The 144,179-nt window shown below is 45.0% G+C and overlaps 1 protein-coding gene across 3 annotated transcripts; it reads right to left on the bottom strand.

The window, feature by feature from the left end:
* Positions 1-64,200: 64,200 nt before the first annotated feature.
* PRELID2 (PRELI domain containing 2) lies at positions 64,201-143,632 on the bottom strand. Of its 3 annotated transcripts, XM_038740182.1 has the most exons (8): positions 143,533-143,551; positions 128,198-128,255; positions 123,186-123,242; positions 122,997-123,070; positions 121,002-121,162; positions 103,672-103,777; positions 70,535-70,604; positions 64,201-66,979 (listed from the first exon to the last, which is right to left on the bottom strand). In XM_038740182.1, the coding sequence occupies exons 3-7, from the start codon at positions 123,214-123,216 to the stop codon at positions 70,545-70,547; spliced, it is 432 nt and encodes a 143-aa protein (XP_038596110.1). In that variant the 5' UTR covers positions 123,217-123,242; positions 128,198-128,255; positions 143,533-143,551; the 3' UTR covers positions 64,201-66,979; positions 70,535-70,544. The 3 variants fall into 3 exon arrangements, with proteins under 3 accessions (XP_038596110.1, XP_038596108.1, XP_038596109.1); XM_038740180.1 differs by lacking the exon at positions 123,186-123,242 and having other exon boundaries at positions 143,533-143,632; XM_038740181.1 differs by lacking the exons at positions 64,201-66,979; positions 70,535-70,604; positions 123,186-123,242 and adding an exon at positions 72,017-72,074 and having other exon boundaries at positions 143,533-143,632.
* Positions 143,633-144,179: the final 547 nt, after the last annotated feature.

The raw sequence follows: 144,179 nt of genomic DNA, 5'->3' as shown, positions 1-144,179 counted from the left end.
TTCCCTGTGTAGGCCAGCCAATACTTTTCTGCCCTGTTCTGTTAGTTCCACCTTAGTGGGATGCCAAGAATCCTGATGCCAGCACGACCACATAACTGGAAGTTGGATTTGGGGCTTCCCCTCCCGAGAGCACAGAAAGTTGGCAGTGAGGCAAGGCAAAGGGCAGCAGAGTCTCCAGCACCCCCAGGCACTGGTGTATATTTGTACATATTGATTATTTATTTTATTAATGATGTGTATATATCTATAATTCCATTTATTTTGATGGTATTGACACCTGTCTACTTGTTTTGTTTGGCTGTCTGTCTCCCCCTTCTAGACTGTGAGTCCATTGTTGGGGAGGGACGGTCTCTATATGTTGCCGATTTGTACTTTCCAAGCACTTAGTACAGTGCTCTGCACACAGAAAGCACTCAAGAAATACAATTGAATGAATGAATGAATGAATGCAAACTCAGCAGCCAATAAGGAGACAGACGTTAAAAGCACCAATTTAAAGGGGAAAAAACTCTGATGGCATAGTCAAGCGCTTAGTACAGTGCTCTGCACACAGTAAGCGCTCAATAAATACGATTGAATGAATGAATGAATAGCCTCCACAAACACTTCCCACTCACCCGGAATGAATCACAGCAGAAAGTCCCACAAGCAAATATCCACCCATTAGCTAACAAAAGAATTTTATTAGGACTGCTAGAAATGCAAATTCTGAAAATTTATTTACAAACTGATATAGAGTTCCACCTGTGGACTTTCACCACGATTCCCACAATTGAAATTTGGGAATCTAGGTAAGAACTGCATACGAAATAGGGCAGCTAGACATTTTTAAAGTTTGTTTCATCCGCAGTTTTGCAGTGTTCCTTTGGCAATTCCAATAATAATCCGATTAAATCAACAGTATTTATAATAATAATGGTTTTTTTTTACACGCTATGTGCCAAGCACTGTTCTAAGCACTGGGGTAGATACAAGGTAATCAGGTTGTTCCACATGGGGCTCAGTCTCAATCCTCATTTTACAGATGATGGAACTGAGGAACAGAGAAGTTAAGTGTCTTGCCCAAGGTCACACAGCTGGTAAGTGGGGGAGTCGGGATTAGAACCCATAATAATAATGACGGCATTTATTAAGTGCTTACTATGTGCAAAGCACTGTTCTAAGCACTGGGGAGTTTACAAGGTGATCAGGTTGTCCCACGGGGGCTCGCAGTCTTCATCCCCATTTTACAGATGAGGTAACTGAGGCCCAGAGAAGTGAAGTGACTTGCCCAAAGTCACACAGCTGACAACTGGCAGAGCCGGGGTTTGAACCCATGACCTCTGACTCTCAAGCCCGTGTTCTTTCCACTAAGCCACGCTGCTTCTCTAAGTTTGAGCACATTGTTGGGTAGGGACCATCTCTATATGTTGCCAACTTGTACTTCCCAAGCGCCTAGTACAGTGCTCTGCACACAGTATGTGCTCAATAAATACGATTGAATGAATGAATATAGCACTTTTATTACCAAAGCGCTCTCACGTTAATTCATTTCAAACCCTCACAACACCCCTGTGAGGTAGGGGAAACAATGCAGGTATTATTATCCCTATTTTACAGATGGAGAAATGAGGTACGGAGAAGTGAAGTGACTAGCCCACAGTCACACTGCAGACTAACGGGATGGGCTGGACTAGAACCCAGGTCCTCCGGCTTCCAGACTGCTTCGCCACACTGCTTCCCCTTAATGAGCACTCATCTCGTACAGTGTGCTATATTCTAAGTGCCTGGGAGAGTGCAGTATAGTTAGCTCAAGGAACTTACATTCAGAGGAAAGACAATGCACTTTATAATTATAATATGCTAGTCCTATGGGTTGGATACAGTCCCTGTCCCACGTGAAGCTCACAGTCTCAATCCCCATTTTACAGAGAAGCAGAGTGGCTCAGCGGAAAGAGCACAGGATTTGGAGTCAGGGGTCATGGGTTCAAATCCTGGTTCCACCAATTGTCAGCTGTGTGACTTCACTTCTCTGGGCCTTAGTTACCTCATCTGTAAAATGGGGATGAAGACTTTGAGCCCCCATAGGACAACCTGATCACCTTGTAACCTCCCCAGCACTTAGAAGAGTGCTTTGTACATAGTAAGCATTTTATTATTATTATTTTACAAATGAGGTAATGGAGACCTAGAGAACTAAAGTGACTTGCCCAAGGTCACGCAGCAGACAAGTGGTAGAGCCAGGATTAAAATCCATGACCTGACTCCGAGGCTTGTGCCCTATTTATTCAATCTTATTTATTGAGCGCTTACTGTGTGCAGAGCACTGTACTAAGCACTTGATTCACTATCTTCTATCCACTATGCTACGCTGCTTCCCCTAGAGCAAAAAGATTGGACACAACTGACCCACATTCTCCCAAACAAAGGCTAATCTGAATATGGCAGTCCTCATGTGCCCACTGGGTAATACTGATCTCCGGCTGTTTGCCGTTGTGATTAGAGGAGCAAGGCTTCCTGATCTTCCTCCCACTCAGCTGGGTTTCCACATGTCTGGCCCACATCCCTGGTGATGTAATAGGTCCTCTCTTGGTTTCAGGTTAATGTAAAATCACCGGAGGATTTATCTACAACGACGGCTACTCCATCTGGTAAGCGCTCCTCTGAACTCCAGTGGAATAATGAGTAAGTCATTTCATTCGGCCTTTCCATCCTAAATGGAGGGGGTGGACTTTTCATCAATCAATCAATTGTATTTATTGAGCATTTACTGTGTGCAGAGCACTGTACTAAGTGCTTGGGAAGTACAAGTCAGCAGCATATAGAGACTGAATTAACCACTTGAGCCTCTGCTGAGCACTACCAGCTGGGAGGTTCTTCCCATACCCACTGAACACTCAGAAAGCAGTGGGGAGGAGGTGAATTGTGTGACACAGAGGAAAAGTGTGAAGTGGCTGCTTCTCAGGTAATTTATTTATCTGTAGTTCATTCATTTATTTTAATGTCTGTCTCCCCCTCTAGACTTTCAGCTCATTCTGGGCAGAGAATGTCTCTATCTGTTGGTGGATTGTCCTCTCCGAAGTGTTTAGTACAGTGTCCTGCACACAGTAAGGGCTCACTAAATATGATTGAATGAATGAATGTTATTTAATGTAAGGACTATGAGACATTTAAAGTCCCATGGTTAAATGAAGCCGAAGCAGAAATATTAAATGGGGCTATTATTCCTTCACCCGAGGCTTAGGCTAAGTTTTAAACCAAACAAAAGAACGTAGTTGGTTTGTTCCTGTTCATCCTGGATGATAGATCTGCCGACCAAGAAATGTATGCCCATGAACAGATATGCCTTCCGCAGTCAATGAATCAGTGGTATTTATTTATTTAATTAATTTAGAGAAGAGCAGCACGGCATAATAGAGCACAGGTCTAGGAGACAGAAGGATCTGAGTTCTGAGCCCGACTCCGCCACTTGCCTGCTGTGTGACCCTGGGCAAGTCACTTCACTTCTTTGTGTCTCAGTTGCCTCATCCATCCTATACTGAGCTGAGGCTACAGATACAACCCATAGGTACCTCTTAGTCCCTATCGCTCTCACCGAGGGATCACTCGGGTCAAACAAGTGACTTCAGAAGCTCAGTTCGGACAGGTAGTTTGCTGAAGACCAGCCTTCTATCCTGGAGCGCTAAGGTGTGGCCAGTTCCATGTTGATGAGTGACCTTGGACAAGTCACTTCACTTCTCATGTAAAGTGGCTGCTTCTCAGGTAATTTATTTATCTGAAGTTTATTCATTTGTTTTAATGTCCGTCTCCCCCTCTAGACTTTAAGCTCATTCCCAGACTGAGCCCTTTTTCCTCTCCTCCTCCCCATCTCCCTCCCGCCCTACCTCCTTCCCCTCCCCACAGCACCTGTGTATGTTTGTACAGATTTATCGCTCTATTTTACTTGTACATATTTACCATTCTATTTATTTTGTTAATGATGTGCATTTAGCTTCAATTCTATTTGTTCTGAGGACTTGACACCTGTCCACATGTTTTGTTTTGTTGTCTGTCTCCCCCTTCTAGACTGTGAGCCCATTGTTGGATAGGGACCATCTTTATATGTTGCCAACTTGTACTTCCCAAGCACTTAGTACAGTGCTCTGCACATAGTAAGCACTCAATACAATTGAATTAAATACGATTGAATTCTGGGCAGGGAATGTTTCTATCTATTGGTGTATTGTCCTCTCCAAAGTGCTTAATATAGTGCCCTGCACACAGTAAGGACTCACTAAATATGAGTGAATGAATGAATGTTATTTAATGTATGGACTATGCGGAGAGGCCAGTTCCATGCTGGAACCATCTTGTACCATCTCCTCCAAGAGACTTTCCCTGGCTCGCTCTCCCATCCCCATTAGAGTTGATAGACCTGTTGCCTGCCCACAATGAGCTTACAGCTTAGAGGGGATTCCTGCCATAGAGATCCCTAGCTTCAGGGTCACCAACCCTGAATCCAAGCAGGTGGGAGGAAGCCGACAGAGGTCATTTGGTCATTAATATAAAATGTTTCCAGTGATATTAACTAAATGTATAAATACAAAACTGGCCTAGGAAGGAAACCCAATGTCTATTTAATCATATCTACAGTGGTTATCTGAAAATACTTCTGGTAGGCTATTGTTTTATTTCATTCAATGGTATTACTGTTATAGGTACTATAAATTCAAGGCCCTACTGAGAGCTCACCTCCTCCAGGAGGCCTTCCCAGACTGAGCCCCTTCCTTCCTCTCCCCCTCATCCCCCTCTCCATCCCCCCATCTTCCCTCCTTCCCTTCCCCACAACACCTGTATATATGTATATATGTTTGTACGTATTTATTACTCTATTTATTTTACTTGTACATATCTATTCTATTTTATTTTGTTAGTATGTTTGGTTTTGTTCTCTGTCTCTCCCTTTTAGACTGTGAGCCCACTGTTGGGTAGGGACTGTCTCTATATGTTGCCAACTTGTACTTCCCAAGCACTTAGTACAGTACTCTGCACACAGTAAGCGCTCAATAAATACAAATGATTGATTGATAAATTCAGAGAGATGCACATTCAGATATATGCACATTACTGAAACCCCATATATCTATATATATATATATCAATAATACTTAATGGCTGAAGGCATTGTAAGGTGAAACTAAGAATTTCATTATATCCTCCCAAGTGTTGAGTACAGGGCTCTGCACAAAAGCACTCAGTAAATACTATGGATTGACTTCTACTTCCCAAGCGCTTAGTACAGTGCTCTGCACATAGTAAGCACTCAATATAAATACGATTGAATGAATGAATGAATGAATTTGACAAGCAGAAGACCAAATTCTTTGTGAGTTGTTTAGCGCAGGGGAGAATCTCCCACCCATCTGTTACCCTGGACAGGGGATTTATCTGCTGCCATCATCTAGAACCCAGCAGCCTTGCCTGGAGGGAGGAAAGAATTTCATCAAGAAGGCATTTATTCTCGAATGGGCACATGGAGGTCATATAATAACAATAATAATTGTGGCTTTTGTTAAGCACTTACTATGTACAAGACACTGTACTAAGCACCGGGGTGGATACAAGCAAATCAGGTTGGACGTAGATTCCGTCCCACATGGGGCTTACCTTCTTAATCCCGATTATACGGATGAGGGAACTGAGGCCCAGAGAAGTGAAGTGACTTGCCCAAGGTCACTCATCAGACAAGTGGAGGAGACAGGATTAGAACCTAGGCCCTTCTGACTCTTGGGTCCGGATCTCCCTGCCACCTTGTCCTCTTTCCTTAGCTGGATTGGCCGAAAGACTGAACATAACCTGGCGCTGGAACCCAACTGATGCTTCTGGCAATTTATTCCAGTTTTTCAAATGGAGCCTACGTTCCCTACTTGCATATTCATGTTCAAGACACTCGAAGCCCTTCTCCTATCATAGTAGCGTACTAATGTCCTTACGTCTCTTTGGGCCAGAAAATACAATCCCACGGTGTAGCGTCGCAAACCGGCAGGGGAAAAGCCGAACGGATCAGATGTACAACAAGATAAGGGTGAGGCAGAGCCAGGTATGAAGTTCAGAGGAAAAAAAAAAAAAAACCAGGATGATTTCAATCCTAGAAGATCGCTTCAGAGGAATACGTTTCCCTTTAATCCGTTCCACAAAGAGTATTCGGCTAAATGAGAGATTCTGCTACCCTGCTGATTACATGAAGGCTGAATGAAGCTGAAGCAGAACTGGTAAATGGAGTTATTATTCCTTCACCCGAGGCTTAGGCTAAGTTCTAAACCTAACAAAAGAACAGAGGAAGTTTGTACCTGTCCTTCCTGGAAGATGATGGATATACTGCCCGAAAAATGTATTCCCATGAACAGATGTGCCTCCCGCAGTCAATGCATCAATGGTATTTATTTAATTAACTTAGAGAAGTAGTATTGCCTAACGGTTAGAGCACAGGCCCAGGAGTCAGAAGGACCTGGGTTCTAAGTCCGACTCGGCTGCTTTCCTGCTGTGTGACCTTGGGCAAGTCACTTCACTTCTCTGTGCCTCAGTTACCTCATCTGTAAAAGGGGTAATAAGATTGTGAGCCCCTGTGGGTCAGGGACAGACTGTTTCCAACCCAATTTGCTTGTATCCTCCCTAGCTCTTAGTAGTGTGTCTGGCACATAGTAAGAATTTAACAAATACCACAGTTATTATTGTTATTAACCATTTTCTGTTTGCAGAGCACTGTATTAAGCACTTGAGAGAGCACAGTACAATAGAATTGGTAGACCTGATCCCTGCTTTCAAGGAATATATTATCTGGCAGGGAGGGCAGACAAGAAAATAAATTACAGATAGAGGAAGTAGCACAGTATAAGGATAGATACATAAGAGTATAAATGTGCATATGCTACTAGAAAAAGCATGGGCCTGGGAGCAGAGGACCTGGATTCTCATCCTGGCTTTACCACTTGTCTGCTGGGTGACCTTAGGCAAGTCACTTAACTTATCTGTGCCTTAGTTAACTCATCTTTAATTGGGATTCCAAACCCGTTTTCCTTCTTTCTTAGACCGTGAACACTGTGTGTGACATGGACTGTCTGAGCTGGTTATCTTGTTTTTTCCCCAGTGCTTAGAACAGAGCTTGACTCACCGTAAGCACTTAAGAAATACCACAGTTATTATAAGTGTTATGGGGCTGAAGGTGGAGGAAATGCTCAGTGGTTATGAATCCAAGTGCAGATGAGATGGTGAATAAGGTGGCGAGCATTCTTTCCTGAGCTGATATATTTTATCCATCAATGGCATTTATTGAGTGCTTAGTCTGTGCAGAGCACTGTACTAATATGTATTTGTGTATACTTATTTTCACATTCAATGCATTCACCTCTTTCATTACGGTCTCTCTGTACTTCGCTCTGCCATATTCTGGTTCTTCCTCCTACTTCTTCCTTTATAAATAAATTTTGTCTGATCTTCCCAGATTATGCCAAGAGTTCTTTCAGAGCTTCCATTGTTTGTTATACTCGCCCAAGCATTTAGTACAGACACTTATTAAGGAACAGATGCTCAGTAAATGATGGATTCTTCACCCCAAACCACATGAAACATTAAGGATCATTTCTCTCTGACAGCCATGGAGAGGACTGTGGCATTTCAATACTGTAAGCTCATTTTGGCAGGGTATGTATCTGTTTATTGTTATATTGTACTCTCCTAAGCGCTTAGTATAGTGCTCTGCACACTGTAAGTGCTCATTAAATGTGATTGACTGACTGAATGAACCATTCTTCATCCCCGCAGGTTGTCACCACTCAATAATGCCAGTCATGTTCCTCTTTCTCACCACCACCCTGTCCCCCTAAAGAAGGGGAAAAAGCAAGAAACTCACTAGGGCTATTTAGAAATCCAGACCTCCAGGACTCTGTGTTATGTCTATGGCACTTCCCTGGCAAACGATTTTTAAAATGTTTTAGCAAGCTGTCATTGAAAATGCTTCACACTTCCTCGGGTGTGTGCTCTCCCTGTGAAGGAATTGGTGCGCATACGTGCTGTGTGGGTGAGAGTTGTGAATTCTCCTCTGCTTGGTAGCCCTGGCCCCTGGAGGACCTACAATTCACTCAGTTTTAGCCCAGGACTCCTGGGTTCAGTGTAAGGAGGTCACCGCCGGCCCGCATAGACAGGAGATAAAGCGACTTCTGGGACATTACACAAGTCACAACTGGGCATTCAGTGTAACGTGATGATGTCACGTAGGCCACTTTGTGGGAGCATACCGGAACCTAGTGTGTTGCTCTAAGGGTCTCTGGTCCCTCTGCTTGCTCCAGAGTTAATTCATTCCTCTCCCTTGCCCTAATTCCCAACTGTATTCTCTGGGTATGCTCTGTGTGGAGTAAGTGTTTAATAAATAATAATAAAAGAGGTATTTGTTAAGCGCTTACTATGTGCCAGGCACTGAACTAAGCACTGGGGAGAATACATGCAAATTGGCTTGGACACAGTCCGTGTCCCACATGGGGCTCCCGGTCTTAATCCCCATTTTACAGGTGAGGGAACTGAGGCCCAGAGAAGGGAAGTGACTTGCCCGAGTTTCCCCAGCAGCGAAGACCACAGGTCTAGTAGAAAGAGTAACAGCCTGGGAGTGATAAGAAACTGGGTTCTAATCCCGGCTCTGCCTCTTGTCCACTGTGCAACGACCGAGAAGTTAAGTGACTTTCCCAGGGTCACACAGCAAACAATCGGCAGAGCCGGGATAAGAACCCAAATCCTCCAACTCCCCAGCTGGTGCTCGTTCCACTAGGTCACACTGAGTCTCATTGATTTCAAGTCCAATTCGGACCATAGGTGTGGTTTCTCCAAAGCACATAGTATACTCACAGAGTCCCTAGCCCTGAGTTCCAAATGGTACCTTGAAACGGTCAACCAAAGAATGCAGGCATCATACAGGTTGTCCACTTTAATTTCTTGCCGGTAAGATAGAATTCCATCTCTTGCTAAACTCCTAATATGAGATAACCCCCTGCGTGGCTTGCATTGAAGAGTTTGGGGTGAGCTTTTGCAAACTGCAATTTTAGAGTTAGGATCTGTCTTGGGAAGCAGCATGAAAAGGCAGTGGGTTGGAGAGGCTGAATGCTAAAGTCTCGCCTGGCCCAACTTTGCCTCTTCCTTCCCTCGGCGAGTAACCGTTTGTCAATGCTCGCAGTCTGCGGAGAAGATGGATGGCACACACCAAATGCAAATCCAGGGCTCTTATGGTCCAAAAGAATAATACAGAGCAGGAAACACAAGCACATTAGTAAAGTTAACCTTGCTGAACACATATAATTAGAATTTGTTACTTTGACAGTGTCAACTATTGATAGATCAGTAGGATAGAGATAGGGAGAATTCAGGGCAACAGTTTCCCATCTTTTAGGACTCCTGGAAGTCACTTTCCTTAGCAACAGCATGGCCTATTGGATAAAAGCACCACTCTGAGAGTCAGAAGGATCTAGGTTCCAATCCCGGTTCCGCCACATACCTGCTGTGTGACCTTGGACAAGTCATTTCACTTCTCTGTGCCTCAATTACCTTAAATGGGGATTAAGACTGTGAGCTCCATGGGGGGGGGGGGGGGCGGCTTTGTACGACCTGATTAGCTGGTATGCCCCCCAGCACTTAGAACAGTGCCTGGCACATAGTAAACACTTAACAAATACCATTTAAAAAACAAACAAACTGGGTTTAACAAACAAGTTAAAGATCCATTCTGGATGTCCAAGATTGACTCAAATTCAGACACTCAATCAATCAGTCAATCATATTCAATGAACACTTACTATGTGCAGAGAACTGTACTACGCATCTAGGAGAGTACAATATAAATGAATTAGCAGACTTGTTCCCTGACCATAACAAACTTAAAATCTAGAGGGAGAGACAGACATTACTATGAATAAGTAATTTATAATATATAATTTAAAGATATGTACATAAGTGCCACGGGTTTGGGGGTGGGGTGAATATCAAGTGCCCAAAGGTCACAAGATTGAAATGCATAGACACTGTTTAGAATATTTCAAATCTTCAGGTCTGTTATACTGTGTCTCCCCTACCTGATTAATGTCCGTCTCCCCAGATCCAGTAATTCCAAGACCTACCCTTAACAACATCATCATCATCATCATCAATCGTATTTATTGAGCACTTACTGTGTGCAGAGCACTGTACTAAGCGCTTGGGAAGTACAAATTGGCAACATATAGAGACAGTCCCTACCCAACAGTGGGCTCACAGTCTAAAAGGGGGAGACAGAGAACAAAACCAAACATACTAACAAAATAAAATAAATAGAATAGATATGTACAAGTAAAATAAATAAATCAATCAATAAATAGAGTAATAAATATGTACAAACATATACATATATACAGGTGCTGTGGGGAAGGGAAGGAGATAAGATGGGGATGGAGAGGGGGACGAGGGGGAGAGGAAGGAAGGGGCTCAGTCTGGGAAGGCCTCCATTTATGGATTGATCAATCAATGGGATTTAATAAGCACTTATTGTGTGCAGAGCACTTAGAAGAGTACATTTGACTTAATAGACATGATCCCTGCCCTCAAGGAGGTTGCAGCCCATGGAGAAAAAAAGAGTAGTGTGGCCTCGTGGAAAGAAGACAGGGTTTGAGAGTCAGAGGACCTGCAGCAATCCCTAGTGGATCTGATAGTGGAAGGTCATGGGTTCTAATCCTGCTCTGCCACTTGTCTGTTGTGTGGCAAAGCACTTCACTTCTCTTGGCCTCAGTCCCCTCATCTTTAAAATTGGGATTAAGACCTTGAGTCCTATGTGGGACAGATAGACTAGACTGTGAGCCCGTTGTTGGGTAGGGACCATCTCTGTATGTTGCCAACTTGTGCTTCCCAAGCATTTAGTACAGTGCTCTGCCCACAGTAAGCGCTCAATAAATACAATTGAATGAATGGATGACAGGAAATGTGTTCAACCTGACCATCTTGTATCTCCTCCAGTGCTTAGAACAGTGCCTGGCACATTATTATCATAATTATTAATTATTATTCTACTCTGTTGTGTGACTTTGGATGTCATTTATTTTCTCTGGGCCTCAGTTACCTCATCTGTAAAATGGGGATTCAAGTCCTATGTGGGACATGGACTGTGTCCAACCTGATTAGCTTAAGTGCTTAACAAATGCCATTTAAAAAAAAAGAAAAAGAGGGAACCTATAATAAACTACAGGTAGGAAGGAACAGTAATGTATAAAGAAATAGAGATGTGAGTACCCTAATCCTTAGGGGACAAGGAAGTTCAGGAGCAGCAGCTGTGGGAGATAAAGGGTGGGGAAGATAAGAAGTTAGGGAAGACCCTCTGGAGGAGAGGTGATTTCTGAAGACCTTCGAAGATAGTGAGAGTAGTTGTCTGCCAGAGGTAAAGGGGGAGAGTTTCAAACAGAATGGAGGTTGTGAGCAACAAGTTGGCCTACTCTCCTTACCTATTCAGTTCTTTATTCACTTATTTCATGCATTTCTTCCCACCTCCATTTAGCCACATAAATCTAAGTTTCCATTTTGTTAGTTGTGGTAATAATAAGAATAATGGCATTTATTAAGCGCTTACTATGTGCAAAGCACTGTTCTGGTATTTAATAAGGGTCAAGGGCTGGGGGCTGGTTATGAGGTAATTACTTGAGACACAGCTCCTGTCTCCCAGTAGGGGCTCAAAATCAGAGAGGATGATCATTCATTCATTCATTCGATCGTATTTATTGAGCACTTACTGTGTGCAGAGCACTGTACTAAGTGCTTGGAAAGTAGAAATAGGAAACATATAGAGACAGTCCCTACCCACGATGGTATTTATTGAGCGCTGACTGGGTGAAGAGCACTATACTAAGCACTTCAGGGGGTACCATGCAACAGAGTTGGGAGACGTGTTCCATGCACACAAGAAACTTACAGTCTAGAGACCAACACAGGAAAAACAGGAAGAAATTACAGGCAACCAGTGACAGACAATAAGAACATTTAAACAATGAGAAGCAGCGTGACCTAATGGATAAAGCACAGTCCTTGGAGTCTGAAGGACCTGTGTTCTAATCCCAACTCCACCACGTATCAGCTGTGTGACTTTGGTCAAGTCACTTCACTTCTCTGTGCCTCAGTTGCCTCAATTGTAAAATGGGGATTAAGACTGTGAGCACCATGTGGGACAGGGACTGTGTCCAACCTGATTAGCATGTATCTACCCCAGCCCACAGTATCAATCAATCATATTTATTGAGTGCTTACTGTGTGCAGAGCACTGTATTAAGCGCTTGGGAAGTACAAATTGGCAACATATAGAGACAGTCCCTACCCAACAGTGGGCTCAGAGTCTAGAAGGGGGAGACAGAGAACAAAACCAAACATATTAACAAAATAAAGTAAAAAGAATAGATATGTTCAAGTAAAATAAATAAATAAATGGAGTAATAAATATGTACAAACATATATACAGTATGTTGCAAACTTGTACTTCCCAAGCGCATAGTACAGTGCTCTGCACCCAGTAAGTGCTCAATAAATACTTGTACTTCCCAAGCGCTTAGTACAGTGCTCTGCACACAGTAAGCACTCAACAAATACGATTGAATGAATGAATGAATAAATACGATTGAATGAATGAATGAATGGTTCAGGGTAGCACTTCACAAATGCAATAAAAAATTAATAAATAAAATAAACAATCCCAAAGTAGGGGTAAATTGGAGGTAGATTAGCAGGACCTGGAAGGGACAGTCCTTCAGAACCCACAATACTTGCCTCACCAACACAACCAGTGTTCTGGCAGCTTCCCTCCCAACTCCCAACCCCATTCCTGATTGGGAAAGGTCTGCTTTCCTGCAACCATGTTTGAGAGGGAGGAGGCCTCCAGGAGACCCCAGAAATTCCAGAGACCACATGGGTCCTGACATTTTCTCTTCCTGCTCCCACTATTAGAAAATAATATTCACCTGCCCTCTTCTCCCATTAGATGGTAAGGGCCTTGAGGTTTTAACTTCAGTAATATGTGTCTAAGCACCTGCCTGAAGACTCAGTACTTCTGACGGATGAGCAGATTGAACTTGATATTATTCCTATGCTTGGGTTTCTTTATTGGCAAACAAGTGCCAGGACAAGTTATTCCCATCAAGGCTTTGTTTGTCTTTTGTTGGGTTTTTTTCATCTCAGCACAGCACGGGCTCATTTAGGCCCAGCTAGCCACAGATTCTGTCCACCAGAGCAGGGTTTGAGACCTCACTGGCCAGCAAACATGGTCCAAATTCCCCCTATGCAACTGCCCCAGCCTCCTCACAATAGAAACCAGACTCAAGAGCAGCACTCCGTCTGTCCTGGAGGCAGGGCGTCTTGAGCAAAATCATACACGGGCTCTGCCTTGTAATGGCCACTTCATTCTTCCTGGACAAAAAAAGAAAGAATGAAGTGTGAAGAGAATTATAAATTTTCCCCTAGCGCTTGCACCCAACCGCCTCTTCAGTCTTAAAATATGACAGAGCATATTGGTTCTGTACAACCCGCTAATGATGTGCCCGAATAGTTATAAGGCTTGAGGTGAAACCTAGTTGGCCATTAACTTGCTAGCAAAGAATCAACATGGAGATGGTAATGGCTGTTATAAATCCTACTCTGGTACTAAATATTTATTGGCATTGTTAAAAGTCATATTTCCTCTCCTGCCTTAGATTATTGCTTGGAAATTCAAACTCTAGGCATATTTTTAGAAGCCATAGGCTGGTATGCACAACTGAGATAATAATAATAATGGCATTTATTAAGCGCTTACTATGTGCAATGCACTGTTCTAGGTGCTGGGGAGGTTACAAGGTGATCAGGTTGTCCCACGGGGGGCTTACAGTCTTCATCCCCATTTTACAGATGAGGGAACTGAGGCCCAGAGAAGTGAAATGACTTGCCCAAAGTCACACAGCTGACAAGTGGTGGATCCAGGATTTGAACCCGTGACCTCTGACTCCAAAGCCCGGAGCCATGCTGCTTCTCAAGATGTGGTGAGACATAGGCAGGACTGGCCTAGAAAGGGGAGTGAGTGAAGCAGACGCCTCAGAGCACCGAGTCCGAAGGGGTTGTTGCAGTTAAAATTGGGGGGTCAGGGGGTTCATAGCTTCCTTCTGGCCTATTTGGAAGCTGGGTCCATACTTCTGGAGTGCAGTGGCTCCAGGGCAAAGGTCAAGGGTCAAGGGTTGGGGAATTTCAACCTACGTTTTGGTTGGGAAATTTCAGAGGGTTCTGATATATGTCGTTACGTTACCCTGTGTGCCTGGCATAATATCTACGGGGGACCCCTGGTGTAATGAATAGAGCTTAAGCCTGGGAGTCGGAAGAACCTGGGTTATTAATAATAATAATGATGGTATTTGTTAAGCACTTACAATGTGCCGAGCACATAATAATTATATTATAATGATGATGATTATTATTATTAGTGGATGAAGCACAGGCCTGGTAAGGACCTGGGTCATGGATTCAAATCCCAGCTCCACTGCTTGTCAGCTGTGTGACTCTGGGCAAGTCACTTAACTTCTCTGTGCCTCAGTTATCTGTAAAATGGGGATTAAGATTGTGAGCCCCACACGGGACAACCTGATCCCTTTGTATCCTCCTCAACGCTTTGAACAGTGCTTCGCATATAGTAAGCACTTAACAAATACCAAAAGTGTTATTATTATTATTATTATTATTAATCCTGGCTCTGCCACTTGCCCATTGTGTGACTTTGGGTCACTTCACTTCTCTATGCTTCAGTTCCCTCATCTGCAAAATGGGGATTAAGACCGAGAGCCCCATGTGGGACAGGGACTGTGTCCAACCTGATTACCTTGTATCTACCCCAGTGCTTAGAACAGAGCTTGACACATAGTAAGCGCTTAACAAACACGATCATCACACTACCATCATCATCATCATCCAGATTCCTCATCTCCAAGTGGCTAAATGTTTAAAGTCAGCAATCATGCAAAATGTGGGATTGTCCCCGGAGATCTACAGAGATCATTCAGGCAGAGGAAGCCCACTCTGGCCCTCAAAAGTATTTCAGGAGAGGAGATGGGATGAATCTGACTCTCGTAACATGTTTAAACCTGGCCTACATTTTCATAGCTACAGTATGCTTTCCATGCAGCAGCGTGAAGAATGAACCGGAGTGAGGAGGACCAGGAGGCAGAGCGGTCAGCAAGGAAGCAGGAGCAGTAGTCAAGACAGGATAGAATAAGTGCTTCAGAGAAGCAGCGTAGCTCAATGGAAAGAGCACGGGCTTGGGAGTCAGAGGTCATGGGTTCAAATCCCAGCTCCGCCAATTGTCGGCTGTGTGACTTTGGGCAAGTCACTTTACTTCTCTGTGCCTCAATTACCTCATCTGTAAAATGAGGATTAAGACTGTGAGCCCGCCATGGGACAACCTGATCACCTTGTAACCTCCCCAGCACTTAGAACAGAGCTTTGCATATAGTAAGCGCTAATAAATGCCATCATTATTATTATTACTGGATTTAGCATGGTAGTAGTTTGGATGGAGAGGAAAGGGTGGATTTTAGCAATATTGTGAAGGTAAAATTGATAGGACTTGGTGACAGATTGAATATAGAGGTGGAATAAGATTAGTCAAGAACACCACCAAGGTTAGAGGCTTGCAAAATGAGGAGGGTAGTGGTAGGGTCTACAGTGGTGGGAAAGACAGGAGGAGGACAGGAGGAGTAGCCAGCTGTGACAATCAGTGTCAATAATGGGTGGGGAAATGAGAGTTAATCAGGGAAGGCTTCTTGGAGGTGATGCAATTTCAGTAAGGTTTTGAAGATGGGGAGAGTAGTAATAGGTCTGATGTGGGGTCGGAGAGAATTCCGGGCAGGAGAACGTGAGCAAGAAGTTGAAGAAGAGAAAGACAAGAATGATGAACAGGGAGGAGGTTAGCTTGAGAGGAGTGAAGCATTCCAACTGGGATGTAATGGGAGAAGAGTGAAGATAAGTGAGGGAGAGAGTGCTGATTGGATGCCTTAAATCAATGGTATTTATTGAGCACTTAAATGCATCCTTAGGTGGTGGAGAATGCAAATCCTTATCAATCAATTAATGTCAAGCAGAATGGACAACCACTGGAGGGTTTTGAGGAGGCAGGGGTGGGGGAGAAAAAATGATCTGGGAAGCAGAGCGATATATAGATTGGAGAGGGGAGACACTGGAGGCAGGGAGGTTTTCAATAAGGACCAAACTCTTTATCCGGCACAAGGATTTCAAAGTCAATAGTGAAACCATAGCTAGTCTAGATATTTCAGGCCCGGTTGTGGATGCTTCATGACAGGAGGGATTTAGGGTTTGAGGTTAAAGCCTCCCTGACTGTGCCCTAATTGGCTTCACTCAAGAGTCAGGGGACCTGGGTTCTAATTCCGGCTCTGGCTGCAGTGTGACTTTGGGCAAGTCACTTAACTTTTCTGTGCTTCAGTTTATTCATCTGTAAAATGGGGATGAAAACGGTGAACTGTGAACTCCTGGGACAAGGACTGTATCCAATCTGATTAGCTTGTAACTACCCCAGCACTTAGAAGAGTGCCTGGAACATAGTAAGCAATTAACCAATACCATTTTTTTTAAAGCTGTAAAATTCTGCCTGCATAAGCCCAGCCCCATTGTGAAACCTGAGATAAAACTCTTCTCAAAGTGGTGTGAAAGAACCCACTCCTAAAGCATTTTAGGCTGGATTCTACATCTACAGCAGAGACCTGAGGGTAGTCACCAGAGGTAAGAGTTTCTGAATAGGGAGGAGAAGACCCCTGATGTGGTCTTTTGGATGTATTAGCTCTTCAAATCCCACCTGCCATTCCCAAGCACCTTTCCATTTACCCACACTCCTGTTCCCCTCAAAACTTCACCCCTTCTCCACATTCGAAATGAAAAGTTGGCACCAATGTCTGTGGTCATATATATTCATTGGTATTTATTTTGTTCTTACTGTGTGCAGAGCACTGTACTAAGTGCTTACCAAGTCTTATATATATATAGATATATATACACCAAGTCTATATAGACTATACTATACTACCAAGTACATATATATATATATATATACACAGACTTGATATATGGGAGAAGCAGCGTGGCTCAGTGGAAAGAGCACGGGCTTGAGAATCAGCGGTCATGGGTTCAGATCCCAGCTCTGCTGCTTGTCAGCTGTGTGACTTTGGGCAATTCACTTACTTCTCTGGGCCTCAGTTACCTCATCTGTAGAATGGGGATTAAGATTGTGAGCCCCACATGGGGCAACCTGATTACTTTGTATCCTCCCCAGTGCTTAGAACAGTGCTTTGCACATATTAAGCACTTAACAAATACTAAAATTATTTAAAAATATATTATTACATACTAATAGATATATTATTATATTAGAGAAGCAGCGTGGCTCAGAAAAGATCACGGGCTTTGGAATCAGTGGTCATGGGTTCAAATTCTGCCAATTGTCAGCTGTGTGACTTTGGGAAAGTCACTTCACTACTCTGTGCCTCAGTTCCCTCATATGTAAAATGGGGATTGACTGTGAGCCCCCAGTGGGACAGCCTGATCACCCTGTATCCCCCCAGCGCTTAGAACAGTACTTGGCACATAGTAAGTGCTTAATAAATGCCATCATCATCATCATCATTATATATCAAGTCTGAACACCCCCTTGTGGGTACCTGACTGTTGTGTTAACTGTTGTTTCTGGATTTTGGTATTGTTTGGTTACACTGAAAGCACCAAAGGGATAGGGGGTCTAACTTTCTCACATTTTATACTCAATCATTCATGTTCTCTGAGTGCCTACTATGTGCCAAGGACTATAATAATCATTTGGGAGAGTACAATAAAGATAAAAGGTACACTCCCAGCCCTTCTTGACAGTAATGCTTTTTACAGTGCATCAGGGGAGACAAAAAAAATCTATGTATAGGGGGAAAATGAAAATGGAAAGAAGGAAAGATAAAAAATAATCGATTAAAGTGTTGGCATATATTGAGCACTCACTATGCAGAGTGAATGTGTTCTTAGATGGTAGAGAGTGCAGATTTGTATCAATCAATGGTATTTATTGAGCACTTACTGTGTGCAGAGTAAGTGCATTCCTAGATGGTAGAGGGTGCAAATCCTTAGCAATCAATGATATTTATTGAGCACCTACTATGTGCAGAGCACTGTACTAATCACTTGGGAGAATACAATGCAACAGAATTAGCAGACATGTCCCCTGCCTCAAACAAGGTTAAGTATAAAACAGCTGAAGGTGGTCGTGAATGGATAAATTCTGAGGCAATCTTTGGGGAGATATGATCTGGGAAGGAGAAAGGTAATCTGGGAATGCCTCTCAGAGGAGGTGGGATTCCAGCAGGGCTTTGAAAATGAGAAGAGCTGTAGCCCAGGGAATTTGCAAGGGAGAAGGAATTCCAGGAAGGAGAAAGTACATGGCAAGAGTTCAGAGGCAGGGGAGATGAGGCCGAGGCCCAGGAAGGTGGAGAGCCAGAGAGGAATTTCATTCATTCATTCATTCAATCATATTTATTGAGCGCTGACTGTGTGAAGAGCACTGGACTGAGCGCTTGGGAAGTACAAGTTGGCAACATGCGAGCTGCAGGAGTTTGGAGAGAAGTCTGGGGAACCCATCTCAGGCTGGCAAGATGATGAGGGGTCCATTAGGAGCAGGTTGGCCTAGTGGAAAAAAAGCATGGGACTGGGAGCAGAGGACCCGAGTTCTAATCCCACTCTGCCATGTACCTACTGTGTGGCCTTGGCCGAGTCAGTTGACTTCTCTGGGCCTCAGTTATATCATCTGTAAAATGGGGATTCAATACCTATTGCCCCTCCTACTTTCATTCATTCATTCAATCGTATTTATTGAGCACTTACTGTGTGCAGAGCACTGGACTAAGCGATTGGGAAGTACAAGTTGGCAACATATAGGGATGGTCCCTACTCAACACTGGGCTCACAGTCTACTTAGACCGTGAACACTGTGTGGAGCAGGGACTGTGTAGACCTGATTATCTCATACCTTTCCTTTGCTTACAATAGTGTTAGATACATAGTAAGCCTTAACAAATACCACATTTATTATTATTTTTGTCATCATCATTATGTTTCTTTGAACCACTGATGTTTTCTGCTCTTTTGTGTACAGGAGGCATTCTCCAAAATTCCCCATATAGCTCACAGAGGAGAAAAAGAGGAGCTGCCATTTGTGTATCTTAATGACAGGCAGCAGTTTAGTCTAATGAGACTAAAAGCCAGGAGCATCTGCTTGAGGACATACCAGTACTGGCTGCTGCTGCTGATTTGACAGCGATTGACCACACTTAGGCAACCACTTCTTTCTATAGGGAGCCAGAATAACAAACAGCAGGATGTTCAGATTTTATTGATAGAAAACTTCCTGAGAGGGAGTGGGCCAGCATCTCTGTCAAATGGAACAGTCTGATGTACTGGCAGGAGATGACTGGAATTGTTTTTCTGGATGTCATGGAAGTCTCTCTCTTTCCCTCCCTCTCTCTCTTTTAGTGGTATTTGTTGAGTTCTACGTACCAGGCACTGGTCTATGTAGGGGGATAGCTACAAACTAATAAGTTTGGACCCATGTCCCATAAGGGACTCACAGTCTTAATCCCCATTTTACAACTGAGGTAACTGAGGCACAGAGAAGTTAAGTGTCTTGCCCAAGGTCACACAGCAGACAAGTAGCGGAGCTGACATTAGAACCCAAGTCCTCTAACTCCCAGGTCTGTGGTCTTTTCATTAGGCCAAGAGCAATTGTTCACAGGATTTCATGGCTTTGTTCCTGAGAGCAGTTCTGTACAGAAAGCAACAGGCCATTGAGTTCCCAGCCAAAACTAAGTTGTTCCGGTCAACTTGATTTTAACCCCTAATTTCCATTCTGCTTGGGATACAGAGTACATCCCACATAGAGCCAACAGAGCAAGCCTCAAAACCAAATTATCTCTCTCTTTACCTCTCGCTCACTCTCTCCCTTTTATCCTTTCTCTCCCTCTCCCCTTTTCCTCTCACTTTCTCACTCATCTTTCTTTTCAACCATTCCTGACGCTTTAGCGTCGGTTGTGAGATATATTGGGTCACAAACGTTTTATCTTGTTCTCTTGGATGGCATTCCAACAGCTCTTCAACCATTTCATATTTTTGCTTTATTAGGGGATTATAGTGCTTTTTAATATCATTTTAATTGAGAGTCCAGATCATGGCTTAAATGATGGTCCTCCTGTCTTCCGTTCTCTATTTTCCTCACATAAAACGTTCAGTTAATAGCCTGCGATCATAGCTCACCCTGTAAGAATGGGGCCCTGTCAAGAAAGCCAGTGATGAAGGGATTATTTCAGCTAGTTCAGGTGATCTTTCAAAATCCTATTAAGTATGCAATTTTGGAGTACCCTTGAGGCTCATGGGGAAAAGAACTACGGCAAATAGGCCATTCTTTCACTTCACATGGAAAAATATCCCCAGGTTCCTTCTAGGTGCTTAATGCTTTTTAAGCCGATACTGGGTTTGCCGGAGAAGATGGGGTTTAACATTCAGCTATGGCACAATTATTGGTAGATATTGCAGTTGAGGAGCAGCCAGCTCTATGGTAGAAAGCACAGGCCTGGGAATCAGAATTCTTATACCAACTCCACCCTTGTGCCTGCTGTGTGGCTTCATGCAAGTCACTTAACTTCTCTGTGTCCCAGTTTCTTCATCTGTAAATAGGAGTTGAATACCCATTCTCCCTCCTACTTGGACTACCAGTGAGTCTACCAACTCTGTTATATTGTTATACCGTATCGCCGAAGCACTTAGTACAGTGCTCAGCACACAGTAAGTGCTCAAAAAATGCAATTGATTGGTTGATTGATTAAGCTGTGAGCTCCATGTGAGACAGGGGTGCTATCTCACCTGATTATCCCGTATCTATCCCAGTGCTTAGATCAGGGCTTGGCCCATAGTAAGCACTTACCAAACACCATGATTATTAGCTGTCCCTCTATCCTGGAGTTTAGAAAACAAAAAAATGAGTGATTATGCCGAATTCTAGAGCTGAAAAACCTAAGAGGTCATAATAATAATAATTGCAGTATTTATTAAGCACTTATTATGTGTCAGGCACCATACTAAGCGCTGAGGTAGATACAAAGTAATTGAGTTGGACATAGTCCCTGTCCCACAAGGGGCTCACAGAAATATACTCACCAGGTGCTCACAAAACATCCCTGTCAAGAAATTCTTCCTTATGCTAATCTAAATCCCTCATGCTGCAGTCTCATTCCATTTTATTTCCTATACACTCAGGGGAAATGCAGAAGAGCTGGATTAAATTTAATGAATCAGGCAATTACAGATACTTAGGTGTTCTACTGAAATAATAGCTCACATTTGCAAGTGACAAACAAATATTGGATAAAAAAAATTAGAATCCATGTCTCTTAGAGCTTGGAGGTCTTTTTTTTAATCCAACGAAAGGGTGATTTACATTCAGTGCTGTTCGTTTTGCTACATAGAATTATTCAAAACAACAAGATGAGGTCATTCAGTTTTCTTTTCCTTTGGCGTAGTAGGTTCTCCTTGATCCTTACCTGTTTTTATTTACTCTCACTGGCTAATGTTGAGGGTTTCCGATTTAGATTTCATATTCTGAAGCTCTCTAGAGCCCAAGGAAGCCAGAAGGAGAGAAAATGAGAAGGAGAAGCAGCATGGCCCAGTGGAAAGAGCACGGCTTTGGGAGTCAGAAAGATCTGGGTTCATATCTTTCTCTGCAATTGCTTTCTGTGTGACCTCTGGCAAATCACTTAACTTCTCAGTGTCTCGGTTCTCCTGTTCACCCTCCTATGTAGACCATAATCTCCGTGTGGGACAGGGACTGTGTCTGACCTAATGAACTTATACTGTTTGACACATAGTAAGTGCTTAACAAATACCACTAAAAAAAAACACCTAGCATTTTTCACCAATAGCTCTCTACAGCTATCCATCATTCATTCATTCAATCGTATTTATTGAGCGCTTACTGTGTGAAGAGCACTGTACTAAGCGCTTGGGATGTACAAGTTGGCAACATATACAGTCCCTACCCAACAATGGGCTTTTAGCAAGGCTAATCACTGGGGTAGATACAAGGTAATCAGGTTGTCCCATGTGGTACTCACATCTTAATCCCCATATTACAGATGAGGTAACTGAGGCACAGAGAAGTGAAGTGGCTTGCCCAAGGTCACACAGCAGATATGTGGCAGAACTGGGATTAGAACCCACATCCTCTGACTCCCAAGCCTGTGCTCTTTCCACTAAACCATGCTGCTTCTCATTAATCAGCTGGAGGTTTTCCCAGCAGCCCTCCCCATGGTGCCACAGCTGGATGTCTCTCTGACCTACAACTGGATCCACGAATTAACAATATTAATTAATCCCATAATGAGTGCAAAGCTCCAGGCTTCTGAAATACAATAGAACCATAAAAAAGTAGTCCCTGTCCTCAAGGAGTTTATTGGCTAACAGAAGAAGCAGGTAAAAATAGTTTGCAAATACTGGCAACCAGAGAAAGAAATGGGACATAACAGAGTAGTACAAATATGTCAGGATGAAATAGCTGAATAAACAATGTGTAGTTTTTCTTTGGATTCCAAGAAGGTGCTATCGATAGTGAAATCCACCTATGGGTGTTTGTGAATGAAAAGGCGAACGTGGGACCATCTGCCCCAATCACATTCTGTGACACACGAAAATATGTGAGAATGAAATAGCTGAGTGAACAGTTGAATGCACACACACATCCCACACCCCCAATCGTGCTGAAGATGGAGGTGGACTTGTCTGAAAGTCCTGACACATGTGTTGGAATTTCTAATAATCAACCCATTCCCTTGCTGCATCAATGAAGGGAATATTCTTTTATTTAGCCTGGAAGGGGTGTAGCCCATTGAGTCATTCTTTTAGCCACTAATCATTTCTTTGGAGGAAGGAGAATAAGTTTTGGGGTTGCCCTTTCCCCTCTTTGAAGAGGGAAAATACCCATTGTACAGCCCCACCCTGGGTACTGTACAGTGACCCCCGTGACCCCCCAGACATCATTAAGGATTAGGATCAGATCAAAGCCCAAATTCCTACTGCACCGAAGAACATCTATATGTGTTCAATTCTCTAAACCAGGCCCTGTCTCATTATAGCTTTCTCGGTTGGCTGGGATGAGACATCTCTGTGAAACGGATGGCGAGCACAAAAGAATGATTTAGGTTTGAGGTAGAATCACCTTTAAACCTTTAAAAATAGGCCTTTCCCAAGACAAGAATGAGAACATCAGGGACTGATGAGAGAGAAAACGGGTTGTCTGTAGGAGAAAGACTCAAATATAAAATCCTGCAAAGAGGAAGCAGTTAGGGAGATGCCATCAAAAGATTCTGGGAGAGATTCATTTCACTGACAGGACAAAGTTTCTTACTGGAAGCGGATTCAAAGAGAGCCATCATTGCCTGTGGAGGCTTCAAGACGCTGCAGTCTCCTTTCTCTCAATTGATCAGCGGAGCACCAAGGAAGGTGGAAAGGCAGGGCTTAGAAGACTTAGGTCAGTGGATGAACTATTTGGGGATGGGCCAAATGGGGCACTGGCTAGGCCAGGGTCAGTGAAGGGAAAAATCTAACAGCCGGAGGAAAAAACTATTAATGGAACCTGCTAGGGTCTTACAGACTCATTAGCAACTCTGGACCTGGGGACTTGTGACATTTTAGCCCCAAAATCATCAGGCTGTAGTTAGAGGAACAAGAGATTTTTGGCATTAGATTGGATCTAGGTGAAGACCTCCTGATTATTCCAGCGGTTTAGCCCCAAAATCAACAGGCTGTAGTTAGAGGAACAAGAGATTTTTGGCATGAGATTGGATCTAGGTGAAGACCTCCTGATTATTCCAGTGGTCCACATGATTGACAGCTGCTACCCCAGGGGGTAACAACTCAGTTCTCTCCCACTATACCACCAGGCTCCCCATTCTCCCAAATTCCAAGAACTGTCTTGGGGTCTCCAAGGCTCAGCACTGGAAGAGCATCAAGTCCTGCCTCTATGGACCTTCCCCCTCAATGCTGTGTGACTTTGGGCAAGTCATTCAACTTCTCTGTGCCTCAGTTACCTCATCTGGAAAATGGGGATTGAGACTACAAGCCCCACGTGGGACAAGGGACTGTGTCTAACCTGATTTGCTTGTATCCACCCCAGTGCTTAATACACTGCCTGGCACATAGTAAGCACTTAATAAATACCATAACATGGCTCAGTGGAAAGAGCACAGGCTTTGGAATCAGAGGTCATGGGTTCAAATCCCAGCTCCTCCAACTGTCAGCTGTGTGGCTCTGGGCAAGTCACTTAACTTCTCTCTGCCTCAGTTACCTCATCTGTAAAATGGGGATGAAGACTGTGAGCCCCCCGTGGGACAACCTGATCACCTTGTAACCTCCCCAGTGCTTAGAACAGTGCTTTGCACATAGCAAGCGCTTAACAAATGCCATTATTATTATTATTATTATACTCTGCCCTCCCCATCCCTGCAGCCCCATTTGTTTGAAACTGCCAGAACAAGCCCTTTGACTTTTTTTTTATTCCGTGCTCACTACGTATCAAACCACCATGCTAAGCATGGAGATATATATGAGATTAGCAAATCCCATACGAGGTCACAGTTTAAGAGGTAGAGAGAGGGGAAGTGTTTTCCCATTTTAGAAATGAGGCATTTCAATCAATCAGTCAGATGTATTTATTGAACACCTCACAGAATTTATGTACATATCTGTAATTTATTTCTTTGTATTGATGTCTGTCTCCCCCACTCGAGTCTGTAAGCTCATTGTGGGCAGGGAATGTGTCTGTTTATTGTAGAAATAATAATAATAATTATTATTATTATCGTGTTTTTTAAGCACTTACTATGTGCAAAGCACTGTTCTAAGTGCTGGGGGGATACAAGGTGATGAGGTTGTCCCATGTGGGGCTCACAGTCTTAATCCCCATTTTACAGATGAGACACAGAGAAGTTAAGGGACTTGCCCAAAGTCACACAACTGACAAGCAGTGGAGCCAGGATTTGAACCCATGACCTCTGACTCCAAAGCCTGTGCTCTTTCCACTAAGCCACGCTGCTTCTCAGAGTATTGTACTCTGAACACAGTAAGCACTCAATAAATACGATTGAATGAGTGAATGAATGAATTTCCTGTGTGTAGACCACTGTATTAAGTACTTGGGAGAGTTCAATGTAACAAAACAACAGATACATTCCCTGCCCACAGTGAGCTTGTAGTCTAGAGAAGTTAAATATTAACAGGGGTCACATAGGAGGCAGTGGCAGAGCAGGAATTAGACTGTAAGCTCATTTTGGGCGGGGAGTGTGTCTGTTTATTGTTGTATTGTGTTGTCCCAAGTGCTTAGTACAGTGCTATGCACACAGTAAGCACTCCATAAATACCACTGAATTAATGAAAGTGGGGTGTCTGACACCCTGTACTATATAATCTTTCCATAAGGTCTTGAAGTTGTCTTCTAGACTGTGAGCCCGTTGTTGGGTAGGGACCATCTCTATATGTTGCCGATTTGTCCTTCCCAAGTGCTTAGTACAGTGCTCTGCACACAGTAAGCGTTCAATAAATACGATTGGATGAATGGCTTACCAGAAAAAGCTACTGCAAGCAGCATGTATGGCACACCGTGATTTCAGTTCCTTTTCTGCTCATTTTACTTTAAGGTATTTGTCAAGCACTTATGTGCTAAGTACTGGGATAGATAGACGTTAATCAAATCAGACTCAACCCCTGTCCCACATGGGGTGTGCAATTTAATTGATCAATCAATCAATATTATGTAGTAAGTGCTGGATCACTTACTCAGTGGAATACATTTATTCAGTGGAATGAGCACAGGCTTGGCAGCCAGAGGTCATGGGTTCTAATCCCATCACTTGTCAGCTGTGTGACTATGGGCAAGTCACTTAACTTCTCTGTGCCTGTTACCTCATCTGTAAAATAGCGATTAAGACCAGGAGCCCCACGTTGGACAACCTGATCACCTTGTATCCCCCCCAGTGCTTAGAACAGTGCTTCACACATAGTAAGCGCTTAACAAATGCCATCATCATCATCACTATTCATTCAATCGTATTTATTTTGCAAGTACTCAGGAGAGCACAATAGATTAAGCAACCATGACCTCTGCCCCGAAGGAGCCTACAACCTATCAGGAGAAGGAGACACTAAAATAAATTACTGGTAGAAGGAAGTAATAGAGAGAAACGTACAGAAGTGTAACTGCAGTGTATGAGTATCCAAGTGCTTAGGTGGCACGGAAGTGCTGAAGTTGCAGGAAGCAGGGATATGAGTGGGGAAAGGAGGGATAACTCAAGGAAGACTTCCTGGAAGAAGTCTTGCAACAATTAATGTTGCCAAGTTGTACTTCCCAAGCGCTTAGTACAGTGCTCTACACACAGTAAGGGCTCAATAAGTATGATTGATTGGAAGAGATGTGATATCAGAAGGGCCTTGAAGCTGGGACTCTGTCCTGGGGCTCAAGGAGAAGAGGGGGAATATATCTAAATTTGGATTTTCCTGCTTCATCCTCAAAGCCAGGAAGCATGTCTGAATGACTACAGATTCTTCATGGAGCAGAGCTCCCGAGAAATAAGCAGTGGCATCAATGCCAGATCTGAGGCCAGTTCATTCACTTCATTTAATCATATTTATTGAGCGCTTACTGTGTGCAGAGCACTATACCAAGCATTTGGGAAAGTACAATACAACAATGAACAGTGACATTCCCTGGCCAAAACGAGCTTACAGTCTAGAGAAGGGGATTTCAGCAGGGAACATTTCCCTGGACAATCCTCTTAGGGGAAAGAAGTGGACACCAGCAGGGCAGAAAGAAGGACAATCAACCAATTGATCAATTATCATATTTATTGAATATCTACATAACGTACAGCACCAAACTAAGCACTTCCAAGAGAACTGTAGAGATGAGACGTAATTTCTGCCCTCAAGGTGCTTACATTCTAACAGGGAGGACAGATAATAAATGATTTATAGATAGGCGGAGAAAGAGAATGGAATGATAGGTGAATAAATAAGTGCTTAAATAGTAGAATACAAAAACAGATGTGTACAAAAGTGTTACAGGTGGCTATGAATTAATAAGGTGTTCTTTGGTGGTTGTTGGAAAGAGGAAAATCAGTGGGATTTCAGGAGGGCTTTGAAGATGGGGAAAGCTACGGTCTGCTAGCTTTGAAGCAGGAGGGAGTTTTTCATTTTGTTCTGTTTTGTTATATGGTATCTGTTAAGTGCTTACTGTGTGTCAGTCACTGTTTTAAGCACTGGGGTGGATACAAGGTAATCAGGTTGGAAACAGTCATGTCCCACAGTGGGACTCAAAGTCTGACTCCCCATTTTTCAGATGAGGTAACTGAGGCCCAGAGAAGTTAAGTGGCTTGCCCAAGTCCACACAACAGACAAGTGGCAGATCTGGAATTAGAGGTCCTCCTGACTCATCATCATCATCATCATCAATCGTATTTATTGAGCGCTTACTATGTGCAGAGCACTGTACTAAGCGCTTGGGAAGTACAAATTGGCAACATATAGAGACAGTCCCTACCCAACAGTGGGCTCACAGTCTATAAGGGGAAGACAGAGAACAAAACCAAACATACTAACAAAATAAAATAAATAGAATAGATATGTACAAGTAAAATAAATAAATAGAGTAAATAAATAAATAAATAGAGTAAATAAATAAATAAATAGAGTAAATAAATAAATAGAGTAGACTCTCAGGCCACTGGGCCACGCTGCTTCTCAGTTTCAGACCAGACTATCAACAGATAGTCTGAGGGAAGAGGGTTGGAACAAGGCACAGAGCAAAGGTTAGTGAACAGGGCTCATCAGTCAATCAATCATATTTACTGAGTGATTACTATGTGTAGAGCACTGTTCTAAGCACTTGGGAGAATGCAATACAACAGAATTAGTGGAAGCAGCGTGGCTTAGTGGAAAGGGTGTGGGCTTGGGTGTCCGAGGACGTGGGTTCTAATGCATTCATTCAATCATATTTCTGAGCGCTTACTGTGTGCAGAGCACTGTACTAAGCACTTATAATAATAATAATGGCATTTGTTAAGCACTTACTATGTGTAAAACACTGTTCTAAGCACTGGGGGATACAAGGTGATCACAGTCTTCATCCCCAGTTTACAGATGAGGGAACTGAGGCTCAGAGAAGTCAAGTGACTTGCCCAAGGTCACATAGCAGACACGTGGTGGAGTCGGGATTAGAACCCACGACCTCTGACTCCCAAACCCGGGCTCTTTCCACTTAGCCATGCTGCTTCTCCCATGCTGCTTCTAATCCCGCCTCCACCACTTTTCTGCTGTGTGACCTTGGGCAAGTCACTTAACTTCTCCGTGCCTCTGTTACCTCATCTGTAAAATGGGGATTAAAAGTGTGAGCCCCATGTGGGAGAACCTGATTACCCTGTATCTACCCCTGCACTTAGAACAGTGCTTGGTACATAGTAAGGGCTTAACAAATACCATTATTATTATTATTATTACTATTATCCCTTGCTCATAATAAATGTAAAGTCTAGAGGGGAAAACAGACATAAATATAAGTAATAAGAGTGGGAACTCGGGTGTGGTAGAAAAAGAGAGCTTTAAGAAAGAACAAGTGTGGGTTGTTCTCTCCATTGTAAAATCCTCATCCAGCATAAGGTTTTAGAAGGAAAATCACATTGCATCAATTAATCAAATGAGAAGCAGCATGGACTAGTGGATAGAGTATGGGCCTTGGAGTTAGAAGGACCTGAGCTCTAATTCCAGCTCCACCACTGTCTGCTGCGTGACCTTGGGCAAGTCAGTTCACTTCTCTGTGCCTCAGTTCCCACATCTTGTAAAATGGGGATTCAGGTTGTGAGCCCCATGTGGAACAGGGACTGCATCCAACCTGAATATCTTGTATCTACCTCAGAGCTTAGAACAGTGCCCGGCACAAAGTAAGTGCTTCATAAACACCATAAAAGAAAAGAAAAAATTATTGAGCGTTTACTGAGCGCAGAGCTTGGGAGAGTAAAATAGGACAGAGTTGGTAGATACATTCCCTGCCCACGACTGGCTTGCAATCAACTGATCAGTCTAGGGGAAGATGTTAAGTATCTGGAGTCTTTGCAGCGGCTTTGAAATCTTGCCCAATTTTATGTCTATGACTGCAGAGCCGTTAGACGATGCCATGTGACTTGGAGCTGAACTTCCCTCTGGTTGTATAAACTGTAGATGTGCTGGAATTCTCCTGAGTCGAAATATTGTATTTTGTGGGCTGGGGTAAGAGGGAGCTACTTTGAATATACAGCTCTCCCAAAATGACTAGGCAGGTCTCCTAGGTATAGAATAGGTAGAATACTTTGCTCCTGCCATCTGGAGGCTTTTCCAAAAGCATCATGCGTGGATTTAACCCAGAACTGTCAGGACCTATTAGACACTCCACTGTCCGCAGTAGAGCAATTACTGTTTTGTGTGCTTCACTCATGAGCAAAACCAGGTGATTCCCCAGAGGACCTTCTTAGCAGGAAACTCTGACAGTGTGGAATACCCTATTATAGATCTCTCTCATCTTCCTCCTCCTCTTCCCTCCCCTTTGGATTTGACCTCATATTTAACCCAGTCAGGGAGGGGGAGGGAGAACAATGCTTCACACTCTTTATTACTAAAAACAATAAAAGTCCAAAATCATCATTAGCAAGGAGAGAAAAAGCTGGCGATGAAGACCCAAAGCCTCCGAGTGTTTGGATTTCTTTTATCCTGGTACTGTTCACAGAGTGACTTGGCTGGGCCACCTTCTCTTCCACTCACAGGGATAAAAATGGTGAAGTCAATCAATCAATCAAGGGCATATACTGAGTGCTTACTGTGTGCAGAGGATTATATTAACCATTTGGGAGAATACAACAGAGTTGGTAGACATATTCCCTGCTCAAAATGAGCTTACAGTCTAGAGAGACCTTAGCTTCTACAGGGAAATGAAGATTTCGGTCAGGAAATGGGGCTAAATTGGGGCTAAGAAACCTGTTATCCTAAAATTCATTCAGTCGTATTTATTGAGTGCTTACTGTGTGCAGAGCACTGTACTAAGCACTTGGGAAGTACAAGTTGGCAACATATAGGACCCTATACCAACCCTAAAATAATTGCCATAGTATTTATTACTGTGCTGTGCTTCCTATGTCCCAAGCACTATACTAAACCCTAGGGCAGACCCAAGATAATCAGATCAGACCCAATCCCTTTCCCACATTAGGATCAGGATCCAAGAGGAAGGGAGAACAGATACTTAATCCCCAGGATAGAGACTGTGCCTGATTTAATTATCTACTCTAGTTCTTGTCACATAGTAAGCACTAAATAAGTGCCATCGTTATCATTAATTTATTCATCCAGTGATGCTTATTGAAACCAAACCCCACTGTACTTGAACAGAGAAGCAGTGTGGCTTAGTGGTAAGAACACGGGCTTGGGAGTCAGAGGTCATGAGTTCTAATCTCAGGTCTGCCACTTTTCAGCTGTATGATTTTGGGCAAGTCACTTAACTTCTCTGTGACTCACTTATCTCATCTGTAAAATGGGGATTAAGACTGTGAGAAGGTACCTTAGCACTGCACCCTCAGGTACTGCCTATTTCATTCAATCATATTTATTGAGCACTTACTGTGTGCAGAGCACTGTACTAAGCGCTTGAAATTTGAAATGGAAAGTTTGGCAATGAGAGAACATGTGGAGTACTTACTCTAAGAGGTGGTAGGGATTTTTTTAAGGAAACTACAGATGCACAATATCCAATAATTGATTAAGCTACTAAGATGAACCACGTGGGACAACCTGATTACCTTGTATCTACCCCAGCGCTTAGAACAGTGCTTGGCACATAGTAAGCGCTTAACAAATACCATCATTATTATTATTTTTGAAGTATTTGGGAGGAAATACCGGAAGAAAAACACATTTCCTGCCCTCAAAGCATTTACAATCTAATGAGTTAATCTAGTTTTATTCCCTGGACTGACATTTCCCTCTCCCATCCCCTATTCCAGGGGTCTTCAACCTATGGCTTGGGAGCTATAACCAATTCTTTTTGGAACTAAATGCGACTCATGAGCTAGGAAGTGGTGACCAGGCATGTAAAAGCACTTTCCAGTGCCTTGGGCTAAGGCTGGGGTCCCCACAAATCACCTCACAACACAGTGCCATGGGAGAGTCCATCCCTTCTTCTCACCTCTCTTCTTCTTCCCTGTCTTCCCTTCCTTTTCCCACACTTTTCTATCTCTTTCTTCTTCTTCCCTGTCTTTTCTTCCTTCTTCCACCCTTTCCTACCTCCTCCTGCAGCCTTCAGAAACAGCAGTTGTTATGATGGAGCCATAAAGTACAGTGATGTCATCTCATTGTGTTATGTGCAGAGGTCTTAATTGTTATGGTGGCTGACATTGAGGTTGGGGGGGGGGGGTGTGGGGCATGAAGCATGGCCTAGTGGATGGCACCTTTCGTGTCACCTAATTATTTGTCTGTAACCCCTAAGCACTTTGATATTCACCTCACCCCCAGAGCACTTCTGTACATACCTGTTCCTTCTGTTGCTTCTCATACCTGTAATCATCTAGACTGTAAGACCATTGTGAGCAGCGATGGTCACTATTTGTTGCTGAATTGTACTCCCCAAGTGCTTAGTACAGTGCTCTGCACACAATAAGAGCTCAATAAATATGATTGAATGAATGAATTTATTTTATTGTCTGTTTCCCCCACTAGGTTGTTGGTTCCTTGTAGGCATGGATCATGTCTACCAACTGTAACTCTCTGGAGCTTTAAGTGCAGAGATAATAATAATAATAATGGCATTTATTAAGTGCTTACTATGTGCAAAGCATTGTTATAAGCGCGGGGGAGGTTACAAGGTGATCATGTTGTCCCAAGGGGGGCTCACAGTCTTAATCCCCATTTTACAGATGAGGTAACTGAGGCCCAGTGAAGTGACTTGCTCAAAGTCACACAGCTGACAATTGGCAGAGCTGGGATTTGAACCCATGAACTCTGACTCCAAAGCCCATGCTCTTTCCACTGAGCCACACTGCTTCTCCACAAGGTAAACACTCAGGTGATACCACTGATTGATTGATTGACGTCTTCTGTCTATCCTACATTGCTACCTTTCATTTCATCTTCTTAAAGTGCTATTGGAAATATCTTCCCATTCCCTTCTTCTCACATAAAAATAGTAATAATAATAATAATGTTGGTATTTGTTAAGCACTTACTATGTGCCAAGCACTGAACCAAGCTCTCCTCCAGTTATCTTCCTCAAACATCAGCTCTCTTCTTCCACTACAGCCCAGCTCACCCAATTATCTCCTTCTAAGAAAAGTTTACAACTGAAGCATGTTAATTACCCTTCCATTTCCAGCCCACTCCTCACCCCTTTCACCTTTCCCCACCCTGTGTCTCCATTCTAAACCTGCTCTCTCCTATAAGCCCTTCTTAACAGGGTCTCTTCCTTCAGGAAGGATTACCTCACTAATTCCCAACTCCCCAGCCTTGTCAGCTGTATCAGCGACTAAAGCATTTGTGTTTTTGTCAGCTTATATATTTTTCATTTATTTACTTGCCTTTTCTTGCTTTTATCTTTGTAGATTTGTTTTTCTTTTTACCTACTGTATATTTAATATATATATGTACTTTTAATATGCACATTCAAAATCCTTCCCCTATCATCAAGGTTCTCTTCAACTTCTCCACAAAGCACCAGGCAGTAAGGCTCCTTCCCACACCAATCTGTGCTGTGACATCTTATCCTGACTTTCCACCCATCAAACTCAAAAATTTGGGTCCCTCCAACTCTTACAACTTATTTTTCCTCCACCGATTCTTTGTAAATAATCTTATCTTTCCACCATCCCCATTAGTGTCAAAGCCTGTGCTTCCAGCAAACTTTCCCAAGCACTTACTACAGTACTCTTGACACAATAGGGGATCAATAATAACAATAATAATGGCATTTATTAGGCACTTACTATATGTAAAGCACTGTTCTAAACGCTGGGGAGGTTACAAGGTGATGATGTTGCCCCATGGGGGGCTCACAGTCTTAATCCCCATTTTGCAGATGAGGTAACTGAGGCACAGAGAACTTAAGTGACTTGCTAAAGTCTCACAGCTGACAATCGGTGGAGCCGGAATTTGAACCCATGACCTCTGACTCCAAAGCCAGTGCTCTTTCCACTGAGCCACGCTGCTTCTCAATAAATAATATCAATAAATCAATAAATACTGATCAATGGATTGACAGTGAGCCTGATTCCCAAGATTCCCCTTTGAGGCAAATTTAGGAAACATGGAGAAATTAGATGATTTCTCATTCTTGGATATGCTCTCTCTCCCCCAACTGTATTTCCTTGGTTGACTCAGAACAGCATCAGAAAAACCCCCAAAAAACTTATCGATTCCTAAACACTGTTTCAGTCTTTTTGCAGCGCTACTCTCCAGGACCATACATCTATCTGGCAGTTAAACAGAGTTTTAAATAATGCCTTCACAAAAGGTACCTTAGCACTGCACCCTCAGGTACTACCTATTTGAAATGGAAAGTTTGGCAATGAGAGAACATCTGGAGCATTTATTCTAAGAGCTAGGAGGGATTTTTTTTTTTAAGAAAAGTACAGATGCACAATATCCAATAATTGATTAAGCTACTAAGATGAATCCTCAACAATAGAATAATGATTCAGGCATCAGTGCATCATCAACATGAAGTACTGACATGCCAAATGTCAACCAAATAGTAGTAGTTCTCGGGAAGCAGTGTGGCTCAGTGGAAAGAGCCCAGGCTTTGGAGTCAGAGGTCCTGGGTTCAAATCCCTGCTTGGCCGCTTGTCAGCTGTGTGACTTTGGGCAAGTCACTTCACTTCTTTGGGCCTCAGTTCCCTTATCTGTAAAATGGGGATTAAGACTGTGAGCCCCATGTGGGACAACTTGATCACCTTGTATCCCCCCCCCCAGCGCTTAGAACAGTGCTCTGCACATAGTAAGCACTTAGTAAATGCCATTATTATTATTATTATTATTATTCTCTGGGCCTTAGTTTCCTCAACTGTAAAATGGGGATTAAGATTGTGAGCCCCACATGGGACAACCTGATCATCTTGTATCTTCTCCAGTGCTTAGAACAGTGCTTTGCACATAGTAAGTGCCTAACAAATACCAAAATTATTATTATTATTATTATTATTATTATTATTATTATTATTATTACTTTGTGTGGAGCTCTGGATTAAGCTTTCAGGAAAGAAATACACAGGTGAAAGTTAGACACGGTCTGGGGTGGTCAAGAGGCTCATAATCCAAGAATTAGGAGTCATTCATTCAGTCAGTCATATTTACTGAGCACTTATTGTGTGCACAGCACTGTACTAAGGGGGAAGGACAACAGACACAGAGGGAAGAATTGGAACAATAAGGATATAGAAACAATATAGAGGTCAGTGATGACTACGTGTCCCGTAAGAGGGATAGGGCTAGCGGAAAATAATTTGGGGCTCTTCACTGCAGAAAGCCCAGTCACCACAGCTGTGGCCAAAGTCTCAGTTATGGGGGGCACGGACATCAAACCTGTTCTGAATTCCCTGCTAAGTCTTTCCCTTCTTCCAAGTTTTATCATCTAAGTCTGGTCTTCTCCTTTAACCTTGCCCATAGTTTAGAGAGGTGCCAGGGGACACTCTCACCCCAGCTGAGATGAAGGGCTCTGGGGAAAGGAGTGTCCTGCCATGAGACTTCTTGCATGATGCGGAAAAAACACTTCAGGTTCCATGCAGTGCCATGATTTCCGGGTTTTTCCTGATGCAGGCTGGACCTCAGTCTTGATCCTCTTCATCTTATCATTAGTCCAGAGATCTGTGCTTTCATAATAATAATAATAATAATAATAATAATGATAATAATTTTGTTAATCACTTACTGTGTGTCAAGTACTGTTCTAAGCACTAGGGTAGATAACAAGCTAATCAGATTGGACATAGTCCCTGACCCACAAGGGGCAAGTCACTTAAATTCTCTGTGCCTCAGTTTAGTCATCTGTAAAATGGGGATTTGAAACTTTTTTATGGTATTTGGTAAGTGCTTACTATTTGCCGGGCACTCTACTACTTGGGGAAGCAGTGTGGCTTAGTGGAAGGAGCCCGGGCTTGGGAGTTGGAGATCATGGCTTCTAATTCTGGCTCTGCCATTTGCCTGCTGTGTCACTTTGGGCTAGTCACAACTTCTCTGTGCTTCAGTTACCTCATCTGTAAAATGGAAATTAAGACTGTGAGCCCCACGTGGGACAACCTGATAACCTTGTATCTATCTCAGTGCTTAGAACAGTCCTCAGCACATAGTAAGTGCTTAAAAAATACCATCATTATTGTTACTAAGCTCTTAGGTAGATACAAGTTAATCCGGTTGGACACAATCCCTATCCCACATATGGCTCACAGCCTTAATCCCCACTTTACAAACGAGGTAACTGAATCATGTAGAAGTGAAGTGACTTGCCCAAGGACACAGAGCAGACAAGTGGCAGAGCCAGGACTAGAAGCCAGGTCGTTCTGAGTCCCAGACCTGTGCTCTATCCATGAGGACATGTTACTTCCCTCCTACTTAGACTCTGAGATCCATGTGGGATTATTATTTTGATTATTTTGTATCTACCCCAGTGCTTGGCACACCATAAGAACTTAACAAATACCGTAATTATTATTAGTACTAGAGTCACACATAAGACATGCACAGGTTCATACATCCAAGGAAGCACATGGATAGACTCATTCAATCATATTTATTGAGCACTTACTATGTGCAGAGCACTGCACAAAGTGCTTGGGAAGTACAAGTTGGCAACATATAGAGACGGTCCCTACCCAACAGCGGGCTCACAGTCTTGAAGGGGGAGACAGACAACAAAACATGTGGACAGGTGTCAAGTCATCAGAATAAATAGAAATACAGCTAGATGCGCATCATTAACAAAATAAATAGAATAGTAAATATGTACGTGTACAAGTCAAATAAATAGAATAATGACCCCATGAACTCTCTGTGACCCCACTCGTGTCCTCATATGACCCCATGAGCTCTCCATGACCCCATTTGTGTCCTCAGATGACCCCACTTTCAATTTTGAAATTGTGAAAATTTTCAGAAAGCAGTTTAATGTCCCACTTCACCTCAAATGACCCATGAACTCTCTGTGACCCCATTTGTGTCCTCGGATGACCCCCCCCCCCTTTCACTTATGAATTCAGGAAAATTTTCAGAAAGCAGTTTAATGTCCCATTTCACTTCAGATGACCCCATGAACTCTCCATGATCCCATTCGTGTCCTCAGATGACCTCATGAACTCTCCATAACCCCATTTGTGTCCTCAGATGACCCCACTTTCACTTGTCTGCTGTGTGACACTGGGCAAGTCACAGTGCTTCTCTGGGCCTCAGTTCCCTCATCTGGAAAATAGGGATGAAGAGCTGGGAGCCCCATGGGGTACAGGGACCAAGTCCAACCTGCTTAACCTGTAAATACCCCAGTGCTTAGGAATGATCAAAGATACGCAGAGAGACACAAGCAAGGACACAAACAAACTCACACAATGCACACAAACATTAGCATTTTTAATTAGCAAAGTCAGCATGAGAAGCAACACTGCTTAGAGGATAGAGCATTGGCCTGGGATTCAGAAGGACCTGTGTTCTAATCCTAACTCCACCACCTGCCTGCTGTGTGATGTGGGCAAGTCGTTTTACTCCTCTGTGCCTCAGGTACCTCATCTGTAAAATGGGGATTAATAATGATAATAATAATAATAATGGCATTTATTAAGTGCTTACTATGGGCAAAGCACTGTTCTAAGCACTGGGGAGGTTACAAGGTGATCAGATTGTCCCATGGGGGCTCACAGTCTTAATCTCCATTTTACAGATGAGGTAACTGAGGCCCAGAGAAGTGAAGTGACTTGCCCAAAGTCACACAGCTGACATTTGGCAGAGCCAGGGTTTGAACCCATGACCTCTGACTCCAAAGCCCATGCTCTTTCCAATGAGCCCCATGTGGGACAGAAACTGTGTCCAACACAATTAGCTTGTCTCTACCCCCGTGCTTAGACAGTGCCTGGCACATAGTAAACGCTTAACAAATACTAAATATAACGGAAAAAAAGGAGCAGGGGGAGGCTATGCGGTGACAAGGCAGAGAGAGGACACTCCAGAAAAGCTAGGAGGAGGAAGAGCCTGAGAAGAAAAAGGAAAGGTGTGTAGGAACTGAGGGGAGAAAAGACACATAAAACTGCTACAAATCTTTCTGAGTCCCAGCTAGAGGGTCATAAAATGGAGCTCCCAGCAATCCAGCTATATGGGATCAGAGAGGTTGAGGGAAAAATCTTTCCGCTGACAGAAAGCAAGCAGGTAACGGCTGACTCTGAAAAGGCAGAGGGTTTTAATTCCTTGCATTTTACCTTGCTTCCCACAGGATCTAAACTGTAGCTCCTAGACGAGGAAAGTTCTACTCTGCTCAATCCTGGGAGCAGAGCGGACCCGGGGGTGTTTATACCTGGGGTTTTAATTATTATTTTTTTTAACCTTTGCTTCCCAAAGGTGCTAAACTGAAACTACTAGATGAGGGAAGTCCTACTCTGCTCAATCCTTAGAGCAGAGGAGACCCAGGGGTGTTTATATGTAAGGTTTTAATCCTTTTTTTTTTTTTTTTTACTCTGCTTCCCACAGGAGCTAAGCTGTAGCTACTAGACGAGGGAAGTCTTACTCTGTTCGATCCTGGGAGCAGAGGGGACCCAGAGGTGTTTATGCCTGTGGTTTTAATTCCTTTTTTTTTTTTAACACCGCTTCCCAAAGAAGCTGAACTGTAGCTACTGGACAAGGGAAGTCCTACTCTGCTCAATCATGGGAGCAGAGTGGAGCCAGTGGTGTTTATACATTCCCTGCCCCTACCTCATCCCTACCCTCCCAATTCTTTCCTCTCCCCGACTTTCCCGTCACTGTAGATGGCACTACCATTCTTCCCATCTCACAAGCCCACAACCTTGGTGTCATCCTCGACTCCGCTCTCTTATTCACCCCAGACATCCAATCCGTCACCAAAACCTGCCATTCTCACCTCCACAACATCGCCAAGATCCACCCTTACCTCTCCATCCAAACTGCTACCTTGCTGGTTCAATCTCTCATCCTATCCTGACTGGATTACTGCATCAGCCTTCTCTCTGACCTCCCATCCTCCTGTCTCTCCCCGCTTCAGTCTATACTTCACTCTGCTGCCCAGATTATCTTTCTACATAAACGCTCTGGGCATGTCATTACCCTCCTCAAAAATCTCCAGTGGCTCCCTCAAGCAGAAACTCCTCACTCTCGGCTTTAAGGCTGTCCATCACCTCGCCCCCTCCTTCCTCACCTCCCTTCTCTCCTTCTACAGCCCAGCCCGCACCCTCCGCTCCTCTGCCACTAATCTCCTCACCGTGCCTCGTTCTCGCCTGTCCCATCATCGACCCCCGGCCCACGTCCTTCCCCTGGCCTGGAATGCCCTCCCTCCACACATCCGCCAAGCTAGCTCTCTTCCTCCCTTCAAAGCCCTACTGAGAGCTCACCACCTCCAGGAGGCCTTCCCAGACAGAGCCCCCTTGGGAGAGTACAATATAACAGAGTTGGTAGATATGTTCCCTGCCCACAGTGAGCTTCCAAACAAACAAAATGCTATTCATTATATGAGGAAAACAATGCATTATTTTTTAATTTGGGGGTGTGGGGAGGGATTTATTAGTGCTCTCTATGAACCTAGCACTATCGTGACTCAAGATAATCAGATCAGACAGTTCCTGTTCCACATCCAGGGCACACAGCCTTAAAGGGGGTGACAGACAATATCTCATCCCCATTTAGATGAGGAAACTGAGGCCTAAAGAGGTTAGTAATGGGCTCAAGATCACACAGCAGGAGAATGGCAGAGCTGGCATTAAAACTAATGACTCTCAAATTCCAGACCCAAGCCTTTTCCAGTGGGCCCGATTGATGCTAAATAAGGAGCATCAAGGCCCGCAATGAAGCTAATGATCTTTCTTTGTGCCTTCAGTCAATCAATCAATCAATCAATTAATGGTATTTTAGAAGCAGTGTGGCTCAGTGGAAAGAGCACGGGCTTTGGAGTCAGAGGTCAGGGGTTCAAATTCCGACTCTGCCTCTTGTCAGCTGAGGGATTTTGGGCAAGTCACTTCACTTCTCTGAGCCTGTTACCTCATCTGTAAAATGGGGATTAAGAGTGTGAGCCCCCCCATGGGACAACCTGATCACCTTGTAACCTCCCCAGCGCTTAGAACAGTGCTTTGCATAGTAAGCACTTAATAAATGTCATTTTTATTTTTATTTTTTGAGAAGTGGTGTGGCTCAGTGGAAAAGAGCACGGGCTTTGGAGTCAGAGATCATGGGTTCAAAGCCCTGCTCTGCCAATTGCCAGCTGTGTGACTTTGGGCAAGTCACCTAACTTCTCTGTGCCTCAGTTACCTCATCTGTAAAATTAAAAACTGTGACTGTGGCCCTGTGGGACAGCCTGATCACCTCCCCAGCACGTAGAACAGTGCTTTGCACATTGTAAGTGCTTAATATATGCCATTATTTCCTCTAGACTGCGAGCCCGTTGTTGGGTAGGGATCATCTCTATATGTTGCCAACTTGTACTTCCCAAGCGCTTAGTACAGTGCTCTGCACACAGTAAGTGCTCAATAAATATGACTGAATGAATTAAGCACCCACTGTATACACAGCATCTCAGTCGCTTGGGAAAGTACAATACAATAGAATTGGTAGACATGATCAATAACTCAAATGATATTTAGTGAACATTTACTGTGTGCAGAGTTTTATACTAAGGTATTAGAAGAGTGCAATATGATATGATCAGATATGATCATATGGGCAGATATGATCAGTGCCCTAAAAAAACTTAAAAACCTAACAGGGCAGAATAGAGCCTGATTCTCCGCTCTGAGTGCAAATAAGTGTAAATGGGGAGAGGGTCGAGCGAGGGGAATGAAGAGAAGAGGACAGCTGTTTTAAGGGTCTTGAGAAGTAGCATGGCCTAGTGGAAAGAGTATGAGCCTTGGAGTCAGAAGACCTGTGTTCTAATCCTGCTTCCACCATTTGTTTGCTGTGTGACCTTGAGCAAGTCACTTGACTTCTCTGTGCTTCAGTTACCCCCATCATTCAGTGGCATTTATTGAGTGCTTACTATATGTAGAGCACTGTACGAAGCAGTTGGGAGATTACAGTACAACAGAGTCAGCAGATCCGGTTCCCTGCTCACAGCGAGCCTCCAGTCTAGGATTAAGATTGTGAGCCACTCATAGGACAAGGATGTCCAACCTGATTATTTTATGTCCATCCCAGGGCTCAATACAGTGACTGGCAATTAGTCAGAACTTATTAATTACCATTTTAAAAGAAGGGTCCACTAAAAGGGAAATTCAGTTCAGTTCCACCTAGACCATGAACAGATTGTAGGAATGGTGAAGCCAAACTTCAAGTTGGTGGCAGGACTCCCCTATCCCGCCTGGGCTCTTTCAAACCATGTCCAGTCACCGTAGCTCTCCCTGGATTCATCCCACATCTTATAATAATAATAATAATAATAATGATAGCATTTATTAAGCGCTTACTATGTGCAAAGCACTGTTATAAACACTGGGGAGGTTACAAGGTGATCAGGTTGTCCCACGGGGGGCTCACATTAATCCCCATTTTCAGATGAGGGAACTGAAACCCAGTGAAGTGACTTCCCAAAGTCCCACAGCTGACAATTGGCGGAGGTGGGATTTGAACCCATGACCTCTGACTCTTTCCACTGAGCTACGTTGCTTAGAGTAGAGTCTGATGTGCCTTTCACCCAGCTATGAGCTAGGGTCCACTTGCCCTCATTTTCCCTGGCATGCTGCTGTTTCCCACCCTTTTCCTCTCCCATCCAGCCTTCATCCGACTATATTTCCATTCCATCAGTTCCCCTATGAACCGACATCCAAAAAAGAGCAAATCACAAGCAGCATGGCCCAGTGGAGACAGCACAGGCTTGGGAGTCTGAAGGATCTGAATTCTAATTCTGGCTCTGCCACTTGGTTGCTGGGTGACCTTGGGCTAGTCATTTCACTTTTCTGGGCCTCGGTTTCCTCATCTGTAAAATGGAGATTAAGGCTGTGAGCTCCAGGTGGGACAGGGACTATATCCAACCCAATTTACTTGTATTTACCCCTGTGCTTAGTACAGTGCCTGGACCATAATAAGTGCTTAACAAATGCCAGAATCATTATCATTATTGTTCTGCCATCGCCCTTGTAGAGAGGAGGAGGGTGCATAAATCCAGACTGGGGGTCAGAGAGGGACAGGGCTTTCCCTGGGGTTGTTTCTAAAATATGAAGTTTGTTCTCAATCAATCAGTCAATCAATCAATCATATTTATTGAGCGCTTACTGTGTGCAGAGCACTGTACTAAGCTTTTGGGAAGTACAAGTTGGCAACATATAGAGACAGTCCCTACCCAACAGTGGGCTCACAGTCTAAAAGGGGGAGACAGAGAACAAAACCAAACATACTAACAAAATAAAATAAATAGAATAGATATGTACAAGTAAAATAAATAGAGTAATAAATATGTACAAACATATATACATATATACAGGTTCTCAGGAGTTTTCCCCACAAGCAAGTTTCTTCTTGGTGATTTTCTGATACCTCCTCATGGAGGAATGCCTGAAAATTAATTTTATTTAGAAACCTACTGCAGCAAGTCATATTTCCCCCACCACAAGTGAAGAATACTGACTTTCCAGCTCCCTTTATCTTAGAAAGAATTTGGTGTGTTGACCATGAGAAGCAGAGTGGCTCAGTGGAAAGAGCCCGGGCTTTGGTTCAGAGGTCATGGGTTCAAATTCCGACTCCGCCAATTGTCAGCTTTGTGACTTTGGGCAAGTCACAACTTCTCTGGGCCTCAGTTACCTCATTTATAAAATGGGGATGAAGACTGTGAGCCCCCGTGGGACAACCCGATCACCTTGTAACCTCCCCAGTGCTTAGAACAGTGCTTTGCACATAGTAAGCGCTTAATAAATGCCATCATTATAGTTATTATTGACTCCTAGCATACCAAAGTAATGAAGAGCACAATACTTAGGAAAATTATATATTAGCTGCTGCATTTGTTCAGCTTTTATAAGGAAATTCTCTCCCAAAAGATACTTTTTTTAGTACATTTTGTTCAACAGTCTTGTAAAAATACATCATAATGGGGCTGCCGCGTCCTAATGGCATTTTATCCTCACTTGGTCTAATTTCCCTAGTGTTTTTCTCGCAGTTTTGTCAGGGCAGGACACAAGAGCTGAGGACAAAAAGGAATACAAATAGAGCTTTTGGGGGTTTTTTGGTTGTTTTTGATTTTTTTAAGTCTGGGTCCACGCTGTCACTTAGAACAAGAGTGCAATAACCGAGTTCCCTTAACTCAAGTCATTGCCTAACGTGGATCCAGAGGGAACTTGAAGGTTGCTATGATTGATCAACTCAGTCAGCGTAAAGCCAACAGGGTTGATGGATGACACACGAGGGTTTCTTATAATCAGGTATTAGAATTCCAGAGTTTTAGAGTAGGAAGGGAGGCTGAGAAGTCATACCGTCCAACTTCCCTCCTTCAGGTAGGTAAATGACAAAGCCATCCAGGGCAAATGGGAGGTTGGGGGATGTCTAGACTACGAGAAGTGGTGTGGCTTAGTGGAAAGAGCACAGTCCTGTGAGTCGGAGGACCTGGGTTCTAATCCCAGCTCTGATACTTGTCTGCTCTGTGATCTTGGGTAAGTCATTTCACTTCTGTGTGCCTCAGTTACCTCATCTGACACCTCATCTGACAAATGGGGATTAAGACAGCCTTATGTGGGGCAGAGACTGTGTCCAACCCAATTGGCATATATCAATCCCAGAGCTTAGTAGATTGCCTGGCATGTAGTAAGCACTTAAGAAATAACCACAATTATTATTCTCATTAGTCTCTCCTCTAGACTGTAAGCTCACTGTGGGAAAGGAATGTGCTGTTATACTGTACTCTCCGAAACGCAATAAGCGTAATAATATAATATAATATAATAATATAATAACTGTAATAAACAGTGCTCCGCACACAGTTAGTGTTCATTAAATACAATCAATTGATTCTTTCAAGAGCACCAGGCTGGAGCATTCGTTACTTCCCTTGACCTAAGTTTCAGAGTTATCACTTCCTGAATTCCTGCCTCTTAAGAGACCTATATGCTACTGTCTTAGGTTCTGGACAATTTAGGGAGAGTGAAATGTGGAGAAGGTATCTTATTTACAATTTGTTTCTAAACAGCAAATTAAATTGGGAAGGTTTTCCTCCATGGAATGCTCACTCAGTGGAGAAAATTCCCGAGAAGAGTATGGGGAACTGGAGAGAAGTCACTTCATAAACACCATTCACATATTTCACAAACCATCTTGCAGAGCATAAGAAATCTCATAATTGGTCCTTTCCACCCAGGAGTCTATTGATGAAACAGGATGCTTGGAGGGACCAGAGAAGCAATGTGGCCTGGTGGACAGAGCCCAGGCATCAGAAGGACCTGAGTTCCAATCCCGGCTCTGCCATGTGTCTGCCATGTGACCTTGGGCAAGTCATTTGACTTCTCTGTGCTGCAGTCACCTCATCTGTAAAATGGGGTTTAAGACTTTGAGCCCCATGTGGGACAGGGATTGGGTCTAACCCGATTAGCTTGTAACTATCCCAGGACTCATTACAGTGCCTGGCACATAGTAAGCACTTAACAAATGCCACAATTATTATAATGAAATATTATTATTAATGATAATAATAATAATGTTTTTTCTAGAGGAAGCAATATCCCAAGAAACACCCCTCTGGAACTTCTGGGTCCAGAAGCCCCTAGGGCTTCAGAATCCAGACTCACAGAGATGATAGAACTGGGAACCCAAGATGTAGATCCAAGTGCTCTTTTTCTGGAGAGTATTTCCAAAGATGAACTATTCCAGAAAAGATAAACAATGCGAAGCAACGTGGCCTAGTCTCTGCTGAGTGACCTTGGGCAAGTCATTTAACTTCTCTGTACCTCAGTCACCTCACCTGTAAAACAGGGACTAAGAATGTGAGCATCCTGTGGGACACGGACTGTATTCAACCTGATTATCTTGTATCTACCCTGGTGCTTAGTACAGTGCCCAGCACATACTAAGCTCTTAATAAACACCATATAAAAGTGGCACTTATCCAGCTGTGCACGCATCCAAACCTGTGTGTTGTAGTTCCTCTGGGAAGGAATAATGGTGGGCTGATCCTCTGAGCTTGTGAATCCGTATATAAAATGACAGTCCAGCTGTTTAGTTCTTTTATTCCATCTTCCAGCTCGAAGACCAGCAACAGAGGAGGACTGTGACACTAATAGGTCAAAGTTAGACTCTTTGGGGCATAGACTGCTTATGATCCCGAGAATTAGTCTATGCTCAGGCAGGATTTGCTTCTCATTATAATATGGCTCACAGGAGCAGGGACTGTTTCCAGCACTGTAGCGAATGTTCTGCCAGGAATTCACAGCTTCTTGCTGGCCATTGTAATTTTCCATCCTGTGATTGACTAACAATTGATCTGAAGTTGTTCTTGGCCAAATTTCCCCAAAGCTGGTTTCTTTGTCCCCTCTCAGCTGCACTTCGAGACAAAAATAACCTGACCCCTGTTTCCCTCAGGTCATGAAGATATAGCTGTAACGCTCAATCAGACCTTGAAAATCAGGCTTGCCAGGTGTCCACTAGCTCCTGTGAATTTAATCCTAATAATTATGGTATCTAATAAATGCTTAGGATGTGCCAAAGAATGTACTAAGTGGTAGGATAGAGTCGCCGATAATCAGATCAGACCCTGTCCCGCATGGTACTCACACATGAGAAATGTTTTTATTGGTTCAGTGCCATGATCATCCAAAGCCAAGAATCTGTCTCTGCCAAAGATGCTGCAACTACTGAAGAAACCCAGAGATGGTTGCTTTCTTGGACATCTATTCCTATGCTTAGAGAACCATCTAGTGTCCTTGACATTTTTTTAATGATTATTTTTTATGACTTTTTTATTTTGTTAAGTGCTTACTATAAGCCCGGCACTGTACTAAGAGCTGTACAAGACAGGTTGGACACAGTCCCCGTCCCACATGGGGCTCACAGTCTTAATCCCCATTTTACCTTCATTCATTCATTCAATCGTATTTATTGAGCACTTACTGTGTGCAGAGCACTGTACTAAGCACTTGGGAAGTACAAGTTGGCAACATATAGAGACAGTCCCTACCCAGCAGCGGGCTCACAGTCTAGAAGGGGGAGACAGACAACAAAATATATTAACAAAATAAAATAAATAGAATAAATATGTACAAGTAAAATAGAGTAATAAATATGTACAAACATATATACAGGTGCGGTGGGGAGGGGAAAGAGATAAGGTGGGGAGGATGGGAAGGGGAGGAGAGGGAAAGGAAGGAGGGGGCTCAGTCTGGGATAAAGAGGTGAGAGAGGTGAAAGATGAGAGAAGAGAGATGAGAGATAGAGAGCAGAGAGATGGGGAGAGACAGAGGGAAGAGAGATGAAACAGAAGAGAGAAGAGAGACAGAGAGAGAGGAAAGATGGAGGGAGAAGAGATGAAGAGGTGAGAGAGAGGTGAAAGATGAGAAGAGATGAGAGATGGAAAGCAGAGATGGAGAGACAAAGTGGAGAGAGATGAAACAGAGAGAAGAGAGATGGAGAGAGACAGAGAGAGATGAAAGATAGTGAGCAGAGAGATGGAGAGAGACAAAGGGGAGGCAGAGAGAGATAAAACAGAAGAGAGGAGAGATGGAGTCACCTGCTCTACCAGAGACAGAGGGAATTCTTCACACATCCACAGCATTGCTTTAAATCTCTCGAAGGCGATGTTACCTATGAGGTAACTGAGGCAGAGAGAAGTAAAGGGACTCGCCCAGGGTCACACAGCAGATAAATGGTAGAGCCAGGATTGGAATCCAGTTCCTTCTGATGCCCAGGCATGTGCTCCCTACACTAAGCCACCCTGCTTCTCCCAGTGGACTGGCCATAAATGTGTCCAGACCCCTTTGAATCTGTAAATGTTTTCAGCTGTACAATTTCTTGGAACCAAACGTTTTCAGCTGCAAAATTTCTTGTGGGAACAAATTCCACCTGCGGCGTGAAGAAGGGTTACCTTGTGTTTAAGCTTCTCGAGGACGGGGATCTTGTCTGTCAACTCTACTGTACCCTCCCAAGTGCTTAGTACAGTGCTCTGCTCATAGTAAATGCTCAATAAATAGAATTGATTGATCATTCTGAGCCCGATACCTTCAAGCCTCAGTGGGGAGAGTCCTCTCATCCTGGTGGGATGGTATTTGGGGAATAATAATCCCATGTGTACGCTGCACCTATCAGGTTCATGTCTTATGTCTTTCACCTGAGATCCAAGGTCAGACTGTACCTCAGTTACCTCATTTGTAAAATGGGGGTGAAATCTTACACCCTCCTACTTAGACTGTGAGCCCCACATGGGACAGGGACTGTGTCCAACCTGATTAACTTGTAGCTAACCTCGTCAGTTAGGACAGGGCTTTGCACAGAGTAAACACTTCACAAGTACCATAATTATTAAATTAAATTACAGATAACAGGAAGCAGAAGAGTTTAAGATCTGTTCCCAAAGTTCTTCTGGAGGTGTGGCGACGGTAATAACCATGTGTTCTGGGGACGTGGAATTATTGAAGTGGCAGAAGGGGAGGAAATAAGGCAGGGAAATAAGAGGTGAATCAGGGAACTTTCTGTAGGAGATGAAATATTAGAAAGGCCTTGAAGATGGGAAGAGCAGTGGTTTGCTGGATGTGAAGTGGGAGAGAGTTCCAGGGCAAAGGCTGACAGCAAAAGTGGAACAGATAGAGCCCGGGCCTAGGAATCAGCAGGTCATGGGTTCTAATCCCAGCTCTGCCACTTATCTGCTGTGTGATCTTGGGCAAGTCACTTCCCTTCTCTGGGCCTCAGTTGCCTCATCTGTAAAACGGGGACTGAGACTGTGAGCCGCACATGGGACGGGGACTGTTTCCAACTCCACCCCAGGACTTAGTACATGCCTGGCACATAGTAAGCACTTAACAAATACCATCATTATTATTATTTTTTTTATTATTAAAAGAGATGAGAAACTAGAGAAGCAGCGTGGCTCAGTGGAAAGAGCACGGGCTTTGGAGTCAGAGGTCGTGGGTTCAAATCCTGGCTCTGCCAATTGTCAGCTGTGTGACTTTGGGCAAGTCACTTAACTTCTCTGTGCCTTAGGTACCTCATCTGTAAAATGGGGATTAAGGCTGTGAGCCCCCAGTGGGACAACCTGATTACCTTGTAACCTCCCCAGCGCTTAGAACAGTGCTTTGCACATAGTAAGTGCTTAATAAATGCCATTATTATTATTATCCCCTTCCCCATCGCCACAACTTGCTCCCTTTCCTCTACCTCCCCACCCCACAGCACTTTTGTATATGTGCACATATCTATAATTCTATATATTTATATTAATGACTGTTTACTTGTTTTGATGTGCATATATCTTTAATTCTATTTATTTCCACTGGTGCTATTGGTGCCTGTTCACTTGTTTTGATGTCTGCCTCCCCCTTTGTAAGAGTGTGATCCCGTTGCGGGCAGGGATTGTCTCTATTTGCTCCTGAATTATACTTTCCAAGCGCTTAGTCCGGTGCTCTGAACAAGGTAAGTGCTCAGTAAATATGATCGAATGAATGAATGAATGAGTAATGAGTAGGTTCTCATGCAATGGCTCTTTTCACCCACTCACACTCTTTGCTATCCCAAGCCAAGCTTCTAACTGAGCCTGGCGCTCAATTCTCCTGCCTCTGACTCTTTGGATCCCGTTGTTTCCCCTCCTAGAACTCCCTCACTTCTAAATCAAACAGTCCTCAACCCTTCCCATTTTCAAAACCCTTCTAAAATTCCCAATCCACCAGGAAGCTTTACCTGATTAATTCCCAACACCTCCAAATCAGACCAATCCAAGAGCCACCATTAGCACTTCCGTGGTTATATCAATCGATCGTCTTGTCTTATGCTGTCGAGTCGTTTCTGACCCATATTGACACCACGAACACATCTCTCCCAGAACGCCCCATTCTCCATCTGTAATCATTCCGGTAGTGTATCCATATAGTTTTTTTTCATAAAAATATAGAAGTGGTTTACCATTGCCACCTTCAAAGCAGTAAACTTGAGTCTCCACCTTCGGAGTCTCCACCTTCGGACTCTCTCCCAAGACACTGCTGCCCAGCGTGGGTGAGTTTTGACTTATAGCAGACTGCCTTACACTCGCTAGCCACTGGCTAGCGAATAGAATAGGAATAGAATGGGTAGGCTTCTGCTTGACTCTCCTTCCTGTAGCCGAGACTTGTAGCGTACTGGAAACTCTTCAGGTGCGACCCTGAGAGGGGCATATCAATCAATAGCTAAGTTTTATTGAGTGCTTACTGTGTGCAGGCCAAAGATGGTAGACACGTTCCCTGCCCAAAATGACCTTACAGTCTCGAGGGGGAGACAGAATTAATAGAATACAATTTATAGATACATATATTCGTCCACACTACTCGCATATTGTATGTATATCTCTATATACAATTTCAAATTATTGTAATATACAATTGCAAATTAAAATATTTATTCTGCCACTTCATATCCTTGTTCTTTCTTAAGCTCCAATAATTTGTGAATATCTATTTGCCTCCCCCATTGGACTGAAACCTCCTCGACAGTAGGGACTATGTATTCTGGTGTACTCTCCCAAGGGCTCTGCACAGAGCAGGGGCTCAATAAGTGATGACAATGGAGTTTCAATCAATTAATCAATCATATTTAATACTCGTACTTCCCAAGCGCTTAGTACAGTGCTCTGCATACAGTAAGTGCTCAATAAATACGATTGAATGAATTAATGAATGAATTGAGTGCTTACTGTGTGCAATGTACTATACTAAGTGCTTGGGAGAGTACAATAAAACAGAGTTGGTAGACACAGTCCCTGTCCACAGTGGGCTTAGGGTCTAGAGGGGGAGACAAACATCAATTTGAAGAAATAAATTATGGATGTACATAAGTACTGTGGGGCTGAATGAAGGGGTGAATAAAGGGAGCAAATCAAAGTGCAAGGGCTCTGCACAGTACAGTGCTCTGCACACAGTAAGCGCTCAATAAATACGATTGATAATGAAGGGCATCACTCAAGGGAGCAGGAGAAGAGGAAATAAGGGCTCAGGCAGGAAAGGCCTCTTGGAGGACTTGTGCCTTTAATAAGGCTTTGAAGGTGGGCAAGGTGATTTCTTTGGTGAGTGAGTGAGTGCTTTCAAGCTGATAGAAAGGAGTCTCTGATGCCGAGGTGGATGGGCAACCACTGGAGGTTCTTGAGGAGAGGGCAAACATGGCCTGAACGTTTTTGTAGAAAAATGATTCAGGCAGTAAAGTGAACTATGGCCTGGAGTGGGGTGAAACGGGAAGCAGGGACGTCAGCAACGAGGCTGATATATAGTAACCAAGGCGGGAAAGGTTAAGTGTTCGGATTCATGTGGTTTCCTTTCCTGAACATGAAGGTGTCACAATCATGAGAGTTCAAAACTGAAAATCTGCACAGCAGAGTTGATGATAGTGCTAATGGCTTTGCACAGGGTCACTTGTACTCCCTCATCCCTGACCATCATGAGCACGTTTCCACTGGGGCACAGAGGGTAATGAGCCAGTAAAGCAGGCAAGAGCACAGTATCTTTCTAAGCCAAGGCTGGTCACCCTTGTTATAACCAGCTACAAGGAGAATAGCGATTTGAACTCAGGTCTTCTGACTCCCAAGATTGATGCTCTTTCCATTGGACTGACAGCAGAACCAAACACTCAAATACCATGGATTGATTGATCTATAAAAAACTGATGCTCTTTTTGATGATGTTCCAGGGAGAGATTTTACCTCCCGGGAGGATTGTAAGGAAAGGGCAGATACTTGCTGCTAGGATACTTTAGATGTAGCCCTGACTGAATGTAGTGAGAAAAACAGGGCGTGTGGAAAGATATAGGACCACAGGAAGGTGGTCGATTGATAGTTACAATTTTTCTTCAAGTTTTAGAATTCAAAGTTACATTATGACTTCCATTCATTCAGACTCTGTGACTTTGGGATTTGAAGCAATTCCAAGTATAATGAAGTTTCACTGTTCTGGAAATAAAAAAAACAGACAGAGAGAACAAAAAGTGGCCCAGAGTAAAGACCTGGGGAGACAGGGAAGGAGAGGAGAGAAGAGCTGGGCGAGGCAGGGAGAAGAAAGGAGTAGGATGGAGAAAGAGGTGATGATGGTAGGGGGGATGTCTGGACAAGGAAGAGGGACATGAGGCAGTATGCCTTTATAGAAATCTGTTGATCCATCAGTGGTATATATTGAGCATTTACTATGGGTAGAGCACTGTACTAAGCACTTGAGAGAGTACTACAGAATTAGCAGACATGTTCCCTGCTCCTCACAAGGTTACAGTCTAAATCCTTCAGTTTCAGGATAAGCAGGGGAGACAGATGTAAAACTCAGGTCCCCTGACTCCTAGTCCCATACTAGGCATTTCTGAATCATAATAATAAGAATAATAATTGTAATAAGGAAATTGTGGTATTTGTTAAGTGCTTACTACGTGCCAAGCACTGTACTAAGCACTGGGACTCACAGTCAAAACAGGAGGGAGAACAGGTATTAAATCCCCATTTTGCAGGGGAGGGAACTGAGCCCCAGAGAAATTAACTGGCTTGCCCAAGGGCATATAGAAGGCAAGAGGCAGAGTCGGGATTAGGAGCCAGGTCATTCATTCATTCAATCATATTTATTGAGGGCTTACTATGTGCAGAGCACTGCACTAAGCGCTAAGGTCCTCTGATTCCCAGGCCTGAGCTCTTTCTACAGGCCACAGTGCTTCTAAATTATCTTGGGACTTCCCAGAGTCTTGTTTGAGTTCATTCCCAATTTAGTCATACCTCTCTTTTCTCTCTTTCTCTTTCTTTTCTTCGTCTCTTTCTCTCCCCTCTCTCCAAACTTGATTAGATTCAGACAAGCCTATCCCCTGCCCCAAGATGGAAGATCCCAAGCATACTGGTGTTCCCCCGCTGCATTAACGATTATGTTTTTTGAGCTGGCTCCCAGGGAGGGATTGAGTGGGGGCCTCCCTTGGCTCCCCTCTGTTTCCTCGATAGGAAGGTGGAAGGGAGAATGGAGTGGGAGGGTGGAGTGTTGACAGTGGAGTAAGGCGACTCTGCATTGACAGTGGACCCAAATCAGCCCTGGGGAGACCTGAAATGAGCCAAGACCATGATGCCTCTCATGGCTGGGAAACTGATGGGGCAGAAATTTCCCAGAAATGTCCTTTTCATTTGGGTGAGAAAAAACAAACTTGGACGTGTCTTGCTACTAACGCAAATCTGCCGCTCCCTTTCCCCACCGCCCAGGCTCCAGGCTGAAACCAGACAGAATGCCGGTTCCGAGGGCAAGCCGGAGTCAGGGCAATTGCTGGAGCAGCGACTCCGAGCCCCAGGCGGGACAATTCCCTGCCCGCAAGGCAGCGGTGAACGCCGCATCCCGTCACTCGGCTGCCAGGGATGGACAGAGGTCAGCCCCTTGGCTTCCAAGGTTAAAAGCTATTCCATCTGCCACAGTGACAGGAGGCTTCAGAGGAAGATGAGCTGTGGGAGAAAATTAGGCCTTTTCTGTCTTATTCAGGAATGGGAGTGAGAGCGAGGATGAAGGGGGAGGGATTGACCAGAATGAACTCAGAGAGAGGGAGCAGAGGGCAACAGCGGAAATCCTGGCAGCCGGCCCATCTCCCTTCCCTCTCTGTGGCAGGCGGGGGTGACTGAAGTATGGTGGAGGGACGCAGAGGGGGGATGTTGTTGTAAACGTAGAAAGTAATGGTGGGGATGGGGTGGAGGCAGGAATGGGGCAGGGGGTGGATGTGAGCAGAGGTGTGGAGGTAGGGATGGGTGTAGATGTGTGTTTACATGTGGCAGTGTGGGGATGGCGTGGCCGAACACGTGATGGTCTACGTATGTTGGTGCGGGGATGAGGTGGGGGTACACGTGAGCGTTCATGTGTTGGTGTGGAGATGGGGTGATGGTACATGGGATGGTGTACATGTGTTGGTATAATAATAATGATGATGGTATTTGTTAAGTGCTTACTCTGTGCAAAGCACTGTTCTAAGCGCTGGAGAGGTTACAAGGTGATCAGGTTGTCCCCAGGGGGGCTCACAGTTTTAATCCCCATTTTGCAGATGAGGGAACTGAGGCCCAGAGAAGTGAAGTGACTTGCCCAAAGTCACACAGCTGACAGTTGGTGGAGCAGGGATTTGAACCCATGACCTCTGACTCCAAAACCCGGGCTCTTTCCACTGAGCCACGCTGGATGGGGTGCTCTGCACACAGTAAGCACTCAATAAATGATTGAATGAATGAATGGTACACATAATAATAATGATGGCATTAAGCGCTTACTATGTGCAAAGCACTGTTCTAAGCACTGGGGAGGTTACAAGGTGATCAGGTTGTCCCATGGGGGGGCTCACTGCCTTAATCTCCATTTTACAGATGAGGTAACTGAGGCACAGAGAAGTGAAGTGACTTACCCAAAGTCACACAGCTGACAGTTGGCAGAGCCAGGATGTGAACCCATGACCTCTGACTCCAAAGCCCGGGCTCTTTTCACTGAGCCACGCTGGATGGGGTGCTCTGCACACAGTAAGCGCTCAATAAATATGACTGAATGAATGAATGGTGCACATAATAATAATAATAATGATGGCATTTATTAAGTGCTTACTATGTGCAAAGCACTGTTCTAAGCACTGGGGAGGTTACAAGGAGATCAGGTTGTCGCACAGGAGGGCTCACCGCCTTAATCTCCATTTTACAGATGAGGTAACTGAGGCCCAGATAAGTTACATGACTTGCCCCAAGTCACACAGCTGACAGCTGGCGGAGCAGGGATTTGAACCCATGACCTCTGATTCCAAAGCCCGGGCTCTTTCCCCTGAGCCACACTGGATGGGGTGCTCTCCACACAGTAAGCGCTCAATAAATATGATTGAATGAATGGTGCACATGCGCGACTTTGGTATGGGCTGGTGGCACACAGGATGATCTATATGTATCAGTGGTACATGTGATAGGGTACATGGCGATGGGGTGGCAGTCCACATGATGGTGTCCACATGTTGATGGAGCGATGGGTCTTCACATTAACTGCAGCATGAGCAAGACTCTGAGAATCAGGACACCTGGGTTCTAGACTGTAAGCCCGCTGTTGGGTAGGGACCGTCTCTATATGTTGCCAACTTGTACTTCCCAAGTGCTTAGTACAGTGCTCTGCACACAGTAAGCGCTCAATAAATACGACTGATTGATTGATTGATTGATTGATCCTGGTCCTGTCTGTTGCAGCCATCAGCGGGGAAGGTTTCTGACCAAAGAACCACTTAGGGGTTTCCATGAGGGGTCAGATCCAGTGGGAATCCTGAGAAAGAGGCTTAGGGGGAGGAGAAGAGAGGTTGAGGAGGGGGGGAATCCTGAAATCCAGCTGGCTAACCTAGATGGCAAAGACCACAGTGGCTACCAAAGATAACACCTGGCAGGATCTGGCCTGAAGGCACAACATCAGTGTTGTGCTATTCGATTCAATCGTATTTATTGAGCGCTTACTGTGTGCAGAGCACTGTACTAAGCACTTGGGAAGGACAGGTTGCCAACATATAGAGACGGTCCTCGTCTCTGTATGTTGCCAACTTGACCATCGTGCTATGGTCATGATGGCCTGGGAATGGCCCCTGGATGTTAAAACATCATGTGGGATTTCTCAAAGTGCTACACCCCTGCCTGCCTCTTCGCCTGTGGCACTCTGGGCCCCAGAGGAAACGAGGGTCAGGATGAGAGAAGACGGGGTCGGGGGTTGGAGGGGGAGCAAATTAGACTCACTAATCAATTACTAAGCATAGACTCGCAATTCTGAAGCCAAATATCTGAGACTCATCCACCATCCTTGTCAGGGGACTCCATCCCTCTCCTCCTCCCCATCCCCCCCGCCCTACCTCCTTCCCCTCCCCACAGCACCTGCATATATGTTTGTACAGATTTATTACTCTATTTATTTTACTTGGACATATTTATTATTCTATTTATTTTGTTAATGACGTGCATCTAGCTTTAATTCTATTTGTTCTGACGACTTGACACCTGCCCACATGTTTTGTTTTGTTCTCTGTCTCCCCCCTCTAGACTGTGAGCCCATTGTTGGGTAGGGACCATCTCTATATGTTGCCCACTTGTAGTTCCCAAGTGCTTAGTACAGTGCTCTGCACATGGTAAGTGCTCAATAAATACGATTGAATGAATGAATGAATGAAAGAATATCACCATCATCATTGGTATCATCGCCACCACCATCGTCACCTTCATTGCCGTCACCAGACATAGTGGATAGACCACGGGCCTGGGAGCCAGAAGGTCGTGAGTTCTAATCTCAGCTCCGCCACTTGTCCGCTGTGTGACCTTAGGCAAGTCAGTTCACTTTTCTGGGCCTCAGTTACCTCATAATAATAATGATGGCATTTGTTAAGCGCTTACTATGTACCAAGTACTGTTTTAAGCTCTGGGGTAGATATAAGGTAATCAGATTGTCCCACGTAGGGCTCACAGTCTTAATCGCCATTTTACAGATGAGGTAACTGAGGCCCAGAGAAGTGACTTGCCCATAGTCACACGGCTGATAAGTGGTGGATATTAGAACCCATGACCTCTGACTCCCGAGCCTGTGCTCTTTCCACTAAGCCATGCTGCTTCTCAAAATGATGGCATTTGTTAAGCACTTACTATGTGTCAAGTACTGTTCTATGTGCTGGGGCAGATACAAGGTAATCAGGTTGTCCCATGTGGGGTACACAGTCTTAATCACCATTTTACAGATGAGTTAAATCTCACAGCTGACAAATGACGGAGCCGGGATTAGAACCCACGACCTCTGACTCCTAAGCCCGTGCTCTTTCCACTAAGCCACGTTGCTTCTTTTCAGTGAAATGGGAATCGAGATGGTGAGCCCTAAGCGGGACAGGGATTGTGCCCAACCTGATTTGTTTGGATCCACCACGGGCTTAATACAGTACCTGGCACACAGCAAGTAGTTAATAAATTCCACAATAATTATTATTATCGTCACCATCATTGCCGTCACCATCGTCATCATCACTGCCAATGCGGTCGTTATTGCGCCAGTTGGAGTGGCATTGGGGGATGAGGAAGAAGCACTGGTGGTCCTCTGACTGCACGGGGGCAGGGATGGAAGGAGATCTACAGGTGTCGGTTGTCCATGTGTTGATATCATCAATCGTATTTATTGAGCGCTTACTGTGTGCAGAGCACTGTACTAAGCGCTTGGGAAGGACAAGTTGGCAACATATAGAGACAGTCCCTACGAGGTAGAGGTTTATGCATTGGTGCAAGTGAATTGTGGTGAATAGTAAATGGCGGGTAAAAAGAGAACCACCAGATTGACTCTAGGAATCTTCCCTCCCAGTGCTCCACGATGAAAAGCTTTAATAACTTTTTCTGTCGTTATGAGCTGGTCTCCCTGCTGGGCTCTTGAAAAGAGGATTGGGGGAAGCCACTTAGAAATATCTTACCCAGCCTAACCGCCACAGCAGCCGCTGATGCCTTTGGCTAACCTCAGCTGGGTGCTGGGCAGACTCCGGCTTCCCCAACACACTTTGAGTGGCAAGTCTTACCAACCCGATATAATTTTGCAAGCTGCTTTTCCTACTCTGCAAGGGGTTTCCAGTTGGATTCAAGTCGCCTGAGTTTCACCTGACCGTCCACGCAGGCCGAATGAGTCATTTGGGCTAGCTATTTTCACCGAAAAGTCCAACTTTTTAGGGGTCACAGATCTGGGTGGTGTCTGAGTGAAGACCAGCTAAGACAGCAGAAGGAGAAAGTGGCTTGGGGAGGAGCAAAGAGATCTATGAAGAGAAGGAAGGCCTGGGTTCGGGTGGGGAGAGAGAAGAGAGGTCTAGGCTGAGGAGAAGTGAGCTCGTTGTGGTTAGGGAGTGTCACTTTATTGTTGCATTATACTTTCCCAAGCACTTAGTACAGTGCTCTGCACACAATAAGCGTTTAACAAATATGAATGAATGAGAAGGGAAGTCTGGAGGAAGGAGAAGAAATGTGTAAGGTGAAGAGAAGTATAGGAGGAGGAGCAGCAGGGTGGTCCAGAGAGATTGATTTATTCATTCAATCAATCGTACTTATTGAGTGCTTACTGTGTGCAGAGCACTATACTAAATAATTGGGAGAGTACAGTATAGCAATAAACAGACACACTCCCTGCCCACAAAAAGCTTGCATTCTAGAGGAGGAGATGGACATTAATTTATATAAAGACATGTATATAAGTGCTGCAGGGCTGGCGGGGAAGGGATGAATAAGGGGAGCAAGTCAGGGTGACACAGAGGGGAGTGGGAGAAGAGGAAAGGGAGGCTTAGTCAAGTAAGACCTCTTGGAGGAAATGTGCCTTCAGTAAGGCTTTGAAGAGGGAGAGAGGAAGAGGGAGAGAGAAAGAGGGAGAGAGAAAGAAGGAGGGAGAAGGGGGAAGGAGGAAGAGGGAGAGAGAAAGAGGGAGAGAGAAAGAAGGAGGGAGAAGGGGGAAGGAGGAGGAGGGAGAGAGAGAGAGAGAGAGAGCACTTCAGAGGGGACAGGCCCTTATCAGCAACAGGAAAATACAAAATACATTCCAGACTTGGGACACTGGTACCTCAAGTACTGCCTGTGCCTTCAAGACTTAAAATATTTGTTGCTTGAGACAAGGAGCTGGAGACATTTTGTGACATTTGAGGCCGTTTACATTTCAGCTGCCTGGTATCTGACAATCAAAAATAAAATCAGAGGAAATTTACAGCCTATTCGCTTCACAGGCGACATTAGTGACCTGTGATTCGAGAAACACCTCTCCAGAGCCAGGAACATTTGAGTTTTTTTAGTGAACAGGGCAGTAGGAAACATGAATTCAAGGGTTTTATATTTTGCATTTAAAATAGAATTTTTATCTGTGCACAGACCAAGAGTTATGCTGCCCACCACTGTGGTAGCTAAGATTCAGTGATTTTTTTTCTCCCAAACTACATGACTTCCAGTTCTTAACTAGAAGGGAAAATTCATACTCCAGCCCATCTCCTGTTCCACCGACAATAATTAAAATAATAGTATTTATTAAGTACTTCCTGTGAACCAACCGGGATAGATACATGATAATCACATTGGACAATCCCTCTCCCACCCGGGGCTCACAGTTTAATAATAACAATAATAATGATGGCATTTATTAGGCGCTTACTGTGTGCAAAGCACTGTTCTAAGCGCTGAAAGTCTAGAAGAGGGAGGACAGGTATTTAATCCCCAGATTGTAGATGGGGTAACTGAGGCCCAAAGAGGTCACCCAACAGATCAATGGCAGAGATTTTCTGCCGTGAGGCCTTGGGCAAGTCCCTTCCTGTCTCTGTGCCTCAGTTACCTCATCTGTAAAATGGGGATTGAGAAAGTGAGCTCCATGTTGACCTCGAGAAAGAAGCAGCATCGCTCAGTGGACAGAGCATGGGCTTGGGAGTCGGAGGTCATGGGTTCTAATCTCAGCTCTGCCACTTGTCAACTGTGTGACTTTGGGCAAGTCACTTAACTTTTCTGTGCCTCAGTTATCTCACCTGTAAAATGGGGATTAAGACTGTGAGCCCCACATGGGACAACCTGATCACCTTGGATCCCCACCCCCAGGGCTTAGAACATAATAAGCACTTAATACTATTATTATTAGGTCTGTGTCCAACCCAATTCCCCTTATATATTCACCCTAGAGTTTAGTTCAGTGCCTGGCACCTAGTAAGCACTTAACAAATCCCACAATTATTATTATTATTACTACAGTCTACAGCCCCGCCACAGGAATTCGGGGAGCCAAGGCCATCAGGGTGAGTAAATCCCAAAGGGTTTGGATTGGGGAAGTTCTGGCTGAGGTCAACTGTGGATAGGCTGGGCCCAGGTCTCCCCTGGGTGCGGGCTGAAGTCCTTGAGGGAGTTCATTTTCGAAAGCCCAAGGGCGTGACACCCACAACATAGATCATGCAAATCCGCACGTCGGATCTCATAGGGGATTGAATATTCACGCAATCGTATTCATTAAGCGCTTACGGTGCACCAACTAGAAGCAGCGTGGCTTAGTGGATAGAACAAGGGCTTGGGAGTCAGAAGGACCCACGTCCTAATTCTGGCTCCACCACTTGTCTGCTGTGGGACCATGGGCAAGTCACTTAACTTCTCCTTGCCTCAGTTACCTCATCGGCAAAATGGGGATTAAGACTGTGAGCCCCATGTGGGACCGTGACTATGTCCAACCTGATAAGCTTGTATTTTGATATACAGCACTTAGAATAGTACTAGGCACGAAGGAAGTGCTTAACAAATACCATTAAAAAAATTGCAATGACAAGGGTTTTAAACAATTCTATAAGCCACCCCCTTAATTTCTTCATAGATATGGAATTAGCATGTGTGATTTACATTTTAAATTTGAATGAATGAGGACTTCAACCTGCCGCAGACCTTTATGTCCTCAGCTCCTATTTCCTCAGGATTCGCTTTGGTCTCTAGGAGGACAACCCAAGGCCTGACCTGAAATCTCTACTGCTATTAAGACAGGATTGCCACTATGAAGAGGCTTTCATTAGGATTATGGGTTCTTAGTACACAGACACCAAGTACATTTCTCTTGACAATCACAATACAATGAAAGCTAAAATGAAATTGCGACTAGACAGCAGGAAAGCCATTTAGAATGGAAACGCCAACGGGCATCACTAGGGCCAAACAAAACACTCCACTATTATTACGGAGCGAAGAATCAGACACCGATTCACTAATTCAATTCTTCGCACTGGTTATTGTGCCCCTTCGGGACTAATTATGCCTCTCCATCATTTTTAACAACTCCCCAGGATTAACTGAGATCGACCAAAGGGTAATGGAAAATCTTGGATTGTGAGAGTGCCCTCCTGTTTTAGACTGGGAACGTCGGCTGATACCATCCTCCTCGACCGGGCTTTCTCTGAACCAGGAACCAGCCCGGGAAAGAACAACTGCTGAAAGAAGTTCTCAGGCAGCTCCTGGAACATAGTAAGCGCTTAACGAATACCATTAAAAAATGCTATTTACTGAACTCACCCTCTGTGTAAAGAACTAACAACTCAGGAGAGTATGATAGAGTAAGAAGACATGCTTCTTACCCTCAAGGAACTTACAAAGTAAGTGTAGCTTATTCATTCATTCAGTCGCATTTACTGAGCGCTGACTGTGTGCAGAGCACTGTAGTAAGCGCTTGGGAGAGTACAACAATAAACAGACACATTCCCTGCCCACGTAGTTCTCACAGAGGATTTCAATATCAATCGTATCGAGTTCTTACTGTGTGCAGAGCACTGTACTAAGCTCTTGGAAGAGTGAAATACAAAAGAGTTGGTAGAAACCTTCGCTGCCCACAATGAGCTCACAGTCTAAAGGAGGAGAGAGACATTATTGTAGATAACTAAGTTACGGATACGTACATTCGTGCTGTGGGGCTGAGCGAGGGGTGAATCAAGGGAGTAAACCAGGGTGAGGCAGAAGGGAGTGGGAAAAGAGGAATTGAGAGGTTAGTCAAGAAAGGCCTCTTAGAGGAGATGTCCACCAGTCTAACTTAAAAAATACAGAATAAGTGCTGCACCCTGAAATTCCTTGGCCATGAATGACCCCAGGTTGAATGACCTAACCCTTAGATTTCAACAGGCTGAAGTCTCACTTGGACAGAGGGAGACAGAGAGAGGAGTGAAGGGACAGGGTTATTCAAAAACCATGAATCACCTTTCCCCATGGAAATAGCTATATGAGCAGCAGTAACCCTTGACAGTCTCCAATAGTAATAATAAATTACAATGGGATTTGTTAAATGCTTAATATGTGCCAAGCATTATATTAAGCGCTGGGGTAGATACCAGTTAATCAGGTCAGATACAGTCCCTGTCCCAAAGGAGGCTCACAGTCCAAGTAGGAGGGAGAACAGGTATTGAATTCCCATTTTATAGATGAGGAAACTGAGGCAGAGAAAAGTTAAGTGACTTGCCCAAGGTACCTTTCCATTAGGCCAGGCTGCTTCTCCAATCAGTCTGACTTCACTCATGCAAACATATTAACAGCCTGTGAGGAAAGGACAAGGTTTTCGAGATGATTTCAGCAGGTGATAAATCAGATATACTCTGAACACACAAAGCCGCTTTCAATGTTGGAGTAACACCAGTTGGGTGTTAGCAACGTGGCTTGGATCCACTTTAAAATTTAAATTAAGAAGCAGCATGCCTAGTGGAAAGAGATCGGCCCTGAACTCAGAGGATCTGGGTTCTAATCCTAGCTCTGCCACTTGCCTGCTGGGACCTTGGGCAAGCCATTTAACTTCTCTGTGCCTCAGTTTCCGCCTATGTAAAGTGTGCATTCAACACTAGTTCTCCTTCCTACCTAGACCGTAAGCTCTATGTGGGACAGAGGCTGCGGAACAGAGATAAACCTATATTTACCTCAGCATTTAAAATGGTGTTGGACATATAGTAAGCACAGAACAGATACCATAATTATTATAATTATCGAGTGGGAAATGGCAGGCACACAGTGCTTCTGTTGTGGCTCAATCTTGCGATTTGCAAATACTTACCCAGTGGCCAACTGATAAGCAGGATCCAAGCTTCTTCCTCTTCCACATGGACTTCTTCCTACTCCTTAATTCTCTGCAACGGCACTTAGGAAAGAAAATCGAGGAATGAAGAAGCTGCATGGTTTAGTGGAAAAAAGCCCAGGCCTGGGAGACAGAGGACCTGAGTTCTAATCCTGAATTTGACAGTTGCTTGCTGTGTGACCTTGGGCATTTAATTTTCTATGCCTCAGTTTCCTCAACTATAAAATGGGGCCATCTGTTCTCCCTCCCACTCAGACTGAGTCCCATGCAGGATGGGGACATGTTAACCTTATTAATTGTACGATAGTGTTTGATCCATAGTAAATGCTTAACAAATACCATATAGGAAAGATTTTACACCAGAACCTCAAATCTGACAGAGAGTTAGACCTTGAATCTCCCCTTCTCCTGCTCCTCCTCCTTTCCTCTCCTCCCTCTTTCACCCTTGTAATGGAGCCCTTGGGGATTTCTTTTCCATTTGCTGATAACCAACATTTGGATTCCGTGCCCATTGTTCAAGGCCCAGGTGGACACCGGAGAGAAGTCATTCCCACCGGGACCACTATGGAAATGGATGAACCCTTTTAGAGTTTAGATCCTGGATGTTGTTGTTCACAGACTCCCCATCATGATGAAAAGTACCGATGGGGAAGAAAGTGGCACATTTGGAACAGTGTAGACTAGTGGAAAGACCACAGGCCTGGGAATCAGAGGACCTGAGTTCTAATCCCGGCTCCACCGCTTGTCTCTTGGCAAAGGCTTGAGAAAGTCATTTCACTTCTCTGGGCTTCCGTTTCCTCATCTGTAAAATAGCAATTCAATACTTGCTCTCCCTCCTACTTGGCGCTTATTACAGTGTTCGGCACATAGTGAGTGTTCAATAAATACCATGGATCGGTCGATGCTAAAACTGTGAGCCCCATGTGGGACAGGGACTGGGAATGACCTTCTGAACATATATCTCCCCAGTACTTAGAACAGTGCTTGACACATAGTAAGTGCTTAAGAAATGCAATAACGATGAGACTACCAACAATAATAATGAATTGTACTTTCCAAGTGCATAGTCCAGTGCTCTGCACACAGTAAGGGCTCAATAAATACAATTAAATGAATGAATGACTAGTAATAATGATAATAATAATATGATCCTGCACCATACCTTGAAAGTTCACTCTGGCACTCCCGTTCACAGCAGCGAAGTTTCAGCAGCAGTCAGAACAGATGGTCGGAGAGAGGCAATTCCAACCTTCCCCGAGAATCCACAGAATAGTGTTCCACAGAGGCCCGTTGAACAGAATGGAGATGGAGATGTTCTCACAGCATAATTTCCTAACCTGGATAACCCCCGAGGTATGCCATTAAACATCTGGTCCTTGAGGTTTCCCCACAGCCACCCAAAACCTTCAGCGACAGATATTACAGATGTTCTTCACACAGCCATCCAACTTGGGCTGTGGATTGAATCCATACTGCTGTGTTTGGTGATTAACTAACATCTACTTTCTTTTCTGTCAGCAAATTTGCAGCAAAAATACCATCACCAGCCAGGTGACCTGTCGCTTTTCAAGCCCTACGATGCTGAATTATGATAAAAATGCTGCTGGCTAGTGTCATATTGTGTGTGTTTATATATGTGTATGCCCCTTAGGAGGATCTCTCTTTACATAAGAGAGAAAATAGGACAGGACTGTGTCTCATTCCCTCGTGTATACTCTCCCAGCACTCAATACAGTGCTATGCACACAAAATAAGCACTTATTCTATACACACACACACACACACACTCACACATATGGTTGTCTTTCAGATTGTTCTTGAACTATAAGGAGAGGTTTCCTCAACCTGCTACGAGATTTGCCTCTCAGCCAAACTGGCAGTTTCAGGCATCTTTCTCAAGTCAAACATCAAATCAATCACATTTACTACTAGTGTGTACGGAGCATCGGGCTAAGAGCTTGGAACAGCAGGAAATAAAAAATAAAATGGGGAAAGCACGAGATCCTTGCCTTCAATTAATTTACCATTACCATTGGGAAGCCTTCCCTGACTAATCTCTACCCAATTTCCCTCCCTTTTCCATCACCTCGGCACTTAAATCCAAATCTTCCAAGCACTTATCCACTCCCCACACCTGGTTCTTCTTCTACCAGTTATTCACCGGTAATCTCCTTGAGGGCAGGGATTTGCCTAGTTCACTGCTCTGTACACAATAGGTGCTCAACGAACACCACTGATTGAGTGTATGTTTTCCACAACTGGTCCTGAAACTTCACTGATGCATTAGTATGTTATGTGGCACAGTAGTGCTTATCAAGCTGAAAGACACAAGGAGGTAGTCACTTAAAAAGGACTTTTCTTAATAAAGGACTGAAAGAAGGAAAACTGTAGTGGATACTCCAAAGAGAATTCACTTTTCTTTGAAAAATCTGGTCTGTGTGTGAGCAGATTAAGGTTGTCCAATCTGAAACGGTGGTGAATGGTTGAAAGGATCACCATTTGGATAAGGATAAAAGAGGTGAGCCTCACCACTCAGGATGACAATAAGAAGTGATCTAAATCAAATAAAGAAGAATGTTTACAAAAAACTATAAAAAAAATGGTATTCATTAAGCACTTAGTATGTGCCAGGCACCAACATTAGACTCATAGTCTTAATCCCCATTTTACAGATAAGGTCACTGAGGCCCAGAGAAGTGAAGCGACTTGCCTGAGGACACACAGCGGACAAGTGGCAGAGCCGGAATTAGAACCCAGGTCCTTTAGACTCCAAGACCAGTGCTCTATCCACTAGGCAACGCTGCCTCTCTTTCTAGGTGCAGTGGAGAGAAAGAGGTGCCCTAACCTCGAATGGATTCACACTGCCCACTGGCCCCTCCAATCCATCTTAATCTCACCAAGCTTGCAATTTTTTTCTATTTAGTTGCCCTCACAGGAAAGAAAAGTCAGTAGTCTTGCTGGGAAAATGTGGTGGCCTCCTCTGGGGTCGACTAAAGGGAGAAATGGGGCAACCCAGGTCTTCCTGCGACACAGCGGATCTAGCGCTTGGAACAGTGCTTGGCACATAGTAAGCGCTTAACAAATGCCATCATTATTATTATTGAGAATGCTCAAACAAGAGATTGGGGCTAAAATACATCTGAGGCATCAAAAAAGTCCTTCCAGTTCTTCAAACTGAGACACTACCAAAAACAAAGAGTCACAAACAGCCACTAAGCACCTTTATTTCATGGCCACTGCAGAATCAGGGGTGACATATTCAGGGTCCGGAGAGCAACAAGCTCATCAGTTTCCCCAAATTATCTTCACTGTTTTCACACTAAATCGAAAATACCTCTTCAGACGTACTTCACAATGTGCATAATAGTCTGGAAGGCCACATTTTCGGGTGAATTACACCACGTCAGAATTTCACATTATAAAACCTTGCAATTATAAAACACTTGGTTAAAACCACATTATAAAAACAACTGTTCAACAGATTTAATGAACTAATTGATATAAAACATACTAAAGAGTTTATATGATAAAGCACCTGTCATCGACGTGTGACTGAGTACCTAAAACATCAGCGTGAAACACAAAATTGTATAAGAGAATTTTAAATCATTCCATTTCACAATTAGGGTTTTCCATTATATTCTGATAGCAGCTGACTTGACCAGCACTGAACTGATTATAAAACCTTGCATAAACAATGAGAAATACGTATTGTCTGAACATACTGGTAAAAATGTTCAATTCACCCCACATGAAGGTTTACCCCTCAATGGTATAAACCAGTCCAACTTCAAAATAAATGAAATCCAACCCCTCCATCTCTTCAACACATGGATATTTTTAATATACTGAAAATGTGAAAAGGCACTCTATATATATTGTTTACCCAATCAGAGGTTTCTGATTGTTTTTTTGCCTAGGAAAAGCAATAATAGCTACATTTAACTACGATAAGGGAGAAAATACTGATTCAATAAAAACACACGATTTTAAAATAGATTTGAATACGTAGCTATCGGTGCAGGAAGAAAGCAAAGAGGAGGCGGTTATAACAAATGTCCGCCTGTCTAGGGGGAAAGCATGGCAACTGCTGAGGAAGGGAGTGGTCTGGTGGATGCAGTTTACAGTCTACAGGAGAAATCCTCAAATAAGAGGACAGGAACCTGAGGAGATTTCTAAAGATTCAAGATTTCTTAGCTCATCTTTAACCACACACCGGGGGAATTCATTCAAGTCCTAGCACCAAAAAAGTCCAGCTGTTGAGCTTCCCAACATTCCCAAAGCCGCCCGCTCGGGACCACGGTGCTGTTTCCCTCTGCGGCTTCACGAGACGGGGTGTCCCAGGGGAGAGGATTCTGAATTCCCTCTCCTCGGAGCCTTCGCTGACTCGACAGGGGCCATTCGGTAAAGCTCCTGAGACCTTCTTTCGGGGCCAAAGATTCTCCATTTCCAGATTGGGGGGTACAGTTGAAGGCCTCTCCCTCCCCCCGTCCCAGAACGGAAGGAAGAGCGGGAAGCGCCAGTCTTCCACGATTCCCGATATGCTAGGTGGAACAAAGAACAGCAAACCAGAAGGTAGTGGGTGGGAGTGGATTACGGGGTGGGGGTGAGGAGGAGGGTGTTCAGTGGGTGGCGTTTACAGCATCTTTAACCCTTGAAAGCCCGCTAGCCAGTCCTCACCCCTTGGCATACATGAGTCGGGAAGGCATAGTTTGAAAATTCCCTCAATCTCTTTGGAGACAGCTGCTTAACCAAAATAAGGTTCTTTGGCTGGGGGAGGAGAAGGTGGCAAGTGACTGCTTGAATTTTCTTTTCATCTCCACATACGCACACGTTTACACGTTATGTCAATAACAGCCTATTATTCCAAAAGCCCCCGCACTACAATGCAGAAACAAAACCCTCTAAACAAACTCTGGTTTTGGTCATTGTGGACTATTTCTTTTTTTTGTCCCCACCAAAAGACTTGGGATAATTTCTCTTCATTTCCTAGCTGTGCTAAGAAACAAAAATCAAGGGACCCATATACGCTGAATAGAGGTTCACAGTGGCAAACTGCAACGCAAGATTCAGCAGGTGCTTTTAAATGCATCATCGCACATTTTATGCTTGAATATTAAAGACAAGGGACAATCAAAGAGAATTTTCACTGCTAGTCCAATTCTGCTGTCCCTTGAAGATGAATTCAAGTTCTTACCTTTTTCTTCCAAATGTTCGGTTGGGAGTTTCACTCTAGTTTTATTTATTTCTTGGCTGGATTTATTTTTCCGTGGGACTACAATGCAGTGTTTATATAACTAAACGATGCAGTGGTTCAGTCGTGAAAAAGTCAATCCGTGGATACAGGCAGAACATTAAAATGTAAATGGCAGAAATCCTGAACAGCTGCTGAATGAGTCTGATTTAACGGTTACAGGCAGGAAGTCAAATTATATCCCATTTTCTGATTTGCTCTGCCCTACCCACCTGAAAAAAAAATCCCAACATGGCTGGGGTCCCAAGGTAACCACACAGTCTCATCTTCTGCTTTGATTTACAGTTCCTTCCATGGGCAGGGGGATAACTTGGTTTTACTAATCCACTCAATCCCCTGCCTTGAAAGCAATATAATTCTGAAATTTCTCTTGATGTTTCCGTGGCACCACTCGAAAAAAATGAGCAGGGTCTCCAGGGCACCATGCTCTGGCAGAGGAGATAGACTATGGGGTTTTGTTTGTAAAATAGTAAAAACAGGGTCGCTGGTAAAAACTCCCAGAGGCCTCGTCTCCATGATTCCATGAGCTTTTTGGTGAGCGTAGGTGACCTGGTTCTCAGAGAATCCCTCGCTTAAAAATATCTGCAGTAAGTTCTTGTCTTGACACTGTGTCTTACATCTCAATCGCTTGAGCAGTCGGTAAACTTGGCTTCTTTCTGGGGCAATCGTGTCAAGGTAAAGATCCATTGTGCTTTAGACCCTGTCGCCGCCAACCCATCTCTCCCTGAAAGGCAAAGAAAGCAATGTTTACCAACTAATAACACGCTTTCTAATGGATACTGTGTTGTTCTTTTTCTCTCCCTGAAGCAACTCTTGAATCCTTCCATGTTCAGCATTTCTGGAAGAAATGCCATGGCGGTCAGGGAATGTACCTTCCAACTCTGTTGTATTGTACTCTCCCAAGCACTTAAGCTCTGCACACAGTAAATGCTCAATAAATAAGTACTCAATAAATAAGCGCTCAATAAATACAGTGGAATGAATGAATACCATTAATTGATTGATTGATTTCAGCCCGGTAAGGCCTTGAATAAGGCCCACACATTGTCACCAATTAGCCTGCTGTGATAGTCCATTAGGAATCAGAGACAGACAGAACTGAGGTCTTAATCACTAGGACGTTGTAGCATTCGGCTATAATTTCAAATCTCACATAGCAGCGGTTCTCCTGTCTGCCAGAAGCAAGTATGAACAGATGTCAGGACTGCTTTTTATTCCCAACTGACAAGAAATCCAAAATGTATCCCCTAGATCTGGCTCCAGCCGTGCCATGAGCGTACTGATTAGTGAGATTGATATGCATTCATTCTGGCCCTAAACATTGCAGTTCCCCCAAAATCAAACTTTATGATATTGGGCAGAGAAGACTGCAATCAGTAGTCTGGATGCTAGGAACACCGAATCCCTGTGCTCGGGGAGAAATTTCGACTCGGCTTCCCCAAGACTTGGGTGGGTATCCACGGCACAGCATCTCACTTGATGGCATGGAAGGGACGCCCAATTGGGGAAGAATCGACAAACTCTGAGGGTCATTCAGTCAATTCTCTTGAACCAGTAACTGAGCACCTGGGTGATTTAAAAATGCAGAGATCTAACAACCACCACAACTGCCAAATCTTTTACCCACTCATTCATTCATTCAATCGTATTTATTGAGCTCTTACTGTGTGCAGAGCACTGTACTAAGTGCTTGGGAAGTACCTGGCTCGGTGGAAAGAGCCCGGGCTTTGGAGTCAGAGGTCATGGGTTCAAATCCCAGCTCCGCTAATTGTCAGCTGTGTGACTTCGGGCAAGTCATTTCACTTCTCCGGGCCTCAGTTCCCTCATCTGTAAAATGGGAATGAGGCCTGTGAGCCCACCTTGTACCCCCCCAGCACTTAGAACAGTGCTTTGCACATAGTAAGCGCTTAATAAATGCCATCATTATTATTATTATTAAGCTGGCAACATATAGAGACGGTCCCTACACACCAACGGGCTCACAGTCTAGAAGGGGGAGACAGACAACAAAACAAAACATGTGGACAGGTGTCAAGTCATCAGAATAAAAAGAAGTAAAGCTAGATGCACATCATTAACAAAATAAATAGAATAGTAAATATGTACAAGTAAAATAAATAGAGTAATAAACCTGTCCAAACATATATACAGGTGCTGTGGGGAGGGGAAGGAGGTAGGGCGGGGGGGGGATGGGGAGGAGGACAGGAAAAAGGGGGCTCAGTGTGGGAAGGCCTCCTGGAGGAGGTGAGCTTTCAGGAGGGCTTTGAAGGGAGGAAAAGAGCTAGCTTGGTGGATGTTCCCAATGTTGGGTAGGGACTGTCTCTATATGTTGCCAATTTGTACTTCCCAAGCGCTTAGTACAGTGCTCTGCACACAGTAAGCGCTCAATAAATACGATTGATGATGATGATGATGTGCGGATTAGCCAACTCACTGTTGGCTAATGAAAGACTAGAGAAGCAGCGTGGCTCAGTGGAAAGAGCCCCGGCTTTGGAGTCAGAAGTCATGGGTTCAAATCCCGGCTCTGCCAATTGTCAACTGTGTGACTTTGGGCAAGTCACTTAACTTCTCTGTGCCTCAGTTACCTCATCTGGAAAGCGGGGATTAAGACTGTGAGCCTTCTGTGGGACAACCTGATCACTTTGTAACCTCCCCAGCGCTTAGAACAGTGCTTTGCACATAGCAAGCGCTTAATAAATGCCATCATGATGATGGTTATGATGAAAGGATTAATACTGAGGTGAAGCAGCGTGGTCTTGTGGAAAGAGTACGGACCTGGGACGTCAGAGGACCCGGGTTCTAATCCCGGCTCCACCACTTGTTTTATGTATAACCTTGGGAAAGCTACTTAACTTCTCTGGGCCTCAGTTACCTCATCTGGAAAACGAGGATGAAGACTATGATCCCTGTGTGGGACAGGGACTTTGTCCAATCTGTCCTGTATCTACCCATCTACCCAACACTTATTACTCTGTCCGGACACAGTAAGCACTGGGATAGATACAGCTAATCAGGTGGGGCACAGTCCCATGATCTTAACCTCCTGGGACAGTGGTGACAATTTTTATGACATGAGATAACCATCTGCAAAGTTGTGCCAAGTGCGCATAACACACAAACACTCACTAAACCCATGCAGTAGATTGTGTGGGGGGGGAAGGGAAGCGCCCGAAATGACTCCGCCCTCGGGATGGCACCCATGGCAACCACGGGCAATAAGACTGTGAGTCCAGTTGTTGGATGGTGGCCTGTTTAAGACTCTCAACTCCGATCACACAACTTACGTTTCTCGCTGTTGGATGACCGGAGGAGGACTGGGGAGGTGAGCAAAGAACGAGATCTACTCCAAGATGGGACTAAAAACCTCGGGCATGTTCGCTAACAGGGACAGGGGGAGGACCAACTCCGGGCTCCGGGTAACACTCAGCCGGCAAATAAACAGGAGAGTGGATTGATTCGAGACCCGACTCCTTCTAACTTTTTGCTAATGAGGGTGAGATGGGAAAAAGCAGGTGCCCCCAGCAAATAGAGAATGAATACTGTGGGGTAAGTCACACACTGGGGAATTATCCTCTGACTCAGGATGGCTCAGTGGAAAGAGCACGGGCTCTGGAATCAGCGGTCATGGGTTCCAATCCAGGCTCTGCCAATTGTCAGCTGTGTGACTTTGGGCAAGTCGCTTAACTTCTCTGCGCCTCAGATACCTCATCTGTAAAATGGGGATGAAGACTGTGAGCCCTCCGTGGGACAACCTGATCACCTTGTTACCTCCCCAGTGCTTAGAACAGTGCTTTGCACATAGTAAGCACTTAATAAATGCCATTATCATTATTATTATTTCACTGGTGATCGGTCCTATCACAAAATCCTCCTCTTGCTCTCAGCCTGGATCAACCATGCCAAACACAGCTGTAAGACAACTCTGGCAAAAGGGGCTGATTTCTGGGGAAAGTGAGATTCACGTCGTCTTTCTACATTTCCTGGAAAGTTGCCCAGTGGATGGGAAAACCAGAGCCGTCAGCCCACAAGGGGAAATCCAACTGCCGGTGTCCCTAAGTGAAGTCTTGGAGCCATTCCTGCCTATTCTTTTGGAAAACCGCGATTTCTCCTTCTCTGGGCCTGTTCCCTGGTGGGAACTGGATATCGGAAACGCCAAATGGAGGGCGGAACACGAGGCAACATTGGATGTCAACCCCAGAAGGGGAATATGTCAATCAGGAAGCATTTCAAATAGAACACAAGCCCGGGGAACGGTTCTGGTTTTGCTCTGGGGACTCACCAATGATTCCTTATTTGTTTATGGGGGCTCCACACTGCTCCTGAAGGAGGGCTTCCATTATTCTAATACCCTGTGACAAAGAAAGAGACAAAATGATGCATTTATTGGCATTCTCCCATTTTTCCAGCACTTATCCTCTAAGGGGGAGAAGCAGCACGTCCTAGTGGATAGAGTACTGGACTGGGAATTTGCAGAACCTGGGTTCTAACCCCGCTCCACCATTTGTCTGCTGGGTGACCTTGGGCAGGTCGCTTAGTTTCTCTGAGCCTCAGTTAATTCATCTGTGAGCCCCATGTGGGACATAACTATGTCCAACCTGATTAACTTGTATCTACCCCAGCGCTTGGTTCAGTGCCTGGCACAGTGTAAACACTTAAAAAATTAAAAAAAAAAAAAAGACCCCAGAATAATAATAATAATAATGGTATTTATTAAGCGCTTACTATGTGCAAAGCACTGTTCTAAGCGCTGGGGAGATACAAGGTAATCAGGTTGTCCCACAGGGGGCTCACAGTCTTAATCCCCATTTTACAGAAGAGGTAACTGAGGCACAGAGAAGTTAAGTGACTTGCCCAAGGTCACACAGCTGACAATTGGCGGAGCCGGGATTTGAACCCCTGACCTCTGACTCCAAAGCCCGGGCTCTTTCCACTGAGCCAGTCAGTCAACTGTATTTATTGAGTGCTTTCAGTCTGCCGAGCACTTTACTAAGCACTTGGAAGAGTACAATATGATGATGATAGTATTTGTTAAGCATTTATTATGTGCCAGAAACTGTACTAAGCACTGGGGTGGATACAAACAAATCGAGTTGGAATAATAATAATAATAATAATAATAATAATAATAATAATAATAGTATCTGTTAAGCGCTTACTACGTGCAAAGCACTGGGCACTGTTCTAAAAGCTGGATGGGGCTTACAGTCTCAATCTCCATTTTACAGATGAGGTAACTGAGGCCCAGAGAAGTGAAGTGACTTCGCCAAGGTCACAGAGCAGACAAGTGGCAGAGCTGGGATTAGAACCCTCCCCGGCCCATACTGCTTCTTATACAACAATATAGCAATAAACAGACACATTCCCTGCCCACAACGAGTTTACAGCCTAGACAGGGGGATGGACATTAATATAAATTACAGATATGTACATAAATTACAAACATTTACAGTCCAGTCCAGATACAATCCAGTCCATTATAGGCACAGACCAACTTGGCAATAAATCTGGTCTTTGTCCCCACAGACATGCTGGGTTTTGGGGGGGCTAAATCTCACCTCCTGGTGCCCCAAGGAAGCTCAGGGTTACAGAGTCTGGGCCACGCAAGATGTGGTCCAATGCTTATACTTACTGCTCATGGAGGAAAAAGGTATCTGCAGCAAGAAATATTTTACCACCCTTCTTGGGAGAGAGAAGCCACTGTGAATACAATAGAGGACCCTTGGACTCCCATTAAAATGTGTCCAAATCGGAGAGGGAGTTGCTGGGAAGATTTAGGCATCGTCTTTCGGCTGTGTCCTGGGTACTCTGGTGTGTATGCTCTTTGTGGGAGGAGGGGAAGAAGAAGAAGAAAGAAGAAGAAGAAAAAGGAAAGAAGAAGAAAGATGAAGAATGGTATGTGTTAAGCACTTACTATGTGCCAAGAAATCTACTAGGCACTGGGGTAGATACAGGGCGATCAGGTCCCATATGGGGCTGCCAGTTGAATTAGAAGGGAGAACAATATTGACTCTCCATTGGGAAGATAGGCAACTGAGGCAAAGAGAAGTCACTTGCCCAAGGTCCTTGGCAGAGCCAGGATTAGAACCCAAATCACCCCCATACTCTTTCCACTAGGCAATCCAAATTCCCTTTACAGTTCAGTACAGGGTTTGTACAGTGTAAGCACTCAATAAGTAACACTGATTGTCGGATTGATTGAAGGATGCATTAGAATAGCTAGTATTTCCCCCAAAGGACTGTAACCTGGTTGAAGTCGGAGATCATTTATTTTTCTTCAAGTGCCTAGTTTGGTGCTCCACCCCACATGGTGATCGATAAATATCGTGGATGCTGACTTAGAAGACATACAGGATGCAACCCCCGCCTCGAGAAGCTTACCACTTAATGCAGAAGATGAGCCAGATTGAATGGACAAAAGTGCAAGAGATAAAAGAATGATAGAATAGATAGAAAGGATACTAGGGTGAGCAATATATCAATAATGGATAGTAAGTAAACAGATGAGTATATAGACGTCCCGAGGTTGCGGGGGAATAATCTGAGCAGAAAGAAGAGATGATTTGTCAGAAAACATTGTAAGTTCATTTTGGGAAGGGAATGTGTCTGTTATACTGTATTCTCCCAAGAGCCTGTTTAGGTGCTCTGCACCCAGTAAGCACTCAATAAATGTGACTGATTGACTGGAAGGTCCCAGGAAGAAATGGCCCGTTAAAAGGACTTTAAAGGATATGAGGGACCAGATGGAAGAAAGTGAAGCAGCATGGCCTAGTAGATAGGGTAGGAACCTGGGACTCAGAAGGACCTGGGTTCTAATCCTGGCTCCACCACTTGTCTGCTGTGCGACCTTGGGCAAGTCACCTCTCTTCCCTGTGCCTAAGTTCCCTCATCTGTAAAACAGAGATTCAGACTGGGAGCCCCATGTGGGACATGGAGTGTGTCCAACCCGATTACCTTGTATCTTCCCCAGCGCTTAGCACAGTGAATGGCATATAGGACGTGCTTAACAAATCCACAGTGAAAAAAAGAAATTTCAGTGGTCCCGCCGTCTACCCCCGGCCCACGTCCTCCCCCTGGCTTGGAATGCCCTCCCTCCGCACATCCACCAAGCTAGCTCTCTTCCTCCCTTCAAAGCCCTACTGAGAGCTCACCTCCCTCAGGAGGCCGTCCCAGATTGAGCCCTTTTTCCTCTCCTCCTCCCCATTCCCCCCCGCCCTACCTCCTTCCTCTCCCCACAGCACTTGTATATATATGTGTACAGATTTATTACTCTATTTATTTTACTTGTACATATTTACTATTCTATTTATTTTGTTAATGTGTATCTAGCTTTATTTCTATTTATTCTGACGACTTGACACCTGTCCGCATGTTTTGTTTTGTTGTCTGTCTCCCCCTTCTAGACTGTGAGCCCGTTGTTGGGTAGGGACCGTCTCTATATGTTACCAACTTGTACTTCCCAAGCATTTACTACGGTGCTCAGCACTTACTACAGTGCTCTGCACACCGTAAGTGCTCAATAAATACGATTGAATGAATGAATGAATAAGGTGTGAGCAATGACACAGGTGGGAGACTGAAGAGAAAGGGTTGATTAGAGTCAATCAGTCAATCAATGATATTTACTGGGCATTTAGTGCATGAAGAGCACTTCAGTAGGTGCTTGGGGGAACACAATACTGCAGAGTCGGCGGACACGATCCCTGCCCACCAGGAGCTTACAGTCTAGGCAAGGGGAATGTGTTTCTACCAACTCGTTTATATTGTACTCTCCCAAGCGCTTAGTACAGTGCTCTGCACACAGTAAGTACTCAATAAACACCACTGACTGAGAGGCGGCAAGAGAGACGATGATCTTCAGACTGGAAGAATGAAGGCTGAGCGGGAACGTGTTTGAAATATACCAACTCATGTTCTTCCCCACAACCCACCACCCTAGGGCAGGAAGACATATAGACGGCACCACCATCCTTCCTGCCTCACAAGCCCGTAACTTTGGCGTTATCCTTGACTCCTCTCTGTCATTCAGCCCACGTATCCAATCCGTCACTAAATCCTGTCGGTCCCACTTTCGCAACGTAGCTAAAATTCCCCCTTTCCTCTCCTCCACACTGCTACCATATTAATACAGTCACACATCCTATCCTGTCTGCATTACTGTAGCAACCTCCTGTTTGGCCTCCCAGCCTCCTGTCTCTCCCGGCTCCAGCCCAGACTTCATTCTGCTGCTTGGATCATTCTTCTACAAAAACATTCAGGATATGTCACCCCACTCCTCAAGCACTCCAGTGGTTGCCCATCCACCTCCGCATCAAACAAAACCTTGCCCCCTCCTACCTCACCTCGCTTCTCTCCTTCTACAACTCAGCCCACACCCTTCACTCCTCTAGTGCTAACCTTCTCACTGGGCCTCCATCTCCCCTGTCTTGCCTCGGACCCCTGGCCCACGTCCCGCCTCTGGCCCGGAACACCCTCCCTCCTCAAATCCAACAGACAATTACTTTCCCCTCCTTCAGAGCACCTTATTGAAGGCCCATTTCTTCCAAGAGGACTTCCCAGACTAAGCCCCACTTTTCCTCATCTCCCACTCCCTTCTGTGTTGCCCTGCCCTTTGTTCTTCCCCCGTCCCAGCCCCACAGCATTTATGTACTTATCTCTTTTTATTTATTTGTACTGATGTCTGTCTTCCTCTCTCTAGACAGGGAGTTCGCTATGGGCAGGGAATGTGACCGTTTATTGTTGTACTATACTCTCCCAAGCGCTTAGTACAGTGCTCTGTGCACAGTAAACACTCAATAAATATGCTTGAATGAATGAAACCTGAAAGTGGTACACTCCAAACAAACAAAAGGAAACACTCTGTCACATAGTGTGTGGGTGGAAGCCGTGGGTAGAATTCATTTTTACAAGAAGCTTGGCGGGCAGAAAATGGCAGTAGGTTCCAGAGTGCTTTGGATACACTCATGGGATGCAAGAAGGGAAATTAGGATGGAGAGAAAAATTGGGGATTTCGGATGTTTTGTGGCTCAGTGGAAAGAACATGGGCTTTAGAGTCAGGGGTCGTGGGTTCGAATCCCAGCTCGGCCAATTGTCAGCTGTGTGACTTGGGGCAAGTCACCTCTGGGCCTCCGTTACGTCATCTGTAAAATGGGGATTAAGACTGTGAGCCCCCCGTGGGACAACCTGATCACCTTGTAACCTCCGCAGTGCCTTAGAACAGTGCTTGGCACATAGTAAGCGCTTAATAAATGCCATTATTATTCCCAGCGCTTAGAACAGTGCTTTGCACAAAATAAGCACTTAATAAATGACATTATTATTATTATTATTATTATTATTATTATTATGTTTCATCCATACTCTTGGGGTGGGTATCTAGGAGAGCAATCATCACACCGGTCATCTAACTGCCATGGAGTGCTACTCACAGAGGCAGAACATTGGCCTGGATGGACTACTGGTCTGACCTAATACTGGCCTTTGGCTATTTCTTTTTTATGGTATTAGTCACGCGCTGACAATGTGCCAGACACTGTACTAAGCAATGGGGAAGGTAGGAGTTAATACGTTTGGACACAGTCCATACCCCACATAGGGGTTCACAGTCTTAATTCCCGTTTTACCTATGAGGTATCTGAGGCACAGGGAAGTGAAGTGCCTTGCCCAAGGTCACACAGCAGACAAAGAGCAGAGCCGACATTAGAACCCAGATCCTCCGACGCCCAGGTTCTTTCCACTAGGCCACGGCAGATTTATACAAACTCTGGCAGACCTAGTCATTATCTCCGTAGCATTAGATTTTTTTTTTCCCCACACACTGGTAATTACGTACTCTGTTATAGGTGTCAGAGCCCAAACAGCGGCATTGATTTTACCGAGGAAAGTTCTCAAGGTTCATTTTGAAGCTCTGCACAGAGATGTAGGTGGTAGTTCTTTAATAACAACAAAACCAAACTCGCCCACCATTTCTATGGGCAGGGCAAGTCAACTGGCTCTGCCCATCTGTCTACATTAAGAATGCCACCATTTACTGAGCAGAACGCTAATTGACATAAGTGAAGCCTCGCAGGTTTGCCTTGGGAGTTTAAAAACGTTATTTATTGAATCAATTATGTTCCCGCTGTGACAGCTGATTTTTCTTTTTCCTCACCCATGCCACTTTAGTCTTTTAGGCAGAATAGTCGGGAAGAGGGGAAAAAAAAAAGAATCCATAAAGTGAATTAAAAAAAAATACTAAAGGAGTAGTACAAGCTATTACTCAGTATCTTTTCTGCAAGAAAGAAGACTAATCAATATACTTCTTTCAAACAAAGTTCAAACACTTTAAATCTCAGCCCCAGGAGAGCAAACTTAAAGGGGCTAAATTTACACTTGGTATAATACAATGATGTACTTGAAATGCAGAGCAAACATTGCCTATCCACTAAGTTTGCCACCTTCACAGATATGTACCTGAAATGCAGAGCAAACATTGCCTATCCACTAAGTTTTTCACCTTTACAGATATGACTTAAGGGCTTTTTGGACTGATAAACCAGAAAACAGTCAGATTTTTATCTTTTTTCAGCCCTGGGGAAAAAATTTTTCCTTCTTTATTACAAAGCAATCTCTATTTGCCAACACGGCTGTCTCACAGGCTAATTTGTCTAATACCTGCATGCACCATCTATCAGTTTCGCAGCTGTGAAAGTTGTCGAACTTCTGAAATTCCAACTGCTTTTTATTAGGTTCCCCAGATTTAAGGAGTTTCCATGGGATAGGCCAATCAATCGCAGAGGAAACTCCCAGCCTGTCTCAGGGGAAAAAAGGGAGTTTGAAGGTGAGGAAACTGAAAGCTAAAACCAGCTAAAGCCAGGGGAATGGGGCTCTGCCTTGGCATAAACTCGGCATTACCCAAGAGGACTCTCAATGCCACCACACTCTTTCTATCCAACACGAAGGAGTCAACTTCAAAAGCGGTTCCGCTGGAGGAGTCCAAGGGGATCTCTTCGCTAACGGAATTACTCATTTAATTATCGCGATCGGAGGCAGCGGTACTGACCAAGGGCCTACGGCTTCGGACACCTGAGGAATCTAAAAAAGACATGGAAGCTGCCTTCGAGGGCGACGCGATCTAATGAGGAAGACAAGCCAGAAAAAAACAAGGAAAATATACAACGGTTTAGAGTGGGAGAAGATATAAAAATAACAATCACGGCCTAGTGGATGGAGCATTGGCCTGGGAGTTGGAAGGGAGTCCCAGCTCCACCACTTGCCTGTTGTGTGATCCTGGGCAAATCTCCTCACTTCTCCGTGCCTCAGTTACCTCCTCTGTAAAATGGGGATTAAGACTGTGAGAGCTATGAGGGACAGGGACTGAGTCCAACCCGATTATCTTGTGGCAACCCCAGTGCTAAGAACAGTGCCTGAAACACAAGTGCTTAACAAATATCACAATTATTACCATTACTGTTATTATATATGTTGCCAACTTGTACTTCCCAAGCGCTTAGGACAGTGCTCTGCACACAGTAAGCGCTCAATAAATACGATTGATGATGATGATTATCTGTCCACATGTTTTGTTTTGTTGTCTGTCTCCCCGCTCTAGACTGTGAGCCTGTTGTTGGGTAGCGACCATCTCTATATGTTGCCGACTTGCACTTCCCAAGCTCTTAGTACAGTGCTCTGCACATAGTAAGTGCTCAATAAATACGATTGAATGAATGAATTATTATTAATAATCACAATCACAGGTGGATATACCAATCAATCAAGGGAATTTACTACACTGTGTGCAGAGCATTGTACTAAGCACCTGGGAGAGCACAATACAACAGAGTCGGTAGGTATGTTCCCTGCCCATGAATTTACAAATATCCAGTTAAGTAGGAGAGTGCTCTTTCCGCTAGGCCATGCTGCTTCTCCACTGTACTGGTGGTTCATTAGCTTTCACAGTTTAAGCAATTATTAAAAAGTTCTGGTACACCGCCCCGATTACGGTAACGGCAAATCTTAAATCATTACTATACAACACAGTTATTTGTGACTTTCCCCATTAATGCCCCTTGTGACCAGGCAGCCCCAATACCTCAAAAGCCTCAAAGCCTCCCATCTACACTGCCACTACCACATGGAATCACGGAACTCAAAAACTATCCATTGTTTTGGGAACAGCTAAGAGAGCTTATTTCAATCACTTCTAGACTGTGAGCCCACTGTTGGGTAGGGACCGTCTCTATCTGTTGCCAACTTGTACTTCCCAAGCGCTTAGTACCGTGCTCTGCACACAGTAAGCGCTCAAGAAATACGATTGAATGAATGAATGAACTTAAGCCCCAAAATAAACATTTATCCAAATGCTGCAGAAAGGCTAGCTCAGAAATCTCAAACCCCCTCTGGTTAACTGCATATTCTTCCCCATTCCCTTACCTGAACGGGCAAAAGTGAAGTTAAGCCACATATTCCGACTCCACCGCTTGTCAGCTGTGTGACTTTGGGCAAGTCACTTCACTTCTCTGTGCCTGTTATCTCATCTATAAAATGGGGATTAAGACTGTGAGCCCTATGTGGGACAACCTGATCACCTTGTATCCTCCCCAGCACTTAGAATAGTGCTTTGTACATAGTAAGTGCTTAACAAATACCAACATTATTATATTATTTTTTAGGCATGGTATTCGCTAAGCACTTACTCTGTGTCAAACGCTGTTCTAAGCGTACTGGGGGAGGTCCAAGTGAATTACATAGGACACAGCCCCTGTCCCACGTGGGGCTCACAGTCTATAAAGGAGCTCAATTGTTCCATCATAATGAACCGTGAGCTGGGGCTGCCCAAAGTCACATTTTTCTGGGAGCAAAATGGGCTCAGAAACTCTAACTAGAAATTCCATCTCTTCTGCCAAAATAGACGGACCGATCCTGTGTTTCCATAACAGTCTCTGAGTGGGGCTCCAGAAGAGTTGGAGTAGAGCACTCTTTCTATCAGAGCTTTTTGGTAGAAGGCTACTTTACCGAGAGGATTTGCACTGTCGGATTTGTAAACTGAATCATTAGTAGGCAATTTCCTGACTGGTAACACCAAATGGGTCAATCTTGAATGCAACATAAGGCACACAAGTGCCTTCTATGTCCTAGCACAGTGCTTCACACAGAGTAAGCTCTTAACTACCATAATTATTATTATTATTTGCTTTGCACATAGTAAGTGCTTAATAAATGCCATTATTATTATTATTATTATTATTATTATTATTATTATTATTATAATCCTTGACTCAGGATTCAGCAAACGGGGAATCCACTGAAAATACCCCTGCTAACAAACCCCTTGAAAGCAGGCTGAGGTTGATGTCTTTCCCTGGCCATTATTAAATAATCTGCTCTAGTAGATAGAGCACGGGCCTGGGAATCAGAAGGACCTGGGTTCTAATCCCGGCTCTGCCACTTCTCTGCTGTGTGACCTTGGGTAAACCATTTCACAAATTAATGGATTCGCTGGGGCAAAAGAGTTAAATTCATTTTGACTTTTGCCCTAAAGGAAGTCACCTCTTGGCTGGAGAAGCCGAACTGTGTGAAGAAAGCACCTTCATTTTGATACAAATCGCAACAAGCCGATGTATTTGGTTAATTCACCCACCGGGCACTGGAGTAGGGCTTTGCTATTCCATTCCCAAGACCGCATGGTGTTTCCTAAGCTTTCCCTCACCAGGAGGCAAAGCCACGGGTTAAACAAGATATGGGGTTCCAACGAAGTGCTGGAATTAACACTAGCAACATAAATAAGATTATTCATCTTCATTCTCAGTCCTCAAGTTACCTGTGAAGTGGCAAGACAATGACAGTTCTGCAGGGTTTAAGAGATGAGGTGTTTGGCATTGTTTGAAATCACAGTTTAACATTCTAAATTAACAGTAGCAATCAAAACAGAAGCAACACATGGGAAAATTGCCAAAAGATTAGGAAAGAACAAAAGCAAAGTTTTACATGCAGCAGGCAGCTGCGTTAAAAAAGAATCCACCTGTTAATATCGGGTTCAATAACAACCGTCTGCTAACAACCAGAGCACTGAACCATTCCAGTTTATTTAGTAATGATATACTCCCACCACGGACTCCATTTTCCTACCAGGGAGTATGAGGTAAATCAACCAGTCAATCAACCAATCATTCATTCTTTCAACCGTATTTATTGAGCGCTTACTGTGTGCAGAGCACTGTACTAAGCACTTGGAAAGTACAATTTGGCAACAGAGACGGTCCCTACCCAACAACGGGCTCACAGTCTAGAGGGGGGAGATGGATAACAGAACAAAACAAGTAGACGGGTGTGAATACCTGTCACACCTGGAGCAAGGTGATGGAGAGCTTTGAAGCCAATCGTATATATTGAGCGCTTACTATGTGACGAGCGCTATACTAAGCTCTAGGAAGAGTACAGTGTAACAGAATAGGTAGATCCATTCCCTGCCCACAAGGAGCTTACAGTCTAGAGGTGAAGGAAAAGAGAAGCAGTGTGGCCTAGTAGATAGAGCACGGGGCTGGGGGTCAGAAGGACCTGGGTTCTAATCCCGGCTCTGCCACTTGTCTGCTGTGTGACCTTGGGTAAACCATTTCACTAATCTGTGCCTCAGTTACCTCATCTGTAAAGTGGGGATTTCCCCCTCCCCATCCCCCCCCCCGCCTTACCTCCTTCCCCTCCCCACAGCACCTGTATAGATGTATATATGTTTGTACGGATTTATTACTCTATTCATTAATTTTATTTGTACATATTTATTCTATTTATTTGATTTTGTTAATATGTTTTGTTTTGTTGTCTGTCTCCCCCTTCTAGACTGTGAGCCCACTGTTGGGTAGGGACCGTCTCTAGATGTTGCCAACTTGGACTTCCCAAATGCTTAGTACAGTGCTCTGCACACAGTAAGTGCTCAATAAATACGATTGAATGAATGAATTAATTAATTAATTAACTTTCATCATGAAACTCTGCGTGAGGGGACACTGGATAAATATTATCAAATAATCAGTCCAGTCGATTGAATGAATGAATGAATGAATGAATGAAGATTGTGAGCCCCACATGGAACAGGGACTGTGTCCAACCCCAGTGAAAAGAACAGTGCCTGGCACATAGTAAGCGCTTATACCATAATTATTAACATACCATAACAAATACCAAGTACCTTAAAAAAAGAGGGGATTAAGTAAATTGGCTTCTTCTTCCTCAAGCAACCAAAACCCCCCAGTGTTTAAGGAATATTCTCTGTGTTTCAATCACAAACCAACCAGTGGGCTTAAGAATAAGCAGTATTGTTCATGGAGTGCTTAGAAGCAGCGTGGCTCAGTGGAAAGAGCCCGGGCTTTGGAGTCAGAGGTCATGGGTTCAAATTCCGGCTCCACCAATTGTCAGCTGTTTGACTTTGGGAAAGTCACTTAACTTCTCTGGGCCTCAGTTCCCTCATCTGTAAAATGGGGATTAATGCGAGCCCCCTGTGGGACAACCTGATCACCTTGTAACCTCTCCAGCACTTAGAACAGTGGTTGGAAAAAAGTAAGTGCTTAATAAATGCCATTATTATTATTATTATTATTATTATTATTATTATTATTATTATTACAGCACACCAGATGAAGTCCTTGGGAGAGAACAATGGAGGAAGAGACAGTGGTCCCTACCCTCAAAGAGCTTACATTCTAATGGGGGGAGACCAAAAGATACAAGCCATTCCCAAAGAGTTGGAGGAGGAGTAAAAAGCCTTGCCTACAGCAGTAGAGAACAGAAGTGTAGAGGGAAAACTAGAGAGGTGGAAGTTAACATTCATTTATTCCATTATATTTACTGAGCGCTTACTGTGTGCAGAGCTCTGTACTAAGCACTTGGGAGAGTACAATACAACAATAAACGGACACATTTCCTGCCTACAAAGAGCCAAGAGAGAAGTCGAGAACATGCCAAGGATAGATGCATAAACTAATAATAATTGTATTTGTTAAGTGCTTACTATGTGTCAGGCACTGTACTAAGCACTGGGGTAGATACAAGCAAATTGGCTTGGACAGAGTCCCTGTCCCACATGGGGCTCACAGTCAATCCCCATTTTACAGATGTGGTAACAGAGGCACAGAGAAGTGAAGTGACTTGCCCAAGGTCACACAGCAGATGACTGGTGGCTCAGCCGGAATTAGAGCTCCGGCCTTTCTGATTCCCAGGCCCCAGCTCTATCCACTTGGCCACACAGCTTCATCAACGTTAAGGGCGGCTGTTGAAGCAGCGTGGCTCAGTGGAAAGAGCCCGGGCTTTGGAGTCAGAGGTTATGGGTTCAAATCCCGGCTCCGCCACTTGTCAGCTGGGTGACTTCAGGCAAGTCACTTCACTTCTCTGGGCCTCAGTTACCTCATTTGTAAAATAGGGATGAAGACTGTGAGCCCCATGTGGGACAACCTGATCACCTTGTAACCTCCCCTGTGCTTAGGACAGTGCTTTGCACATAGTAAGCACTTAATAAATGCCATTATTATTATTATGATGATTATATACGTGACCTGCAAAGGAGAAGCCTAATTGGAGAGTACCTTCTAGATGAGGTGGATTTCCTGGGGGGCTCTGAAATTCAGGAAAGCTGTGGTCCAGTGGGTTAAAAGGGGGAGGGAGTTTCAGGCAGAGGAAGGGTGATAATAGTGGGGCACCTGGAGAGGAGTTTGGGGAGAATGATGAGTGAGAGAAGCGGGCTGATAAGAAGGAGAGAATTAACAGGATGTCTTGAAGTCAGTGGTGAAGAGTACCTGGTTGATTAAAAGATGAAACAACCACCCGAAGGTTTTTAAAGAGGAGAGAGACGTTTGCAGAATGATGTTTGGAAAATATGCCCTGGCCGGCAGAGTGAAAAATGGACTGGAAGCCAAAGGCAAAGAGACCTGAGAGGAGGCTGATGCAGTATATAGCAACAATCACAGTTTTTTGGGGGGTTTTTTGGATTAGCAATTCCCTCAGACACACACCCAATTTGGGGGTGGGAGGGGGGGCAGCACTGTAGAGGGATGAAGAGAGAGACCACTGGAATCAAAATGCTCATTTGGGAATCTGAAATCACACAGGTTAATTTGAAGCACACAGACTTGTTGCTAGACACAGTTCTTAACGTATTCACCCCGCTTTCCTATGCAGGGAGAGGGGGCCCGGGCCTTTGATTAACTGTTCAAATTTCCTCAAGATGGGAAACGCTACCTTTACCACATGCCCCAAGTTTATTAGACCTTAATTCTTTTTAAAGCTCTATCTCCTAAAAGGCAATAAAACAGCTATGAAAGCTCTGGAAGTTCTCTCCAACACGAAATTACGTTCAGAAAAAAATCTGAACAGCGATTTCTCCACAAATGAATGATCACCCGGGGTGTAGCCTTACTTTCTGGAGCACCCCAGGCCGCCAAGAATTACTCAGATAAACAATAAAATGACGAATCCAGATTCTTCCTTTCCTCGGACTCCCCGCCCCGGAAACTGTCCGGCAGAGGGGCTGAGAAGGTGCCATGGGAGAAGGCAGGATCCCAGCGATGGAAAAGGAAGCCCTCCCAACTACAAACCTCAGCTTTCTTCAATGGTCACCTCCCAGAGTTTCCCCAGGCACCAGTCATGATTTATGGCTCACTTTGCTCAATCTGCTCCCTGAAGATGCTCGACAGGAGGCCAGACTGTGCTCCTTAAGGGCACGGAATATGTCTGCTAATTCCGTTGTATTGCACTGTCCCAAGAACTTAGTACAATGCTCTGCATAAAGTACTCAATAAATACCCCTGAGTGACTGGAGGCTCCCCTGTGAAGTTAACAAGATCCATGGGAGTTTGGGAAACCAGAGAAATACGCAGGAATGGGGAAGAGCGGACTGCTTGGGGAAGATAACTGGATTCCTGGTGTGACTGAAGCTGCAAATCACTGAGGTTCAAAAATAATCAGGATTGCAAAAGTTTGGGGACTTTCGAAATCTTCCACTCCCGTTTGGGCCCTCAAGAAGCACTGTTATCTCCGGAGCAGAGACACCAAACACTTTCCCTCAGAGATGGTTTTTATCAGCTGCCTCGGGAACCTGAGCACTTGAGTCCATAAAGAACAGGAGCTCATCTTATGTCTGACGGCCCTTTGGCGTTCCAAGGCAGTCCTGATTTTATCCACCCGTGATACGGCTGGTGGGTCAGATGCGTCGCCCACGCTTCCTTCTGCACGGTGGGCATGGAAAACGTAACCATTTCTGTGCTGTCACATTTGCCGCCCACTGGGTGCCTGGCCCTCTCACAGTTTCTAGCCTAAAAGAGTCACGTCAAAGGCTAACTGTGGGAAGTGATGCACGTCTGTCTATCTGCTGCTAAACTCCTAGACAGCCACAACTTAAACCACATTACCTGAGAGTTGCTTCCTTGCCTTTTACGTTTCACACTGTCCAAACTGCTTGTGGTTTTCCTATAAAACCAGACGCTGCAGTATTCTGCTGTCATCGACTCTCTTTACCCATCCTGCTCAGGGAATATGAGTATCGGGGATAGTATTTCTTACGCCTCTACTGCGTGTCAAACAATCAATCATATTTATTGAGCACTTACTGTGTGCAGAGCACTGTACTAAGCGCTTGGGAAGTACAAGTTGGCAACATATAGAGACAGTCCCTACCCAACAGTGGGCTAGCACTTTTCTAAGTGCTAGGAAAAAGCACAGAGATGGGAGAATAACCTGGTCCCTGGGCCCTCAAAGGGCTCACAATATAAGAATAATGGTGGGGAGGAGATGGCTGGTGATGGATGCCAAGGATAGGTGAAATGAGAAAAAACAGAAAAAAAAAAGTTAAAAGACAAGGACAAGGTCAAAAACATACAGTCTGAACGCTGTAAAACAATGTGGCTCAAGGCCCAGTTTCAAGCTCCTCTTCACAGAGAGCCTGACCCTCCAAAGCAGGGCCTGCCTCACACCCTGGCATTCAGCTCCAAAGTGACGGCAGGTCGAGCCCCCTTCTGCGGGACCCACCCCCAAGCCCCTCACCCTCACACAACCCTGCCCCTCTCCTCACCCCCAGCACCCCCTTTCCTCTCCATCCAAACCGCTACCGTGCTGGTACAATCTCTCATCCTATCCCGACTGGATTACTGCGTCAGCCTCCTCTCTGATCTCCCATCCTCCTGTCTATCCTCGCTTCAGTCTACACTTCACTCTGCTGCCTGGATTATCTTTGCACAGAAATGCTCTGGACATGTCTCACCCCCCCCCCCCCCCCCCAAAATGTCCAGTGGCTGCCTGTCAACCTATGCATCAAGGAAAAACCCCTCCCTCTCGGCTTCAAGGCTGTCCATCACCTCACCCCCTCCTCCCTCCCTTCCCTTCTGTCCTTGTCCAGCCCAGCCCACACCCTCCGCTCCTCTGCTGCCACTCACCTCCTCACTGGGCCTTGTTCTCACCCGTCCCGCCGTCGACCCCCGGCCCACGTCCTTCCCCTGGCCTGCCCTCCCTCCGAACATCCGCCAAGCTAGCTCTCTTCCTCCCTTCAAAGCCCTACTGAGAGCTCACTTCCTCCAGGAGGCCTTCCCAGACTGAGCCCCCTTTTTCCTCTCCTCCTCCCCATTCCCCCGGCCCTACCTCCTTCCCCTCCCCACAGCACTTGTATATATATATTTGTACAGATTTATTACTCTATTTATTTTACTTGTACATATTTACTATTCGATTTATTTTGTTAATGATGTGCACATAGCTATAATTCTATTTATTCTGACGATTTTGACACCTGTCTACATGTTTTGTTTTGTTGTCTGTCTCCCCCTTCTAGACTGTGAGCCCGCTGTTGGGCAGGGACCATCTCTAGATGTTGCCGACTTGTACTTCCCAAGAGTTTAGTACAGTGCTCTGCACACAGTAAGCGCTCAATAAATACGATTGAATGAATGAATGCATCTGAAGCACCGGGGTCAGGTGTGATGGCAGGGGCCTCAAAATGGCAGGTCACAACAAAACCTCCGTGGAGAAATAAGACGAGGACTGAAAAAAGCACAGGCCTGGATACTAGGAGGCTTGAGTTTAATCCCGGCTCCACCACTCGCCTGCTGTGTGATCATGGGCGAGTCACAATTTCTTTGTGCCTCAGTTTTCTCATCTGTAAAATGGGGATTAAATACCCATCTCCCTTCCTCTCAGACTGTGAGCCCCATGTGGTATGAGGTCTGAGCTCACTTGGCCTAGATTGTACTAATCCTGGAACTTAGTGGCACAAAATAAGCACTTAAATACTACAATTATTATTACAGTCTCTAGACTATAAGCTCGTTGTGGGAAGGGAACGTGTCTGTTATATTGTACTCTCCCAGAAACTTAGTACTATACTCAATAAATACTACTAATACTTTTCTGGCTGTCCACTTACTCAGTCCTGTGATTCTGCATATCTTCCCTCTCATCTTCCCAGGGACCTGTCTACTTTTCCCTTCCTTCCAATGTTCTGTAACTTTTTGAACCAAATCTTTGCCGGGATTAGCTCCTGTCCCCCTATAGAATTCTCAACTTCTAGGACTCCCTTCACAGAAGAAGGCATTGGAAAACCACTTCCGTATCTTTACTCAAAAAACTCTAAGGATTCACACACCAGAACGATCTTATGACAGAAGATGGGACGTTCTAGAGTCATTATGGGTCGGGAACGACTCGATAGTATTTGAAGAAGAACAATGAATCCCTTCAAACTCTGATTAGAACAACCTTATTTCTTGCTGCTATCTCCTCTTCCAAGGGTGGATCAAGACGGGAAGGGCATGGTTTGGATTTGCAGACAATACATTTTGAGTGCCTGGCACATAGTTGGCACTTAACAAATTCCATCATCAACATTATTATTATTATATGCTATCAGCACTCTCCTACAAGCTGCTCGTTAGCCCACAAAGCAATCTCTGTCCATGCCTTACCATGCTCTTGTACCCCTTTGAGTTGGAAAATGTTCCCAGAGTATTATTTTCCCAACTCAAAGGGGTACCTTATTAAGATAATAATAATAATATATGCCAAGTACTGAGCTAAGCACTGGGATAGATAGAGTGCAATCCAGAATGGACAGGTCCCGTCTCAAATGGGGATCCCAGTCTAAGGTAGACAGAGAATAGGTAATTAATGTCCATTTTGCATAAGAAGAAACTAAGGCTCGGGGAAATTAAGAGATTGGTCCAAGGTCATAGAGCAGGCCAGTGGTGGAGCCAGGATTAGAACCCAAGTCTCTGGACTCTCAAGCCTGTTTTCCTTCCCCTAGCCATGCTGCAGAATGCCGGAAGAAAGCCTTAATACCAGATTTGAAATTCTTGGCTGCATTCTTCACATGGTTGCGAAGAATCAGCTGAACAAGACTGGGCCTGATACTTGACTCTGCATTGCTCTTTGCAACTGGGAAAATGTCAGACTAGACCCTTTCAATTCCACAAAGCCAACGGGGTCATTGTAGAACACCTTCAAGATCAAAATAAACTTCTCAGGGCAGGAAGATGTATTCAGGAGGTTGGCAGAGACCAGGTCTGCTTCTGTGAGCTAGTGGTGGGCAGGGAATATGTCTGTCGGTCGCTATACAGTGCTTTGCACACAGTAAGCACTCAATAAATACGAATGAATGAATGAATGGGGCCACACAGTCCTTTGGTAGTACTCCGTACTGGTCTTGATGTGGTTTCCTGCATTACTCCTGAGTCTGGCACGCTGGAAACATATTTATTTATTACTCTATTTATTTATTTATTTATTTATTTATTTTACTTGTACATATCTATTCTATTTATTTTATTTTGTTGGTATGTTTGGTTTTGTTCTCTGTCTCCCCCTTTTAGACTGTGAGCCCACTGTTGGGTAGGGACTGTATATGTTGCCAACTTGTACTTCCTAAGCACTTAGTAAAGTGCTCTGCACACAGTAAGTGCTCAATAAATACGATTGATGATGATGGAAACATCACATTCTCTGCGCCCATCTGGAGTCTGGCCACAGTACGATTTAATGCTATTTTTCAGGGTTAATCTTGGCAACTGTCTTCTAACAGCGGGCCAGGATCAAGGCTACCAACTCTACTGTACTGTACTTTCCTGAGTGCTTAGTACAGTGCTCTTTACAGAGTAAAGGGCATATTTACTGAGTGCTTCCTGTGTGCACTGTACTAAGTGTTAGGGAAGTACAACACGTTCCCTGCCCACGACGAGCTCACAGTCTACAGGGAAAATAAATGACAGAGTGAACGGTGCCTTCAATTTTAATGGGCCTAGTAATGTCTCACAGACACCAATCTGATCGCACTGGCAGTGGCAGATGAGATTTCTTGCGTTAATGGGGTTGCTCCGATGCTGCTGTGAAGCACCCTGTGGCTATTTCCCTTCCGCAGATATCTGCCGTTCAGCTGTTTAGAGCTTGTCAATGTCACTGCGATTCGCGGGTTTTCTCTCTAGTAAAAATTTGGGACAGAGCGAGTGATGACTGTGTCACCATCAACTTGAACCCACCCAGATCAATGCCACGGGAGCACGTCTCTTTGATCAATACCCGACTCATCCATCAAATGCAAAATCTGCAGATGCAGCTGAAACTGCGAGTTTGTTTAATGTTGCTCTGAGACCCCCGGGTGCTTCTGGTATCTGTTTCCAGTCAAGACTGAAACGCGAGTCTGCCTTCAAGTCTGCCCTGGATAATGAAGATTTATAGGTGGCATAAATTTCCCTTTTCTGGCTGTTGTCGCCTTTGTCATTTTGCGGGGAGCATAGACAGGGCTAGCTAACGGGCACAGAAAACTAATAGCCTCGGGGGAATTTTTTTTACATGACTAATAAACCCATGGGGGATGTGCTTTATAAAAGCAGTGTCTTAGCTGGTTGAAGGAACCACTGGAGAGGCAGGAAGGGGTGCTCTGAGGAGGTGGAACTTTAATAATAATCATTTTTCTGGCATTTGTTAAGCACATACTATGTGCCAGGCTCTGTACTAAGGGCTGGGGTAGATACAAGATAATTGGGTTGGACACAGTCCCTGACCCACCATGGGACTCACGGTCTTAATCCCCATTTTACAGATAAGGGAACTGAGGCACAGAGAAGTGAATGGACTTGCCCAAGGTCACACAGAGGACAAATGTTGGACCCGGGATTCAAACCCGGGTCATTCTGAGTCCTAGGCCCATGTTCTATCCACTAGGTCACATTAAGTGCTTACCATGTGCCAAGCTTTCATTCATTCATTCAATCGCATTTATTGAGCACTTGCCGTGTGCAGAGCACTGTACTAAGAGCTTGGGAAAATACCATACAGCATTGGGATGAATACAAGACAGTCAGGTTGGACTCAGCCCCTGTCCCACATGGCGTTAACACTCTAAAGGGGAGGGAGAACCATTATTCAATCCCCCTATTCTATAGATGAGGTAACTAAGACACAAAGTCATTTGACTTGCCCAGAGTCACCCAGCAGGTAAGAGGTAGAGCCAGGATGAGAACCCAGATCCTTGGGCTCAATAAATTCCACTGCCTGACTCCCAAACTTGTGCTCTTTCCATTAGACCGCGTTAGCTTTGAGGGGGAAGGGGTGGGAAGAAGCAGAGAGGAAGGGAGGAGGGAAAGAGAGGAGAGAGAGAATGTAAGTGGAAGGAAGAGAAGGAGAGAGAAAGGGAAAGAGGAAGCAGGGAGGTGTGAAGGCTTTTCTACCATGTCCGCTCTGGTGATTGACGGGCCCCGGGATGAGAGGTGAGACGCTTCCTCTGCATTTGCTTCCCAAGCGCTTAGTACGGGGCTCTGCGCACAGTAAGTGTTCAATAAATACTACTGATTGATTGATTGAGTGATTGAGCGATCCACCCACATGCCTCACTCCTTACTCCCTAGCTAATGCTCTATGGGCCTTTAAACGTGCCCAGGTATATGCCCGTCACAGCCGCCCATTTCTCCAAGCCTGGGTTTTCTAGCCTGGCCAGGGATGTAATAATCAATCAATAAATCAACCAACCAATAAATGGCATTTATGAGCACTTTCTGTGTGCAGAGAACTGTATGAAGTGCTCGCTGTGGGCAGGGACTCTATTGTTGGACTGTACCCTCCCAAACGCTGAGTAGAGTGCTCTGTACACAGTAAGTGCTCCATAAGTACAACAATGAATGAATGAATGGGAGAGTACAATATGACAGGGTTGGTAGACACATCCCTACCCACACTGAGCTTACAGTCTGACAACGTAACAGGGGCAGCAAAAGGGGCAGCCAGATGTCATTTGCCATTGAGTTCTTGGCCAGGTTGGATCTAGGGGGGAAGTGGGAGAGGAACGTAAAGTCCTGGAACGTAAAGGCAGGGGAGAAAGTGCCATCGTGGAAGACTGAAAATCCGGGGAGCAGAACAGCTTGGGAACCGGGAAGTGGATCACAAACTGCAAGGGCTTCTTGCTGCACCCTTGTAGAGAAGCAGTGTGGTCTGGGGGAAAGAGCACGGGGCTGGGAGTCTGAAGACTTGGGTTCTAATCCTGCCACTTCCACTTGCCTTCTGGGTGACCTTGGGCAAGCCACTTCACTTCTCTGTGCCTAAGTTCCCTCATCTGTAAAACAGTGATTCAATACCTGTTCTCTCCCCTACTTACAATGTGAGCCCCTTGTGGACCTGACAATCATGCATCTATTCGAGTGCTTAGAACAGTGCTCGGCACTTAGGAAACACTAAGCAATACCACAATCAATCAACCAATCAACCGTATTTATTGAGCGCTTACTTTGTGCAGAGCACTGTACTAAGCGCTTGGGAAGTACAAGTTGGCAACATACAGAGACAGTCCGTACCCAACAGTGGGCTCACAGTCTAAAAGGGGGAGACAGAGAACAAAACCAAACATACTAACAAAATAAAATAAATAGAATAGATATGTACAAGTAAAATAAATAGAGTAATATTTACTATTTATATCTATATACTCTACAAGTATCATCATCATTATTATTATTATTACTATTCACTCAGAATGCCGGCATATGAGTCCATTAACCATAAAGAACCTCATGCCTACTATTTTGAGCCCTTCCTCAGAAGGCCTGAGAAATTTCACTTTGGAATTTTTTTCTTCCCACTCTGACAGGAGGCCGTCGGGGCACGTGTCACTCTCCTGCTGTCCGACCCAGACGCTGTCCACAGCCCAGTGTCCAGCGGAACAAGTCCACGTCAGCCTGGTTGGCCCAGAAGGTCAAAGGCTAACGAGGGCTACCGCTCCTCTTTCCTCTTCTTAACATCTCGGGCAAGGGTGAGCAGATTGGGCACACCCTGCCCGTCAACAGACCCTGCCTGGTTACCTCTGTGTCCAACAAAAGCAACCGTCCTTATAATACCATCATTGTCCACGACTCCTCTGTACCAAGTTTACGTGCAGCTTTATTAGCGGGGAAAATGTGCGCAGAAATGGCACGAAGTGTTCTTTATACAACAGATACAGACCATAAATGAGATGCAGGGTGGAGACGCGGAAAGAACTTGGGACTGGGAGTCGGAGGGCGGGGTTCTGATCCCGGCTCTGCCATTTGCCTGCTGTGTGACCTTGGGCAAGTCATTTAGCTGCTCCGCGCCTCAGTGTCCTCATTCTAAACTGAGGATTCAACACCTGTTCTCCCTCCTATGAAGTGTGGGACAGGGACCTGTGTCTGACCGGATGATCCTGTACTTACCGCAGCCCTTAGTACAGTTCCTGGCACTCAGGAAGTGTTCAATAAAGACCATTGAAAAACACCTGACAGTGTTAAAAAACACCAACAACAAACACAGTATTAAAAAAGTGTTAAAAAACCACCTGACATAGACAGAACCATGACAGTTCTGTCTACAGATACCGTGAACATCAAATTCCGCATATGCTTGGCCCTCGCCAGCTATCTAAAACTCATTAAGAGCCCCTGGTCCAAATAACTTCCCACCCCTGTTCTGGAAACCATAAAGGCACTTCCAATTGTCCCGTAAAGGAGGTGTGAGCGGATGCTGCTAGGCCACGGCAGACGCAATTGATTTCCGACAAGTCTGGGGAGGCAGTCGCCTAGGCAGAGTGCGTCAGCATCGCCCATCTCCGTTTCTAATGGGGACCTAAGAGTGGAGCAAGGAGCTCTTGGAAAGTGAAGGCATGGCTGCCCCTCTGCGACTGTCACCCCGCTCCCAAGATGGCTTTTTCCATCACTTCAGGAACAGGCGGAGAGGCAGTGTGGCTCAGTGGATACAGCACCGGCCTGGGAATCAGAAGGACCTGCATTCTAATCTGCCACATGTCTGCTGTGAGACCTTGGAGCAAGTCACTTCACTGGGCCTCAGTTACCTCATCTGCAAAATGGGGGTTAAGACTGTGAGCCCCCTGCGGGACAGGAACTGTGTCCAACCACATTTGTTTGTATTCATCCCAGCGCTTGGTACAGTACCTTGCACACAGCACGCATTTAACGAATATCGCTATTATTATTATTATATATTATTATTATTATTAGGTGCATTACATTCATGTACATTAGGTACATTAGGTATATTATTACATTATAATATTATTATTATTATTATTATTATTAGGTACCACAAACCCTTAAAAGAGAAGCAGCATGGCTCAGTGGAAAGAGCACGGGCTTTGGAGTCAGATGGGTCATGGGTTCAAATCCCAGCCCCGCCAACTGTCAGCTGTGTGACTTTGGGCAAGTCACTTCACTTCTCTGTGCCTCAGTTACCTTTTAGTTATCAGATAACCTCAGTTATCTTTTAGACTGTGAGCCCACTGTTGGGTAGGGACTGTCTCTATATGTTGCCAACTTGTACTTCCCAAGCGCTTAGTACAGTGCTCTGCACACAGTAAGCGCTCAATAAATACGATTGATTGATTACCTCATTCATTCGTTCATTTCATTCAATCGTATTTATTGAGCGCTTACTGTATGCAGAGCACTGTACTAAGCACTTGCGAAGTACAAGTTGGCAACATGTAGAGACGGTCCCTACCCAACAGTGGACTCACAGTCTAGAAGGGGGAGACAGAGAACAAAACAAAACATATTAACAGAATAAAATAAATAGAATAAATATGTACAAATAAAATAAATAGAGTAATAAATACATACAAACACATATCTGTAAAATGGGGATTAAAACTGTGAGCCCCCCAAGGGACAACCTGATCACCTTGTAACCTCCCCAGCACTTAGAACAGTGCTTTGCACATAGTAAGCGCTTAACAAATACCATCATCATCATTATTATTATTATTATTATTATTAATAATAAAATGATGCGAGTGGCTATCCAGCACTACCAAACACTAACTGCGACTGAAAACACTATCGAGCAAGAAGAGAGTTCAGAGCAAGAAGCATTCCCTTTTGGCCCTTTAAAAATGGCAAATATATTTACCTCCAGTTTGTCTCCACAACAGCCACCCCTAGGCCACCAGTTACTACCCTCTAACAATTATACTTCCAGTTTCCTGTGGGGAGTTGCTCCCGAGATTCCCACTTTAAAAAAACAAACAGGGTTTTAAACTGTAGCTCCCTCCCAAATAAATGCAATACTGTCTTTATTACTAGAGTTTTAAGTTCTTCCATTAAACTGTAAACTCGCCCATTAAACTGTAAGCTCCCCCATTAGATTGTAAGCCCTATTTACAATCTGTGCCTTTTACCTTTTATTGTGTTCTTCCAAGCACCTAATACGGGGCTCGTATTTTCCCTCACAACACCCTCTTGGGATGCTCCCAAAACATCTACTGTTTAGAAGACCGTACTTATCAGCCCCACTGTGGATCCACTGGAAAAGAATTTATTCATATTTATTGAGCGCTTATTGTGTGCACAGCACTGTACTAAGCGCTTGGAAAGTACAATTTAGCAACATACAGAGACAGTCCCTACCCAACAACAGGCTCACAGTCTAGAAGAATGGCTCCAGAGCTCAGAAGACCTGGGTTCGAATCCCAACTCCACCACTTGTCCCAGCTCTGCAAAGTCAGAGAACGCCTGCAGGCGCTATGCATTTGTTGTTGGTTTTTAATGGTATTTATTAAGGGCTTACTATGTGCCAGACACTGTTCTAATCACTGGGGTAGATACAAGCTAATCAGCTACATTCCCTGTCCCACATGGGCTCACAGTCTTGTCAGCTGTGTGACTTGGGGAAAGTCACTTCACTTCTCTGTGCCTCAGCCACCTCATCTGTAAAATGGGGATTAAGATTGTGAGCCCCACATGGGACAACCTGATCACCTGTATCCTACTCAGTGCTTAGAACAGTGCTTTGCACATAGTAAGAGCTTACCAAATACCAAAATTATTATTATTATTATTATTATTAATCCCCCATTTTCCAGAGGAGGTCACTGAGGCCCGGAAAAGTGACTTGTCCACGGTCACCTAGCAGGCAAGTGGTGGAGTCAGAATTAGAACCCAGGGCCTTCTGATTCCCAGACCCGTGCTCCATTCACTGGATAGAGGTTTCTCCCCTAACAACTACTCAGTATATGTCACACAGGGGACAGACTCATTCATTCATTCATTCAATTGTATTTATTGAGCGCTTACTGTGTGCAGAGCACTGTACTAAGCGCTTGGGAAGTAGAAGTCGGCAACATATAGAGACGGTCCCTACCCAACAATGGGCTCAGCTACCTATTAATTTCTACCATTTTTCCAGTAGTTTGTTTCCCTCTCAGTGAGGAATCAGAGACCCAGGGGACCTAACACCCAGTTTGGGAGCAAACGGCACCAGTGATGGCGTCCAGCAATTTCATCTGCCAGTTTGATGGGCTGACCACACGCTACACAGTCACAGTCTAGAAGCAGCGTGGCTCAATGGAAAGAGCCCGGGCTTTGGAGTCAGAAGTCATGGGTTCAAATCCCGGCTCTGCCAACTGTCAGCTGTGTGACTTTGGGCCAGTCGCTTCACTTCTCTGGACCTCACCTCATCTGTAAAATGGGGATGAAGACTGTGAGCCCCACGTGGGACTACCCTGATCACCTTGTAACCTTCCCAGCGCTTAGACCAGTGCTTTGCACATAGTAAGCGCTTAATAAATGTCATCATTATTATTATTATTATTTATTATTACACAGCAAGCCCTCCCTCCATCAGGATGGCCTGGAACTCGGAACTAGCCATCAAGGGACACGGGTTCTCATCCCCCTTCTGCCATGGGCCTGCTGTGTGTCCTCGGGCTAGTCCCGCAACCACTGCATCTGTAAAACGGGGACAAAATATCTGCTCCCCATCAATCAATCACATTTACTGAGTGCTTTCTGTGGTGCAGAGCACTGTACTCAGCGCTTAAACCCTCTTAGATTACGATCTCCCTGTGGAATGGTAGCTGGATCTAATCTAGTGATTTTGTTATCGGCCCAACTGCTTAGCACAGTGCCTGGCATAGAGTAAGAGCTCACTTAATCCCTTAATGAATTAATTTTTTCAGTATAAGGGAAAACTCTACCCCAGAGCCTCAGGCCACCTGGCAGCAGTGAGGTCCCACGTGGCTACAAAGTCCGGGCTCTGGCAATGTAGTCCGGGGTTAGCAGTGTGCCACCCCCGCTTTGGCCACATATGGGGTAAAAAGTTTTTGTGGGTAGCACCCTTGCTACCATTCTCGCTCGCCGCACTCTCTAACTTTCCAGGAACTACACCCGCGGTGACGAGAGCGTGCCGGTGGAGGGGTATTTATGAGACTGACTTGGTCAGTCAGTCGAATTTGCTGGGCGCTTACTGTGTGCAGAGCACACCGTGTACCCGGAGAAGCAGCATGGCACGGTGGCTAGAGCACAGGCCCGCGAGTCGGAAGGTCATGGTTCTCATCCCAGCTCTGCCCCTTGTCTGCTGTGTGACCTCGGGCAACTCACTTGGCTCCTCTGGACCTCAATTACCTCATCAGTAAAATGGGGATTGAGACTGAGCCCCACATGCGACAGGGACTGTGCGCCCAACATGATTTGCTTGCATCCACCCCAGTGCTTAGAAGAGTGCCTGGCTCATGGTAAGCGCTCAATAAATACCATAATTCGGTCATTCATTCATTCAATCTCAGTTATTGAGGACTTACTGTGTACAGAGCACTGTAATTAGTATTATTACCATTAAAGCACTGTACTAAGCGCTTGGGAGAGTACAACAGAACAGTATAACAAACACAATCACTGCCCACAGACGAGGACCGAGATTCGTCTGTCAGTCCTGAAGAGGGACATCATCTTCCTTCCCTTCCCACAGCACCTGTATATATGTATATATGTTTGTACGTATTTATTACTCTATTTATTTATTTATTTTACTTGTACATATTTATTCTACTTATTTTATTTTGTTAATATGTTTTGTTTTGTTCTCTGTCTCCCCCTTCTAGACTGTGAGCCCACTGCTGGGTAGGGACCGTCTCTATATGTTGCCGACTTGGACTTCCCAAGCACTTAGTACAGTGCTCTGCACACAGTAAGTGCTCAATAAATACGAGTGGATGAATGAATCTTCACCACGAAACTCTGCGTGAGGGGACGCTGGATAAATATTATCGAATAACCGGTCCATCGATGGTATTTATTGAGAACTTGATATAGGTAGAGCACTGTATTACTCGCTCGGGAGAGCACAAACAACAGAGTTGAGAAATCTCATCCCTGAACCAAGGAAGGACTATATGAATTTTACATTGTAAGGGGAAGTTTACTTCTCCTCCTGCATAGATTTCCTATAGAATTTAGTGTTCCTCTATTTGAGAAAAGAAGACCCACACAAATCAATCAATCAGTGCATATCCTGAGCCCTGTACTAAGCACTTGGGAGAGTACAATGAAAATAACTCAAAATTACTGCTATATTCGTAGCTGTTAAAAGAACTGCTTTAGGCGTGAGGGATAATTAATATCTCACTATACTTGTGTAACAAGCAAACAGAGAAATCATTAAATTGTGAAGGCAAAGGAAACACTCTTGCATTCTCTGGAGGCTGACAGTGCTATTCTCTTTGCTGTCCATTTAGAACCCAACACTTTCCCATCCCAACAGTTCTATATCGGATGACATCCTGGAATTTCAGCTTTTTAAAAAGCTTTCCCTATTTTCAAATTCGAGCTCTGAACCTTCCTCAATGATCCAACCAGGTCAAAATCTCTTGATTCAGGGGAGTTGAGGTAGGAGGTGAAGAAGATGTCTGTGATGGGAGAAGGCGTGATTATTTTTTTTTTTGAAAAATGAAAGTGCAGACCAAAAAAAGAGAGTCATTAAAATCCTGACGCACTTGACTTATCCTCACAATTTCTTGGGTATAAAAATACGCAGGACCAATCTATTCCGATACTCAATATCTAGTGAGACTGAAAACACGCTGAGAACCAGGTTGCCGATTTATTAAGAATGAGTAAATATCTTATCGAGTTCCATGCCCAGGAATGAATTTAGGCTGGGGAACCAACCTCCCCAAAGTGCAAAGAATCGCAATTCTTCATCGGTGTCATCAATGGAGTTAAGTGAGGGGGCAACGTTGAAAGGGTTGTTTCGTGCAAATGACAAACCGGAGAAATGTTCCAATAGATGGAGTGGCTCTGCCAACGCTGGAGTGCTTTTATGTCAAATTTGTCTTTTATATTTAAGGTCCTTTTCAAATGACAGGTTTACCTTTTTTTTGTCTAAAAATTACTGCTTCAGGCACGTGGTTCTGAATGCAGACCTATTCCCAGCCAAACTGTTGTAATTGATGTTTTCTATTGCAACGGAGAGCATTTCTTTTAATGAAAGGGAAAGCGTCTGATGTTGAGCGAGCTAAAATATAAACCGACCCACGTAACTGCTTGTCTAAAAAGCGTAGAGAGTAAATTCTGACAAAAACATGGTTTTCATCTGTGGGGTTTTCTGTCAAAGAAAGTGACCCTGCCTGGTGAGCACTCCTGGAGAATATTGATCATGAGTTGTTGGATCGGTTGTGAAAACGGTATTATCTCTCTGTGTTTAGTCTTCCCCAGGGCCCGCATGGAGTTAAAGAAAGGATCGCTTCCTCAGCGCTGTTCTATGGCTCCACTCCTTCAACTCCTTTTTTAAAAATTTCTTTCATAGTATCTGTTCGGCGCTTACTATGTGCCAGGCACTGTACTAATCAAGTTGGACGCGATCCATGCCCCACATGGGGCTCAGAGTCTTAATCTCTATTTTACAGAGGAGGCAACTGAAGTCCAGAGAAGTGAAGTGACTTTCCCAAGGTCACCCAGAAGACAAGTGGAGGAGGAACAATCAGAAGCCAGGTTCTTCTGACTCCCAAGCTGGTAGTCTATCCACTAAGCCATGCTTGCACATATTCATCCTATTTATTTTATTTTGTTAATAGGCTTTGTTTTGTTGCCTGTCTCCCCCTTCTAGACTGTGAGCCCACTGTTGGGTAGGGAACGTCTCTATATGTTGCCAACTTCTACTTCCCAAGCGCTTAGTACAGTGCTCTGCACACAGTAAGCGCTCAATAAATACGACTGAATGAGTGAATGAATGAATGCTGCGTCTCTATGTGGTGGGGCCTCGTCGTACCCTCACAGTTGGCCTCCGTGCCTCATTCAATCGTATTTATTGAGCGCTTACTGTGTGCAGAGCACTGTACTAAGCACTGGGAAGAGGACGATATAACAATAAACACACCCATGACCTGTCCACAGCGAGCTTACAGTCTAGAGTGGACTGGCAATCTCTCGAGTATGTTTGCCATGTCCACTTTTCCCCACAGACCACTGGGTGAACGAACCGTACAAATGCCCCAGAGCCACCCGTCCTCTATCATTACCGCAGAGGGGAGGAATTTAAGCCTCATTTCTGAATTCAGTTTCTCCTTTCTGCCGCTGCCCTACTGACACTCAGAGAATACTGATTCAGCCCTCTTGGGTGATGGCGAGAAATAACAAAAGATGATTTTTACCCCGTTATGTAAATGCCTTTCCCTAACTTTTTAAAACCGAGAAGCCGAAATGGCTCCATGAATATCAAAGAATAGCTTCACGCTTCTACCGCATCCTGCTCTGGCCTCTGGGTACTCAAGTCACACACACGCCAGGCTGCCAAAGAAGCCTAAGAGAAAAACGATTCCCCGGCTCTGTTACCTATTAGAAATTACCTCGTGGAGAATAAGTCCAGGTTTCCCATCAAAAGAAGTGATTCGCAGACATAAGACAAGCTATGATCCCTCCGGCAGAATTAGAGGCTCTAAAACTCACTGCTACACTGAACCGTTGCGTGGAATAGCTGCCTATTCGGGGGGAGTATTTCAGATGCGGCAGTGCAGGTGAAGGGAAAAGGGCTGGAAAGGCACAGAAAATCAAGCAACGGTATTTATCCATCACCTCCTGTGTGGAAAGCACCATACTAAGCTCTTGGAAAGCATATAAGGGGTGGCTCTCTTCAGTCCAACCTAAACAAACCAGGGCTGGGTCAGGGCTGCTGGAGAGACAGGGAGGTGAGCCTCTACACCAACTCTCCTGAGTACTTACTCTGCACCTAGTAAGTGCTCGATAAATATCGCCGACTGACCGACTTGGACAGGGAAAGGAGCCGATCTTCAGAAAGAGAACAGGGTGGGAGGATGGTAATAAGAGGTTCTCAGAGCCTACCTCCCCTCCCTTAATCCCAAAGCCGAAGCAACGGCCAGTACAGGGAACAAGGTTCAATCTGGGGGCCACAGAGATGGTTAGGATATGAACGTGTCTACCAACTCTGCTGTATTGGACTCTCTCAAGCGCTCTGCACACAGTAAGTGCTCAATAAATATGACTGGTCGAGAGGACCAGTCCTCCTCTCCCCCTTTTAGACTGTGAGCCCACTTGGGTAGGGACTGTCTCTATATGTTGCCAACTTGTACTTCCCAAGCGCTTAGTACAGTGCTCTGCACACAGTAAGCGCTCAATAAATACGATTGATGATGATGATGATGATGAAGGAAGGAAGGAGAAGCACGGGGATCCCTCATACACCATGTGGCCTTTTGGGATGCTTACAGGTGGAAGGAGGAGAAGCAGGGCTACACAACTTAGGAACGCAGACTTGGGCCCTTATATTAACACTGTTAAAATAAACTCTTGCCCTAGTGAAAAATATGATGCCTGGGAGTCCGAGGCCTGGGGTTCTAATCCATCCCAAGCATACCGCTTGCCTGCTGGGCTATTTTGGCAAGTCACTTAACTACTCTATGCCTCAGTTTCATCTTCTCTAAAATGGGAACTGAATACCTGTTCTCCCTTCCACTTAGACTGTGAGTCCATGGGGGACAGGGCCCGTGACTGACATGAACCCCAGTGTTCAGCACAGTGCTTAGCACACAGTCAGGGACTTAAAATTATTATTATCATTAATAAAGGATAGCCGGTTGGCCTCTGGGATTTAAAGAGGACACTGCTGGCAGTGGAATCTCATCCATGAGTGTATGTTGCAGATCAGAACATATAACTGATAGCCTTAACTAATAATAATAACTTTGGTATTTGTTAAGCGCTTACTATGTGCAAAGCACTGTTCTAAGCGCTGGGGAGGATACAAGGTGATCAGGTTGTCCCACGTGGGGCTCACAATCTTAATCCCCATTTTACAGATGAGGTAACTGAGGGCCAGAGAAGTTAAGTGACTTGCCCAAAGTCACACAGCTGACAAGCGGCGGAGCCGGAATTTGAACCCATGACCTCTGACTCCCAAGCCCGGGCTCTTTCCACTGAGCCACACTGCTTCTCCATAGCCACGCTGCTTCTCTAAAACACATGCTTGTAAACACCGTCAACTTGTCAAGTGCCAATTTGTACTTCCCAAGCGCTTAGTACAGTGCTCTGCACACAGTAAGCGCTCAATAAATATGATTGATTGATTGATTGTCCCTTGCTGCCCTGTTTTATTTGCTACCCATAATGCCTTGCATTGCTTTGGCTTCTCCCTAACGGTGGCTCAATCCTCCTGCTCCACGAGAATCATCCCACTTCTAGGTTTTATATACTGATCGAAAAGAAAGCAATCGGCTCACCCCCTCCTACCTTGCTTGCCTGATCCCATCCATCTCGACTCCGAGGCCTTGCCCAGGTCCTCCCTCTAAACTGGAACTCTCCTCTCCCTCCTTCTATGACACACCTTAAAACCCTCAATGAAATCACATCTCTCCGAGAGGCCTTCGAGTTTGATATCCCTGTGACGTACCCCGGGACCGCGCCCGAGATCGCCATCCCCGAGCTGGACGGGAAGACGGCCAAGATGTACAGGGGCGGTAAGATCTGCCTGACGGACCACTGCAAGCCCCTGTGGTCCCGGAACGTCCCCAAGTTCGGCCTGGCGTATCTCATGGCCCCGGGGAAGAAGCCACAGCCCCCTCAACTGTCCTTCCCATCTCCTTCGTGCCCTTAATCCCGGAGCAGGGAAAAAACAGCGGTGGAAAGAGGAGGAGTGGGGGCCTAGGGGACAGAGCCCAGGCTTGGAAGGCCTAAGGCTTCTCACTTGGATGGCGTGTGACCCTGACCGTGTTGTTGAACATAGTAAGCAGTGTTAACAACTACCATTTTAAAGAAAACCCCCCACCAAAAACCTCCCTGGGCCTCAGTTTCTTCCCTTGTAAAAATGGGGCCAATCTACTGCAAGTCAGAGAAGCAGAGTGGCTCAGTGGAAAGAGCACGGGCTTTGGAGTCAGAGGTCCGGGGTTCAAATTCCGGCTCCGCCAATTGTCAGCTGGGTGACTTTGGGCAAGTCACTTCACTTCTCTGGGCCTCAGTTCCCTCATCTGGAAAATGGGGAGGAAGACTGAGCCCCCCGTGGGACCACCCGATCACCTTGTAACCTTCCCAGCGCTTAGAACAGTGCTTTGCACATAGTAAGCGCTTAATAAATGCCATCATCATCATCATCTCTCCAAGAGGCCTTCCCCGAATAAGCCCTCGCTCTTGTGGTATTTGTTAAGCACTTGTTGTGTGCCAGGCACTGTAGTAAGCGCTGGGGTAGGTACAAACTAGTCCATTTGAATATAGTTCACGTCCCACCTGCGGCTCAGAATCTCAATCCCTAATTTCAGATGAGGTAACTGAAGCACAGAGAAGTTAAGTAACTTGCCCAAGGTCACGCAGCTGACAAGTGGCGTGACAGAGATTAGAACCCAGGTCCTTCTGCCTCCTAGTGTTCCATCCACTAAGCCACCCTCTCCCCCCAACTCTCTCTCCTTTATAACAATAATAATAATTATGGTATTTGTTAAGCGCTTACTATGTGCCAAGCACTGTTCTAAGCGCTGGGGAGGTTACAAGGTGATAATAATAATAATAATGTTATTTGTTAAGCGCTTACTATGTGCAAAGCACTGTTCTAAGCGCTGGGGAGGTTACAAGGTGATCAGGTTGTCCCACGGGGGGCTCACAGTTTTAATCCCCATTTTACAGATGAGGTAACTGAGGCCCAGAGAAGTGAAGTGATTTACCCAAGGTTCCACAGGAGACAAGTTGCAGAGCCAGGACTAGAACCCAGAGCCTTCTAATAATAATAATAATAATAATGTTATTTGTTAAGTGCTTACTATGTGCAAAGCACTGTTCTAAGCGCTGGGGAGGTTACAAGATGATGAGGTTGTCCCATGGGGGGCTCACAATCTTAATCCCCATTTTCCAGATGAGGTAACTGAGGCCCAGAGAAGTGAACTGACTTGCCCAAAGTCACACAGCTGACAATTGGCGGAGCCGGGGTTTGAACCCATGACCTCTGACTCCAAAGCCCATGCTCTTTCCACTGAGCCATGTTGCTTCTCTGCTTCTCTTTAATATATATATCCATAATTCATGTATTTATATAAATGTCTGTCTCTTCCTCTTGTCCTTATGGACAGGAACTGCGGGTGTTCCAACTCATATTGTACTCTCCCAAGCACTTAGAACAGTGCTCTGCAAACCGTGAGTGCTCAATAAATACCGCTGGTTGACTGATCATATACTGAGAGGAAACTGAGTTTTTCTGAGCTACTCAAACCATAAAAATGAGCTGAATTTAACTGGGAGGCTACACCAAAACTGGGCAGAAGTTAAACTTGAAGGGCTGACAAATTAAACCAAGCTCACTCAGGAAGAGACATAGTTTTGGAGAAAGCAGAATGGTAGTAACAGAAAAAATAAATATTCTTCCTTCTAAGCAAATCCACGTAAGATAGAGTAAAGAAAATTCACGTGGCTGCAGTGTTTTCCAGCTTCAAAGTCACATGACCATCACTTGGCCAAATCAGAAGATGAAGGTGGGGGGTGTTCTGCACTGTCTATTTTTGTTTATATCGAAAGCCAACGAAAAGCCAGCCGAGATTTTTCTTGCCAGAGCTGAAAAAGGCAATTTCAAATCTCAGTGCACCCATGCAGTACAAAGTGAGATTAACAGAATGCATAGAAGTCTAAAGACACTGAAAGATGATGGTATCGGGATGGGGATTGTGAGTGGTTGGGAAGAGGACAAGAAGCTTACCTTCTGGGCCCCCTTCTTGAGAAATGTGCTGGCAAATGTTTCCAAAATGCAGTTGAGGAACCCCGCTCCGGTGATCGATATCTTGCCTCTCTGGATAAACTCTGTCCTGTAAGAGAATGTGGATTTCTAATGTAATTTTATTTCTCTGTAAAGCTATGCTGGAAATAAGTCAATGGTTCAATTATCGTTTAGCAACCAGCACCCGGTGTTGTTCTGTCATAATTCACTGCTTATGGGCCAGTGTTGTGGATTTTTAAGAGAGGGCTGGAGCTGAGGTGAAAGCAAATTTATATTCTGAGTCTGACAGAAGGAAACAAGAAACGCTTCTCTTCGTCTCCCCCAGATACAATTCTAAATAAATCTGGATGGACCCAAAACCTGGAATCTTTACAAGAAGCAGTGTGGCCTAGTGGAAAGAGAATAGGCCTGAGAGTCAAAGAATCTGGGTTCTAATCCCGGCTCTGCCACTCTTCAGCTGTGTGACCTAGGGCAAGTCACTTCACTGTGCCTCAGTTCCCTCTCTGAGAAACGGGAATTCAATACCTGTTCTCCCTCCTACTTAGACTGAAAGACCCACATGGGACCTGATCATCTTGTATCCATCCCGGGGCTTAGTACTGTGCTTGCCATAGAGTAAGCATTTAATAAGTACCATTATTAGTAGCGTGATTATTAAATCCAGAAGGGAGGCATTGCCCTACAACCATTCCCTGGACCCTAAATGTGACCAGGCTCAATCCCAGAAGGAGCATCTTGAGGGATCAAAGGCAACTCATCTGTATGACACTTCTGCGTTTGTCCTGATCCACTGAGTCAACAGGCCCCGATCAGTGTTAAATGAAGTTCAAGCACCTGGGCACTTGAAGGGAAGACTGACGTGCTTGGATTTGGTCACCATCACCTAGGAAGCATTAGCAGCTGGCTTCAAGCTTAACGTCCCGATAGAAGAAATAGCGCATCCCCAATTCTGGAGCCACTAAGCACCCCTCAACCTCCTCCAACCCTTCTATTTTCTCTCAGGAGAACTGTGGGCAGAAGGGCTTTGTGCTTCATCGCCTCCTCCGTGATCAAACACACAACTGAGTGAATAAAACCAGGAGTGAGAAAATGGAAAACAAAGTCTCTGTGGAAAGTATTTTCTCTTCTATCAAAACAGCTGGGGTCTCATGGTCTGCATTGCTGTGGCAAGGCCTGGACCGAATTCTTTCCCCTGGCAGAGCGATGGACTCATTTGGATAGGTAAGGAGAAAGCATGGGGTTCGGGAACTCATTACAAACATCTGCACACCTACACAATGCATAAACCGCCTGGTCATCCCAGTCTAGGTTCCAAAAAAAACTATCACAGGCTACGCAAAATGATTTGAGTCTCTTAACTGTAGTGTTCATTGAAAATAATTTGATTATTTAGAATCACACCACCCCCCCCACCCCGCGACATTTAGCACTTCTTCTTAACCCAATATAATTCCGTATAATTTTCAAACGTAGTCAACTAAGGTGGGCGTCTCCATAATTGTGTTGGAGGATAAGGAGTGGTTCTTTAAGCCCCAAACTAAATCCAGAGGAGTGATGGATATAATCCTTGTACTTAATGTATTGCTCCAAAACCAACACTGAATTTAGTAGCTTTCACTGCTGACCCAAGTGATCCATTCAGCCACCCAAAGGATTTTACGCTTGGCCAGTTCCTTTCCAACTCGTGTTGGTAGAATTTGTCTTTCCCCAGGTACTACCCAAGGGCAATATCTGGGTTTTCTTGACTCTCCAGTTTCTCTATTTGTGACCTCTCCAATTTCTGGTCCTCTCCATCAACGGTACTCCCTGTAAATGCCCTCTCACTCTGCCCTCCACCCTTCTCATCATTTGGTCCAATCGGGAACCACGACAAGCCTGCATCCTAGCCCACTGCCCACATCTCTGTTGCTCACCCTCACCCCTCTGTGACAGGGGTTTAATTAAAGGGTCTTTGTTGTAAAAGCCTTGGCAATATTCCTGGTCAGATAATGTCCAGGATCCTTCATGCTGCCTTCACTGGATTTGCTTTCAGAAGCTTATAAATAATCGGAGTCATTCCAAAGGGACAGAAGGATTTTCAGAAAGTTCAGTGTTGTTTCAGGGGCCCATTCCACTTCCTAGTTGTCTACTGGGGATGGTATAGTAGAGCTGACACTCTTGACACTACAGTGAGCTCCCAAGATCAGAAACCCCAATCACAGAGATCTTTTCCTGTGCAGTTTTCTCCACTGACTATATTTTTTTAACCCTCAGTCTCTTTGGAATAGCACCAGGGGTTTCCACTGCAGGTAACCAAAGACTGACCATGGCCTCACAGAGATGGGGTATGAGCCAACCCTCCTAGTCAGACCGACTCCTCTAGCATCAGTAGCTGCGTCGTAGCCATTTGTTTTGCACCAGACTGGTGCGATTATAAGACGCTGTGAGACCAAAGCAGACAAAACATCCCGCCGTAGAAATGGCTTTGAGGAAGCAACTTGCAGGACAAAAAAAAAAAAAAAATCAGCCTGCGTCTAACTCTGCAGCACCTAGTTCGAGCCTTGTTTTTTTTTCCAGAACTCTGAAAGACAAAAAGTTTGTGAAAAAACTATTGATCGTCCATTGATCTCTAGAAGACAAGGCCAGCCTGTCTGCATTATTGCATGGATACGGAGAGTAAAGAATTCAGGGAGGAAAAAAAAACCAAGCTATTAATGAGATTTCATTACAAAATTATTGACAAATTAAGTATGGCAAATTTGGTCTAATTGTTTCCGTGATAGGGGTTTAATTAAAGGGTCTTTGTTGTAAAAGCCTTGGCAATATTCCTGGTCAGATAATGTCCAGGATCCTTCATGCTGCCTTCACTGGATTTGCTTTCAGAAGTTTATAAATAATCGGAGGCGGTCCAAAGGGACAGCAGGATTTTCAGAAGGTTCAGTGTTGTTTCAGGGGCCCGTTCCACTGCCTAGTTGTCTGCTGGGGATGGTATAGTAGAGCTGACACTCCTGACACTGTAGTGAGCTCCCAAGATAACTTATGGGTCAGTGAAGAAGGGGGCAGAGGAGAAAGCTAGGAAAGAAAGGGGGCTCCCAGACTGAGCCCCCTCTTTCCTCTCCCCCTCCCCCCGCCTTACCTCCTTCCCCTCCCCACAGCACCTGTATATATGTATATATTTTTGTATGTATTTATTACTCTACTTATTTTATTTGTACATATTTATTCTATTTTTGTTATTTTGTTAATATGTTTTGTTTTGTTCTCTGTCTCCCCCTTCTAGACTGTGAGCCCGCTGTTGGGTAGGGACCGTCTCTATATGTTGCCAACTTGGACTTCCCAAGCGCTTAGTACAGTGCTCTGCACACAGTAAGCGCTCAATAAATACGATTGAATGAATGAATGAAAGAAAGGCTATGGGGCGGGGGGACTATTTTTCTACCCCTCGGCTGTTGGCTCCTTCCTGAGAAAATGAATCAAATATGAAGGAGCTCCAGAGTTGTTGCATAACTTTCTATCTACCACTGTGCTCAATACAGTGCCTGGCACATAGTAAGCGCTTAACAAATACCAAAATAAAACAAGTCTCCTACTCTAGGGGAGTTTCTTATTCGTCTGGGAATGGTGAAAGGCAGTTTCTCTCGGAAGGCAGCGGACAGACTTGGGAAGGTACTGTCCAAGGATCACAGTCTACCAGTCGACGGGAGGTTCTCCCAGTCCACAGGAGGGGCTCACAGGCTACCGGAGGAGCTAAGGTTCTTTGGGAGGGGCTCACCGTATTAGGGAGAAGTTCATTCAATCGTATTTATTGAGCGCTTACTGTGTGCAGAGCACTGTACTAAGCGCTTGGGGAGTACAAGTTGGCAACATATAGAGACGGTCCCTACCCAACAGTGGGCTCACAGTCTAGAAGAAGTTCCTTTCCTTCCTCCCAAGAAATGGAGCGGGAAACCGGGCTGCGGAACTGACACCTCTCCCTTGCATTTTCTGAAAGCTTTAAAGGGACCGGGGGCAGAGCCTGGTGAGCGGAAATATCACCAAGTTGGATTCTTGAGTGGCACACAGAGAGGTAGAAATTTTACTGAGAAGGACGGGATAGGTCCATGACAGCAGATAGCTCAATAAAATGAAATTTCACCAAGCTACAATTTTTTTTTAAACCACCAAAAATATTTCCATACAAGGTCCAAGATAATTCCAGCAATCTCTATGTGTGCTATTGATGATTTCTGCCTAGATGAAGCATAATCATACCATACCAAGAGGCAGTATGTCCTAGTGGAAAGAGAATGAGAAAGGGAGTCAGGAGACTTCCGTCCTGTAGTGAGACGTTGACCACATCATTTAACCTCTCTGGGCCTCATTTTCCTCATTTGTAGAATGGGAAAAGGACACCCACTCTCCTTACCTCTTCAATTGAGAGCTCTGAGTGAGACAAGTACTTGTTTGATCTATTTTCTTCTATCTCTCCCAGGGCTTAACATAGTAGATAGTACCTAGTAAGTGACTAGTACCATCAAATATATATATATATATATATATATATACCAACCTAATTGACTCATATAGACCCCAGCATTTAGTAGAGTGTTCGACACATAGTAAGTGCTTAACAAAAGCCATAAAACAAAGAAAACAAAACAAACATTCTTTCCTCCAGATTTTAGCGCTGGACCAACACAATTGCTAATTCATCCCGAAAACAGCCTCTGGCACTATCCTAAAACCAGATGTTTCAAAATAAAATGACAGACGTTAAAAAAAAATACCCACAACCCAAAAGGCCCACATTTAGTCCCATATGCAATCCTACACATGGGGTAAATTTCCTTCTTGATTTCACTGGGTGATCACTGTAAATCTAGAAGTATAATGATTTATAAGCCATGTCATTTTCATGTAGCTGTGCTGTGGAAAGTACAACAGAATTAGCAGACATGTTCCCTGTCCCCTTCCTATTATACACGTATTTTATTAATATTAATGTCTGCCTCCCCCTCGCGACTGTAAGCTCGTCATGAGCAGGGAATGTGTCTGCTAATTCTGTTGTATTGTGCTCTCCCAAGCACTTGTACAGTGCTCTGCACATAGTAAGCACTCAATAAATACTATTGATTGATTGATTAGAGAATACAAGGTAACAGAGTTTGTAGACACATTCCCTGCCCATGACGAGCCTGTAGTCTAGAAGGGGTGCTATTTATAAGATTCTGCTATATTGCAAAGCAGCCAATTAAATCTCCTGTTAGAGCTATGTCCCATCACACCTCGGAATGGAGATCAACAAATCAATGGTAGTTATCGAGTGCTTACCTTATACAGAGCATCGTTTTAAGCCCTTGGGAGAGTATGCTACAACAGAGTTGGTAGACACGGTTCCTCCCCACAAGGAGCTTACACCCTTGAGGTAGGCAAAGGAGATTGGAGATAGGGAATTACAGGGAAGGTGAAAATTACATTTCCCAACGTGGCCGGGGGAATAATTGTCTCCATTACCCAAAGGCCACTAAGCCTTTTCCCAGAGGATCATCATCATAATAATAAAAATAATGGCATTTGTTAAGCGATTACTATATGCAAAGCACTGTTCTAAGCGCTGGGGAGGACACAAGGTGATCAGGTTGCCCCATGTGGGGCTCACAATTTTAATCACCATTTTACAGATGAGGGAACTGAGGCACAGAGAAGTCAAGTGACTTGCCCAAAGTCACACAGCTGACAAGCGGAGGGGCCGGGATTTGAACCCATGACCTCTGACTCCAAAGCCCGGGATCTTTCCACTGAGCCACGTTGCTTCATGTCTCTGATGCTGGGGACGCAGTTTATGCCACCCTCTGGGAAAGGAGCTGTCGAAGGAAACTACATGGACTCAGCATTGTGCTTAAGCAGGTATGTCAGAGACAAGTTTATTTCTACTAGCGCTTGTAGGGCACAGTGTTTGACAGAGTTTCCTCCACCTTGTCCAGCTCAACAGCTCAACTCCACGCAATATAGTTTCTTTACATACAGTTGGGAAGCATCTGAGCTTCACAAGTGACCCAAGAGCGCAATACACGCACAATACTGCTGCTTCTAAGCACAGCAGCAGTAAATTTTTACTCAGCTGTACAGGGGTCCTACCTTTGCTAAGGGAGGAACAGCTCCAACCTGTCTCAAGACCCAGGAATCCAAGCTTCCCGATAAGGCAGACATTTGGATGGGATGAAACAAAGGAGTGGAGGATTCGGATGTGCCCGCTGTGGGTAAATGGCGGCTTGGCCGGACAAAATGGAGTCCAGGCAGAAAGGCCCGTCACGCTCCACCCCTTGGGATCCTACCACTCCAGAGATGCTAGTCACTGGTGTTACTTCTGTTCACTTAAACAAGATGGTTACGGAGCAATCAAGCTGGTCTCGAGGCAGAACAGCTCTGAGGGGACAGTCTGAAGAGAAAAGGATGAATGCAAAGCCCAAGACCACTTTGCTTCCACAGAGCCAAGCTTTTAAAAGGAGTTGCCCAGGACTGGCATTGCCTCTCTGCTTCTTCTCCTGCCCCCGCCATTTTTTGTTCTGGTATTTATTAAGTGCTTATTATGTGCCGGGCACTGGAGTAGATGCAAGATAATCGGGTTGGACAGTCCCTGTCCCACAGAGGACTCAGCTGTAATCCCCATTTTACAGATGAGACAACTAAGGTGCAAAGAGAAGAGAAGTTACTGGTCTGAGGGCATACAGCAGACAGATGGAGGAGCTGGGATTAGAACCCAAGTCCTCTGGATCCCAGGCCTGGGTTCTTTCCACTAGCCCACGCTGCTTAACGTGGAACCAACCCCGCTATGGGTAAACTGCGTCATTATCACTTAAACAATCTTGTGGGGAGATCGGCTACAGCAATCACTGGCTGGTTTTCCGGTTTCTAGATTAAAATTCTAGCTTTCTCCTCTTTAATTCCAACCTTCTCTAAGTAGATCTTGCTAGAAGTAAATAGTCTCTGTGTAAATTATATCGCTTGCCACTACTCTGTTGTGCCTCTGAGTCTCCTCTCATAAATATTCCGCAGAAGCTTCTTAGTGGCCCAAGATATCTACTCATGGCTGCAATTCAAATTCTGGCAAGACTACTTAGCACTCCTGTTCCTTAAGAAAGCCCAGATTGGAGTAAAGCTTTTATTTCTGCTTTTCATTCAGGGTCCTTTAGCGAGATTTTCCCTATCATGTACATTTTCATACTTAGAACCCACTGGCTGTTTTGACTAAAATGCCCATCTATCCCGAAGGGTGGCTTTGGTTCCCGGAAAAATGACTGAGCTGGAAATGTTGTTATATTATCCACCACTCAGAAACCTCTATGGGGACAATTCCCTAGAAAACCCACGGAAAAGTGCTCAATAGCAGGAGCAAAAGAGTCATCTCAGTCAAAATGCAGAATGGGGAGGACATTTATTAAGTGTTGACTGGGTGGAGAACACTGTAGTAAGTGCCACAGTGATTGAGAGGTAGCATGGCCTAAAGGAACAGAACTAGGGCCCGGGAGCCAGAAGGACCTGGATTCCAGCCCCGGCTCTGCGACTTGTCTACTTTGAACAGAGTACTTTATCAGTGCTTGGGACAGTACAATATATAGACACAGTCAGGATACAGAAGAATCAAGTGTGCAATTTCTTTTCCATTTGGACTTCTGCAGCCGGTCACTTCAGAAACGGCCACTGTGGACTTGGGGACCTAAGACGGCTGCAAATTCTGCTCAAAATTCAAACTAGAAAGCTGAACTCTATCTCCTCCCTCCGCTATGCATCTCCTGACTCCTCCTGATATTAATGCTGATTACAAAGATGGCAGTCTTAGCTACCAGACAGAGATTCTCGACTTGATTGAAGACCATGATTCTATTTCTTCCTGCACCGGCATTATGTTCATCGTTTTACTGTCTTGAGGAGTTTCTAGATATTGCACAAGAAATCAACCCCTCAGTAAATTTTTCTATACTTGAAAAAAAAAATTGGAAGTTGGCATCTCTATTCTGCAGTCTCAGTCTCATATATCATGCCCCTTTAGGACACTCTGCAATTTTGTTACTCATCAGGATCACTTAAGGTTTCCTCTCCATCATGTTTCCGTACCTATCGCTTCCACCGATAAATTCTCTTTCACACCGATTCAAGAGTGCCACCACTCGACTTCTCTAAACTTTTCGACGGTGGTTTTCCAGCTCGCCTTTCTGGGGGTTGTGGGGGAAGGTGGGCAGCAGCAAACAAAAAAATGATGTTTCAGCTTTTTGTAAAAAAAAATGTAAAATTAAGGAAGGAATTTACTGCAGTTAAGGACCTAGTACCATTGGCACTGTAGAACACTCAAATGAAAAGGAAAATGGAACGCGGACACCGGAATTTGAAAAAAGGGTGTTGAATTTAATCCTTTTTTAAGATCTGCTCTGCATAATTATGCACATATATACACTATGTACATACCTACAATTTATTTATATTAATGTCTGTCTACCCCTCTAGACTGTAAGCTCATCATGGGCAGGGACCATGTCTACCGACTCTGTTATATCTGTACTCTTGCAAGCACTTAGTATAGTGCTTGGCCCATATTAAGTGCTTAATAAATACAACTGATGGATTGATTGGGCAGGGAATGTGTCTTTTACACTGTTATGCTTACTCTCCCAAGTGTTTAGAACAGTGCCCCATATACAGTAAGTGCTCAATAAATCCGATCAAAATAAAATCAGTGTCGCTCATCGTTAAAACCAGTTCTCACACATTGACCGTTAAGTACGCTAAACACAAGTATCTTCCTGCAAACACCTGGCTCTTCCACACGCTGCCTAAAATATCAGTTTCTCCTCTTAGAATGTAAGCTTCTTGCAAATAGAGAGCATAGCTCACACTTTTTTTGTACTCCCTCAAGTGCTTAGTATAGTACACCACACCCAGTGGGTGCTCAATAAATACCTTTACCACTACTACTATTACTTTATTTTTAAAAATGGGTTCCCTCGGCTTTCCTATAACATGAATGTTGAATTCTTGCAAAGGCCCGTGCTAAAGAAAACCTGTGCTATAACACTCATCCCTTCCTACACTGCACAAAAGGCCACAAAAAAGGCCGTGTTTTTCGATAACAAGGCCAGCCCAGCCCAAATGGTGATGATGATGTCAGAAGAGCAGTCCCCTTTCCCTGATCGTGTTCTACCCCAGAAACCTACAGAAAACACGCACTGGGGTAGAACAGAGTGTACACTTCAAACGTTGGATCAAGGAACCTCGCTTTGAAGTGTAACGACAGTTTGAAAAAAGGCCATTCTTACTAGAAAAGGAGGGTGGCGATAATTACTGTCTAATGATGTGCTGTGAATATCAAAAATTAACAAGGACATTTCATCTGCAACTTAAAAAATCCAAGCTCAACTGTAACAAGATTGATCTCCTCCCCACCCCGCCAAAGTGTGCTAGGGCTATGATTAAGGCTGCCTATAGTCAGGGAAAGAGTTAGGGGTTTGATTATTCTCAGAGTGTAAGTGATCGGTGCTTGAATATGGAAGGATTGTAAAAAGAACGGGAAAGGCTGATGTTTAACCAATGGAAGTTTGTTTTCTGATTGGTTTTAAGAGACCAGGGTATCATTCCTCCAGCAGCACTGAAATCTTTCAAGTCATCAAAGGAGTAATGGTATTTACTGAGTGAACACAGGGTGCAATGCACTGTATTAAAGCAGTGTGGCTCAGTGGAAAGAAAGAGCCTGGGCTTTGGAGTCAGAGGTCATGGGTTCAAATCCCGCTCTGCCAATTGTCAGCTGTGTGACTTTGGGCAAGTCACTTAACTTCTCTGGGCCTTAGTTACCTCATCTGTAAAATGGGGATTAAGACTGTGAGCCCCCCGTGGGACAACCTGATCACCTGTTGCCTCCCCAGCGCTTAAAACTGTGCTTTGCATATAGTAAGCACTTAATAAATGCCATCATTATTAGTAAAGTCTTGGGAAGATACGAACAGAAAGAAGAGACAACTTCCCTGCCCACAAGGAACTTATACTCTAATGAAAGAGCTTCATTCTAATGATGCCAGGAAAAAATGGGCGGTACATGACAATTACTTCCAATCACGAGGTTTCTACATGTTTTGGATCCCGGATCTAAGTCAATCAGACAGACTTTTATGAAATCTTGTTTGGGGAATAAAAATAGAGCAGTGGAGGGGGGGAGCCAGAGGACAGAATAACGGACCAACAGCCAAACAGAAAATCCTCTGACAAAATGGGAACGTCATCATCATCTAGCGTATTTATTGAGCGCTTACTGTGTGCAGAGCACTGTACTAAGCGCTTGGGAAGTACACATTGGCAACATATAGAGACAGTCCCTACCCAACAGTGGGCTCACAGTCTAAAAGGTGTTAGACTAAACACCTTTAGTCTAAAACATCAGGTTAAAATACCAATGAAGCAGGCAGTAAGTGAGCAATTAAGCCTTCAATTTTTGCTTCTTATTTCCACAAATACGCCCTGTTCTCAGCTTTCAGGAGAGGCAGGATATTTTAATCATAGCACCACTGCTAGGAACTAGGAGCTGGAGGTCAGAATGGGTGTGGGAGAATGCTTTAGTCACAGATTTGAAGGTATTAAAAGAGGTGTTGGATCACCCTACCACACATTTATCAATCCCGCTGAGCTTTCCGCATCAAGGTACGGAAACAAATCCGAAGTGAAGCTTCCACAGCCAAGGTATTTGCAGTCTTTTGAGGAAAATAAAATGAACTCAGCTGTTGGCAAAGGCACGGAAAGCTTTCTGGCATTTGGAAACATAAACTAGAGTAAGCAAGTCCTCAGAGGTTTGATGTCTTTTTCATCCGCAATGCACGTTTCAGATCTCCTACGGAGAAATAATTCCGAAACAAGATTATCTATTATCTGGCCACTAACTAGACTCAGCACGTATGCGAAAGAGAGAACCAGTCAACTACTCGGATAGAGCTTTAAAGCATTACTGGGAGAGCTTCTGCAACGGTAGGTTAGCTGAAGAGGTTAGCATTGGAGTCATGAAATGTGGGTTCTATCACCAAGCTCTGCCCTTGGTTTGCTGGGTGACTTTAGCCAAATTGCTGAGCCGCTCTGTGCCTCAGTTTCCTCATCTATAAAATAGGGATCCCTGCCTCTCCCTACTGCTTTGATTATGAGTTCTATGGGCAACTGGGTCTGAACTATCACGTATCTATTCTAGCACTTGACCCAATCAATGGTATTTATTAAGAGCTTACAGTGTACAGAGCTCTGTACGAAGCACTTGGAGGAATATATGGCAACTGAGCTGGCAGGTACTTTCCCTGCCCATAAGGAGCTTAAAGTCTAGAGGGGGAAACAGACATTAATATAAGTAAATAAATTTTGGATACTTACAGAAGTGCTGTGGGGCTGAAGCAAGGGCAAATTAAGGGTACAAGGAGAAATATAAGGATGATGAAGAAAGGGAGTGGGAGAAGAGGAAATGAGGGCCTAGAGAGGGAAGGCGTCTTGGAGACGTGCCGTCTTTGAAAGTGAGGTGAGTGATAGTCAAATATAAAGAGGGAGGGCATTCCAGGCCAGAGGCTGGATGGGGCAAGAAGTCAACAGCGAGAAAGACGAGACTGACGCGGTACATGACCATGACTAGTAACTGAAGTAGGTGGTAGAGGTAGATGGTATGTGGCTTTAAATGAGGAAAAGAGAGAGATAGGTGAGGTTGAATGGTGCAAAAATGACTTTGAGGGGCAAAAAGGAAGCCAAGTCCTCCTTTCCCGGTAAGTCTAGGATAGGGGGGGAAGATGAGGCCCCCGCTAGAGAGAGTGGCAGGAGAGATGGAGTGGCTCTCCATCTGGGGAGCCACGTTTCACTGATAGGGAGGAGCTTTCCCATGATGGATTTGGTGGGGGGTGGGGGAGCAGGGAAGGGATCCCTCAGGCTGCATTTGGCTGAGGTTGTGGAGGGATTTGGGTGCAGGGAGAGGGGAAGGTGCAAGGGCCGGGGAGGAGTTGGATGGGAGTAAACTGATGGGGCTGTGTTGGGATAGGGAGATGAAGGGTGGCACTGGGACAGGATAACAGGGATGGGCTAGGGGAGGAGGATGGGGGCAACATAAGAGAAACAGCAGTGGCTCAGTGGCAAGAACACGGGCTTTGGAGTCAGAGGTCATGGGTTCAAGTCCCAGCTCCACTGTCAGCTGTGTGACTTTGGGTAAGTCACCTAACTTCTCTGTGCCTCGGTTACCTCATCTGTAAAATGGGGATTAAGACCATGAGCCCCCCGTGAGACAACCTGATCATCCTGTAACCTCCCCAGTGCACAGAACAGTGCTTTGCACATAGTAAGCGCTTAATAAATGCCCTCATTATTATTACTATTATTATTATTATGGGGAGAGGTTGGATGGCGGGGCTTGAAGGCAGGGGGTGCAGTAAAGGAAAGACAGGGTTAGGCTGATCAGAAGGAGGGGATTGAGGGGCATACTGAGGTCAGAGAAGTTAAGTGTTATAGGTGAGGTCAACGGTAATAACTGTTTAATCCATGGTGCTAGCAATCTAACAGGGAGAGACAGGAATAGGAAACAGTTACACGTGGGGGAAATTATAAATAATTGACCATACAAACTACCAGATATATAAGTGCTGAGGGAGCGGTATAATAATAATAATTATGGTATCTGTCAAGCGCTATTCCAAATGCTGGGGTAGATACGAAAAGCAGCGTGGCTCAGTGGAAAGAGACTGGGCTTGGGAGTCACAGGTCGTGGGTTCTAATCCCAGCTCCGCCACTTGTCAGCTGGGTGAATTTGGGTAAATCAATCCACTTCTCTGTGCCTCAGTTCCCTCATCTGTCAAATGGGGATTAAGACCGTGAGCCCCACATGAGACAACCTGATCACCTTGTATCCCCCCCAGTACTTAGAACAGTGCTTTGCACATAGTAAGTGCTTAAATACCATCATCATCATACAAGTTAATCAAGTAAATATGTGCTAGGTATGTTGAATGTTACATTCCTATTCTATTGTATGCTCTGCTCCTCCAAATCCTTTACTGCTACTCTAGGGAGATGGAATCGTGGGTTCCAGGGGCAACCGTCTGGCCCAGTTTGGGATTTCTTTTGCAGTTAATTCCCTCTCATTATACATATCCAAACAGAACTATTGTCTGCTGCCTCAAACTGCAACTCATCCTTACTGGTGCTATTCTTTTAAGTTTTTATCTACATGTTAAAGTTCTGCTCTACTTCCCGACTCTGACAAAGTATCCTCAGGCAATGGAGCAAGTCAACCACGGTTCGCTGGTTTGACAAACTTGGAAAGCTGGGCATGATTTTTGGAAAGGCCTTCCCAACTGAGCCTGGGTGTTCTAGCGAGGCTCACTGGGGCAAACGGTGAACTAAAAAGACGGGTCTTAGGAGTTCAAGTCCCATTTTCTCCATTAACTCAAAGGGCAAGAAGATCTATAATGAGTTTCCTCTGCTCCAGGGCCCAGGGCCTTCCTTAATAGTTAGGTAGAGGTCCAAAACAAAACAAAAGTCTCAAATCATTCAGAAGACCATCTAGGGCTCTCTCCATTAATAATACACATCAATAATAAGAGTAGTAAGTCGGGAGGTATCGTCCCAATGGGACAAATTTGTCAGCTGAATCTCCAAGGGGAAAACAAAATGGCAGAAGCTGCCTGAGTTAACACTTTCTGACTCTTTGGTCAGTGATAGGGGCGTGGTGCCGAACCGAACCGCTTCTAGTGTCTTTTGACACATTAGGTTGAGGTAATGGAGACTGGAGTCTAGGGACTGCTGTGTGTTTGGGCTAGCAAGTGGTATTTATTAAATGCTTCCTATGTGCCAAGCACAATACTAAGCTCTGGGGTGGATACAGTCAAATCCGGTTGGACACAGTCCCTGTCCCATGTGGGCCTCACAGTCTTAATCTTCATTTTCCAGATGAGGTAATTGAGGCCCAAAGAAGTTAAGCAACTTGCTCAAGGTCACACAGCAGGCATGTGGCAAAGCAGGGATTAGAACCCAGGTCCTTCTGACTCTAAGGCCCGTGCTCTATCCACTAGGACATGATGCTGGGGGCCCGATAATCTGACTGATTGGCAGCTGGCAGCACTACCCCCCAGCCTCCTTGGACTCTGGAAACAATTGTGAGGGCACTGGGGGCACGGGCAGTGAGGAGCAACATATTGGCCTGAGGGTGTGAGCCTGAAGTCTCCGTCAATCAAGCGGATATGGTGACATCAAGAAGGTTAAGGCGTATGTGAAGGGGTTCTTGTGATAGGTGACTTCAAAAATATTTATCCTATCTAAATGTTGTGATCCTCAGTAGAGTTTTGGGGGGGGTTTAGCATTAGGAGAGTAATGGCCAGATCAAAGCCTGGCTCCGCCATTTGTCTGCTGCGGTACCTTGGGAAAGTCACTTAACTTCTCGGTGCCTCACTAAGCAGCGTGACTCAGTGGAAAGAGCATGGGCTTTGGAGTCAGAGGTCATGGGTTCAAATCCCAGCTCTGCCAATTGTCAGCTGTGTGACTTTGAGCAAGTCACTTCCCTGTGCCACAGTTACCTCATCTGTAAAATGGGGATGAAGACTGTGAGCCCCCCAGGGGGCAACCTGATCACCTTGTATCCCCCCCAGCGCTTAGAACAGTGCTTTGAACATAGTAAGCGCTTAATAAATGCCATCTTTATTATTATTATTATTATTATCTGTAAAATGTGGATTAAGACTGTGAGCCCCATGTGGGACATGGTCTGCGTCCAACCTGAACAGCGTGTATCTACCCGGCACTTAGTACAGCGCCTGGCACATAGTAAGCACTTAAAAATACCATGAAAAATGGAATCTATTCTGGAAAATTATCCTTCAAAAGTTCAACGGTGCGATTTGGACTAAGTCATTCTCCCAATGTTTTAATGAGAGGGAAATGAAAATGGATGAAAATGTCCAGTATGCATAAAATGAAGAATGTCTGAAAAGGGAAAGTAGGGATGGCATAAAAGAATAGACATCTTTAATTGAAGAGAAGTGGATTTCAAGACCCATGTGCTCAAGGTGGCCTGAAGTTCAATTTCTGCCAATTTCATTAACCCTACCTACAGGGTGGGGGAAAAAAACAAACAACTTTCTGAAATCATAACACAATTTGCCACTGGCAAGGGAAAATAGCAGCTTTCTCCTGAATAGTCAATGTGGCACCCCCGAAAGTAAAATCCCTAACACTGGGCATTTTGGAGGCAAAAACACCACCCTGATCGATAATCTTTCCGTCTATATTGGTGATGTTGACTAAACCTGCTCTGAGAACGGCTCTCTGGTCTATTTGGGTGTTCCCCCGAACTAGGAACAGTGTCTTATCAATCCAAAAGTAGCTTCGATCATTTTCCTAGTCAGAGGAGGGAAGGAAAGGAGAGGAAGATAAGTCACTGGGTCTGAAGGCAGTATTTAGGTGGCAAGAATTGATGGGACAGAGAAGCGGAAAGATTTATCCAATGGGGGAGGTACTACAACTGGAGTGAATCCAAAAACGGAATGAGGGGTTTGGCAGGATAGATTCGGGATTGGCTCTGCCCAAAGTAAGTTGGGCCTGGACAGGCCTAATAAGTGTGGAAACCCACTTTGCATCTATCTCTGACTCGAACAGACAGGCAGAGCACAGGGACAGGATGACATTTGGTTTCAAGTCACAAACCCACACCTGCTAACCAACACACAGCTTGTAAATCTAATTTTAGGCTGAGCAGCCTTGACAGTTTCCCCCCTACCCGCCTTTCGTCATTTAAAGTTCATGTTTTATCCTCTGGTCCCAGGAAACGACTAGTCATTACTCTCACAACTCCAGGAAAAAAAAGTCAGGGGTGGGTACATGGTCCCTGACTTCCAATCTGTAATTAGGAATATCGCACTTAACACATCTAGTCAAATGTCTCGCTAGGGGCTAAATCGGCCTCGAGCTCCCACGAATCGACAGTGGCAATCACGCTTCTTCCCCCAACAACTGTTTTCACCGTTCACAAGATCCGTGCACCAAAAAACACACAAACCATAGAAATGCATGTGCTAAAGAGCTTTAATTTTTGAACCTGGAAGTATGAATTAGAAGTCAAACGCCCTGCATTTGGGCGAGAGGACTAAATTCCCTTTTTTGCTGCTGCTTTCTTGACCATTTCCCCTCCCTGAGACTTTTGGAGGCAGAAGTTTGCTGTTTCACATAGAGAATCACTAGGGCCAGCACCTTCAGAGCTGTAATGGACCTCGGGAACCCTTATATGGCTTTTTACATTTCCCAAGAGGCCACCGAAGCCAATGAACAGGGACTAAACAGTAGAAGCTATCATAAATACAACTGAATGAACCCCCCATCCTACCTCCTTCCCCTCCCCACAGCACCTGTATATATATATTTGTACAGATTTTTTACTCTATTTTCTTTGTACATATTTCCTATTCTATTTCTTTTGTTAATGATGGGCACACAGCTTTAATTCTATTTGTTCTGAGGACTTTGACACCCGTCCACATGTTTTGTTTCATTGTCTGTCTCCCCCTTCTAGACCGTGAGCTCGCCGTTGGGTAGGGACCGTCTCTATACGTTGCCGATTTGTACTTCCCAAGCGCTTAATACAGTGCTCTGCACACAGAAAGCGCTCAGTAAATACGATTGAATGAATAAATGTACTTCCCAAGCGCTTAGTACAGTGCTCTGCACACAGTAAGCACTCAATAAATATGATTGAATGAATGAATTATACTTCGATGGGCAATAGGAAACCAAATAACTCAGGGCAGGTAAGGAGGGGAGCCAGAGTATGCAGAAAAAGTATCTGTCTTTCCAGGATGGAAAGAGAGAAAGAGAGAGAGACTGAGGGAATCAGAAGCCTGAGAACTCCCTTTCTTTCCCAGGATTTCAGGTAAAGTAGCAAAAACATTCTTCCTTATGGGTGGAAACTTGACTGACTTAAATAAAGAAGTTTTTGGTCACCAATTCGGCCAGGGAAATTATCCCAGCCCCTTAGGGCTCAGCCTTGAACAAAGATTCATGACAGGCCACAGAGAAATCAAGTTGCAGGCAAGAAAGAAGTTTTAATTCAATGTTAAGAGTTCAACCCTCGACACTTGTACTGGGCCGATCTACAGGAACCCACGGGTGTGAGGGGCCAAAGTTCCAACTCCGTCACGAGCGTGCCGTGCGACCGTCTGGAAGTCACTAACCTCTCTGAGCCTGTTTCCTCAGTTGTAAAATGAGGATAATCATTTCTGCTTCTCTCTACCCCCGACAGAATCTGTGCCGTCTTCCCCCACCCATCCCCAGCCCCCACCCCCCGACTAGCCCTAACACCCAGGCCGCCTTACCAATTTGGATTTTCCAAACTTTCCCTGAAGACCGATTCTTCGTTCATCGATGCATACTGTGTCCAGGTCAAGCACTGGCTTCTAATAGCCATATTTCTCTCCTGCATATTGAGCCACGATTCTTCTTCCAGCTGAATATCTGGCACCTTTAAGATGCTCACCTGTCAAGCAAAGGGATGGGACAGGGTTACCTGAGTCGGTCTTCCTGCAAGACAATAACAGTTTCGGCCTTGGATAATTAAGAGGCAGACTGATTGTTAAATAAGAATAACAGCTGATGAGGATAACAACCATCCCAAGTGCTGTTGGCCCTTGAAATCAAAACCACTTTGACCTTAATGAATGCTGGTGGGAACATGCAAATGTTCAAAGACTTATTCAAGCTCTGCAGTCTCCAGCCAGATCTGCTTAACTGCTAAACACTAAGTAAATTATCTGGAGATTTTATGTTTCAGCTCTAGTTGGTGATGGCCTATTTAAATTGATGGATTCTGATAGAACCTACTTATAGACCACTGCATGCAAGATGCTATCAGGTAAAATCTTTTCTCCGGTTTAGTCTCTGTCCCGTACCTGAAAATAGATGCTTTCTTTGGTGAAGGAGACATGGAAGAAGACAGAAATAGAGAGAGGGGGGGAAAAAAGCTTTAAATAATTTAAGGTTTGAGCTACAAGATGAAGGTATATGCCTTTTGAATACTGAATTTGGCACTCACTGTGGTCCTCAACTCCAAAATGCTGCACCAACAAAAAGAAAGGAAAGCTCATTTTCATTACCCAGTGGGTGTATTAAGCACATGGACTTTGTTACCCCAGGAAGTCCGGGCAGGTATGGATAAATCCACCGGCAAGCGGTTCAAAATGGGTCTCGAGGTGCGCAGTGAAGCAGGGAGAGAGGAAAGTCAATGATGTGAGATGGATCAACCTTAACTCACCAGGATGGATATCTAGGAGGACAACCATCATACGGTTCCTCCAACAATCCCGTTATCCCTGTCAGAGACGGAATACTGACTGGCTGAACCGTTATCCTGACCAAGTTCTGGAATTATTTAATGTTCTTGTGCTCCCTTCAGGACAGAAAACGCCATTAAGAAATGATGTTGCCACTGCTTTTCAACCCACTTATACAACACAGTAATTCAATGTTTACACCAATCATTTAGGGCGCAGAGCTGGGTTTCTTTAATCCCACGCAGTCGATTCGGATTTTAAATAGCATTCAAGAGGTGGTGCAGTACTTAGGGATCTGGATCATCTAATGCCAACAATTTATTTTTAGCAAACTATGTCTGATAACTACATCAGACACAAATCTACATCACACAGACTTAAGTCATTCAACGACAAAAAAAAACAAAAATCCACTTACCTTTTTCCAACAAAGTAGCAATACGGTGCTTTGAGGGGTTTCAAAGAGAGAAAACAATTTTGCTTTCATGAAGGCATTGTTTACAATCCAGTTTCTTACAGAAACAAAGACACTAGCAAGAAGAATCATGCCCCTTGAAATCATCCTGGGTCACCCTGGATCTCAAACGGTTTTATTTTTTAAACATCCTTAGCCAAATTTCAGGCCAATCTGTACAATCTTTCCATATTTTCCCCCCATTCGTTAAAAATAAATACTTTCTGGATTCACTTGCATTATGCCTCCTCAAGATCAATTTGGGCCAAACCAACTCCAAAAGGAGCAGGATCAGAGGAAATGGCCTCCAGGAATGACTGGAGGGATTCAGGTTAGACCTAAAGAATAGTCTCCTAGATGTCAGGGTTGTGAATTGCACGAGCTTGTGGCTAGGGGATTGGGAGTCGCTCCCGACTTGGAGAACTTACAGAGTTGGATGTTGGATGGACACCTATGTTTCCGAAGTGGTCTGAACAAATCCCGTCAGGAGGCAGGAGACTGGATCTAATGACTTCAAGGGCCCATCCAGAACTCCGAATCCCTGATCGTACCGACTAGAATGCCAGTCTAGCTGGAAAGCAACTTACCTTTCGCAAAATTTCCGGAACCACATTCTGACAGATTGCTATTCTCTTTCTGTAGATGATGCCGGTTGAGCCATCTGAAAGAATGACATCCGGAGACTCACTTTGAAAAATCCTAGGCCATACGTGTTTTTGCAAGGAGTTTTCCCACTTCAATAATAACAGCGGGACAGATCTTACCTCCCAACTTACCGACTTTGGAGCAACGTTCCAAGAAATCCATCGGCCTGGCATAGGACCAATCCTATGCTGAAAAAAGACAGCAAAGAATCTCTGCAGGGCTACCTCCTGCCTATTTTTAGTAAAATTTGATACCTGGGCCTCGAACTGATCTGGACCAGCCTACAGCTTTCCAAACACGGTCTAACTGCAAGACTGGCTAAATGTCGGCTTGAAGCCCGTTTCTAAACTCAATCAATCGTATTTCCTGTCTGCTTACTGTGCACGGAGCACTGAACTAAATGCTTGGGAGAGTACAATAAAATGCAGTTGGCAGATGCGTTCCCTGTCCACAGTGAGCTTCCAGTCTAAAGGGGAGCAGAACAAAGGTACTAAACAGGGGAGCATCTCCAGTGACAATTTCCTCATGGTGATAATGATGATGGTGTCACCCGCCGCAGACGACGGATGTACCTCGGTTCTGATGCTTCAGGACTGAGAATCCACAAGGAGAAATCGATTAGAGTGAGTGGGTACCCCAGTACTCCTCGCACTCTCTTCCCTGCCGTGTTCCTCTTGCTAAGCTTTTAGTACAGTGCTCTGCACGCAGTAAGCGCTCCATAAATACGACTGAATGAATGAATGAATGGGCCGCACCCCCAACCCAAACGTCAGAAACTCTCACACCACCCCAGTCTGAAAAGGAACCATGGCTGAGGTGGATGGAGCTATTTCATGGCCCGAACGCCACCCGGCGACTCCAAAAAAGGTGGTCTTGGGAATAAAAACCTCAGCCTTGGGCTTCCTGCTTCCTTATCTCCGATCACCAGCCTTAACTTGATGGGGTTTAACAGAACCAGAGCATGAAGGGTTGCCTATCAACCTTGGCATGAAGCAAACACTCCTACCTATTGGCTTCAAAGCTCTCTACCACCTTACCCCCATCTTACTTCACCTCCCTTCTCTCCTTCTGCAGCCCAGCCCACACACTCCACTCCACTCCTCTCCCGCTAAACCTCCTCACTTTGCCTCATTCTCACCTGTCCTGCCGTCGACCCCTGACCCGCATCCTACCTCTGGCCTGGGATGCCCTCCCTCCACACATCCACCAAACTAGCTCTCTTCCTTCTTTCAAAGCCCTGCTGAGAGTTCAGCTCCTCCAGGAGGCCTTCCCAGACTGAGCCCCACTTTTCTTCTGCTCCTCCCCCATCCCCATCACCCCCACTCCCTCCCTCTGCCCTCCCCCCTTCCCCTCCCCACAGCACTTGTGTATATTTGTACATATTTATTACCCTATTTTATCAATGATGCGCATATATCTATCATTCTATTTATCTATTTTGATGGTCTTGACACTTGTCTACTTGTTTTGTTTTCTGTCTCCCCCTTCTAGAAATGTGAGCCCATTGTTGTGTAGGGACTGTCGCTAGCTGTTTCCAAACTGTGCTTTCCAAGCGCTTAGTACACTGCTCGGCACACAGTAAGCGCCCAATATATAAGATTGAATGAATGAATGAATGAAAGACAAAATCCAGGGTTTTTTTTTAAAAAAAACAACTCCATTCGATTCTCTAGCCTGCCTCTGGAAACCAATGTTTCCTGTGGGCAAGAAGCTCTGAACATTTACACCCATAATTAATTCCATGGGCATTTTATGGCTCAATAAATATGAATGAATGAATGAATGAATGAATGAATGACAAAATCCAGTTTTTAAAAAAAAACTCCATTCGATTTTCTATCCTGCCTCTGGAAACAAATGTTTTCTGTGGGCAAGAAGCTCTGAACATTTACACCTATAATTAGTTCCATGGGCCATTTTATGGCCATCTGACTACCATCCAAGGCCCACGAAATATACCTGATGTAAAAAATCAGGACCGATGAACACTAATCTTATGAGCATTTAGCAAACACAGCAGCAGGCTGAGAGGCGTTGAGATAAGCTCACACAAATAAAAACAAACAAATAGTTAAGCCAAACACAATACAGGCAGACAGAGGCAAGTAGCAACCCAGGAATGGAAATTTTGTGTGGGCTCGGGAACTAAGCCAACAAGAGCGGAGCCCTGCTAATACTCACCTGCCTGAGGCCCGGCAGCAATTATTCCTGCAACTTAGACATCAGGCAAACCTGATGGTTGGCTGCAGAAAGTTCAAGGATTCTGCCTGTATCTTAACAGAGCTAATGGCAGGCTATCCATTGGGGCTGCTAGGTATTAGTATTTTTCATCGAGCCAAATGAAAAATTTCAGGCCATCCTTGGGAATGTGCCTCTATGCCCTGCACGCAGTACGCGCTCGATAAATCAGTGTGGCCTACTGGGAAGAGCATAGCCTGGGAGCCAGAGGGACCTGGTGGAATCTAATCCCTCCTTCGCTGCTTGTCTGCTGTGTGACCGTGGCCAAGCCACTTAACTTTTCTGGGTCTCAGTTCCTTCACCTGAAAAATGGGGATTAAGCTTGTGAACCCCAAGAGGGATATGAACCGTGTCTAATCCAATTACTTTTTATCTACCCCAGAGCAAAGTATAATGCCTGGCATGCAGAAAGCGCTTAACAGATACTATTAGGAAATGAACAAATCCCACTGATTGATGTCTTCTGTTTGGCCTGTTCTGGGTGTGAGAAGCAGATGGTACCCTAGAGTCTGGCTGATGGGCATTTTAGTATGACCCACCCTGGACTTTAGGGATGGCCACCCTGGCAAGGAGATGGCTAGGGATTCGACAAACCTGAAATTCTGCAGGTTTCTATCAGTTAGGTGGATGCAGGGACAGCATAATTCGGGGAATAACCGGCTTGGAACCAAGCTTTGTGGTACTGGCACCAGAAACTTGGTAAGCTCCTTGAGGGCAACTCTATAGCACTTTCCCAAGTACTTAGTACAGTGGTCTGCACACAAAAAGCGCTCAATAAATACCATTGATTGATTCCATCTGCATAGCTCAAGCACCACAAAACAGCAGTTAGGTATTTGGCATTAAGGTTTGTCCTCCTGACCCCGCAGAATATATATATCTGCCTACAAGGAGCTTACAGTTTAGAGGAATAACTTCAAAATTTACTCCCTCAGACGCAGAAACCCTCCCTCTCAGGAAGATCTATTCATCAGGTCAAACATCCATCTGTAGGGTTTCTGGGTCTGAGGGAGTAAATTTGAAGTTATCCCTCTAAACTGTAGCTCCTTGTAGACAGGAAGCACACAGGGACCATCTCTATATGTTGCCAACTTGTACTTCCCAGTGCTCTGCACACAGTAAGCGCTCAATAAATACGATTGAATGAATGAATCTACTAACTCTGTTATTCTGTACTCAATCAATCGTATTAAATGAACACATACTGTGTGCAGAGCACTGTACTAAGTGCTTAGGAGAGTACAATACAACAGAGTTGTTAGACACATGCCCTGTCCACAATGCAGTTACAGTCTAGAGGGGGAGCAGACATAAGTACAAACAAATAAATTATGGATATGCACTATTGTGGGGCTGAGGGAGGAGTGAATAAAGGGAGTAAATCCAAATGCAAGGATAGTTCAGAAGGGAGTGGGAGAAGAGGAAGTGAGGGCTTAGGCAAGGAAGGCCTCTTGGAAGAGATGCGCTTTCAATAAGGCTGTGAAAGTCGGGAGAGTGGTGATCTGTCAGATATGAAAAGGGAGGGTATTCCAAGCCAGAGGCAGGACATGGACAAGGGGTAGACAGCAAGATAGGTGAAACTGAGGTACAGGGAGTATTAGTGGAGCGAAATGGGCGAGCTAGATAGTAGTAGGAAAACAGGGAGGTAAGGTAGGAGGGGGTGAGCTGACTGAGTGCTTTAAAGCCTGTGGTAAGAAGGTTCTGTTTATTGTGGAGGTGGATAGCCAACCACTGGAGGTTCTTGAGGACTGGGGAAACGTGGACTGAAGGGTTTTGTAGAAATATGATGTGGGCTGCAGACTGAAGTATGAACTGGAGTGGGGGGGAGAGAACAGGAGGCAGGAAGGTCAGCAAAGAGGCCGATCCAGTAGTCAAAGCAGGAAAGATCAGGTGCTTGGATTCACGTGGTAGAGCTTGGATGGAAAGGACACTGTGGATTTCAATGAGGCTGTGAAGGTTGAACCAACAGAATTTGGTGACAGACTGAATACAGGGGCTGAATGACAGAGATGAGTCGAGAAAAATGCCAAGGCTACAGGTTGGTGAGACAGGAAGGATGGTGGTGGTGTCTCCAGTGATGGGATAGCCCCCTCTTTCCTCTCCCCCTCCCCATCCCCCCCGCCTTACCTCCTTCCCCTCCCCACAGCACCTGTATATATGTATGTTTGTTTGCACGTATTTATTACTCTATTTATCTATTTTATTTGTACATATTTATTCTATTTATTTTATTTTTGTTAATATGTTTTGTTTTGTTCTCTGTCTCCCCCTTCTAGACTGTGAGCCCATTGTTGGATAGGGACCGTTCTCTATATATTGCCAACTTGTACTTCCCAAGCGCTTATTACAGTGCTCTGCACACAGTAAGCTCTCAATAAATACTTATTGAATGAATGAATAAAAGAGGGATGAAGACTGTGAGCCCCATGTGGGACAACCTGATCACTTTGTATCTACCCCAGAGCTTAGAACAGTGCTTTGCACATAGTAAGTGCTTAATACCATTTAAAAAAAAACTATTCACTATTTAGTGCTCTTTGCCTTGTGTCCTGAAAAATAAAACACTCTACTATAGCCCCCTAAATGTAGAGAGTTGTAAACTCCTGGAGAACAGGAATCGTGTCTACTGAGTCCATCTGTACTCTCCCAAACCCTTAGCGAAGTGCTCTGCAGAGTTAAGTAAGCACTCCATATATATTTTTGATTGATTGTAACATTAGAAGAAAAATAATCCATTTTCCCCCAGCTCCTACCAGTACAGAGTTAAAATAGAGCCTTTTGACTTTTCATTTTCAATTAAACATTTCAGCTGCCAACTTTAAAACACTTTAGACCATCAAGCCACAAGTCTATCTCCAAAAGAAAAGAAATCAATCCATGAATTTAGAAGTAGTATCGGTCTCACCTGTTTTTTCTTCCACGGTTTTGACAGCGATAACGTTCTTATCCATGGGGTTGGGATACTAAATAAAAGCACATGGTGAGAATTACCGTTTGTCTCACACTGAAGTGAAATGTTAGTAACCACTCCTTCTTGCGGAATCAATAAGCATTTTCAAAGCAGTCTCACAGCAATGGCCAGTTTTAAATCAAGGGTCTCAAATTGACTGTTTAGCTGAAAATGAGGAGATGTATGGCCCAGGCCCTCACAAACTTAAATCTATTCCCTTTTTAGCAACGACCCCTTTTAGTCTCCACAACATTTAGAGTTGTCGAAGCTCAGAAGGTCTTTGTGCAAAGAGTCTACCTCCAGAAAAATGGATACACGAAAATTCTCCTTTGGAGACCCATTCTGCATACTGCTTCGGTGCAGTACGTATTCTCCAACCTGACATCCTTGTATTTATGCGGCTTTCGGAACCCCAGCCAAGTAGAATTTGGAGCTAAATTTTCTGGACGTCACTTGAAAGGAGGACAGCAGGTACACTTTCTGGCCCTAGGAAATTCCTCAACCCAAGGCCAGATCCTTTCCAGGAGATGGCAAAGGAATCGAAGAGGTGGAAAGCTACTGGAAGAGTCACTTTGCTGCTCTGCGCCTCGGTTTCCTCAACTGTGGAGAGGGGATTCAATTACTGTTCTCTCCACTTGAACTCTGGGCCCCAGGTGGGACGGGCACTGTGTCCAACCTGATTGTCTACCCCACTGCTTAGTACAGGGCTTGGTCGATAGTAATCATTTAATAAATATCACAATTATTATTAGTAGTAGTACTATTACTAAAGGAGTGGTGACTTGTCAACTCTAGTCTGTAAAGCTCTCTGTGGGCAGGATTTGTGTCTCCCCCCTCTATTCCATCGTACTCTTCCTCGCACTGAGTTCAGTGCTTTGCACACATTAAGAAATAAATGCCACTCCAACTGCAGTACAGCGTGGCTTAGTGGAAAGAGCCCGGGTACGGGGGTCAGAGGATGTGGGTTCTAATCTCGGCTCTGCCACTTGTCTGCTGTGTGACCGCGGGCAAGTCACTTCACTTCTCTGGGCCTCCGTTACCTCATTTGCAAAATGGGGATTAAGACTGTGAGCCCCACGTGGGACAACCTGATTACCTTATATCTAACCCAGAGCTTAGAACAGTGCTTGGCACATAGTAAGCACTTAACAAATACCATCATCATTATTATTATTATTATTATTATTATTATGTGATAACTAAAATTCAGTCAGGTGACAAAGAATGAGCAATTTAGCATGCTCAACAAAAAGGTGAGTGTCTGGTCCTTTGAACCACCTGATCACCTTGTATCCCCCCCCAGCGCTTAAAACAGTGCTTTGTGCATAGTATGTGCTTAACAAATGCCATCATTATTAAAAGGCCTTAAAAAAAGCCTTTACAATCAAGCTCCTGGTGAGGTAGGGTACATCTTTCAACGAAGAAGACATTTTAAGCCCCACAGTTTCCTTGAAGTACAATTTTTCAAAAAGTTAAACAAGAGTAACTTCTTTTCCCTAAGAATCTCAAGACTGTAAGCTCGATACAGGCAGGGAACATGTCTGCTAATTCTCTTGTACTTTCCCGAGGTCTTCGTACAGTGCTCTGCATATGGTACAGTGCTTTGCACCCAGTAAGTGCCCAATAAATACAACTGAATGAATGACTGAATGGTAAGCGCTCAATAAATCCCACTGGTTGGTTGAACTCCGGAGTCTAACTTTCTCCAAAGTGGGGCCAAGTGCCCACAATACTTTGGAAACACAAAATGTGAAGAATGGAAGTAAAAATCAGTCTTGGAAAACAAATCCACTCAATCAGTGGTATTTATTGAGCGCTAATTGGGTGCAGAATATTGACCTGAATGCCTGGGAGAGTACAACTGCAGTTAGTAGACACGTTCCCTGCCAGCGACGAGCGTACAGTCTAACAGAGCAGTACAGTAACGCAAGATCACGTACATGACTTTTCAAATTCTGACATAAAACCTGTGCTACCGTCACGCTCCTAAATAGGATACTATTTTAATTACTTGGGTGAATTTTAGTGGCTGCTTCAGGTGAGTTTTTTTAAAAAAGAGGTGATATGAAATGAAATACTTAAACCTCATGCAAATTACTTTGAAATAAAATTAGCTTTAATATTAATATGTATCAGCCAAAGATAATCCAAGTCAAAGCTCCAGCACAATCATTTCAAAGATAAAAGTAATTTAGTTACACACATCTTTTCACTAAAGAGCCAAAGATATTAAGCAAAAATGGACCTAATTTTCCAGCCGGTAGAGTTAAAAATAAAAATTAGTCTTAGGGGCTTATTTTCAACAAATGTATCTACTGATGGCTAAAAACCATGAAATGGAAAGCACATCATCTTCCTTACAAAAAGTTAAAAAGGCTGAGTCTTTTTCTAGTAATTCTTGAAATGATCTGATGCCATCTTGTGGTACCGTGTTCCTGGAGCTGGCTAGATTCGAGAAGACTAGGCAAGTTTTTAGATTTTCAAGGGAAAATAGGGTGCCAATAGGTAATATATACATGTGCAGTTTTGTTCGGCAAGATTTAAATACCTCAGGTATAAAACCCGTACAAACTTTGGGATTGAACATATTTTCAATGCTGTTTTATAAATGGATGAGAAAGATCCAGAAAATTGAATCTTGCGGTCTGACATACTTTATTTTCAATCGTCCGGTTACGGTAAAGTGCTCTCTCTCTATCTCCTCCCGCACCCCCAAGAATTTCAGTTCCGGGTTGGGATACATGGTGAACTGCTGTAGGAATAACACCCTTCCTTTATTATGTTTAAAAAAACCCAACAAGCCATGTATTTTCAAGCAGTCAGCACTTATTAGAACCCGACAGTTAGTGTCAGCATTTCCAAAGCCACTGAAATCCATCCGCTGCCTTCCATAAATAGCAAAACCCGGTTTATATTCCTAGAACTAATCATTGTTTATCCACTGTCAAATGGATCGTTTAAAGATCATAAAGTAGCTGGTCCGTCATCTGTCTTATGAGTCCGGCACAGCATGTGATGTTATCGAAAGGAAGTAAAATGAGTGAAGGGTACCAAAAGATCTTTTAGCATCATTAGGAGAAGGTAGTCAACCCAGGAAGATTAGGCTACTAAAAACGGATTTTGTGTTTAGCTGCCCAAAGAAATCGATGCAGGATTGGCCGACTTCTTTTCTAGGAAATATTCAATGAAGGGGATTTCAATTTTTAAAAGAAGCTGATTTAATGTTAAAATCAAATGGATCCCCAAGATGGCAAGGTCGAAGACCTAAAAATTGCATTAAAATTAGTACATGCAGCATCTTTTCTCTGGAAGATGAGAAGTACCCTCAATGACAAACCAGCTAGCCACCTCTCTCCTGGTTTTTCAAATGAATAAAAGGTGCGATGAGATCATATAATCATTCATTAATAAAGGGAGTAAAACGGGACTCTAAATTCAACAGGGAGTGTATTTCTCCAACAATTTGGAAATATGAATATAGACATAACATACTGATGAGTGTATTTTGTGTTTATAGATTACATATAATAATAATTAACAATCATCACGCTTGTTAAGCACTTAGTATGTGCCAAGCACTGCTCTAAGCACTGGGGTAGATACAAGTTAATCAGGTTGGACACAGTCCCTGTCCCACATGGTGCTCACAGTCTTAATCCCCATTTTACAGATGAGGGAACTGAGGCCCAGAGAAGTTAAATGACTTGCCCAAGGTCACACATTAGACATGTGGTGGACCTGGGATTAGAACCCTGGTCCTTCTGACTCTCAGGCCCTCGATCTATTCACTAAGCCATGCTGTTTCTATGCAAATATAGAGATATTACATATACATATATATGTGCATATATATTATATAATAGAGAACAAGAGATCTCCCGCCAATTTCTTCCCTTTCCTCTCCATCCAAACCGCTACTTTGTTAGTACAATCGCTCATCCCACCCCAACTGGATGACTGCATCAGCAACCTTTCTGATCTCCCAACCTCCTGTCCCTCCCCACGTCAGTCTATACTTCACTCTGCTGCCCGGATTATCTTTCTACAGAAACGCTCTGGGCATGTCACCCCACTCCTCAAAAATCTCCAGTGGTTGCCTATCAACCTCCACATGAAGCAAAAACTCCTTACTAGTGACTTCAAAGCTCTCCATCCCCTCGCCCCCTCCTACCTCACCTCTTCTCTCCTTCTCCATCCCAGCTCATACACTCGGCTCCTCTGCCGCTAACCTCCTCACTGGGCCTCGTTCTTGCCTGTTCCGCAGTCGACCCCCGGCCCACGACCTACCTCTGGCCTGGATGCCCTCCCTCCTCACATCCGCCAACTTGTACTTCCCAAGCATTTAGTACAGTGCTCTGCACACAGTAAGCGCTCAATAAATACAATTGAATGAATGAATGAATCCGCCAAACTAGCTCACTTCCCCGCTTCAAAGCCCTGCTGAAAGCTCCGCTCCTGCAGGAGGCCTTCCCAGACTGAGCCCCCCTTTTCCTCTGCTCCTCCTCCTATCAACTATATGTACATATCTATAATTCTATTTATTTATAATGATGCTATTGTTGCCTGTCTACTTGTTTTGTTTTGTTGTCTGTCTCCCCCTTCTAGACTCTGAGCCCGCTGTGGGGTAGGGATTGTCTCTATTTGTGGCTGAACTGTACTTTCCAAGTGTTCAGTACAGTAGGCACTCAATAAATTTGATTGAATCAAATGAATGACTCCTTCTTTATCATATAAGTAAATGCACCAATAAAATCTGGGTAGGCCTGAGTTTGACTGTGTGGCAATGTTCACACCAGTGGTTTAGAGAAGGCCCCAGGGCTGACAGCTAGAGGAAGGGAAAAGGGGAGGCAAGCAAATCCTTGTCTAGCAGACAAACAGCTTGGCCTAGTGCCTAGACCACAGCCCTGGGAGTCAGAAGGACCTGAGTTCTAATCCCGACTCCTCCATCTGTCTGCTGTGTGACCTGATGCAAGTCACTTCACTATGCCTCAGTTCCCTCATCCGTAAAATGAGGAGTAAGACCCTGAGCCCCATGTGAGATGTGCACTGTGTCCACCCTGATCAGCTTCTATCTACCCCAGCGTTTAGTACAGTGCCTGGTACACAGTAAGCGCTTAACAAATACCACTTAAGCCTTCAGCAGAGAAGGGTGAGGGCAGAGGGCCGCCAGGGAGGGCAGGGCCAGTCTGAACAGAAGAAGATGCTTCCACCCTAAGCAGAGGCCAGGGAGATCTGCTATCTTAGAATTGGAGCTCCAAGCAATTTAGGAGTAAAAAAAAATTATACGGTTAAGGCTTCGATCTTTATCTCGTGCCCTCCTGAGGTATTAAATCTTCTATTAATTTTTTTTACAACCTTGGAGGTGAAAACTGATGAAATGATTTCAACTCAGCGGACCTAACGTACACACCCGAAGAAAGAAATAGCATGGAACCGCATCTTGGACAATTTCTCATCATGGAGGTTCTCTATCTAAGCAGCATGGCTTGGAGAAGAAGCATGCCTTATTAAGAGCCCGGGCTTGGGAGTCAGAAGTTGCGGGTTCTAATCCCAGCTCAGCCACTTAATAATAATAATAATAATAATGGCATTTGTGAAGCGCTTACTATGTGCAGAGCACTGTTCTAAGCGCTGGGGGGGATACGAGGTGATCAAGTTGTCCCATGGGGGGCTCACAGCCTTAATCCCAATTTTACAGATGAGGTAACTGAGGCTCCGGGAAGTTAAGTGACTTGCCCAAGGTCACACAGCAGACATGTGGTGGAGTCGGCATTCGAACCCATGACCTCGGACTCCAAAGCCTTTGCTCTTTCCACTGAGCCACGCTGCTGCACTTGTCAGCTGTGTGACTCCGGGCAATTCACTTAACTTCTCTACGTCTCAGTCACCTCATCTGTAAAATGGGGATTAAGACCCACATGGGACAACCTGAATACCTTCTATCTACCCCAGCTCTTAGAACAGTGCTTGGCACATAGTAAGCACTTAACAAATACCATCATTATTATTATTATGACTCAAATCATTAATACTCGGGCCTGCTGCTTGCCCAAAAGCCAACGAGCACAGTTTAGTCAATCAGTCAATCGTATTTACTGAGCGCTTACTGTGTGCAGGGCACTGTACTGAGCGCTTGGGAGAGTACAACAGAATAATATAACAGACACATTCCCTGCCCGCAAGGAACTTACAGTCCAGAAGTGACTGTTTACTGCTCCTGCCACACAGAGTTGAGGTCGAGAATAGCCAAAGGAAAAATGCAGGGGCCACTTCAATCAACCAAGCAATCAATGGTATTTATCGAGTGCTCCTTGTGTGCACGACGCTACACAGCGCTTGACAGAGTACAATACGCCGGAGTTGGTAGACACGATCCCTGCTCTCAAAGAGCTTAGAGTCTACAGGGGGAGACAGGCATGAAAATAAAATACGAAGATACGCCCAAGTGCTGTGGAGCTGAGGGTAGTGTAATCACCAAGTGTTTGAAGGGTACAGATCCCGGAGCAAAAGGGATGCGAAACGGAGAGGGACTACGGAGGGGGGGAAATGAGGGCTTAGTCAGGGAAGGCCTCTTGGAGGAGACGTCATCGAAACCTCCATCCGCCAGCCTCCCAGATTCCAAATCTGGTTGGATCTAGGCAGGGCAGGAGTGAGAAAGTGCATCTAATGGTAAATCTAATTCTGTTGCATTATACTCTCCCAAGTGCTTAGTATGGTGCTCAGCGCGTAGTAAGCGCACAATAAATACGAGGCCTTCCCAGACTGAGCCCCTTCCTTCCTCTCCCCCTCGTCCCCCTCTCCATCCCCCCATCTTACCTCCTTCCCTTCCCTACAGTAATCAATCAATCAATCGTATTTATTGAGCGCTTAGTATGTGCAGAGCACTGTACTAAGCGCTTGGGAAGTACAAATTGGCAACATATAGAGACAGTCCCTACCCAACAGTGGGCTCACAGTCTAAAAGGGGGAGACAGAGAATAAAACCAAACATACTAACAAAATAAAATAAATAGGACAGTACCTGTATATATGTATATATGTTTGTACATATTTATTACTCTATTTATTTATTTATTTATTTTACTTGTACATATCTATTCTATTTTTTTTATTTTGTTAGTATATTTGGTTTTGTTCTCTGTCTCCCCCTTTTACACTGCGAGCCCACTGTTGGGTAGGGACTGTCTCTATATGTTGCCAATTTGTACTTCCCAAGCGCTTAGTACAGTGCTCTGCACATACTAAGCGCTCAAAAAATACGATTGATGATGATGTGACCCAGTGGAAAGAGCACGGGCCTGGGAATCAGAAGACCTGGGTTCTAATCCCGGCCCTGCCACCTGTCTGCTGGGTGACCTTGGGCAAGCCACTTCACTTCTCAGTCCTCAGTTCCCTCAACTGCAAAACGGGGGTTAAGATTGTGACCCTTACGTGGGACAGGGACTGTGTCCAACCTGATTACGCTGTATCTACTCCAGTGCTTAGTACAGCGCCTGGCACATAGTAAACGCTTAACAAGTACCTTAGAAAAATAAAACGGCAGAGAAGCGGGAGAGAGAGATGAAGGTGGCCTGGACGGACAGGCAGGGGCAAGGAGACTGGGGGAAAGGCGCGAGGACAGGAAGAGGAGGGAACAAGGGGCAGATCTCATCTAGGGCTAAAATAGTTTCAGTGGGATTAAATAGTGAGGCTATAAATGGTTAGGGGGATAAACCTCAGAGCCGTGTTCCCAAGGCTCAATCGATTGGTGGTATTTACTGAGCGCTGAGTGCACAGCCCTGAACTCTGTTCTTGGGAGAGTACAGTACAACAGAGTCGGTAGAAACGTTCCCTGCCCACAACGCTCTCTAACCATATACGTAATACTAACAATAATAAAAACTGTGGTACTTGTTAAGTGCTTACTATGTGGCAGGCACTCTACTAAGCGCTGGGGTGGATACAAGCGAATCGGGTTGGACACAGTCCCTGTCCCATGAGGATCCCCATTTTACAGTTGAGGGGGCTGAGGCCCAGAGAAGTGACTCGACCAACATCACACAGCAGACAAGTGGCGGAGCCGGGATTAGAACCCATGACCTTCTGACTCCCAAGCCCGTGCTCTTTCCGTAGGCCATGTTGCTTCCCCACCTTTTATCTGGAAGAACTTGGGTGCTACCAGAGTGTCCCAGGGGAAGGAGCCCAGGATTGGGAGTCAGGAGACCCACGTTCTAATCTCGGCTCTGCCACAGGCCTGCTTTGTGTCTTTGGGCCTCAGTTTCCTCACCTATAAAATGGGGATAAGATACCCACTCCCCTTCCCGATTAAACTGTCAGCTTCAAGGGTGACGGGGCATACGTCTGATCTAATTATCTTCTACCCACCCAAACTTGGAGTTTACTAAGTGCTTAATAAATACCGTGCCCAACTAATCGCCCGGTCCACGACCGAGAGAGAGAAGCTGGGCTTCCCGAAGAATGAAAGTGTGGGGCGGAGTGTGGGGTAGGACGGGTGTGATGGTTTCGGCCAGTCAGATCATCATCATCATCATCAATCGTATTTATTGAGCGCTTACTGTGTGCAGAGCACTGTACTAAGCGCTTGGGAAGTACAAATTGGCAACAAGATCTGCCCAGAACGGAGAGGAGCCGTCCGAGGAGTCAGAGTAATGACAAGCAGCGTGGCTTGGTGGATCGGGGCCGGGCCTGGTGGCCCGATGGACCCGGGTTCTAATCCCGGCTCCACCACTTGTCTGCTGCGTGACCTTGGGCGAGTCACCTGTCTTCGCTGTTCCTCAATTACCTCATCTGTAAAATGGGGATTAAGGCTGTGAGCCCTATGTGGGACAGAGACTGTGTCCTACTTGACTAACTTGCACCTACCCTGGCGCTTAGTACGGTGCCTGGCACATAGTAAGTCCTTAACGAATACCATAAAAAGAATGATAATAATTTCCCGTTCTGAAAACTGATGCTTTACCTGGTGTTGCTTTTGAATTGTTGGATTTAGCTTATTTGTCCCCTGCGTGTTTGTCCTTTCCACTTTGATTGGGAGCCTGCGGCGAACCAGGATTTGCGGTACGTGAATAGGACCGATAATATGGATTAAGCGCTTACCTTGTGCAGAACACTGTATTAAGCACCGGGAAAGGATACCTAGGTGGGAACTAGACATGGCCCCTGTCCCTGGGGGTGGGAGACTCACAATCGAAAAATTAAAAAAAAGGATGAGGGGTCTAATGTCCACGTATTCTCCCCAACAGTGAATACAGTGCTTGCTTCCCAGTGCTCTGCACAAAATAACGTGTCTACCAGCTGTTGTACTGTACCCTCCCAAGTGGTTAGTACAGTGTTCCGCACACAGTAAGCGCTCAATAAATACCATACGTGATGATATCACTACTATTCACACATTATAAGCGCTAACTAAACGGTATTGATTCAACGCTCAGTGATTAAATTGTACCCTACCAATGGGGCAGAAAACACAAACCATACTGCCAATATGGGGGGTCGACATCTTTTTATTTTCCAAGTCTCGGATTTGGGGAATCCCTGGACTCTGGGGGTCTTCAGAGCCTAGATTACAGCTCCAGGCCCTCTTCTTCAAAGTAAGGCTCAAAAGCTCTTTGCAGCACGTAGGTGTCGTATTTGCAAGATGAAAAGGAATACCCGAAAACAGAAAACACTACTAGGCCATCCAATCAACTTTCTACTCTAAATGGAAATGCCATTCATAAATCCCATTTATGTGCTTAGCTGTAATCATTCAAACAATTTATTCCAGAACATCAGGTTCACAATTAAGAGAATAAATAATGTTGCGAGCCATTATTTTGGAGAAAAGGAATTATTTTAACTTTTCTACTCTAGGAAGGCCCCCCAAATTAAATACATGTTACTTAGCGTTGGACTAGTCTAAGCCAGAAAGTACACTACCCCATAAAAAATTTACAATGTTTCTTTAGTTCCAACTCTAACCGATTAACACTAGTAACTTAGAAAACAAGTTATATGTGGCCCCTGTCTGATCCGAGAAAACCAGCCAAAGGACTTTGACCTGACATGCCTGAAGTGACCAAAGATTGGAGACACAGATAATTTAATGCATATCCATTTCTTGTTTATCCTCCAGAATGCAAACTCCTGAAAGATAAGGTTATTAAATATGGCCGTTTGAGCAAGCCCGAGAGCCTTCTTCTGTACATCTATTCCTTTACCCAACTTTGCAGATCGCTTTGCAGGTGATTTTTGTTAGGGAAGGAAACAGCTGTAGGTGACAGAAAGAAAAAAGAGAGAAGGGACGGTCAGCAAAAGGAAGAGATCGCGGCACACCTGTCAAATACCAACACCAGGGTTTATGAAGAGAGCAGTTTAGCATTCAATCCACAAAGTTATTTGTGGATTTCATAGCAAGTTTCCATTCCTCCCTTTCAATGAGATTTAGTTCAGAGACACAGCACTTTGGGGACAGAGAACTTTTTTTTTAGATACCACTAAGGTTTCAATGTAGGCGGCCGAGTTTGTCAGTGACACGATTCAGGCGGGAGAGGGGAGAGCTACCCTCCACTCGGGTTTTAAAAATAGTAGTATATTATGACTTGGAAAGAGAGATGGAATTCTAGAAGCTAGTGCACAGTCCATTTTAATTTTCAATAGATCTCTCCCCATCTTAACGGAGCCAAAGGCTTAAAAAAATAAAATTAAACCAATTAATTTCCTAGGGACGCAAATGGACTGTAAGCTCGTTGTTGGCAGGGAACGTGTCTGTTTGTTATAGCGTACTGTTCCAAGCACTAAGTATATTGCTCTGCACACAGTAAGCGCTCAATAAATATTCCTGAATGAAGAAATGATTGTCTTGGGTGCCAAAACTTTCCTTTAAAAAAAAATTGAGCTCAGCTAAAAGCATGAACAAAATTGCTTCTCCAAGAGGATCCTCTGTCTGCAATTGCAGCGATTCTGTTACATATGCCCCTGGATCGTTATTATTTCAATCAAGAAGCACATAAGGTGTATGATCCCGAGCCCCGCCGTATGATTACCGCTTAGACTAATCTGCAATTTGCAAAACCGATAAACCAATAACTTAGAGGCACAGTGGAGAGGCGAGGCCAGAGGAAGCTCCCGCTGGATCCCATAGGTAAACCGGGAAAAGGAGGGAGTGATAAGAGGCTCCCCCTCGGATTGAACGGAAAGGAAAACAAATAGAACAGGTTGGCGGGCAGAAGGCGTTCGAGGAAAACGTTTCGGTTACCCCAGGTTCTCTAGTAACACACGAATACCATCTTGTATTTCTAAACGATCGCTGGGAGCCGCTGGAAAGCCTGATGCATTACAGCGTAGAGGACAGAGCGCACAACCAAGCCAACCATCACGAGGTCCTCGGAAACCTCAGGGTGCGTCCCAAGTCCAAAGGCGACCAACTTAATTTGTCCGGGCACCAGGCCGCGGGCTCGGAGGGGTGGTGGATTCGTCTGCCCTGGTTAATTCGAGGCGGGGGCTGCCATAGTGTGGGCCCAGAATGGTCCACGGGGGTGGCAGACAGGTGGATCTGAGTTTTTTTTTTGTGACTCCATCCGCCTATAGAAATGCGGCCACAGCAGGCAAGGCCCAAGATTATTATTATTATTATTATTATTATCATTATTATTATGGCACTTATTAAGTGCTTACTATGTGCAAAGCACTGTTCTAAGCGCTGGGGAGGTTACAAGGTGATCAGGTTATCCCACGGGGGGCTCACAGTCTTAATCATTTTACAGATGAGGTAACTGAGGCACAGAGAAGTCTTGCCCAAAGTCACACAGCTGACAATTGGCGGAGGCAGGATTTGAACCCATGACCACTGACTCCAAAGCCCGTGCTCTTTCCACTGAGTCACGCTGCTTCTCTGATCTAAGATCTAAGTTCCAAGAGCTAACAGACCAGTTCATTCCTTCCGAAGGAAAAGCACTTTAGGCCAGGAACAGCTCTTCTAGGACCACTGCAACTTTATTTACATGTCGGCCTAAACCTCCCAGACCACTTGACATACAAGTGGTCTAGATATGTACATATCTATTCTATTTATTTTATTTTGTTAGTATGTTTGGTTTTGTTCTCCGTCTCCCCCTTTTAGACTGTGAGCCCACTGTTGGGTAGGGACTGTCTCTATATGTTGCCAACTTGTACTTCCCAAGCGCTTAGTACAGTGCTCTGCACACAGTAAGCGCTCAATAAATACGATTGATTGACTGATTGATATAAACCCCACTGGGGGCAGTTTGAGAGTTTGAGTTGCTTTTTTCCCCCCCGATTCCCACCCTTAAACCCACATGCCTCGCGCCCCACCTTTCCCGTCGGGCTGGAGGGAATGTAGGACCGACCCACAACAAATAAAATTCTGAGAGGGTGCCGCAGAAGGAGGGGAACGAGGTCTGAGTTACTACAGTATGAGTATAAAAGCAAAAGGCTTTTTCTTTAATGGTATTTGTTAAGCATATACTATGCCCCAGGAACTGTACCAAGTAGAGACAAAGCTAATCAGGTTGGACACAGTCCATCTTCCTCCCTGGGGCTCACAGTCCATTTTACAGATGAGATAACTGAGGCACAGGGAAGAAATGATTTGCCCAAGGTCACACGTCAGACAAGTGGCGGGGCTGGGATCAGAACCCAAGTCCTTCTGACCCATCTACCTGGCCACACTGCTTCTTTTGCGGACTCAACGTCCAAAGGGAAGGTAGAATTACAGTTGAGGATATTTCTGAGCAGTGCATCTTATACATTAAAGATGCAGGGACTGGTGGGGGGGTGTAGCTCCAGAATATACTTCAAATAATTGTTTCACAAAGAGGCAGATTCTTAGCACCCATTTTTCAACGGCTCAACTGTTCTCCATTTACCTGGAGGCTGCGGGAAAGTAAAGTTTCATAGATGAAATGACTCCGGGCCTAAAGAGATCCACTCCCAAAATAACTGGAAATGATTCCGTTTTAGAAACCTCCTAAAACACTCTTCACCGCCTCTGCTCTGAGACGAAGGCAGGCCAAAACGTGGCAATTAGTCACTTCTGCGTTCTTACGGGCAAAGTGGGAGCTTCATAAGCGGGGTGGGGATGGGGGTGGATACCCTACTAACACTATGAGATCACGTTAAACCCACTGGAAATTCTGACTGAATGAAGGGCGTTGAACCCACTTCCAAGCGACTCAGATTACACCCTGAATCCCTCCCCAAGGATGAAGTTGCCTTGATGGTTATCCCAGGGTCCCCTTTTTCACTCCGGCTGCAAAGCCTTGCATTGCCGACGTTTCCGCTCTACCTTCTCCACGCCCCGAAATTCCCTGGGCTCATGCTGGAAGAGCGGGGAGAGAGGAAGCGGCAGTTCCGGGAATTTGTTCAGACACGAGAGGAGGAGGTCCCGCGAGGTGCTGGGGTACCTGATGAAGTGTCCAGGCTTCTCTCCGCACCCCCTAAATACGAGCCACCGGGCTGGCGGAGGGCCGGCGAGCTCGGGCAAAAATTGGGGCAACACCGGAAGACCCAAGGCTAGCCCATCCAGTTAGATTTAGGAGAGATGGCAGGGGATGTGTCTGTCATATAGTTGAGTTGTACTCTCCCAAGCGCTTAGTACAGTGTCTTGCATACAGTAAGCACTCCATATAATAGGACTGATTGACTGAACGGTTGAACTGGGCCTGGGGTTTGAACTCGGGATCCTCCACCCTGGTCTGCCCCCGGAAGGGCTAAAGAGGTGACCCGATGAGAGGGAGAAGGGATGAAAAACGGGGGAAGAGATGGAGGAGGTGGAGGAGGAGGGGGTTGATAGAGAGCAGGGGTGGAAGAAAAGCAGTGTTGCCTTGGGGAAAGAGCACAGGCCTCGGAGTCAGAAGGACCTGGGTTCTAATCCCAGCTACGCAACCTGGCTGCTGAGTGATCTTGGGCAAGTCACTTCACTTCTCGGTGCCTCCATTCCCTCGCGTGTAAAATAGGGAGTAAAACTCTGAGCCCCATGTGGGACACGGAGTTTGTCCAACCTGCCTTTCCTGCATCTACCCCAGCACTCGGTACACTGCCTGGCACATGGTAAGCATTTGACAAACGCAATTTTTTAAAAAATAAAGGAGGTGGGGAAGGATTGTACTTCCCAAAGTGCTTAGTGCAGTGCTCTGCACACAGTAAGCGCTCAATGAATACGATTGAATGAATGAGTGGAGAAGAGACAGAGAGGGGATGGAAGAGAGATGGAGGAAGAGGGACAGAGAGGGGTTGGAGGAGGGATGGGGCAGAGGAAGGGGCTTTGGAGGAATGGAGAGGGGGAATTGGAGGGGCAGAGGGGGGCACTGGAGGGGCAGGGAAGGAATTGGAGGGGCAGAGGGGGGCACTGGAGGGGCAGAGAAGGAATTGGAGGGGAAGGGGGGGGCACTGGAGGGGCAGAGAAGGAATTGGAGGGGAAGGGGGGGCACTGGAGGGACAGAGAGGGATCATTGGAGGGACACAGAGGGATCATTGGAGGGACAGAGGAGGGAAAGAGAGGGGCACTGGAGGGGCAGAGAGGGAATTGGAGGGGCAGAGAGGATGGCACTGGCAGGGCAGAGAGGGAATTGGAGGGGCAGAGAGGGTGGCACTGGTGGGGCAGAGAAGGAATTGGAGGGGAAGAGGGGGGCACTGGAGGTACAGAGGGATCATTGGAGGGACACAGAGGGATCATTGGAGGGACAGAGGGGGGAAAGAGGGGGCACTGGAGGGGCAGAGAAGGGATACAGAGGGATCATTGGAGGGACAGAGGGAGCAGTGGCGGGACAGAGGAGGGAAAGAGAGGGGCACTGGAGGGGCAGAGAGGGAATTGGAGGGGCAGAGGGGGGAACAGGAGGGACAGAGAGGGATCATTGGAGGGACAGAGGAGGGAAAGAGAGGGGCACTGGAGGGGCAGAGAAGGAATTGGAGGGGCAGAGAGGGATCACTGGAGGAACAGGGAGGGAGGGAGGGCAGAGAAGGGCTATAGAGGGGGTGGAGAAGGGCTAGAAAGGGGAGGGGGAGTGGTCATCCCAAGAAGCTCCCTAGAGGTCTTTCGGGGGGTGGTGGGCGGCCAGGTGTAAGCCCCTGCAGCCCACGTGCCCTGCTCCCTGCCGTCCAACGGGTCCCTGGCAGGCACCGTGGGGGGGGGGGGGGGGGGGGGGTGGATGGGTGGGGGTCCGGGGGGGGGTCCTCGTCCACGTCCCGTCCGGGGCTGGGGCCTGGGGCCTGAGGGGGCCGGGGCCGGGGCCGGGGCCGGGCCCGCCCGTCCCCCCGCCCCGCCGCTCCCTGCCCTCGGCCGGGGGCCGTACCTTGCGGAGGAAGCTGGAGACCACCTGCTCGAAGGGGTAACGGTACAGCTGCTGCACGTCCACCGTCACCCCCATGGCCGGCACCCGCACCGGCCACGGCCCCGCGGGGCGAGGGGCGCGGGGGGCACGGGGGGGCGGGGGGCAAGGGGGGGGCGGGCAAGGGGGGCGGGCGGGGACGGGGGCAGGGCACGGGGCGGGGCGAGGGGGCGGAGAGTGGCCTACGGGAGGGCCAGGGGGCGGGGAGGGGCGGCAGAGGGAGCGAGGGGGTTGGGGAGTGACGGAAGGAAGGGCACTTCCCCAGCGCTTAGTACAGTGCTCTGCACACACTGGGCGCTCAATAAAGATGAATGAGTGAATGAATGAATGAATGAAAAGAGGGGGCAAGGGGGCGGGGAGTGACGTAAGGAAGGGCACTTCCCAAGCGCTTAGTACAGTGCTCTGCACACAGTAGGCGCTCAATAAAGATGAATGAGTGAATGAATGAATGAATGAATGAATGAATGAAAAGAGGGGGCAAGGGGGCGGAGAGTGACGTAAGACGGGGTAAGGGGCATGGAGAGTGCCATACGGGAGGGCAAGGGGGCGGAGAGTGACGTCAGAGGGGGCGAGGGGGCGGGGAGTGACGTAAGGGAGGGCAGGGGGCGGAG

Source organism: Tachyglossus aculeatus, chromosome X1 (assembly GCF_015852505.1).
Source record: "Tachyglossus aculeatus isolate mTacAcu1 chromosome X1, mTacAcu1.pri, whole genome shotgun sequence".
Classification (NCBI taxonomy): Eukaryota; Metazoa; Chordata; class Mammalia; order Monotremata; family Tachyglossidae; genus Tachyglossus; species Tachyglossus aculeatus.
The sequence above is the reverse complement of the archived record's forward strand: the minus strand, read 5'-3'. Positions and strand labels throughout refer to the sequence as shown.

Coding starts and splice junctions, on each gene's coding strand:
- PRELID2 (XM_038740180.1), bottom strand. CDS start 143,607: ATGGGGGTGACGGTGGACGTGCAGCAGCTGTACCGTTACCCCTTCGAG. Junction 123,071..128,197: donor AACCGTGGAAGAAAAAACAG/GTGAGACCGATA, acceptor TCATTCTTTCAG/ATGGCTCAACCGGCATCATC. Junction 70,605..103,671: donor TCAAGAAGGGGGCCCAGAAG/GTAAGCTTCTTG, acceptor TCTTTGTCACAG/GGTATTAGAATAATGGAAGC.